Here is a 144,179-nt window from a genome sequence, read left to right as displayed (position 1 = left end):
ACCTTGCACTATAGCATTTGCATATTTCCCTCTACATGTACATCTATGGCTAAAAGTGCTGCATAATCAATCTATAGAAGGAACTCATCTTTGCTTCATAAAGTAGAATAAAACCTGCTGAGTAATGTTACATTAACATATTGAATTACATAATGCATTGTAGTTTTCCATGAAAAATTGAAAAATGTGACATTTTGAAATGTAACTTGTAATACTGTACTACTATTATGGCTTCCGGTAGACTTTTGCAATATCATTTTGTAATTTTTTTGATTACAGGATGTTAAATAAAATATCTAAATTATGTTCATATAGCTTTTTATTTATTTTTTTACTTGTCTGTCCTAAAAGTGTAGGTGATGCAAAACTTTTAGCCATAGCTGTATACCCTAAGACCAGTTAGCATCCTGTAATGTCAGCTTTTCACACCTCATTACAAGCTTGTGATTAATCTACAATGCATTTGAGAACAGTTGTATCTGACACCTCTTTGTTTCCCTGAAATTGACCATTATCATAGGGTTGTGGAAGAAGATTGTGCTCCAATAAATTGCTCTAAGAAGCAGAGGGGGTTAATATCGTTGATCTTGTTAATTTCAGGACCCCAGGTGCACTTGCATGGAGAATTTGTAAGCAGTTAACAACATGGAATCCGGTTATCTTGATGACTTGTATGGTGACTTTGGCCAAGGTAGTTCTGGTAAGAAATTCCACATTTACTAACTGTAAAGACAGCAACAGAGAGCGGTTAATGGAAACAAGCCTAACGTTGACAGAGGGAGTTGATGTTCAAGAGCTGCTGTGTATTCAAATATGTAACGCATGTTTATTACTGTCTCTTGCTATATAACAATTGTTCCTGCATCTGTATTCTTCCTGTCAGTCTGTTTATCGCAAGGTAAAACAGAACAGTAGCAGCACAAATTAGCCTAAGCATCGCTCCCCAGAGCTAGACTGACACACTTCACAAAAAGGTTGATTTGGTGATACAGCCACGAGTGTTTATTGAATCACTAAAATAATACTACTTTTTTTTAATTTTTTTTCTGTGTTAATCAAGGTTTTGAGGTCTAGAAATCTAGTGTTTGTCTATAACGGTTAATTTAAATGATCGCTTGAAAAAATAAATAGAAAATGAAGCAATTTTATCGATCAGAAAGATGTACTGTGCTACAAAATTAGGTAGGTTGGTACTGAGGACCCTTTTTTTGAGGTCTTTTCGATCTTAAAGTGACAAAACACACAAGCGATGCATCATCTCCCCATGTTCCTGGCAGATTCGCCTGTGGCCTGTGACGAGAGCTCCTTGGATATTTATTCTGGGCTGGACCATGAAAACAGTCCCAGATGCAGCTCGAATGCAGGTAAATTCTGAAGTATATTCTGTATATAAATTTTGTTAAACACAATGTCCTCTCATTTCAATATCAAACTGGGGGTAGTGCCAGTTCCATCTGTAGTCTGCAATCCAGCTTGATACGAGAACTGCCTGTTCGGTGTGAATTCAACACCTTATTCGGATTGGTTTGATTGTTTGCATACAAATTAGCTTTAAAAAGCCACAAAAGTCACTAGCAATAAATTATAACCGGGCATCTTGTGTGTTTTTTAAATAACTGTAGTGAGGAATATCTGGTTTTCTTGCAGAAAAATGTGCCAACCCCTTTTCACCTCTGAGGACTAAAGATTCTTTTGATTTATATGAAGAAGTCCTTGCCGAAGAAAGGAAGGAGAGGGAAACCTCACACAGTGAGGTATGTAATCAATCAATCAATTTATTTTTATATAGCGCCTTTCATGGCACGCCATCCCAAAGTGCTTTACAAAACAAGCAAAAATTAAAACATTAATTACAACAGTTTAAATACTAACAATTCAAATATAAAATGTCTATTTTCTGTAAGCTTGGAAAAAGATTACATTTTAATAGGGACTTAAATTCCTCAAGTGTTGGAGTTTCTGACAACTGATGGCAGGGAATTCCAGAGGGAGGGACCACAAGTAGGAAAACTCCGACCTCCCAGAGCGACTCACCTGAATAAGGGAATGGTCAACAACTTCAAACTTGAAGAGTGTAGCTGACGTCTAGGAATATAGGGATGCAGCAATTATTTGTTTATTTAGCAGATGCCTTTATCCAAGGTGACTTAGAGACTAGGGTGTGTGAACTATGCATCAGCTGCAGAGTCACTTATAAAAACATCTCACCTGAAAGACGGAGCACAAGGAGGTTAAATGGCTTGCTCAGGGTCACACAATGAGTCAGTGAGTGAACCGGGATTTGAACCGGGGACCTCCTGGTTACAAGCCACTGGACCACACAGCCCCCAATTCACATAAATATGTAGGCCCTATTCCCCAAACAGCCTTAAGTCAAGAGTAACATCTTAAATGTAATACCAAACTTGACGGGCAGCCAGTGCAGATTTTCCAAAACAGGTGTAATGTGCTCAGTCCTTTTTGTACAAGTCAGTATTCGTGCAGCTGCATTTTGGACCAGTTGTAACCGGTTCACCAGGTGAGAAGGCAGCCCAATCAACAATGCATTGCAGTAATCAATACGCGATGTTGCTAAAGCATCGATCAAAATCTCAGCATCCTTCTGTAAAAGGTAAGCACGAACTCTAGCAATGTTTTGTAAGTGGTAGAAAGAAGATTTAACCACCGATGAAACATGAGACTCAAAACCAAGAATCTAAGATTACTCCCAGATTCCTGGCTGAAGTGGACACAAAAATGACATGACCACATAAGGTCAGGGATAGTGATGTTTTTTTGCTAGTGCCTATCAAAATAATTTGGGTCTTATTAGAATTCAACTGTAGAAAGTTTTTAGTCATCCAAACGACAATATCATCCAAGCAAGCAGATAACCTGGAATAAGCATTTGTAGTATCAGTAGTCAATTCAATATATACCTGTGTGTCATCAGCATATGGAAATGTAATCCATGCTTTCGAATTACATTTCCTAGAGATTAAAAAGCAAAGGGCCAACAACAGATCCCTGCGGGACACCCGATGATACGTTAGACGTAGTAGTAGAATTAGCACAATCGCAGGATACAGAATAACTAACCAACCAACACATTGAACCTCATCCTAATTATTTGGGCAGTGGCTCATTTATTACATTGAAAATACTGACATACAGAAGATTTATGTTTGTTTCTTTTCTGTTTTTCATTTGCTACAGTTGGTGGCGAAGTTGGAGAAAACTCAGACCCATGTTAAAGAATTACTTTGCAAACTACAGGAAATGCAGAATCAGGTTTGTCCATTTATAACATAAATGCTATGTAAAAGTGCAGCAGCTAATGAAAGAACAATATATATAAATGGTAAATAATTTTTTAGAACATAAGAACAGCATCATTAATTTGTTTGGATGCCTGTGTGATCTGTATTGATAGATTTATTTTTCCTCTCTCTTCACAGAACATTGGTCTGAATAATGAAAATATGCTCCTAAAAAAGAACATATCTGCACTTATCAAAACAGCCCGGATGGAAATTGTACGCAAGGATGAAGAAATCAGCAGACTTCAACAGAGGTAAAAATAATACCATAATATGCAGTGGTCTTACATCAAGAGGAGCTGATTAGTATTGTTAGTGGTCCTGTGTTGCTAGCGTCATTGCTCACAGTAGCAAAAGCTGTTCAAAAAGGTTATCTGCTCGGTGCATTTTTAAGCAGAAGATAACGTATTAACCACCAAAGTCAAACTGAGGTTGGACATTTCTGTACTGATTGTACAAGTCACAAGGAGCCTCTGGGGGTCGGTGTTCCGTATGGTATATCATTAAATAGTGTTATTCTGTGGGAGCGTTCTAATTTATATATGATTTCAGACTTTAAAGTCCTTCTTCGTCATTGACCTACAAATGACCTGATTTCCTAATTACAATGTTTCACATACTGTAATCTATACCTCTTTCTCTCTTTTTTGTTACAGGAGTGGGAGGGGTGGATTTAATCAGTATTGTCCTCGGTCTTCGCCTAACTTTCAGAGGTATGTGAACACCAGGCAAGGGAACACAGATGGCCCAAGTGGAGGGGGAGGTTCCTCTACTGACGCATCACGGGGGACCAGGAATACATGTATTCAGAGTGCTGGAGCAAATAACACCAGCCAGCTGCCAGAGAAAGCAGCTACTGGAACTGTACAAGAAGACTCTTCAGCTCACGTGCCAATCCGTCAGAACAGTATATCATCAAGTCATGATGTATTGGGATCTGATAAACCAGTCCCATGTTCTAGTGACAATTATGTTAATGATTCTAGAGACATGGAACACTTGCGCAGAGAGGCAGCTGGGAAAGTCCACAAACAAGCTACCAAGTCCTGTATGGAAACTACAGCAAAGCAACTGACTGTTACAGAAAAATGGACCACGGAGGCCCAGGAGAGCAGAGAAAGAAAGCTCAGATACCAGGAGGAACGAAATCACAACGTTAGGATTGGCATCAGTGGTAAAAAAGAGGAAAGGTCAAGAGAGAGGGAGATGGCAGGAAGAGAGTTTAAAGAGTCTGAAAAAGATAGGGAAAAGCAAAGCCGACGGAGAAGTGCGCACACTGAGAGAGAGCAGCAGAGGAGATCTGGGAAGGGAAAGAGTCCTCCACGCTCAAAGAACCAAAGTCCTCGGTTGGAGAGTTCAAGACATCTATCTAGCGAATTCAACAGTTCAAAAAATCGTCAGAAAGATACTGAACTGGTAAGCAGGAGCAGTCGGCAGGATCCGAAACACCGTCAAGACCAGGAAAGGTCAGAGAAGAGAGCCCCAGAGTCCAGCATAAAAGAAGGAAAGCACAACAGCAGTTCCTTTAGAAGCCAACATGGGGACAAAGCTGTGACCTCTTCAAGTAGAAAAGAGAAGAGCCCCACCAGAGACAGACACAGAAAAGAAGAGCGGAGGAGAGAAGAGGAGAAAAGAAACAAGGGAGACAAAAGTAAGACCGAGAGAAGGAAAGACGAGGGTAAAAGGAAAGAAGAAGAAAAGAAAGGGGACAGCAAAATAGATGAAAAAAGGAGGCATGAGGAAACAAAGCTTAATTCCAGTGTCTGCAGAAAAGACTCTGAACCCAAAAAGAAGTCTGCAAATCAAGACACAAGTGCAGAGTCTGTAAATGGGGTTCAGATCCAGGGTAGCACAGTGCAAAAACTTGCAGTCAATGATGGTCAATCGGGCCAAGAAAACAGCACAGAAGAAAATGGCAGGAATAGGAAACTCTGTTTCATGGAAACGCTTAATCTCACGCTTTCACCTGTGAAAAAACCAAAGATGTCCACCGGGGAAGGGGAGCTCGAAAAGAGGCTTTCTGGAGAGGGAGAGTTGGCGGGTGATTGTGGGGAAGCACGACAGTCAGATTTTTTTGGTGATGGATACGTTGTGCTAGATGAGGCTGAAACAAGCAGTGAATCATCAGAACAGGATAGAGAGGTTTCAGAGGTTCTCAATACTCATTCTCAAAAGACACATTCAGACTGTGTTGCAGAAATTGATTTGGAGAGTCTCCCAGCCGCTAATGATGCAGATAGTGAAAAGATCCCTTTCCCTCTTAATATGATGGAGCAAGATGTTGTATCTTTAAAAGAAACTATACAAGTAGATGCTGCTGTTGTGGATGCACCTGTCCAACCTTTGGCAGCAGACTGTGATGCTATAAAAGCTGAACTCCTAACCAAAGAACCAGAAGTGTGTGCCACAACTGCCAAGACAACGACCTGTGATGATACTGTGCAAGCTCTTGATGCTGTTGTAGGTGCTGAGGCCCACAATGATACTGATGTCCACCATGTTGCCATAGTTAGTGAGGCCCAGAAATTGATTGGAAATGACAAGACCCTTGACAAGTCAAATACTCAATTTCCCATTGTGACCTTAGAGGCTGAAGCCTGTAAAATGACTACAGATAATGAAGATCACATAGTTTTAGACATTACCGTGGGCAACGTTGCTCACGACTTTACTGTAGATACACACACTGACATTACTGCTGACACTGAGGTGCATGATATTAATGTTCAGACAAAACACAAGAGCTGTACAGCAGAAGCAGAGGCCCGGGCTGTTACCATAGGTGATGTGGCCAATACTGTTATAAACACAGCATCCCAAGATGTTACCATGGACACAGAGTCAAATAATAGTTCTACAGATTTAGTATCCAGTACTGACACCATAGAAACAGAACCGCTAAGTTCTGACAAAACTGTGATGCATGAAAACAATTTAGCAATAACTCAAAATTCAGATTACGAGGAAGACTTCACAGCTGAAAATCCAGACATGGATACGAGTTCACGGTGCAATCGGACGAAAAACAGTTTGATAAAAGAAAGCAGCAAAGCTAGGAGTGGATTGCTGTTGGCACAGCAGGAAGAAAGTAGCATTTCATCAACGTTGCAGGAATCGAGTGGAGATCTAGCCTTCGCTGATACGACCAGCTGTCATTTGCAGCCGGATTCCAGTGAATGTGACACACTGGATGCTGGGCCGTCTCATTCAGAGCCTCTGCCTAAGGGCCCTGCAGAAGTGCTGCTTCATGATGAGGATTCTATGCTGGTTGCCCTGAAAACCATCCGTCGCATTCCTGAGATTATCAGTCCCCTAACAAGCCCCGCTCGACCCCTGAAGAGAAGTCCAAGGCACGAGTGCCCAGGCAAGCCACCATATGTAAGGAGCTTAGACAAGGGTATGTATGCAAACTGTTTATTTTTTTATTGTGTTTCTCTGTTATTGATTTAATAAAACAAAAGCTTCCTTTATAAGGGGGAGGGGTATAGTGGAGGCATGTTTGGGTCTGTACAGGTGTATGTCACACTTTGCATAAGTGCTGATGGAGTTGTCACAAAGGACCTTGCTAAAGACCTTCTTTACGGCAAGTTATATCAAATGTAATTACCTCTGGGTTTATGGAGTCTGTTAATTTGACTGTCTGAGAATTGCTTGTCTACTCCTGATTTATGCAAAGGGGTTATGGAGGGTAGCTGTCTGTCTGTCTGTCTGTCTGCCTGCCTGCCTTACCATCTGCAAGTCACACTGACATTTTTACTAGGGGTGCATCGATAATCGGTAGCCTATCGGCATGGCACCGATATAAGGAAAAAAAACAGTCGGCGATCAGCAGTTTTTGTTATTTTAGCCGATAATGTACACGATATTCATGCTTGAATTTCTTCCAGCAGAGAATTAAATGTTTAGTCAGGCGCGCTTGCTATACTGAGACAGTCATTTTCCCAATGCTGTGTAACGTGCGATCAACCTGCAGTAAATATGTTTCAAAATATTTTTTGTTAAATGTCTGAAGACAACAATAGGATAGCCGAGCTGTGTGCAGCAGAACAGACTTGATGTTACATTTAATCCAACGATTAACTGCGAGTAGAATATTCTGATGCTTTTTTAAAAATGCTCTCTTTTGAATATTTTCTGCATCCAAACAGCAAAAGATATCCTCTTAGTTAGCGCAGAGTGCTGGGTCGTTACATTAATAATACTATTACACAATGTACTTCAAAATGGCCTTTTGTAATTTACTTTTATAATCTGCATTGGTTGCGGGTGTATTCAGCGGCATTTTGAAGCAGACATTGATTACTGTGTCGTCTTTTGTTAAGTAACAAATTCGTTTGACTGAATTTTGTAACCGGAAATAATATTTTTGACCTCCTTTTTTTATTTTGATTAAGTGAACAATGTAAGTTGTGCTGCATTTTAAGCAGTGTGTGCTTAAAATACAAATGTAACAAAAGGTGTCGTAGTTGACGTTGCGTGGGCTACATTTCTTTTCTACTGTACAGTATAGGTAGAAATTATAATGCGCAGTGTTTGACATCAAGCAGCTGTAAAAGTTAGTCACATTATATATTTTTTTCTGCAGAAGTGTTTTTACTAGTACAAATGCAAAATGTTAATTTTGTGTGACTGTTGTAAAACAAATGTATAAATTGCTGTCAGGCACACAATATAATACTATGTTGTTCTTTGTATTCGTTTTCTGAAGTAAATGCAACAAATAAACAATACCTGTTAATTTGTCATAAATACAAGAAGTAAACGGTATTTCATTTTTTTAACATTTATAATGATAAAACAGTTTAAATATAGGCCCTGTGTCGATATGGGTAGATGGCTATCGGTATCGGCCAAGAAAATCTTTATCGGTGCACCCCTAATTTTTACAAATATCTTGAAGCACTTATTCAGTTCTGATTAAACTTGGTCTGGATATATTTTAGTAAAGCTATTGAGTGTATTAGAGGCTGAGAGTATATGAAAGCACCTCTCCATCTGTCTATGCCAAACTTACATTTCTACTGTACATGCAGTGTGTATAAGGGCATGGCGATCAACTGTTGTGTGTTCATTTTGTTTTTACAGCAATGGCAGGGGATGAATGTCACTGGATGTTAATTTATTTACAGTATTTAAAAAACAAAAAAATTGTATTAACCAGAGTCAACACGTTGATTTTAAATCTTTTTCATTTTATTATATTTTTTTTGTATACAGCACTAATTCTTTAACTTTATTTTTATTTAAGAATTATCTGGCATTCTTAAAAGCTTCACTCCAGAAACAAAAATTATGGAAGTGAACAAGGAGAATCAGGAGCCAGAATGTAGCTCTCTGGAAGAGACAAAGGAAAATGGAAGCTCCTCGTCATCATCTGTGAAGGATGAATTAGAAGAAGGAGAAATTGTGAGTGACAACGAGGAAGAAGAGAAGCAGGTGGTGATCCCCTGTACTCGCCAGATAAAAGAGAGTCCTGGGCTTGTGAAGAAGCCAAGCAGTCCTAAGGCTAGAACCCCAGCTAAGCAGGTCAAACCAGCAGCTTCGCAAGGCAACATTGCAAAGAAAAGCAAAACCAACTCAACAGCAATAAAAAACTCTCAGTCCCCCTCAAACAAATCCCCTTCAAATAAGAGACGCTTTCAAACTGTTATGACATCTTTGTCAAGCTCAGATCCTTCCTCTATACACGAGGTTATGGACATGCTAAAGTTTATACGCAAGCAAATAAGGAAAAAGTACATGAAGCTGCACAAAAGCTTTCCGGCGAAAACATTCTACAACGTCATTCAAATGTCCCTTTTGGAGTTCACAGAGTTTGTTAAGAATCTAAACTGCTCCAAACTGTCCAACTCGGAACAGAACTTGAAGTCCCAACTCTGCAAGATCATTACAGCGATGCTGAAGCAGATTTCCAACAACGGTATTGTCAATCGCATCTTTGAGCAGAAGGCTCCCAATCTCAAAAGCAAGCTCTGGATCTTTGTGGAGCAGCAATTTGACTTCTTGTTCAGAGAACTGCAGGCTGCTCTGATTAATCTGTGCGAATGTGCTGATCTGGGGCAACCTTCAGATGAGAAGGGAAAGAAGGATAAAGACCATATGAAGAAAGAAACTAAGGAGGACAAGAAGACGCCGATCAAATCGCCAAAGACCCCGGTCAACAAAGCGAAGAGGAAGGCCTTAGAGACTGAACCAAAGTCTGATTCGAAAAAGCAGAAAAAGTTATTTAAGTCCCCAAACTTTAAATCCTCAAGTACTGGCTTAGGAAGTAGGGGCAAAAACCTAAATAACTACAAGGAGGATAAAGCAAAACATGATATAGAGTCATCGAATAAGGTTTTCAAACAAAACCCTGGCTTGTGTACTGTTAATACACGAAACACAGTGGAATTGCCTAAAAAAGATGTTGCTCCCACAATAAACCCAGCCACTTTTACCCCAAGGAAACCTTTAAATGTCCCTGACAAATCAGATTTCAGTTTTGAAATCTTAACAGAGCAGCAGGCATCCAGCCTGACTTTCAACCTGGTCACAGACTCTCAGATGGGGGAGATCTTTAAGTGTTTGCTGCAGGGGTCTGACCTGCTGGAGCAGAGTACTTCTGGGGTGGAGAGCCACAGCTGGCTGGTTGGGACTCCTCGGAAGGCAGCTCCTGGTGAAGAGAAGTTGTTCATGTTGCCCACCCCGAGCAAAGCTTTAACACCGATGAAAGTCTCAGCCGCTACCCCTTGGTCTGTTATCAGTCCTGAGAAATTCCCTGCTTTTGGTGGAAGAATTGGGCTACCACTGAACCCAGCTGTGTTAGATGAGAGCTGTATGTTGGAAGTCCCTTGTGCTAATTCGGTGGATACAGAAGCCACATGTTCCTCCCTTCCACAGTGGTCAATCTCTCATTCTATGTTGACAGAAGACCTGGCGGTTTCCCTCACCATCCCTTCCCCACTAAAATCAGACAGTCACCTGAGCTTTTTGCAGCCACAACACGAGGAGGTCACGGCTGTTCCGGATAGCGTCCTCAGTGCCCATTATAGTGAAGATGCCTTTTGTGATGGGGAGGATGCCACTGAGCAGGACATCCACTTGGTGTTGGATTCAGACAACTCCAGCAGCAGCTCCGATAGCAGCACCACCTGGCCCAGCCAGGCCATTCCACCTGGCTTCCAGTTCAAACCCCATCTGCCAATGCAGGCCGTGGTTATGGAACGATCCAACGACCACTTTATTGTTAAAATCAGACACACGTCTACCAGTGTCCCCTCAGAAACTGAGCAGAAGTCTCTGAGCAGTGAGAGTAAGTTACTTGAACCCTTGGAAGATAAGGAAATGCAACCGTGCACAACAAATGCAAATGCAGCTGTGGCAATTTGCAATGGGACTCCTGGCAAAACGGTCATAAACGCTTTATGTGACAACACAGATTTGCATTTAGGTAAGGAGAGTTCTTCAAAGGTATTAAATTCAATGAATAGTCCTGCTTCTAATCAGTATACCAGAACATTATCAGGAACTGAGGAGGACGATTCTTCTGATCAGGGGGCTTCTCAGAACTGCTCGCTGCCGATTGGGCGATCCCAAGACCACAGTGAGTCTGAGCAGTGCGGTGCGGAGTGCTCTGGCAGCAACAAGCGGAAGAGGTGCCATTCTGAGCCCGCTGCAAAGAAACCAAAAAGAGACCCGACCCCCGTCTGCAAAGGCAAGAGGAAAAAGACAAAGAAGTCTGAAGAAAGAAGCAGTCATTCTAAAAAAGGAGGAAAAACCCCCAGCATAAAGAAGTGTAGAAGATCCTTTCCTGCACAGTCACCCAACAGCCTGTCAGCCAAGAATGTCGTCAAAAAGAAAGGAGCGGTTTTGGTAGCATGGACAAGGTAAATACATTTATAAAGCTGTTTTCTCTCATCACCCTAACAACATCAGTCTTTTCATTTTCATTTAATGTGGCTAGAAATCCCAAGTAGAAGGCAGGGGGTATGGGGGTCCTCCCCCAGTGTGGCTGCAGGGCAATGCCCCCCACTGAAAATGAATTGCAGGGATCTAAAACTGCCTATCCTGGGCCTAAATATGTGCAGTAATAGGGACCCAAAATTCAAAAGAAGTGTAACTTTGTTTATTTTTTTATGATTTTAGCAATCAAGATTTAAAGAGCAAGCAAAAGTTACTTATGTGTCTATGAAAAGTAATTACAAAATAATGTTATATTAGAATTTTAAAACCACAAACTTGTCTTAGCAGTACATTTTAAAATAAGTGAAGTCCACATATTTTTAAGCAAACTCAGTTTGGTTTTGCAATAATTTATTACACCCAGAAGGACCAAACCAGACACCAATGAAATAAAGAAATTGTATTTCGGGCACAAAAACAAACAGTCACATAATATAGATACCATAATACCAAGTGAGACAGAAGAGAAAAATGTGAAGCAATTTCTAAATTAAAGACACAAGATATGAAGCAGTATTAATTGGTAGTACATTTGAACACAGAAAAGGTAAGCCATAAGCTGTATTTTGTGTTCTATTTTTTCATGTATTCCATTTTTTTATTTCATACAAAAAAAACAAAAACAAGACCCATTTTAAGTTTCTAAAAATATTAATGGAACCAACCAGTCCTTACAATTATTTTTAGTCTCCCGTGTCGCTGTTTCCGAGTGTGAGAACTACTGAGTGTGAGAATGCGCAAGTGCATTAATAAATAATATATTTAAAAAATGTATTATACAGTTTCATAACTCTGCTGTACAGTTACTGACTCGGGTACAGTATATGATTGTACAGTGCGGCCTTCATCATCAACATCACTTGTCAGCTCGAAACCGATTGGTCCATCGAGATTCACGGTCTCCATGGAAACATAAGCCCGGAAACTAAATGCCCTCGGAGAAGGAATGTTTTACTTGACTTGCATACGTAATGAATTGTGGAAATTACCGCTATTTCATTGGAAGAAAATAAAGATTTTGAATACTATTCAGTGAACATTTCCAGCCGGCGGCCAGCTAAATTGCCAAAGAAGATGGCAATTTAGCTGGCCGCCGGCTGGAAATGAGAAGGCTGTAACATTATTTAGTGTCTCTTTTGGGGGAGCTGATGTCTGTGTACAATGATTCTTGGCTTGGTGTTTCACACCTCCAAAGAGAAAAGTCTGTTTCGCAAGTTCAGTAATAGCACTTCGTGGTTTTTTCGGAAAGCTAACAGTGTGATAAAGCCACACATTATTGCACAGATTCACTAACCGTGTGCGACGTTTGCTCTACTTGTTTAAGTGGTATTTATCATTAGTCTTTTGCATGTTGGGTCTCCTTGTTTTTTACTGACCCTTCTACCGGTTTGTTTTATTTACAGTTCCACATTGACGTTTTATATTTCAGTTCAGTCAGCATGCTCATGTGATGGTGTCACTTTCTGTCGGGCTCATTGATTTCTTTGCTCCTGCTATCACACAGGGATGATGACCGGGCTATTCTGGTTGACATCAAGAAGCAAGGGGCTTCGGAAAAAACCTTTTGCTCACTGGCCTCCAGGTTAAACAAGTCTCCATCTCAGGTAAGAATCAGCCTGGGTTTGCTTTAATTTACTTGATGAGCTGGAATAATTTCAGAATTTATTTAAGATCTTTTTGGACTGTGCTTGAAATCTTTCCATTCTTTTCCTGCACTGTGCTTTGAGGAGGAGGAGGAGGAGGAGGAGGGTCTATTTTTGTGTGTGGTTTTTTTTTTGTCCTGGATTTTTTTGTTGTGATTTTTATTTATTTTTATTGCAGGTTTATGAGAGGTTTGGCCAGCTGATGAAACTGTTCAAGAAGACTGAAAAAATGAACAGCTGAAAATCTTCATTGGACAGTGCTTTTAGTTGTTGAACTGTGTGAAATGCACAGAGTTTGAAGGTACTGGCTCATACGTGCAGGTAAAGAACTGGGCAGTGTGCCTCTGTGCTTGTACCCTCTGCATTCCAGTGGTGTGTGTAGAGAAGAACATAAACACCTGGTGAGTATGCAGCCGAGATCCAGATGGGCACTGGATCCAGGTGTTAATCACACTGCCCGGGGGCCTGTCTGCATTAGTGATGAGGATAGGCTACAGACCCAGAGCTGCTTAGGGACACACAAGAGGTGATAGCCAATGGGAGCTCAAGCAGTCCCATTTTATTTTCTCCTGCTTGTGGTTGGTGTTTGAAGCCTAATTATGACAGTTTTCAGTTTAAGGGTTACTTAATACCCTGTAGTATTTACTGAAAATGATAACCTAACATTTTCTCTCTCCTATGATTTATTTTACATAATCACTTTTTTTTTAATAATAATGAGACTTGAAATTCAAAAATGAATGGTTGCATTGGATGAGACATTATTGGGTACTGTACTCTGTGGGTTAGAAGATTCCTTGCAGACCTCAGTTGTATCCTCTTCCAGTATTGACACCATGCACAGCGGAGCGATGCACCAGTAACTGGAAGTGAAGGAACTAAAATGTAATACAATTATCTGTCCAGAAGCAAGCTCTACCTCAGCAATCACTGCGATCCCAACAGTAAGACGGTGTATAGCGTTGGGAGAAGTTATGCTAATGAAATGTAACAGGGCGCTTGGTAAATGTATGCAATAACTGATTATAGGAGATTCATCGGTGAGCCCATTTTCAGTTAAACATTTGTCTTTTTTAAAACACTGTACAGTTTTAGAAAATGGCTGTGAAGCCTAGATAAATGAACCCATCCACCAATATTAGGACAATGCACCAGAATTAAACTGTGGATTTTATTTATTTATATTTTTGTTACACGACCACCCCTCCCTCTCTTGTACAGTGTTTTCTAGACATATTCATTGATGTACTGGGGTCAGTATAAAGTGAAGATTTCATTCAAGGTATCACGATTTTCTGATCCATACTGCTAATGTAAAACATTGTAAATGTAGGGTTTTTTTTATTTATTTTATTACTTTTCTTTTATTTTTATGATGACTTTGTTTCTACTAAATCTGGCTACAAGTAAAACATGTACAGTTTAAGTTGTAAATAATGTTCTTAATTTATTTTTCCTTCCATTGTGCAGAGTATTCTATGTATTAACATGTCCCATTTTAATGTTGATGTAATCTTCTTAAAGGCACAGAAGTCCTCATTGTCCAACTTTCATATAAAGTTTATAGCTGACATGTTCCCGTCTTGTGTTGTCTTTACGTGAACATACCCGTCTCCTTTAAAAAGTGCTGTCCCTCCTATCTTCCTGCTGGTGCTTGCACTGACTAAAGCCAGTTCTCCAGCTGGCCCATAGCATTGTGTGGGCCTTTGAAAGGCCTTATTGACACCAGTATCTTCTCATCTGACATACATTAAGGCCCAAATGAATGCAATTTGTCTGTCCATATTGTATTTTAATAATTGCTTTTATTTGCCTCTGGGTAACGTGATTATGTGACTAGCTCCATGGCTTTCAGCAGTAGGTGTGTTTAGCCTATCGGAAGAGTGCAGAGCTTGAAATTGTCCCCACCACATCCACACTAACAGTTGACAGGGAGTGCCAGTAAGAGTCATTTTAATACACGATTTGAGACTCTGTTTTTGCAGTAGTGGCGTATCAATACAAGTCTGGATCTAAAATATTTTGAGAAATTAAATTGCCCCAAAACAATACATGGTGTACTCAGCATACATATTTTCAATAAAACGCATCACCTTATTATTGTCATGCTTACAATCTATATATTACATTAAGTGGTGTTAAAACAATCATGCAACGATTTCCAAAGATGCTGTCGTATAGCAGTGTGTCGGTCCATTCCTTAATGGAGAACCAATGTGATAGTATGTCAGATCTACCGTGTCTACAGAGACACTTAATGCACAATAGATTCAAGAAGTCTACCATTCATTTGAACGAAAGGTGAATGAAGCCAATGGCTCTTAAAATAGAACACCAGGCAGTTGGCTATGAAATAGGACATGACTCCTTGATCATTTTGCCTGGCTGTACAAAACCGTATAAATTGGGAACTAGATTAGCCATATATTATTATTTATTTATTTATTTATTAGCTGATGCCCTTATCCAGGGCGACATCCAGTTGTTACAAAGTATTGCAATACAAAACATCACATTACAGATAATACCAGTTATACAATACAATAAAATAAGTAGTAAGTAAGCAAATTCAAGTGGGAGAAAATAAAAAATATATTTTTAAGTTTAACTGCTCTTATGACTGAGAGCAGTTAAACTTAAAAATATTTGGTTATAAGAGTAAATTCCATTAACAGCAAGTAGTCAGTACAAGAAATGGATAACATAATTTTGGTTTAAATTTTTCAAACCATAAACTTTAAACTGGATTTAAAAATGCTTTATATACATTTGAGACTGTTACCATATTAATTTATGTAAAATGTGTAAATAATACCATTGCTAATAAAAAATATATATATCTGTAATGGAGGCATATTGATGGCACCAGTAAGTGCGTGTTAGGCCCTGGGGTGCAGGGCAGTGTTTGTAAAGCACTTGCACTATGTTGATGCACTGTTTTCAATGTCTGATTGGCAATTCTTTCTCCAGGGCTCAATCCAGTCATCTGATGATCAATCTCTATATATTCTGAATGCTGCATTACCAAAGTTTGGGGAAACATTTGGCAAAGCTATGTTGAGAGTAAAGGTGATCTGTCCAAGCTGAGTTGGATGGAAAAATTATTTAGATCTGGAAGAGATCAAACTACAGAACATGTACTGTCCAGTGGAAATTTATAATTTCTAGAAATTTCTCAAAAACAAATAATTACAGGAAAAGTCTTTTGTAGCAAAAGTTTTGCTTTTGTGGATGAGGGAAAAGTTAAAAGAAATTATTTATTTCAGCATTTGTTTCAAAAGTATTCATGTCCTGATAAGGAAAATGCAACTCATAGCTAATTGAGGCAACTTTAGCAACAATAACCTCTTTTAACATTAGGATATTTGTCAATGAGCTTTTGCATGATTGTTTAATGATTTTTTGACCATTCTTCAAAGCAAAATTCAAATTCAAATTTCGAGGACTTCTCTTGTGCACACAGCCTCCTTCAACTCGTACCAAAAATTCTCATTTGGGTTTAGATCGGGACTTTGACCAGGCCATTCCAGAACCTTGATTTTATTCTTCTTTAACCATTCTGAAGTAGATTTTGATGTGTGCTTTGATCGTTGTTGTGTTGGAACGTCCAGTTGCGCTTTAAACCAAGTTTTGTAGCGCTTTAAACCAAGTTTCCTCTTTTCCCTCTGGACACTTATCACTCTTCCTTAAATGCACTTTACTTGCTGTTATCTGCTCCCTATTTTACTGCATTTAATCACGTTCTTTAGAGTACTGTAATCTGACAAGTGCCATTTAATCTGTAGTATTTTGTATTTAATTATCCTGATGTAACTATCACATCCGTTATTGAATCGTATTTTGTCATAGACTTGTACTTGCTAGAACCGAAGTCATTGTATTTTATCTTGCTCTTAATTGTATTAATACTTGTACTGTGATTCTTGAAATGTATTTTTGTTTACAACTGTTAGTCGCCCTGGATAAGGGTGTCTGCTAAGAAATAAATAATAACAAAAATAGTGGAGGGTTTCAGGTGATTGGTCAATATCTTTTGGTATGCTATGGAATCCATTTTACCATGTATTGGAACTAAATTTCCTGTGCCATTAGAGGAAAAACAGCCCCATAGAAGGATATTACCACCTCCATGCTTGACAGTAGGTGTGGTGTTCTTTTCTTTGTGCGCCTCACCAGACTTTCTTCAAACGTAACGACTATCGGCGTGACCAAATAGCTTGACTTTTGTTTCATCACTCCACAAAACCTTTGACCAGAACTCATATCCATCATTCAAATGCCATTTTGCAAACTAAGCAAATGTCCTTATGATGTTTTCCTAAGAGTGGCTTTTTCCTTGGCCTGCGACCATTGAGACCGTTATGACAGTACAGTACTTGTACTTCTTGATAATAGAAACAATAGTTGAAATTGGGATACTCAAATGCTTGGAGATCTTCTTGTATCCTTCTCCAGCTTTATGACAATAAATAATGTTCTGCCTAAGGTCTTCTGATAGCTGTTTACTTTTTTCCCATATTGACTTGGTAATGACAGCAATCATCCTATGCCTAACCCTTTTATACTCTCTAAGGATGTTCACCTACAATCCAGCATTCTAGACCTTTCTAGAATTAGGTTCTGCATTACCATATTGAAATTTCTAGCACATTGTAGACAATACTATCATAGCATCAAAGGGTATGAATACTTTTGAATGATCATTTTTTGGCATTTTGGGGAAAAAAAGACTGAAAGAAATAAATTATAGACATCTTTTTTTCCTCATCCACAAAAGCAAAACTTTTGCTACAATTCTTTGTTTTCGAGAAAAAAGAAAGTCTGCAGGTGGCTGTTAAAGATTATCTCAATTGCAATGAACACAATGTAACAGCAGTCTGCACCATTGAAGTGTGTAAAATTGGTACAAAGTCCAACAGTTCTTCAAACTAAGTTCACAACTTGTCTATAAAAAGTAAATGAGTGAAATGTTAATTGTATCTTAAAATTAATACATTTGTAAATGTATCACTAAAACCATTCTTGATGTATATGAAGAATTCCATTCCACATTCTGATACTAAACTGTGACTGGTCCTGCTGAGTCAAGGCAGGATGCAGAAGGGCAGAACCAGCTGACGATGAGCAGCCGCCAAAGGCACTGCTGAGGGAGCAGCTGGAGGCGTGGGCGAGGCGTATAGAGAGACAGGAGCTGCCGTCCTCGGCCAGGGGAGTAGTGTCCATCCCGAGAGCCAGAGGAGGTCCCAGATTAGGAGGAGTTGCCTGCCCGAGGGCTAAAGGAGGAGCACCTTACTTGTACTGTGATACTTGAAATGTATTTGCTTACGATTGTAAGTCGCCCTGGATAAGGGCGTCTGCTAAGAAATAAATAATAATAATAATATAACATGAATATGAAGATCTTAACTTTTTACTTACAGTATGAAAACAATGAAAAAAACTAGTACTAACTTATATATGACAGCATAGAGATAAAACTCTAAGATTGTGGCCTTCCGTACAACTAAACACACATCTCAGTGTTAGGATCATAAGCGAGCACAATCTAGTGTGAAAGCTATAGGCACTGTGACAACCAACTGAATAAATTGCCACCAGTTTCATCCAAGCATTACACGCAAAAGAGAATATTCCTCCATCTAGGAGAGCAACCACCAAGAAAAGGTGTTAAAACCAAGCCTCGCCCAGGACAACTGGAAGCTGCTAGAGACTGGAAAATGCTGACAGATGTTGGTCAACGGCTTATTTTTCCACCAGAGATTGCCACCACTAACCTTTGACCAGACATTGTCTTGTGGTCTGGATCAGCACGCCTTGTTCATCTGGTAGAGTTAACAGTGCCATGGGAGGATGCTGAGGCATATGAGAGGAAGAAACTTTGGTATGCTCAACTAGCTGCTGAAGAAGAACAGCGAGGATGGAGAGTCCGGGTTTACCCAGTGGAGGTGGGTTGTCGAGGATTTGTGGCAGAATCTACAACCCGGTTTCTCAGAGACGTCGGATTCAGTGGTCAAGAGTTGCATCGCACAGTGAATAACTTATCTGTAGCAGCAGAAAGGAGCAGCAACTGGGTGTGGTTGAGACAGAAAGATTCTGGCTGGGGATCTCAAGTGTTGATGTGCCAGGGAGGCTAAATAAGCCGATCCCTGGAGCCAGCATTACGCTTCAGCCATCAACACCAGGCAGAAAGATATCTACATCATCAGATGGAAAGAAACGCAAATGGATGGAGATGCAGATGGAGCACATTAGTTTACTGTAAAGCTACATCTTAGTTGGTGCTTATCTTGGCGAGAGCCGAGTTCAAATCAGCATGAAGTGTTAAGTGTTTTTAAATGACCCTGCCCCAGTAGGCCTATTGAAAAATACTGTAATGCTCGACAATAAGTTGTTCTGAAAGGGCGGTGATGAGAATAACCAGGCAGAAATAAACACATACATACATAAATAAATAAATAAATAAATAATAACAAAAAAATTCAATTTTTTGCAAAACATTGTCAACAAATTAACCCCTGAGCATTAGCAAATCCTGTTTTTTTCATTTTACATTCTAAATTACGTAAGAACATAAATTACAAAGATATTTTCCTAGCTTCAGCGTCAGGAAAGTCCTTTATCAAATCTGAGTATTCTAAATTCTTGGCAACTTCACTCCAATTTGACAGTTTTGAGTCATCGTTGAGCGCAAATATGTCTTGATTAATTTCAGCCTGGAAAAGCTGCACTCACCAGAAGCAACAGTCACTGGAATGATCTGTCGGCTCATCTGTTTCCATGTATGTCCTGCAGCATTTTCATAGGACTCATAATTGCGAGGTGCTGACATGATGAGCTGCAGCGTCAGAGGTGCAAATCATTTAGAAAATTGGTGCTAAACAGTAAACTGCTTTGAAAGTTTAGCACCAGAGAGCCTACTGGTGCTAAATTATCAACCCCATATCTAATCACACCCCTGCTTCTGATGCAGAAGCCATGCGTTAACGACTGCCATGGTAATGCTGTGCCACCAAATGTACAAATACCACCTGCGGGACTTGAGGGAGAATGTAAACAGAAAGCAGAGCATGTCTAGCAGGTCAATACCTCCCATGAATTTGTTGTATTCACTCACTATTGCTGGCCTAACAACATCAACATAGGTCGTCTTCTTTCTGCCCCAGTTTCGAAGTTTGCTATGTGGCTCAACACCAACAAATGAGGATACAAGATTAACAGGCTTGCTGTCATACCAGCTAACATCAATTCTGTTGTGCTTTGTTTCAACCTTGTAGTCACACGAACCTCTTCCCTGTCGTTGTAGCTCCTTTTCAAGTCACAGTTCTTCATCCTATTTGTGTGCACAATACTAACATAGTAAATGCCCCTTTCCTTCAATTTTTGAATCAAAGGCATTGATGTGAAGTGGTTATCCGCATATACCTTGTGGTTCTTTCCTGATGGTAGAGTAGATGTGAGCTGCAACACAACATCTTCAGATGAACCAGCCTCAGATGTGCCTTCTTTTCCTGCAGAACCTTGGTATACATCAAAATCATAGAGGACTCCTGAAACTCCTGCTTGCCCCAGGCATATAAACCCTGGGGCCACTTTTGCCTTTGAAGGACACCATGATTTCATCCACTGAGTTACATTCTTCAGGTGTAACCTGCAGAAAACTGTGTCTTAGTTACAACCATGGCCTTAGTTTCCACATTGTATGTTTTTGTTTTTCTTCAGATACCTCATTGTTGTCAGTGAAGTGTAACATGGTCACCAGTTTCTCAAAGCGATTCCTGGACAGCACATCTGCTACAGGATTGTAGCTGGTTTCATTCTCCCAGTAGGACCTCACACTTGGCATTTGCACAATCCCTATGTACTGGTAATAGACAGACATGTGGTCTGAACACTGTAATGATTCGTTTTTTTTCATCATCGCAGAAAGCATGTCATCATTGACAAATTGCTTGAAGCAGTGATATGGAGTGAAAGTATCAGCATCTTCTGGTGGTGCGTTAACAGACTGGAAAATAGTGTTTCTGGAGGATCAAATTTACTCCTCCTCCAGCGATACTCAGTTCTCTGGGGTGCAAGACCTGGCTGGACATCAGCATCTTCACTAGGGTCTTTAGCAGTTTCAGAGGGTAGATCATTAGCATCTTCTTTGGTCTTTAGCAGTTTCAGAGGGTAGATCATCAGCATCTTCACTAGGGCCTTTAGCAGTTTCAGAGGGTAGATCATCATCATCTTCACTAGGGTCTTTAGCAGTTTCAGAGGGTAGATCATCAGCATCTTCACTAGGGTCTTTAGTAGCTTCAGAGGGTAGATCATCAGCATCTTCACTAGGGTCTTTAGCAGCTTCAGAGGGTAGATCATCATCTTCACTAGGGTCTTTAGCAGCTTCAGAGGGTAGCTCATCAGCATCATTATCATTATCAATATCATATGTCTTGATCTCGAAGTAGAGTAGTAACTTCATCAACATCATCATCTGAAGTGTTTTCAAAGACGCTTGTGTTACCGTCAGACTATTTGGTTCAAGACATCTTCAACTGAGAATTTTTTTTATTAGTGACATCTGAAACAAATATACACCACAAGCAGTGACTACCTAGACCAAACCACTGAATTTTCTAAATGTAAAAAGTAAATTACCTAATTACATAAACACATGTATAATAACTATACTTACTTCCCACTGTATCATATTTGATACGCGTATATACAAGTAACTATATATATATAAAAAAAAAATTTTTTAGTTGGTTTATTGATGTTAAATACATTCTTTAACTATTCAATTAAATAATTTAATTCACAACATGCATTTGTACGCACCACAGTTTTGTATAGAGATGATTTTAATCAAGTGATTTTTCTCTTCCTGCGCAAGCCATGAGAAACTGATTCCCATAGCAACATTATGAAAACTCAGTGTCATTTCCGCCATGGGGTGGCAGCAGAGCTGTTGCTAGGAGTCTGTGAAATTGATATGATATGCTAAGCAGGGCATTATGGTAAACATAACAGCATCACGCTTTCAGACAGAGAACAATGATCAAATATGCAATAAGTTACCTACACAGCAGACACAATAATATAGTGCAATGTGTTTGTTTTACTTGTAATACATAAGATTCACATTATTACATTTCTCTCTTTTACAGAAAGCTTTCAAGAAATGTTAAACTTTTTATTTCAAAATCTGTGTCAGTGTCTGTCTTAGCAGTAAAATGCTCAGCATAATGTTTATTATTATTATTATTATTATTATTATTATTATTATTATTATTATTATTATAACAGAACTCTACTGTGTTAGCATTAAAATGTTTTTACCCAAACCATAATCATAATGGCCATTAGCACATGTGATTTATACTTCTTAAATGTACTTTTGCTCTATTGCCACAAGGGGCAGCATTCGCTCGCCACTGTGACTGACCTGATGAAAAATCAACCTAAAAACATCAGCCTGAAGAAAATGCAACTTGTTTTGTTAGAAATCATGAACTTAAGCATAAACATTACCTGTTACCACTGAGTGAAACACCCTGACAAATAAAAACACAAACGCTTATGATACATAATGATATGTTCTTTATTTCATTAACAGAAATGGTGTCTAGACAAAAAAAAAAAAAAAAAGAAAAAAGAAAACACTAGCAATTCAAATGAATGAAAACAGGATTTTTTTTTTGTTTTGCACAATACTGTATTTACATCAGGTTTAAGAAGTCTTTAAATCCATTAGGGTCATAGCATTCTGAAAACAAAACAAAAAAAGAAGTACAAATTCTTAGTAACAGAATAAGCATTAACAGCTATCTACTGACCATATATAAACACAAAAACACAGTCTTCTAGAAAGAAAGAAAGAAAAACGACCTTGGAGACTACAAGCCTAGAACTAATACATTAAAAAATGATGCACCAAATTTTACTAATACATTAATCCCATAGAATCTGTGTAAAAAGCATGTAGAAAAAACACCTGATGCAATTTATTGATACAGTCATTGACCGGTTATGAGAGGTATGAAGGATTTTACAGGTAGATAAGTGTGAAAAAGTCCATACTGCTGAGCTGGGGCAGGGCTTTGGAGCCCCTGCACACTGATTTCACCCTGTTGTGAATATGGCCGTGAAAACTGTAAGGCAAAATTTGGAGGTGCATTCTAAAACAAACCCATGTCAAGTCAGGCTGTGGCACACATGGAAATGACTACTAAGTGGCCTCTTACAGTCGATACAGAACATTACTTGCACAGAGAATACCGAATTCCCACAGAAATGACACAAGTTAGACACAGGGCACACATTTCCCTTTCAAATCATCTCTGGTGTTTTGTCTTCCAAGAGAGGACACTGGTATAACGTTTAGCAACCAGATTCCAACAATCAGAATGCTCCTAATAAAGCCAGTGGAAATGCAAACTTGATAAGCAGGTTTATAAACATGCGAGCTAGCAAATGTGACTCCATTTCTACTCACCCTGCATTTGCAATTTACAACCTTGCTTCTCATTTCTGTCTTTTGCAGCATATATATATATATAAAACAAAATCTCTTAATATCAGCCCACTTCATAAGCAGCGTTGAGTTTAGTGAATTACATCAAGGTTGCAGTTCATTTAATTCTCACATAACAGGATATATATATATATATATATATATATATATATATATATATATATATATATATATATATATATATATATACAGATAGAAATGTGGCAAATAGGCTTAACAAAATGAAACTCAATTCATTTTTTCACACTAGTTATCCACAGAATGCATCACATAGCCCTTTGTGTGGGTTTTGCCTGTGTGCTAACCTCCGTACTTGGACTTTAATAATACTGCTTAACTGAGAAAGGGTCAAATTAAGGGAGCAACATGAAATATAAAAGCATCAAACACTGACAAGTCTTACAGTAAAAATAGCAACAGCAAAAAAAACAACAACATCAAAACAATGTCTGTTCCAGAATCATGCTGGATTTAAACCTTATAGTCATGGCACCATGAGACAACATACAGGCTCATCGATACCATACAGATTACTACTTGAAAAAAAGAAACAGCTTTATATGAGACAAGGATAAAAGCAGGGGCAAAGCACAAACCTGTCATGAAGGGCAATACATAGATCCCAGGCAGGGTTTAAATTCACTGGATAAACCCCTTTCCTGTTTCAGCAACCAGAGACTCCCTTTGAAAGTAACATCACTTCGCACTGTGGACTTCACCCTGCTTTTGGGTTGCTCTATACAGTACAGATTTGTCAGGAGTCTACCTGGTGGCATGAAAGCCTGGTTCAAAAGCATTCAGATTATTAAAGCCTGCTAACACTGGGTTTATGCAGCCACTCTTGTTTCTCTGGGTGCTGTTTTATACAAATAAAGCAGAGGAAAGCAATTTAGGGGATCAAATACAAGCAAGACCCATTCTATACACTTGTTGCTATGCAAATAATACATCTATAGCTTATGGTTTTGCAATGCAGGTTCAATGCAGGCTCCTTGTGTTGTAAAAATGAATCCCAATCTGGAGCAAAATAAGGGAGTTCTTGACTTGAATGTGCTTTTATAATATTATCATACTGATGATCAACAAAGGATCAATAATGACCCACGTTCAGATTTGTAGCTGATCCACCACCTCGCTCTAGTCTCCCTTTTTATTACCTGATAACAATTTGTTTTGTTGGTTAGCAATACAGTTCAGTAAAGCACTAACATATGCATTTACGTCAATAAAAAACAAAGAATAAAACAATTCTACAAACTCGTCACTGATAACTACAGTTAGCTAGAAATCCTGAAGCTTAACAAAAGTAGAGCTGTGTGAGCAGTGGTTCACAGTCCTTGAAAAGTGTTTCCTGTTGTACATGAATGTCAGGTTCACATGTGTTATAGCTGCTGTAAAAAAGATGAGTAGCTGTGGTTGAATAGCCGTTGGAATCAAAATGAGCAATCGCACATAGGCATGCCAAGACACAAGCCAGTCTTTCAGTTAGGTCTTTACAAGCATCAGGGGTTCACTGAATGAAAACATATATGTTAATACTACATTCCCCTTTGTGACACGCTATCTAACGTACAAAGCTTTGTATTTCCAGTTTAATGATTATTAAGTCATGACATGCTGGATTTTATGGTTCTTAATTCTACAACTGTGTCAGGTTTAACTTGTGGGAATCCTTTTATATTGTATGTAATACTGAAGACAATAAAAAATACCAAATGTGCTTAGTTTGTATTTTTGTTTTGTGTTGTTTCCTGAACAAAACCAGCTGGAGAACTCTTGTTGTGGACTCGAATGAAAGTGTGCTAACATGTGTAAATGAGTATCAGAAATTCCTGTAACTACACAGAACTACATTATTCAACATTATAACCAGAAGCTTCCATTTTAGATGAAAGTTAAACAATCACTATATGATATTGCATGCATTTAAAGAATCAGATGCAATAGATCAGATGCAATAAATATGTTTTTTTTGTTCTTTATAATAGTTCCCAATTAGATTGGTCATTCGAAATACTGACTGTCTGATTTTTAACCAGATCATCTCAGGCATCACTACAAGTATGATAATTTCTTTGTTAACCCCAAATGCTTTCCAAATTAGCACAAGATTATAAGTTTACAAGGAAAACTAAAATATTTTGTTACCACCGGGGGGTGGGGGGTGGGATTTTTAAAAGTGCCAAATGAAGTGCTTCAAAACTCCAGATTAGAAAATACCCCGTTCTGGAGTGCTGAATTTGCATGTTGAGTGCTCAGAGCATTTTATAAAAAAGTGCTAAGATTTCTAAAGGAGCTGATAAGACTTACCAAAGTCTAATAGTACAGAAAAAAAAGACAAAGTAAGAAGAGAAGTATACTTTTGATAATACTACAGCATAGCTTATAATACGTTTATACCAAAGCGCCAACTGTTTGCAATAACTGAAATAAAATGAACACCGAATAATGTTACACCGATGAGAAACATGGCCAAAAACTCACCCTCTCGTTTGTTTTTTAAATAGCGTGTTATTTCTCCTTTCAAATCTTTTACATGACCCACCCTGTTCTCCATCAGGACAGCAACCCTATAGACCAGCCCGCTATGAATTCAAACAGAGATAACAGGCCTCATTAATGTGTCACTCAGTGTTAGGTAATCAGTTCATATTCACCTCACATGATCTGTTTCCTGGTATGGATTTCTCATTCCAACACTCGACTCATGTGTAGGCCATTACAGTCCAGCTCGTTTTTTAACAAGGCTGGTATCCTGAGTGTAAGAATACTAGACAGGAAAGCAGAACTAAGAATTGACAGCATCTGTGTGCCCCTGTAAGGATGCTTAACTCAAGCCTAGTGTGAATGAAACGTTAACCTTTTTCTGTAGTCTTTACATGACCGAAGTCACCATGCTCAAATGGCACCCTATGACAGTGCCACACATATATACATTAAACCTTCTGCCAAACAAGCGTTCTAATATTTTATAAATAAGTACAAAAAAATGATATTGCTGATGCATGGAAACCTAACTACGTAACTGCTTTTTTTCATTTTAGCATTGTAAAAGGCAAAAGAGGAATGTTTGAATTCAAAGTTCTGTAGCAAGACACGTGAAGGGTTCCAGTTGCAGAAATGCTACAAACGAGGGATGCAGAAGAGATTCTTGCATATGAACACGTGCAGTCTAGCTGCTGTATGAAACTCTTGATCTGCCTCCAGAAACTGTCATTTATCTTATGAACAATATTGAACATTCAGAACAATTTCCTGAGTTTGCATCGGCGTGACATGGGCCACGGAGAGAGAGAGAGACGGAAGAGAGAGAGAGAGAGAGAGAGAGAGAGAGAACACAAATAGAACTGCTGCTAGGTCCTTAGAGGTTTTTAAATCTGAGATGTTATCTGCCCATCCCTGTTGTGAATGAATTTCTAATATGTAAAAACAGTGTTGCCACTGCTGAGTTCCTTGCAAGAGCAAGGTGTAGCACCATAATGAGGATTAAAGTCTCATCTTTATATGAAGGAGAGAATACCCGGAGAACAGTATTGCTGCTGTCAAGACAACTGTAGTGTCAACCTTTTCTCTTACAGAAAGTCCCAATGAACACTGGCAGAAGCTGACTGACCCAACTGGACTGACCTACCAGGCATAGGGGAGAACAAAAAGCCCACGGTTATTCGGTACAGTCTTTCCGAGGCTGTTCATCAGTTGTACATTTGTCAGTCATTTCCTGGCAGAAGTCCACAGTGACTGTCTGATTGCACTGTTCAAGAGAAGGTCCCGGGTCGTGTTCACCAAGTGGGACTCCTCCTATGCAGCTTTCTGATCCGTTGCCAGGCAACCACTGGGCCCCAAGCTGGGTGGGGCTTGGTTCTGTGCAGCACTGCATGCTTTCCCCCACGCACTGAGAATTCATGAAGCTTTGTTCTGAGCCCGGTGAGGGGGACTTGGAAGAAGATGGGTTGATGCTGGCACTGGCGATGGCGCCTGTTTGATCCGCTGGCCTGAGGACTGGGCAGTACCTCTGTAGGGACTGGATCTGCTCTGGGCTGAGCTGCACGTCCCGGCACACCTCCTGGGAAAGACATGAAAAGTTCTCCCACAGCTCTCCCATGCAGATTTTCAGCTGGTTCCTCTCTGTCAGCAGCTTGTCCTTCTCACAGACCTGACAACACACAATAGGATTCTTTAGTTTAATGCAGTTCTCTCAAAACAGTAATTGATTTGTGGTGCCTGTTTATACAGGTTTATAACACTGATGAAGGCATGAGGCATAACCTTTTGTCTACTTGACTTACTGTAGTTTCCTAGAGTTTTAGACTGTGTATGGACACAGGGATTTGTTAGGCTGAGCAGCTTACAGAACCAGTGTGATTACCTTTATAAAGACACTGATACAACTCATTGTAATCACAGTGAGCTTCTATACTTATACTGTGTTCCTGTACACGTTACAAAATGTCTAGGATCATTTAAATGCTGTGATTGGCTAAACAAAATCACAGGACCGTGCAGTAAGAATTGTCTTACTGCTCGGCAAGGGGCTCATCACCTGGGAAGATCAAAACGTGACTGGATCATCAGCTATAGAAAAACAATACATTCAAACTGCAGTATAAAAATATAACCTTGAGTATCTCAATGCAAAAACCTGCTCCCAAGGTGAGTGGTAAGACTTATCTTTCCGCACATTTGGGTTCTTACCACACCCCCAGTCCTGCGTTATTGCTTACTTAAACACAGGCACTGGTAAATGGAATCTGTCAAATCATGGAAACAATATGCACCCACGTAGCACAGCAGCAGCAGCAACTAGAATTCAAAGAGGACCGTGGGTGGGTGGGTGAGTGGGGGAGGAGTGGGGTGGATTTGCATTATATTTTGGTGTTCAATATAACATATGACATGAACTGAGGATCTGCAGACCTAGATAAGGTACTCACCACTGGCTTTGGTACAAATATCAACACAATTCACCGAAATCTAAGTATCCCTTTAGAGCAGTCAATCAGCTTTTGTTTTAAATGTTTATGCAATACATTAGCTTGGAATATAATATGTTAATGTGTAATAGTATTCTTAACCTAGCACTTATATTGTGTTATTAACATTTCAAGATAATTCCCTTGAAGAGAAAGGCAAAAGGTTTTTTTTTTTCTTTTTTCTGCGTGCCACTGGACCTAATTCATGACGTATGAATATTTATTGTGCGTGATTAAGGCTATCCTCAGGAGACTGTGAGTGTGCTAACAGGGGACACGCATTTGTTTTTAACATTACTTGTTAATGCAACTGCTGTTGCCAATCACATATGGTTATTATTTAACATCTATAGCTGGGAATAGGTCATAATTGCAGTTGATCTGATTTCCTCTCCTTATAACTTCACCCTATTTACTGCAGATTCTGTATTGGCTCAATAGCACCCCGCCTCTTTCCGATTCCCATGACATGACCTGTTTGGCGTGGACATACCAATTTGTGGATCTCACATTCGAGATTCTGAATGCAGTCCAGTTTCCTTTTCCGACAGCGCTGAGCTGCGATGCGGTTCTTACTCCTCCGTCGGATATCGTGAATGAACTCCAGCTGCTCCGAGGTTAGTTTGTGCATTTTTATCATCATTTGGAAGTCATTCCTTGGAAGTTCTGTGATTTGATCCACTGGGAAAGGAAGCTTGACCTGTAAGATATAATATACCTTTGTTTGCATTGTATTTAAAGTATGGCGTACAAATATAAGAATGAACAAATTGACTGAAAACTTTGACACAATAAACATTGTACTAAACAGGGATGTCTGTGGCCTACTGGTGTTTAGGGTGAAAAACGAAAGGTCACCACAGGTATCCAGAACTAATTGGAAGCTACTAGTTACAAGGTGCTTTAATAGTTCAGGAGAGAACTATTCTCACTGAGCGAACATTTCTCAATGATTACCGTTTCTAATTCCTTTAGCAGTTTGTGCAGACTTGGATACAAAAGTACTGAACCTGCTAATCAAACGCCTCCTATCAACAATGTATCAGAAACTGTCAGATGCTGTCTTTCCTGTTGTGACTGAAACAAAGGCAGCTTACTGTATGTAATATGGAAGACATACCTGGGATCTATTTTTATAACTAATTCACATGCAAGAATGTGAGTACAGAATAATGAATGAGTCTCTGTGTAATACTGCCTGCTGCCAGAAGATGGCACCATCACTGCATTACCAATATGACAAGAAGAGACTCGAAATGAAAATAGTGTACCTGAGAATAACCATAGTACTGTATATTAAGCACTCACGCCCTGGGCAAATTACCTATCCATCAGCAAAATACAAGTCATCTTTTAACCATCTGCATTATTGCAGTACAGGGAGGAGCAGCAACACCAGCAGATAGCATGCCTGGTTAAATTAAATCAGGAGAGTGTTATTTACCGCCTTCTCAATAAAACGTGTCACAGGATTACTAGAAGGCATGACTATACAAGTGATTTAGTATCAGCTGGCTCCCACATTTAGAAGACCTGAAGAAGCATTCTGCTGTCACTCGATGAAGCACAGCCACTGACACTGCAGTCTACAGTGACGCTGAGGCTAATTGCCTTAGTAAAATAGTGGATTGCAGAGGATTGGTAAGATAAGTAACTGTCTTGATGCAGTGAAGGGTAGTTATTGAAGTAGTAGGGTAATATCAATTTGATCACTATAATAGCATGTTCACATGTTTATTATTATTATTATTATTATTATTATTATTATTATTATTATTATTATTATTATTATTATTATTATTATTATTATTATTAATAATAATAATAATAATAATAATAATAGCATTATGCAGAAGTGGATATCTGACTTTTGTTTTAGTTTTTTATTCTTGTAAATGACATCCCTGTAATATTGTAGTCTGCAACATCAGTGATGTACAGTAGTGAGACACTGAAACTATACAAAAACTAGTTCAGCAATAAAGTTATGATGAAAAATTGTGCCTGAAGTACCAATCATTCATTCTGAAACTGGGGTCATTACGGCTGCACTGCCCTGTTATTAAATAATGGGATCAGGTTACTGGACTGCACTGCCCCCATTGTACACCTCCTGTCATTCACCTGTGAAACTGTGGCTCTGAGCAGCTTTGTAACGAAACACTATACGTCCCCCCCCCCCCCCCGCCCCCCCTCGCCACCCCCGCCCCCCCGCCCCCCCCCGGGCACTAGAGAAAACAATCCACTGCCGGGATACATTCGCACACAGCGCCTCACTGAAGGAACCTGGTGATGTGGACTCCTTTCAGCATTGCTGATTAATGGTACAAAGCATTTAGTTCTCATACCCCTTGGATAGTAAAAACAAGCCCAACACCAGCTAACACATTTTCAATAGATTAGACCTCAAGCACTGGATAAGACAGTGTCGCATCCAACTGTCAGTTAGAAAAGCACTGGAGCCAAACAATAACCTCTGGAGCTCACAGAGAGCTTCTCAAACATGCTTTGCCTCTTATTTGTTTTGACAAGTGGTAATTGTAATGCAAAGCTTGGTCATATTTGTTGTTCTGAACATAGTGAACGTGACAGATATACTAGGACCATTTAGGAACAGGGATATTTTTTTCGGAATTAAACAAATGAAAGGAACTGCAGGATACTGCTGCATGTTTATAAATAAAGTTGGCAATTATACAGTATTTGTAACTAAAATACATACACCTACATTTTATTATTTGTTTTGTAGATGCACAGCTGCCAAGAGAGACTATGAACCCACACCTCCAATGAAAATAAACCTGCATGTAAATGCCCATGGTCAATGGGTTATTGAGATGGTATATATTCTCTCTGCTGTATTGTGTTACCACACTACAGTAAATCTGTAAATGAAGGTTTTTAAATGTATGGGGTGTGAAACATAGTTACTGAACCACAACCACTAAAACAAACTAAACAAAAATAATTAATTCAAAGAGGGAATCGTGCTATAAAATATTACATTTTAAAATACAGACTACTGCACTGAAATAGTACTTCTGGTTTTTTTTTTGTTTTTTTTTATTACAAAAACAGAAGGTAAAATCAGGTAACAGTGAAAGCATCATGATCAATTTTAAATTGTAACCACAGTTAACAATTATACAGATGACCCCAGGATTAGTGTATTTAAACTCCTCTCTGGCACAAAGAGGGACTCCGCTTATACTGTCAGAGAATACACTGGGCTCAGACAAATTAAATACATTCAGTGCATTCCAGCAGCATCACAGAAACACAGATCCTAAAGGGCTTCCAGAAACAAAGATCTGAAACTCGATTTCATGTGGTTTTCAGCTCTACCATACGTGTTCTGCTTATTAATACTGAGACCGCAATGTATCATACCGAGAGTAGAAAATACTAGTTCAGCTTGCGATGGAGCTGACGTTCTGGACATCTCACTTCCTGTGCAAGTAACAGATTCACATGTTTGTTAATATTCGCCGTATTACTAAATATTACCTTCTAGCTGCCTGACAAGCATGCTGTTGTTTCATTGAGAATTATTGAAAGGAAATATGCTATCAGCACTATACTGTACTTAATTTAGAAACAAAATAATTTCTTTTCATAATTCAGCCACTGGATTCAATGCTCTTCACACTGGAGTACTCAATGTAGAGGTGACTAGACGTTGTTACTAGGCATGATATTGAGCTTTTTATTTTCATTTCATCCCTCTAGAAATGATACCTTTCCAAGATTAGAGTTCCAGAACTGTGAAATGATGTGTGCACCTGGGCAGCTAACACACAAACATCACTGTTAACTGAATCTGCTTGAAGATCAAAACTGAAAGTATACAACAGTGTCGTAGTATTGTGGTTTTCACATACTCAACCAATTGTTTAGATGTATGCATGTACTGTTATTAGTAAATTAAAGCCTTAATTAACTTTAAAATACATAAACTTTTAATGACAATACATTTTATTACTATTAGTCAAAATAAAAAACAGTAGTGTAGTGCCGGGGGGTTTGAAAGGTAATATTCTGTATTTAATTATAAATAAGCTGGCTCACAAACTGGCACTGTAACCCGTGACCTTGTTACAATACAGCCGAGCAGCCATTGGTACTGCCTTGAATGACTGTTGCCTTCTGATATCAGTCTGCAGTTGAACAGCTTCCTTCCTCCCATGGATTCATTGTTTCCAGCTATTTTTAAACCAGCACTGTGAGGCAAGCTTGGCGCTCGCTCTGTTTGGGAGAGAGTGTCAACACTTGCACTGTTCTCAACAATGTTTATTTTTACAGTCTGCTCTTGAAGCTGTTCAGAAAGGATGAAGTAGCAGGTTATTGATTGGGATTTAATCAAAGCCCTTTACTATTAAAGCACAGTCATTATGTAAACGTTCTCTTTTCACAGAGGGTGGAATAATTTGTACCAGCACAAATGGTACAGTTAACAGAAAGGGTGGATGGTCTCAATTACTGTATGACATGTCCTTCCATTATGCAATCATGCCTGATGTTGGGAACCTCTTAAATTGTTAATAGACTGGACGTATTCAATAAACAATACAGTTTATGCAGTTCTGCAATTAAGATGGTTAAAACAACAATTCTCCCATATACCTCTACATGCTAGTCCTTCATACTGTGCTTGAAACTGTTTCATTGTATGTTGTTCTAAATTTGGAAATGAGAAAACTTTAGAAGATGGCGTCTATTGATTCAAAGAATGGCTGGTTTTTTTTTAATAAAGTAAAAGACAAAGGTATGCCAGTCTGTCTCACTGCAATAAACACACATTCTCCACTTACCTCTTGCCCTTGTTCTTGAGCAGGGCACGACTCGCTGTCACCTTCTGAGAACGAGCCAGACTCGTCACTGGAATTGGTGCCGTATGACTGCTCACATTTAATCTTGGGCCTGACCTGGTTATACATGGCCTCGCCCACCATACCTTGCTCTTGTTGATCGGTAGCGAGACACCGGGGAGAGGTGGAAAATTCAAACTGTGGTAAACTACAAGGGGACCCTCCACTTCCGTCTTCTGCGTAGGAGTAGGAAGAGCAGGAACTAGAAGTCCTGGTCCTCGTTTCTGAGGGAGGGGAACGGGGACACACCTTAATTGGCACTGGACAGCTGGTGTTGGGCCGAGGCCTGCATGGCACCATGGGCTCGGAGGGCAGTCTGCTGGGGGAGTAGGTCTGTGAGCACGGAAGGGACTGGCTAGCACCGGCCCACAGACACTTTGGCATGTGTTCTGACAGTTCTGTATCTAAGGAGTTCCCTCCAGGGTACGAATGCGCCGGAGTTCCCCGTAGGTCGTCTGTAACTGAGGAAAAAATTACGCTCCTGCGGTCCAGCTCCGATTCCTGCTTGCATACTCCGTCACACGAGAGAGTCCTTAACTGTAGTCCCACTTGGAAACCCGCAAACTCTTTCTGAGACGCCACGGACAGCCCCATATCCCCAGAGTATGTCTCATAGTCAGTTTTGTGGTCACCCTGAGTTTCTACTTTTTCCTGGGGACAGGCTGGTCTGTTGGTAAAAAGCTGCTGTGGTGTGCTGGGCAAACCCAACAGATCGGTCCCTTTTTTTAAAAAAGACCTCAAACATGTTGGCGACTTGCTTTTAGGCCTGTCCACGTACAGGGGGCTGCGCTGCTTTCCATCCAGTTCCATATCTGCCACGCCGTCTTTCTCTTTCTCCTGCTCGTCCCCCGACAGACACAGCGAGATGCTCTCCTCCTCTGCGCGAGGTTCGTTTTTGATCTGTCCCAAAGACAGATTGCTGCTGCTGCTGCCGGAGCTCATTTCCTTGAATGTGCTTGGAAAACCTGAGGTACTGGTGTGTGATACATCATTATTGTGCTTGGTGCAAGCCAGCTGATACTTCCTGTACTTGGGGCAGCGCGGGAGGTCCGATGTCCCGTGTTTCTCAAAGTCTGCCCTGCCGTCCTGGAACACGTCGGGAATCGGCACAGCAGTGGCTTCCTCTTCCAGCAGTCTGCTGGTCTCGGACTGCATGCTCTCATCCTCCTCCTCCGAGTTTTCATCTTCCTGGGATTGGGGGTAAGATGCTACCTTGCGGCAAAGGAGCAGGCCATCTTCCTCGCTCAGGAGCTGGGCTTCCAGGAAGCGAAAGCAGGAGTCTTCCAGGTTGTGCATGCGCAGGAATTCTGCACAGTGGATGACCTCTTGGATGTTTTCTCTGCTGAGTAACAGCTTAGCAGTGTAGGCAAACTGCAACAATGGGCCGAATCCCCTGGCAGTGACCTGCAAAAAAGAAAAGAGGGAAATTGCCAGCATTACCATCAGCAGTGCTATTGTTTGGAATTTTTCGAGTGTAGTGAGATAAACTGACAGTTCTAATGTCCAAAAACAAACACTGTAAAGTACCAGTTAATCTTTTATCCGGTCAGCACAGAACATTACACCGTGTAACAAATTTATTTATTTTTGGTTCCTGGGTAGTAAGTGTTATTTCCTAATTGCTTATGCCTCAAAAGTATAGAAAATGGCTATTATTCCCCACAAACTCTGCTTTTGTGACCAGGACAGTGATATTTTGAAATGTACCTATTTTCCAGAACATTCCAGATAGATTCAGTGCTGAGTAAACTTGGAGTAACTTCTAGGACTTTCTAGAACTTTCCAGTAATATAAATATTAGTATAAATACAGGGGCCTTAAGCCCACCAGTTCAGTTTAGTTCCAGCTGCCTAAGTAGATATATATCTGCATTTTTCTGAGATGGCATCAAGAGGCTGCAAGCATCCTGCAGACGCATTTTGCTATGTCTGCGGCCAATTTATCAAGACAAGAGAGAAAAAGTACTCCGTGGAAGCATCTGCTAAGATGTGTGAGGCCTACAAGGCATATTTCGGCATGCCTGTCGGGGATCAAGACAAACCCTGGGCACCTCATTTCACCTGCAAGCACTGCAAAAAAACTCTGGAAGGTAAGATGGACAATTGTTGCTCGGAATTTGATGTTATAAAATTTGTTAAAATTTTTAAAATTGTAAAAGTTTTTAATTTTAAAATGTTTTACAATTTTCAATGTTATTGAAAAAATATATCATATATGAAAAATGTTGCGAGAATCTCTTACACATTAGTCATGGGTGAAATAAATGTATTTTTGTAGGATGGTACAGAGGGGAAAAGAGAGCCATGAAGTTCGCTATCGCAAGAATTTGGCGGGAACCCACTGACCACTCAAGCAACTGCTACTTCTGCATGGTGGACCCTTCCAAACGACGGACTGGCAAGAATGCACCTGCTATCACGTATCCGGACCTTCCTTCATCCATCGCCCCGGTGCCACACTGCCATGAGCTCCCTGTACCCACTCCTCCTGAGAGAGAGCAGCCGTCTTTAGAAGAGAGCAACAAGTCAGAGAGCGAGGAAGATGTTGTAGATCCAGATGACAATTTCAGAGGTGGAGCTGAGGAGAGAAACCCATACTACCCCAACCAAAAAGACCTCAACGACTTGATTAGAGATCTTGGTCTCACCAAGTCCAATGCCGAGCTTTTGACGTCTAGGCTCAAGCAGTGGAACTTGTTGGATGAAAGTGTGCAAGTCGCAGATCAGAGGAAGCATCACCAACCTTTTTCCAGCTTCTTCACCCGTCAAGATGGGCTCTGCTTCTGCCACAATGTGACCAGTCTGTTCGAGGCAATCGGAATCGCCTGTAACCAGAATGAGTGGCACCTCTTCACTAACAGCTCATCCAGGAGCCTCAAAGCCGTGCTGCTCCATAATGGTAACAAGTACCCGTCTCTTCCCCTGGCTCACTCGGTGCACCTCAAAGAGGATTACAACAGCATCAAGACCTTGCTGGACGCCTTGAAGTATGATGAGTACGGCTGGGAGGTCATAGGAGACTTCAAAATGGTGGCATTCCTGATGGGTCTCCAAGGCGGTTTTACCAAGTTTCCCTGCTATCTTTGCCTTTGGGACAGCAGGGACACCAAGGCGCACTACCACAGGCGGGACTGGCCACAGCGGACCGAGTTCTCTGTGGGGAGGAACAACGTCAAGTGGGAGCCACTGGTGGACCCCCGGAAGGTGCTGATGCCACCACTGCACATCAAATTGGGCCTTATGAAACAATTTGTCAGAGCTCTAGATAAGGAGTCAGCAGCCTTCAAGTACCTTCAAGACTTCTTCCCTAAGCTGTCTGAGGCAAAGGTCAAAGCCGGTGTCTTCGTCGGACCACAGATAAAGAGGATCCTGGAGTGCAATGAATTCCCAAAGAAGCTCACTAGTAAGGAGAAAGCGGCTTGGAACAGCTTTGTCGCAGTGGTTCGGGGCTTCCTGGGCAATCACAAGGCCGAAAACTATGTGGAGCTGGCTGAGACTCTGGTGAAGAACTACGGCACAATGGGCTGTAGGATGTCCCTCAAAGTCCATATCCTTGATGCTCATCTTGATAAATTCAAGGGGAACATGGGAGCGTACTCGGAGGAGCAAGGCGAGCGCTTCCACCAGGATATACTGGACTTTGAACGCCGCTACCAAGGACAGTATAACGAAAACATGATGGGAGACTACATTTGGGGGCTGATTCGTGAAAGTGATTTACAGTATAATCGTAAATCTCGAAAAACTACTCACTTCTAAATCTTTTGTAGTCATTTTTGTATTACTTTAGTATAAATACATGTTAATTTGGATTCATATGTTGTTTTTTGCTGACTTTATGTGAACGAAAATTCGCCCATTTTCTCATTGGAAATAGGTCAATTTCAAAATATCACTGTCCTGGTCACAAAAGCAAAGTTTGTGGGGAATAATAGCCATTTTCTATACTTTTGAGGCATAAGCAATTAGGAAATAACACTTACTACCCAGGAACAAAAATTGTGTTACATAGTGTTATATACACATAAATAAAACCTAGCACAGCACCGTGCTGCCAAGGTGGGTGCAATCTATTCACATTGTAAGCTCTGTGTTTTGTATTTTATTTGAAATTATTAACAGTTTATCACATTCATTTAGAAAATGTGGCATTACCTTCTGCACTGAGCAATATTGAACCCCATGCAATTTGAATTTGTGTGAGGTAGGAGCATGTTGCAAAGTGCTATATACCATAAAAGCACATTTCACGTCAAATGAACAAAGCTTCCAAGTGTTTAATATCTAGTTTAATATCATCGTCATCTTCAAACACTGTGATGCACTAACATATGAATAGTCTATTTGTGGAGAAGAGAAGGGAAAAACATGCAGCAGTTCATGTTTAATCATAAAACATGATCTATTTAATTGATTGGTCCAGAAATACTATTTTCCATTAAGTGCGTGTAAAGAATGGAATGTTAGTATTTAATGCACAGAGACTGCTGGATGTATTGTGCTGGATGTTCTTCAGTTCCAGTGACACAATGCAATGGCTTTTCAAACCACATAGTGGCACTAGCTGGTGGAGTCACGGGTAGGGGCTTACTATTCAAACCAAGAAGACAATACAATGTGTCTCCTTAAAACCACTGATCACCCAATCATATAATCAACTGGAGTTCTTTAACAGCAGAGCTCCAGTAGCTACTGTATGTACTACTCCTTTCCTTTTAAACGGTGCTTGTTATATATGTGACATGTATGTACAGGGGGCCATCCCCAGCGAGTGATTATAAAAAAAGATATTGAATACATAAAAAAATAGGCTATGGTATCCCTGCCATTCTCTCATTAGCAATGCACGAGCCCCTACAGTAGACACTCTCCAACAGTGCAGGAGAGTGTCTTTTGTGAATTGTTGCCAGTGAAAGTATGTCTAGCAGCGATGGTATTTAGATCCACTATCATTATGTATATACTGTAATGCTCAGGTTGTTTTATTTTATCCTAAAAAAAAGTCAATTAGGAGGGGGAAATATATAATTAAATAAATAAATCACCAGTCACTTTACCCAAGGGCCTACATTCAAAACCAGCAGATAAAGAGAAAAAGTGTGGGTTGCCAATATACTAAAAACAACTAGCTTCTGATGAGGAATGCTATACTATACAACAGCAGTGACAGACTGGATAAACAGTGAGTGCTACTGTACAGGAATGTAATCAGGGGAACCTGGCCAAGTCTGCTGTATCTGTTTAACAAATCTGTGTCTGAGCAAAAGAGGGCAGAAAAAAACAGATCAGTTCATCTTACAAGCTGCATTCATAAAACCCCTCTTATACGCAACGTGGCTTGAAAATACATTGTTTGGATTGCAACAGTGCCACAGTATATACTGCAGATGTATTGAATAGCTGTTTACTTTTATTTCTATGAGAGGAACCCCTGGTGCTAAGTGTTACACAGAACACTGCTATCCTTACTAGCCCTCTAAACAATAGTATCAGGTGTCCAGTGTTCAGTTTCATTGCGGGTGCCAAGAATGGATTTATTATATCCAGCAACTGGAAGAGGCAATTACTCCCTTTACTGGGAAAAAAAAAGGAAAAGGAAAAAAAAATCTGAACATAAAACAATAACATACTTCTTTCTAATGCAATACAAAAACACACACACACACACACACACACACACACACACACACACACACACACACACACACACACACACACACAGCTACTGATCAGCAACCAATTGCAACATCACAAAAAACAGTCCACTGTCTGAAGGTGAAAGTCATCTTGTTTAAAAAAGGAACTGAGTCCATCTCTGCCGAGAACGCTTCTAATAAATAGAAGAGTGCTGGGAAAAGTGCTGAGCGTACGCTGGATCTATTTTCAGCTTGCATCAGCAGCTGCTGCCCTCGGATCACATCTTCATGTGCACCAGGCACCGTATGTGATCACTCTGGTGTTACAACCAGCAAACTAATGAAGGAGCGAAGCGGGGAGAGAGGAAAAGAAATCCATACTGGAGAGGAATGCTAAACGAGAGAAATAATACTGAAAAGGAGAGAATAAAGCCCAATTCCAAGTCATTAGAGGACCGACATTGACACATGAAGTGTTTTAGCCGTTAATAGCACTTATTGTATAGAGTACAGACAAAGAGACAAATTAATCAAACTGACAGATCTGGGACATTTTATGCTAATGTAAGCTCCTGGGCTTTTAGATTGCACTGCTCTGCGTCTGGCAAACTGATACCGTACCATTACAGGGCAGGAAACTGTATGAATAACACATCACAGATCATAAAAATTCACACATTGTGTTTAGGAGCGCAGCCAAATGCGCAATCAATAGGCATAGAACCTTCTCCCAAGACCTTACATCAGCCTCAGCGACTGCTAGTCTATGTAAATGGGATCAAGCATATTCCTCCATGTCATGCATACTAATAAGGAGGGAGGCAGTGACTGTCGGCCAACTTCCTGTAATACAACAAACCCCACATGAGGTGAAACAGACGCAGCAAGCTTCATTTTGCTGACTAACAATGGGCTCTGAATTGTTTGTACAGTGTGAAGACACATCCAGCTTTAAAGGAACGCACAGAGTGCTCTGCAACAGAGATCTTTGCCTGTTTTAATGGATGTGAATGGTTCAGATCTGTGGATAGAGTTACTTCATAGGAAATTAGAAAAGGAGCTGAAATGAAAGATAAATGAAAATAAAGCATATTTTGAGAGCTGACTGAAGCTTGACGGGGAGAAGTGAACCTGTGAACCTCTAATATGTTATTGAGTAGGGGTCTAAATTGCTAAGCAATTGTGAAAAAAAAATGTTACAAGAAAAAAATACGAAGAACTAATTGTAGCCATGGTAACCGATATCAATACAACTCAATAATTTCATGAAAGCACAGGTGTATCAGTATAAAATAGTATTGCTGCCACAGAAAATACAGACAGGATTAAAAATGTCCTATTTAGTTTCAAAGTGTAACATCAGTGCTAGTACCTCAGGTTTTAAACTTTTATAATTAAGTGTCTTAAATGGTTGACACAGAACGGAAGTCTCGCGTGTCAAGGTATCAGAACCCTCCAGACAGTATTGTTAAGTCTATTACAATCACAATATTTAATGATTTTAACTGATGTTGCTTTATTCTAGTCTTCCCCTTTCAGATGAAACCGTGCTGTGCTGTGCTGTGCTTAGTAAATGATCCGTGTTCTTCCTAGCACTGTTTTGAAGCATGGTCTTCAACTACAGAATCCAATGTACTGTCCAGTTGGTTCCTGTTACAACCACTAGTGCAGTCATACTTCTGAACCAGGAATAGTGTTTATCTGCACTACATGGTATTCAGACTGAGGAAGAAGGTTAATTAAGAATTGTATAATTGCTAGAGATTCGGCATAGCTAAAACTTGCGTCAGTTACCCTAGGCACAGACATAACGAGACAAAAACAATACAGTATGTGGCTTTTCTTTGAAAGCAAACTTTTGTATATATTTTCACAATGAAAAGCATCCCTCTCTCTAGTTAATGTGGAAGAATACAATTTACCTTTTTATTTTCCCCAAACATGACTTGCTTTTAACAGCAAAGCATACAAAGACACTTTTACTTCTGTGTAAATAGCAATTTTGTAACAGATAGAATTTTTACAGATGCGATTGATTTTCACTATTTGCTAGAAACATGGGACAAGAAAATCGTACAATGCATGCACTGCAATGAGATCCTACAGTTACTGTATAGGAACTCAAAGCTTGCCGGATAGCACTAAGACTTTGAATTACAGCTACGAAAGCACCACTGTAAAACCCTAACCTACACCTGTCCCAATTCAAAGCAAATATTGTTATTATAATTGCTAAAAGGGCAGAACTACATATTCACCTGATAGCAGGTCACAATAGTAACATGTTAAGTAAGGGGTTTTCTTTGAGATAGTATTTCTGCTCTTAACAGCAGTTCCAGAGTGTTATTTGGTCTAAGAACACATTTACAAAGTGTAACTGGTAGCTTGGCGGGCAACCAGGACATGCATGTTTATGTTAGGAGGCTGTGCGACCGGGAGATACCATCTTCCACTTACAGCTTGTTCAGCATCATTTAAAACAAGAGGTGCACAAAACTTTGGTTCAGTTCATTTAAACTTGCTAACAATAGGAGGGGCTTGAGAAGTAGCCTTCCTGTAAAAATGAAAAAGCCACATCATCTACATATAGGATATCGTATAGATGAAATCCACTCAACAAGCAGTCAGAGTGGCGACCCATGAAGAGTGAAATCAGATGGTATCTAACACAGCATCCCCGTTATAGCGGAGAAAAGTGTAATAAAGCACAGATTATGTATTCAACCAGATATATAGCAAGCTAACACCTTGATCACTATATTTAAAAAAAATGAGAGACAAGGTCAGTCATTAAACCAAGAACTATTTAACTGAAATGCACCAGAGGCAATAATCGCTGCATGGAACACTGCCAGCTGCAAACTTAATGGTGAGTTGCACCTATCACAGGTTCCTCTGTGCTATTACCCTCTTATTATAAATGAACCGCTTAATTAAATCCCGCTTTTTGAGATACCATCTAATGATAAATCACTGGCTCATTGTAAATGGGGAACAGCTATGGTTCTTTTAAGTACAGGATAGGAAAATAAAAACAACACATTTCCTGTCTTTGTGAACAAAATGCGGCACCCCCAGGGGTAAAGGGGAGGGGGCACCTCGGATAGTACTGTGTGTAAACGTGAAGTAAATCATATGTCATTAATTGAGTATCTGGTGTGTGCATGTACAGGATAAATACTGCCATAAAACAGGCTATTTCTAATGCCGATACTCACAGTCGAAGTATTGCTGATACCAAACTTTGAGGTCGGCTATAAAGCATCATCTGTGTTAAGAAGCACATTTTGTTTTGATTTGAATATGCTTTTACTGTATTATTCTTTTCAGGACGCATATAATGGTTCATTTAAAAAGCATGCTTGAGTACTAAAATACATAATAGATATATTTTGAATCAAGGCTTTCGTATATACATCCCAGTTATAGCAGAGCAAAGTGTAATAAAGCACAGATTATGTATTCAGGGTTAACCAGATATATAGCAAGCAAACACCTTGATCACTATATTTTAGATTTAAAAAATGAGAGACAAGGTCAGTCATTAAACCAAGAACTATTCAACTGAAATGCACCAGAGGCGATAATCGCAGCTGGCTCTTTGAGCTAAAATATATATATATATACACACACACACACACACACACACACACACACACACTGAGAAACACTATATGATTTGTGCCTTAGGCAAATCAAGGGCCCTGTTCAATTAAATTTAAAGCATTTTGGGAAGACATTAATTCATGCAATACACAGAGCGAATATGAAGCAATGTTTATACTGTATGTGAGTAATACATAAATAATCAATGATATGTTAATTCAGTCCAAATAAATTATGCTGCACATTACTTTATTTCACGAAAAAATTGCCTCTCTCAGCTGAAAATATATATATATATATATTTCAATTGGGACACATGTTCCTTTTGAAGTACAAATGTATTCGCAGATTTGAGACTTTCCTCTGGTCTTACACATGTTTTTATAGGAATATCACCCTGAACGGAAAAGTCTTGTATGAGATGAAGTGGTCTGATGAATTTAGGTTGCAAATCAAATGGACATAGATACAGATTGTAATGGAGCCTTCTAATATTAACATCTGAGATCTCCAGTAACCAGACCCAGCTTGATCCACCACAACCCAAACAAACATGTTGAAATCACATGGCTCTGTCTCAGAACCCCGACAGCACAGGAAGCAGCATCAGCCAGGGGACGCTGTTGTCAGAAGAGGCTGTGACATAGCCAAAAGGTGACAACCTCCAGTATCTGTGCAGTACAGTTTAATATGACTTGACATACCTCCTCTGGCAAGCTGATGGATTCATACTTGGCCTGTCCTGCCAGAACCTGTAAGAAGTACTCGCTGCAGGCAGCCAGGACGGCTCGGTGGGCTCGGAACTCCTTCCCCTCCACTGTCACCGTGACATCACAGAGGATATCCTGCTTCCGCTGGTCATTGAGACTCAGGAGGATGTTGGTACAGTGCACTGTTGACTCATACACATACATGGGGGCTTCAGTCTGCTCATCCATGGACATTCCGCTCACACCCTGGAACAGAAACAAGACAGCAGGGATCGGGTTACAAGGACCGCATTCCGCAGGGCTGACATCACCAGAACAGAAACAAGACAGCAGAGATCGGGTTACAGGGACCGCATTCCGCAGGGAGGACATCACCGGGACAGAAACAAGACAGCAGGGAATCGGGTTACGGGGACCGCATTCCGCAGGGAGGACATCACCGGGACAGAAACAAGACAGCAGGGATCGGGTTACAGGGACCGCATTCTGCAGGGATGACATCACCGGGACAGAAACAAGACAGCAGGGATCGGGTTACAGGGACCGCATTCCGCAGGGATGACATCACCGGGACAGAAACAAGACAGCAGGGATCGGGTTACAGGGACCGCATTCCGCAGGGCTGACATCACCACCGTGTCTCACTCTCACAACTGCTGCACTTCCAGCAAGCAGGAACATTTAACAGCTGAACCATGATTCCCTACGCCCTCAGGGGATTTCATGCAAAAATACTGGAGTTGTATAAGGGGCGTCCCTTTACAGGGACGCCCCTTATACATAAATACACTAAATCATAAGAACATAATACATTTTACAAATGAGAGGAGGCCATTTGGCAAGAAAGAAAGGGATCAGGGGCTACCAGTTTAAAACAAGCATGTGCACTGAAAGGGTCTGGGCAACCCACACACATGAAATAAGATTGCTCGAAAAAGAACATTCTGTCCTCTGTTTCTTATTTTATTTATATATTTCATTTTTAGAAGACTCTCTTTGTTTGCTGTGTATAATTACATTCCTGTTCAGAAATGTGGTTTGTATTTAAATTACCGGTATGCAGATGTCTACTGGTTCGCAACCAAGCTGACTTTAACAGGCTTTTACATCTTGTCACATCAATCCTTTAACAGAGTTTTCTCTTTCACAGCAGGAGGTAACATCTTGTAATCCCAGTTTATTTCAGTATTAAAAACAGCCATAATTCGTTATGACCCAAGTGTCAAAATGAAAAGATTCTGAAGTGTAATTAGAAAAAAGATCCACTTTATTGTACTCAGCTTGCTAAACCAATCCCACATTGCCAACCTGCCTGCCTGTCTGCCTGTTTGCCAGCCTGCCTGCCTGTCTGCCTGCCTGTCTGCCTAACTGCATGACTGCCTGTCACACACAGGATTGCTGGTCCCAGACATTCACTTACAGCATCCCACTGGTAAAGTAAGATTTGTAGCTGTCATCAAAAAAGCAAAAGCACTGTAATTGCATCAACAAAAGAGGCGGCTGCTCACTGCTTGTCAAAATGATCAGAGCTGTGACTTGCGCAGAATGTAATTATGTGCATGCCTTTTAGCTGAATAATGAAGTTCTACTGGGGGAACCATTACCATGTCAAAGCTTTCTTTTAATGAGAAAGTGTGTCACAGAAAAAAATAAAAATAAAAACTACGATATTATATTCATTCTTCTCCTGTCCCTGGTCTCTATGATAACCCAACATAAACAGGAATTTAAAAACTATACATTAAAAAACACCCATTATCTGAAATGTGTTACTGCAGATCCCCTGCATGATTTTGCAGTATATAATTCAAAGGGTCCTCTGTTTTCTAAGTGGCTGTCTAGAATACAATTCCATTACAATTCCTTTTTTCTGTTTAATAACCTAGTGCTCAGCTCCACCAAATTATATATTCCCTTTCTGCGCAGAAGGTAATTAGGACTCCACAGATTGAGCTCAGGTGGGCTACTAATACCTATAGCACAGGAAGTGAGTTTATAGTACGGTGGCCGGATATATTGTAAACCGGCTTCACAAGCCAACTGAATTAAAGTCCAAAACATATTTTAAACACATGCCTAATAATTACTTTTCCATACTGCCACTCTTGTACATCCCAACTGTTCTTAAGCAATCAAACAGTAAATGTACTGCTTTTAACACAGCATCTTCAGTAAGACCTGGGATTTATTTCTGAGAGGGAGACCTAACATTCTGACTGAATCTTGAACCTTTATTTTCTGATTGTGTCTGGATCTAGTTCAATGTAATTTAATCTATTCATCTAACTGTGTGTATAAACTAAACCACCTCAAAGACCTACTGTGAAATCTCAAAAGATAAACATACAAGACAAAGCAACTGGAAACTTGACCTGAAGCATTTCATACAGTTAATAAGACATCAAAGATACACATACTGTATAAAGTCGAGTGCAGACTGTTATTATAAAGTCTGTCAATAAAAAAAAAAAACTGTCCTACTAGATCAGCTGGGATGTGTTACTGTTCTGACTGCATTCTTCTGTTAATATTACTGTACTTAAACCACCAATTCAACTCATACAAGAAACATACGATTCCAGTGTACCAGTGGTCAGTCTTTATGGGCAGAGTGGTATAAAGTATTATACTGTAAAAAAGTATCATCACCACCATCATCATCATCATCATCACCACCACCATCATCATCATCATCATCATCATCATCATCACCATCATCATCATCATCATCATCACCATCATCATCATCATCATCATCATCATCATCATCATCATCATCACCATCATCATCATCATCATCATCATCATCACCATCATCATCATCATCATCATCATCATCATCATCACCATCATCATCATCACCACCATCATCATCATCATCATCACCATCATCATCATCACCATCATCATCATCATCATCATGTTCAGGATTTGCCATGTAATACATACAATTTAATTGCCACTCAATGTTAGAATATGGGCATATACCAGTAAGATCCTAAGGTTTGGTTCTTTATGTTTATATGTGTTGTATGATGATTGAAATTAAAAGAAACAAACAAACAAAAAAACTGTCATGAGTCTGAGCCAATGCAAGCTGTGAAAGCATCTTTAATAAGCAGCCTTTTATGTGTCCTTATTAAATGTATATTTTTAGAAATGTGTACATGAATGCATGTTGAGATGCGGATAAGAGGCCTGCACTGTATAACAGACCGTACTGTTAAATTCTAGCACTCTTACACATGCGGTAGTACTAATAAGCAGGCCTGGGATCAATTACAATGGTCCAATTACAATTACAGCAGAATGGTTTTCTGAAATTGCAATTGCAATTCTAATTGTGTTCCATTACAGTTAAAATGATGCTGCCATGATTACAATTCCATTAAAAAGTAACATAAACAACTACTCACATTAACATGTTTACTCTACTTACTCTAAATAACCATCAATAATCACAGATTACACAAACATACTATTGAACTTTTATATTTTTTAAACAAATCAGGTCACCAAAAGTGGTTGAAAATACAAGAATAATGATCGAATGACAAATAAATGCACAATTGAACTGTAATCGATCAGTGATATGGTGTAAATTACAGTTACAACAATGCAGGTGTGCCTATGTTTAATAATTACAGGTCTGCTGGCAAGGGGACATTACAACATTATCGGATGCAATAAAAAACAATCCTTTAAACTGACAACATCTACTGTACCCAGTTGAAATGGCACAAAAAGACAAAGTACAATTATCCATCACAGTCGTTATTACAAAAGCAGCAGGATAATAATATTTCAAACGTTTTCCGCAAGAGCACCACACTCTGCTCTAACCTTGACATGAAAACCAGCTCAGCGGCTCATTAGAAACGGCACACAAGCGCCGCAGGGAATTAATAATAGATCCTGCGACTAATCCTCTTGTCCCACAAACCCACTAATAAAATGTACTTCAGACTGTAAAGAAAGTTAATTACAATGCTTGACACACAAGGCAATCAGAATTGTTCAATGTATTACAATTGAATAATCAAACCCTACTGTTTACAAATACACAAAATAAAATGACGCAAAACAATTTACAGTCCAATAAAAGTTATTTACCGTGAAGCTAAGCCGGTAACAGGGACTGTTATTCAGTTGTGTGGTTCGTGGCTGGGAAGAGCATGCCACCACTGTCTAGTCTTTAAAAGGTTTTACTGTATCTTCCTTCTGTAGAAAGAGCTGCATGGCATGAAAACGCATTTCTTGATTAAGAATTATTAAATAATGTATTGATAATTTCAACTAGAACAGTATTTATTTTAGGTCTACATGAAATAATAAAATACTTCAATATCGATGGACCTCAAAGGGATTTTTTTTTTTTATGTAACTGGCAGAAGGCACATGTGTCATTGTCCATCCATCAACAGTCCAAAGCACATTTGACCATTGTTCCATAGTCCAATTTCTGTGTTCTTGTGCATATTTTAGCCTTTTAGTCTTTTTCCCCTTTCTTAACAGAGGGATTCTTACTGCAACACATCCTTTAAGTCCTGATTTCAAGAGTGACCTTCGTACTGTTGATGGATGGACAACAACATCTGTGCCTTCTGCCAGTTCTGTTGTCAATTCAGCATTTAATAATAATAATAATAATAATAATAATAATAATAATACATTTATTTAGCAGAGACCATGTATTCATGTTTTGTTCTATATACAGACATGATTAGAGATAGATTTCTGGTTTTATTTCTAATGATTTTTTCCCCGTCTTTCGCTTTATGTAAAAAAATCTCCTTAGTTATTTTATACATTGACCGCTGAGCTGGTAAATTTACACATTTACTGGTTAATCTATAGATTTGCAGATTTTACACATGAACCGCAACATATACACAGACAGTAGTGTTCAAAAGTTCAGAAACAACAGATGATTTGCAGCAAGACTAGGGCTGAGGATTGTATTGTATCTTTGAATAGATAATCGTCTCCTCTTTAAAAATATGCAAGACATTTCAATGAACAGACTCTCCCACAAGTGCTGTGGTCCCCAAATATGATCCACTTTCTACCAATACGGAATGACTGGCTGTGACATTTTCTCTTCATTGTACTCTCAAAAATACATTTCTGGCTCAGGGCTGCCAAGGACAAAACTACATTGAATATTGTACCGGTCCTGGCACTCACCACTGCATTGAATACTGTACCAGTCCTGGCACTCACCACTCAGGCCAATAATTGTTTGGGTAAAATAGAGAACAAATGCTGATTTCAACTATTTAAAAACAGTAGCCAAAATGGTACAGCGCTTTGCCTTTATTTTTACAATCCTAAAGATAAAGAACTTGGAAAAACTGGGTACATTTCTTCAGGGCGCCAAGATGATAATATTTAGAACCATCACCCGTTCAACAGGGCTGTGAAGAAGGAAGTGAGATCAACACATATCATATACAGGTTAATGTGGCTGCTGGAAACACCAGGATCAGCAGGCAGAAACACCAGGATCAGCACCAGAATCAGCAGGCAGAAAGGAACAGTGTAGCTCGCCTTTGTGTGTGTGTGCGATCAGGACATTATGTTAGTGTGCCGACCATCTAAATTAGAGGCAGGTGCTAGAATTTCTGTTCAAGCTAGACAGAACCCTAATAATGTGGCCAGCATCCCATGGCTTGGACGTACACAGCACAAAATCTGTTTCGCCTGGGAATGGGAAGAAGGGGAAGGGTTGTCCCTTGCTGACTTTGAATTGAGCACCATTCCACGGGTTAGAAGAGGGACAGGGGGAGCCTTGTCCGAGTGGGAGCAATCTCTAACTCAAAGTGTAGTGATGTTCAGAGGAGCTTCAATAGAGGAGCTGACAGCCACACCCAGTTCATAGTGTATCACACAAAAACTGCACTGCAATAGGGCTGATGTGAATTCTTTATGCAACCATCACTCCATTGGACTCAGTGTATTTGGCACGGAAGTCTCAAGGAAAGAAATAACAATTAAACATTCTACTCAAACTGACAGCTGTTCTTTTTGTTACAAATAATTGCCTTACAGATTATAAAGGTTTAAATGACGTACAGTAATAGATTACCCTGCCATCCTGTGCATTACCTAAAGCATCCTATAGCTATTAGAGCTGGCCATGACTTAAGTATATAATTGTAAGAAATGATGAAGTGTCATTTTATTCTAATAGCTTTAGCCACTGTATGTAAATTCACTTCAATTAACTCATGAAAAGCCAGTACTGGAAGTCATTAGCAGAGCATTAAACTAACTGAATGCTACATGTCTAATGTACAAAGGACACCAGCAATTTTTTATAACACTGTATAGTACAGCACAAAGGAATGAAATACATGGTTGTGTTCAACATTGAAATGCTCAGTAACATACTGTATACAATAGTATAAATCACCTTGAGCTTTACAAAACTGCGAGAACAATGTCTAGATAGTAAGTATTCATTCGATCATTACACAATTATTAATTGTCTACACATGTCTTTCATCATCTGAATAAACAAATGTTACTAAAACCCATGGGCACTGTAGACATTGGAGAAAAAGATTTGTAACAGATGTCTTAAATTACTGTGAGGATGAACACAGCATTTGTTATTAAGGGATTAAGCAAAACACATAAATGTGCTTCAAGGAAAAGTAATATGGTAATGATATGTGAAGCTTTTTGCTGTGGAGGAAGTATGATCATGGGGCAGCTTGTATTCCATTTGTTAACAGATAAACTTACACGTTGCATTAAACCACAGAAAAGCTGAATACACTGATAACACTTAGAATTTTTCAAATAAATTGAACAATGAACCGTCTTCCTTGAGGAACTGGTGAAATGAAACGTCAAACTAGTAAGTGAAAAATGTAAGTTTGACATGCAGACACCTCCAGATGATGGTACACTTACTGTAATAACTGAACCCTAAAATGCCATAAAGAGAGGCACTCTGATAGACTATTTACTCCCATATTCTGATACCATCAGTAACCTGTGCTTGAAGAGTAAGTAGCAGGGTAAAATATAGCGTTCCACGTCCCCCCGTGCTGCTACAACTGTTTAAATAACGTACCTGTAATGTTTCTTTTCGTTGCTAACATCCTGATAACTTTTTACACTTTAAAGTCTGTTTCAAAGCGCTTTTCAAAATGGCCTCTCTAATGCATTGCGGTTTGAGATCTGTCCTCTATATCACTGCAGGAAGAGTGATAAAAAAAAAAAAAAAAATAACAAGTGCTCTGGCTTTTCTGTTCCGTACCACATCATGGATTGTTAAATATTTAAAAATAATCCTTACACTATCAGTGCAATAGAGCAGACATTTTGAAAAAAGCCTTGAAACAGAGTTTAAAGTTGTAAGTGTAAAAAGTTGTCAGGATGTTAACAATGAAAAGAAAAATTACAGGTAAGTTAATTAAACAGTTGAAGCAACACTTGGGGACGTGGAACACTAGATTTTACGGAACACCGCTACTTACTCTTTAAGAAGGTCCTTAACAAGATTTGTCACAACTGGACAAATGGATCTCTGGATATATGTATATGAAAAACTCCAAAGTGTGACGCACGTCTCCTCTATATCCCTCCGTGAGGATATGCATCCCCAGAATGTAAACTAGTCCCTCCGACTAGTAACCAAACCTGACTGTAAGCTCTATCCATTCCCTGACTGTAAACTCTATCCATTCCCTGACTGTAAGCTCTATCCATTCCCTGACTGTAAACTCTATTATTCCCTGACTGTAAACTCTATCCATTCCCTGACTGTAAACTCTATCCATTCCCTGACTGTAAACTCTATCCATTCCCTGACTGTAAACTCTATCCATTCCCTGACTGTAAGCTCTATCCATTCCCTGACTGTTAACTCTATCCATTCCCTGACTGTTAACTCTATCCATTCCCTGACTGTAAACTCTATCCATTCCCTGACTGTAAGCTCTATCCATTCCCTGACTGTAAACTCTATTATTCCCTGACTGTAAACTCTATCCATTCCCTGACTGTAAACTCTATCCATTCCCTGACTGTAAACTCTATCCATTCCCTGACTGTAAACTCTATCCATTCCCTGACTGTAAGCTCTATCCATTCCCTGACTGTTAACTCTATCCATTCCCTGACTGTTAACTCTATCCATTCCCTGACTGTAAACTCTATCCATTCCCTGACTGTAAGCTCTATCCATTCCCTGACTGTAAACTCTATCCATTCCCTGACTGTAAACTCTATCCATTCCCTGACTGTAAACTCTATCCATTCCCTGACTGTTAACTCTATCCATTCCCTGACTGTTAACTCTATCCATTCCCTGACTGTTAACTCTATCCATTCCCTGACTGTAAACTCTATTCATTCCCTGACTGTAAACTCTATCCATTCCCTGACTGTAAACTCTATCCATTCCCTGACTGTAAACTCTATTCATTCCCTGACTGTAAGCTCTATCCATTCCCTGACTGTAAACTCTATCCATTCCCTGACTGTAAACTCTATTCATTCCCTGACTGTAAGCTCTATCCATTCCCTGACTGTAAACTCTATCCATTCCCTGACTGTAAGCTCTATCCATTCCCTGACTGTAAACTCTATCCATTCCCTGACTGTAAACTCTATTCATTCCCTGACTGTAAGCTCTATCCATTCCCTGACTGTAAACTCTATCCATTCCCTGACTGTAAACTCTATCCATTCCCTGACTGTAAACTCTATTCATTCCCTGACTGTAAGCTCTATCCATTCCCTGACTGTAAACTCTATCCATTCCCTGACTGTAAACTCTATTCATTCCCTGACTGTAAGCTCTATCCATTCCCTGACTGTAAACTCTATCCATTCCCTGACTGTAAGCTCTATCCATTCCCTGACTGTAAACTCTATCCATTCCCTGACTGTAAACTCTATCCATTCCCTCTGTGTAGGGTAGTAATTGCTTCATAACACTCCACTTATTCTTTTGCCATATGTTATACTTTTTGGGTGTTTATTATTGAGGACATTTTTGAGTGACATACTTCTTGAAATATTCTTCATTGAAGCTTGAAAACCTATTAATTGTAAAGGCTGTAAAGGCTGTAAAGGCACTGATGGCTTTGTAGCTTTGTGTGGTAACATTCCATTTACTTATTGGTTCTGGCCAGCTGAAATAAGGCCTCACTTGAGTGTAAAGGGGACGAGACTGTGTGGATAATGTCTAACACCCGCCTTGTCAGACTTGCAGCAAATCACAAAGAGACACAAAGCCTCCAAGCTCCTTATTGAAAAACTGTGCCAATAAGGAGGGACATGACTGAAAAATAAAGCAGTACTGTATTTGTAATACAGTGCTGAAGTTTAGGCTTGTCATGAAAGTTAAAGATACAACTGAAAAATGATATTAAAAGAATAGGCAAGGGTAAACCTGGAAAGTTGATAGATATGTTTTCCATCCAACTCATTCGCGTATACCACCAAATTACCATCGCAAACAAAAACAACAGATCCAATGTGGAGTTAAAATATTACAGTAATTATATCACGGTTATACAGTACTTACTAGCTATCATCAGTCTACAATAATAGACGCATTAATGTTACAAAAATGCTTTCAATTAACTGGAAGATGAATCACATTATTATACTGTACACCACTTCAGCTTCCCTTTATATAAACTAGGCCTAATTCAAATGAGTAGCAGTGTTTGTTGTGTGAAAGAAGTACTTTAACTGCTGATTTATGAGTGGAAAATAAACCTGCAGATATAAAACAATGTCAAGACCATTACCAAACACGCTAAGACTGTAAAAAAAAAACGGAAATCTGTGTTGTTTTTATTCCAATATTTCAATTCATTTCCAACCTTGGCATTAATTTAACGGTGAATACTTTTGAATTGAAGTGGACTGAATGGTACGGCAGCCCAATGTTTTATTCTGATTAGATTGATTTGATCCCTGTCGTTAGAATTAATACATCATTTGTATTGCGAGAACAACAAAGTCTTCCCTGCAGTATTTAAAAGGTCTGTTATGTTTGAATTATTTTATAACCAACAAACAAAAAAAATCTTATCATATTTACAGCACCTGCTACAAACTGATGAAATTATCGGCACCATAAATTTACATGGTGGAATAATCCACATATGACTTTCTCAATGTGAATGAATACAGCCTAGAAAATAACATTTTTCTAGGGTTTTCAAGGAAGCACAGAACACCAGGAAGGTGCACACAAAGATGTCTGACACAAGGGTTCATGAAGGCAACTTCATAGGGACCAGAAAACTGTCTTCTTCAGTAATCTCTGATTGTCAGAAACCGACAAAATTGTCTGCGTAGAATTCAACTAGTTCATTACCCATTCCTCACGTTTTCTGCGCAAGATTTAAATATTCATGCTGTGGTTTCTTTCACGCTGCACATGTGACACATTCATAATTGAAAATGCGTGGATGAAACATGGCTTTGCAAGACATGTGCATGAAAGCGTAGATTTCAAAGCCTGCAGCCACATGTAATATCTCTGGCTTGGCACTGCTTTACTCTCATTCAAGCATCATTCCTTCAGGTCTAGCAGAGTAATGTAATGTACCAGAAAGATGAATCCCCATGGTACCTGCTGCAGCACTCAACGGCAGTATCATTTATACACTACACTTTCATGCCATGACACTGATACATGGACATTCTCCCTTCATTCGCACTGGAATGGGATTTCACCTTCCAATCTGCCCTTCTGTTTTACGCTCGTTCAGATCTATCCCTCACCTCAATTAATAACCTTGACTGCAGACCAACAGGATTACTCTTCTGCGATTCCCATTACTGCTTGCAACACTATGCAAATCGTCTGTGCTGGTAAACAGTGTGATTTCGTGACCTTGGAAACTGCTTTGTAAAAGCATAGTGATGTATAAAAGGACAGCAACCAAAATAAGGAGGACCAGTGTCTAAAATATTTTGTACAGTGCACAATAAAATTGATTGTTGTAATGGTACAGAATATAAAAAACCAATGGAGCCTCAATCTAATCCAGGATGTGTAATCTATAGCGATTTCAGTATTATTATTATTTTTTTTTTTAACAAGGCAGTTGGATGACACAGGCTAAAGGAATGAAGGACCTCTTTTTGTCTGGCTGTGTAATCATTACTGTTATAGGAACTGCCAAATCCTCCTGCAGCCGCCAAGAAATAAAGGGATAAACAAGAATGTGCTTCAACAAACTCTTGAGGGGTTATAGGAAAATATGGGTTCACTAATATGATTTAATTGTACCGGTACCTAAAATAATGAAAAAGACAAGATTACAGTAGCACCTGCTATATCCAATTGAATTTGTTCCAGGGGTCCATCGGATATGTAAAAATATTTCTCAGAGGCATAGGCACCAGAGACGGGTCGGCCAACGGGCCATTGTCCTACCATGTTTTAGACTCGGGGGCGCTGCCCACCAACTTTTAACAGCCTGATGTAGAACAAAATATGTGCTTTACAATCAATATACACGAAGGGTGAGAAAAAATGAAATAAAATAATAAAAAAAAAGCTTTGGACAGTCTTTTCTGACAAAGTTGACAAACGCTATGCAGAAGTTCAAATTTGAATAAAAGGGCACCCATACTACGACTGGCTGCAAGTTACAGCGAGAGGTCTGGTTTTTAATCAGTTCTAACTTCCGCATAGCGTTTGTTGCCGTGTTCATGATTACGCTATTGGAAAGGCGATAGCACAAAACGGATTCGGCAGCAACCATGACGCATTGGCGATAGAAGTTCACCGTATGCATTTACAACTCCTGAAGGATACTTTCGCCAACATTTTTATCAACTGCTTGACATTCTTACCTGTGAACTGGATCAGAGGTTTAATCAGGAAACTGAAATTACTTAAACAAATCGAGAATCTTTTGATTTCAGCAGCCAATGGAGATACTGTTGAAATTCTGAATAAAATCTGCAGTTATATGCTGATGACTTTGATTTTGATCATCTTCACATTCACCTCAGCATGCTTAAAGATCTGCTGAAAACATTCAATCAATGTCAGAAGACGACACCCAGCATAAACAAAGTGATGAAGCTGTCTACTGTCATGGAAATACTTATAGCTGATGAGGGGGCACGCCAACTCCTTGCAGAAGTTGATGAACGTATTCGCCTCTATTTGACAATCCCTATGTCCAATGCAAATGACATAAAGACATTACGGATGCCTTGAACCTTGCAGAGGTTGCCAAGTCATTTTGTGGATTTAATGATGCCATGAAGAGCTTTTTGGGAAAATGGGACTGATTGAATTGGACTGTTACTTCATCAGGAAGACAACATTTGAAACATTTGTTGCCCACTAGTTCTACAACTTCACTGTTCTGTTATTGAAGATTAACCCACACGTCATATTTTTGTGACTTATACCTTGTGTTTTACATGACTTGTTTTTTAAATTGTAATTCAGTCCCACAGTAGTAAGCCACCTAATGAGAATTCATTAAACAATCATCCCATTATGTTACTTTAACCATTTGAATTGGTCATCCCATTCCTACAAAGTACGTATTAGCAGATTCATTCTTGTGCATTAAAACTGTATTGTTGTTTTGCATATAGTTGATATTGCTGAAAACATTAATTTCTGATTTACAGTAAACATCAAACCCTACAATACAATCTAATGGCAGGGTTTCTTTATCCAAACTACAGACCTGTTGTGGGTCGAAAATCCTTACTGCCTTCAGAAACTTGTGAGCTGGTTGAATACAATGTATTTTTATTCTGCATTTATCAGGGTTGTAGTAACTTGTCAATTTTTCAAAAACTTAATGGAAAGTTTTAACACGCTGTTTGTTTATTTTGGCATCTGTGCTGTTCAACTCCTGTGACAGACAGTGCTCTGTATTTATTAATTTATTATACGTTTGATGAGCTCTAGCGTTACGGCTTTCAAAATAAACTATACCCATCAGGTGAATATTGCATGTATTTTACAGGGCCATACGGTATGCAATGTTCATATGTGAATTAGTTCAAATGTTTACGATGCTAATAGTTAACCTATTATTCTCGCTTAGAAAATGTCCTAATTTTTGGTTTGGCTGGCCTCTCCACTTTTGCAGTCCTTCCGGTGCCCCTGCTCGGAGTGACTTGTTATACTACCTTGTAGTTGCTTTATTAACGTCAGGGCTTTAACGATGTGTGACAGATCGAATGATTCTTGGTGTTAGATCTCTCTCCCGACCTGCGAGGCAGCTTACATAAAGGGAACAGAATACCCTGCACTAAATGGCATGACAGTTTATTCCCAGGGTTAGGTGGAAGTCGGCCATCTAGAAAGGGGGCAAAGTGGCGTGGCATCCGCGGATTGGAGGAGCGGATGCGCTCGTTGACCAAGGGGTCATGGGTGACGTTATAAAAAGGCGACGTAGTGAAGTGATCTGTTCCTTTGTGAATGGTTATATTAAAAGGACCAGAAGGAGAACCTGTATTGTTAAACGTGAGTGTTTTGTTTGTTTTTGTTTGTTGTTAATAATACTGCACTAAACCCGGATCAACAACACTGCACTTTTGTTTAACACTGAAGAACAGTATTCACCATGAGCACTAGAGCACACACTGTGAACTGGTGTTTGTGTTTGTGTTAAGTGTGGGTGAACTGAAACTGGACTGTTATTTCGGGGCCAACCCGCGGACTACAAATAAGCAATACACGCTGCTGTATTGGCTCAATACCATTGCTATTATTTACTGTTGTTTTGCCATCAGGCCGTTGGATTTAAAAAACCATTAAACAACATTGTACCTGGATTATAATTGTCTGTCTGTTTATTGATCACCTGCACCTGCTAACCACTTTGCCACACAATGTCACGTACATCAGTGTGTCTAAACACCCAAGTACGGTATATACAAAGAAAATCAGTGAAAAGAATTTCAAAACAAGGCACTCAATACAGTATTTGGCAATTTACAAAATGTCATTCCAAAAACAGTTCTTACTGTGCTTTCTTAGTCTGTGCCAAAGTAATCGGACAGCTTTTTTTGCACCGTGCTTGTTAACACGAGACAGAAACAACAGCAAGAAAGCACGCTCATAAACCCAGACTGGCTTTGGAGGTCAGTGAATAAATCCTGCTTCAGCTGTTTAATGGTACAGGAATTACATGAATCCCCTGCTTCTTGGTTTATTTTATTGAACATAGCTGAACGGGGAAGTTACATGAAGTGACAGCAGGAAAAAAGTGAAACAGAATTCCCAAACACACCATCTTCTCTTTTTATCTGCAACTGAATCCATTCTGTCCTGCTAAGAGCTGAATTGACTGTTTTAGACCCATAAAATATGCATTGATCAGTTTCCACCAGTTGGCAGCAGCGTGTGTAAATGCTGGAGGTCCATCGGTTAATAGAGGGGATCACATCTTGCAAGATCAGATATGACAGGTTCTACAGAATTCTTCATTTTGAGTACCCTATTTTTTAAAAACAAGAACCAAGAACATTTATTGCTGATAGTTTTTTTTTTCCATCCTCAATCTAAACCCTGTTCACTTTGCCATCTTAATTGCTAGCTATCATTGTTTTCTACAATATGTGATGGCACATGCTGGAAATACCATGCATCAGACATGCTGTAATCCACGCACGCTAGCAACTAGAATCCTTGCTTTGTGAATTCCTAATAGCTACAAGATCATATATCCCTTTTACATGTACAGATCATCCCTGCTTCCATCCCATTGGATCAATCAATATTAGTATATTAGTATTAGATACGCAACGGGTTACTCTACTATCTTTGTATTAAATGTGCACAGTAGAGCTTAAACTTGCAGCTTCTGTCCCTGGGTCTCCTTTCTGACATTCACCAGCCTGGGCTGTGATGCTATCCTTACCACAGGCACTACAGCCTTTTATGAGTTTAGAAGACTACACAGTATGTACAGTACAGTATTCAGACAGCCAAGAGCTCTGTGGATATAACACCCTTAGGAAATCTGTGAATGAACCTGTTTTCCAAACATGCATTGTCACAAGAGAAGCTGAATAAATACAGGGTTACTAAATCAGAAGCACACTCCTTAAATTTTCCCACAGCCAAAAAACAAGTGCTGTAGAATGAATGACGCAGAAAAACCTGCAAAAGTAAAACAGCACGTGACGGAGGCTGGTTTATCCAAAGAGATCATATTTCTATAGGAAAGGGTGTGAACACAAAGTGGAGCAAGCCTGTTAAACCCCACTGCACTGATCCCATTGGGAAGAAGGGAGCTTCACAGCTGGAATAACTATTTAACAATACTATGCAAGAGAACGTCACATGCTGATTCAAACACCTGTGTTAAAATTAAAAACGAACAGAGCAATAACAGTACTTCTACAACCACTTCCTTTCCACTAGCACACACTTTATTGTGTTAATAAAACAAAAGATTACCTGAGCAGTATGGGAACGACTTAAGGTTTACCACCCTGCGACGTTTCTTCCACTTAAGAATTAAAATCCACACAGTACCATGTTTCTGTTAAAACGGTGAATTCAGAAAAAAAATAACTTGAAACTTAAAGATTTCTTGTCTCTCATAAAGAAAGACAACCGGCTGGCATTTACAGCCTCGGATTAATACATGCACCTTGGATGAATAGTTACTGCCCACAATTACTGTGCTTTACAAACCGGTATGACTCATAAGGGGTTTTTAATTTGGCAATAAATAAACAAGCAATGCAGATTATTGTTAATAAAAAAAAAAACAAAAAAACTGTTTCTCATAAAGCATACAGCGGTGCCCTTATAATGCATTAATTTGTTCCACCAGGCATGGCTTCTAAATGATTATCAACGACCAGTCATCAAAGATCCTCTTTCAGTCCATAGTTAAATTAAGGGTTTAGTTGAGTAACTGAGATCTCAGTTGGGATGAAAACCAGAAGACACAGAGGGTCTCCAGGACCAGGCTTGGGAAGCCCTGCTCTACACTGCATGGACTGAACCTCAGAGACACATGTTTTTGTTATTCAATGAAATTTGTACTTTATGGCTCGAATACCAAACATGTTTAAACAATTTTGCAAAAAATCTATGGATTGTAAATCTAAAATGTTCAGTACAAAACAGGAAACCGCTAATTTACAATTTTAGTAATGCACAGTACAAAATGAATTGTGAGTCTGATCCAACATGTAGGCAGAAAGAGAACACCAGCTCTCTGGAGATCTAAAACAGAAACCCAAGGCACCACAGGCAATATACAGCATTAATAAACCTGGCAGAAAAGGGTTTGCTTTTTAGCTACTATTGTCACAGTAATATTGTACCTACATGAACAGATAATACAATCATGCTATACATTTTAGCACACCATGACATACAAGACACAATCAGGTCCTCATCTGAACTTACAGTTAGAAGCTGTTAACACCAGCCTTCTCCCCCAGCCGGTTTTGAACTGTGTCGGGTACAGATTACTCTGCATGTTAAATCAGCTAGATAACCATGCATGCTATGGTATGTTGTCAAGCTACATTCAAGACATGTTCAATTCAAATCCAATCTATGTTCAAGACTGGGCTGGTTATTATAAGCTCAAGTCCAAACCCCAAAGTACTGCAAAAAGACAAGCAGGAACCTAGACTTGAACCATCTCAACTTGAGAGACTAATATTTATTTATTGCATTTATATAGCACTTTTTATACAAAAGTATCGCAAAGCACTGTACAGTACATAGCAGAAAAAAATAACAAACCACAATACATTTGTATAGCATGTCACACATACCACTGCCACAATCAGACCATTTAAATAACAGATTTAAATAACAGTCTACACATAATACAAAAGCAGCAATTTTAAAGTTACATTAAAACCCACTAAGATAAGAAAGCCATTTTATAAAAGAACGTTTTTAATCTTGACTTGAAAACTGTAACAGTCCCAGTTTCCCTGATAAACGAAGGCAGAGCATTCCATAATTTAGGAGCTCTACAAGAAAAAGCCCTTCCTCCTGTATTGCTTTTGTTGACCCTAGGAATAACCAGCAGCCCCACATCCTGTGATCTAAGAGTGCGAGAGGGTCAGTAACTCCTGAAAATAACGAGGTGCTAATCCATTCAGGGCCTTGTAAGTTAACAGCAAAATCTTAAAATCAATATACGGCACAGGGAGCCACTGTAAAGAGGCCAAAACAGGGTTAATATGTTCACTTTTCCTGGTTTTAGTCAGAATTCTAGCAGCGGAATTCTGAACAAGCTGCAAGCGGGATACCACACGTTTTGGGACACCAGAGAAAAAGTGCATTACAATAATCAATTCTAGATGAAACAAAGGCATGCACTAGTCTCTCAGCATCAATTGCGGAAATAATTGGTCTAAGTTTGGTTATACTTCTCAAATGGTAAAAAGATACTTAGTAACTTCCCAAATATGAGTCTCAAATGATAGATCAGGATCAAAGATGACCCCCAAACTCTTAATTTCTAGTTTAAGTTTTGGTGAGAGACTGCAAGGGTCGAGCGCATGTAATCCCACATTTCCTGTTAGTTGGTTCTGTGAGCCCACTAGCATAGTCTCTGTTTTATCTGAATTCAACATTAGAACATTCTGTGACATCCAATGCTTGATGTCTGTAAGGTAAGTAGCTAATAACACCCAGGCAGAAGAAATTCCTGGCTTTAGGGACAAATACAGCTGGGTATCATCAGCATAGCAATGGAAGTTCACTCCGTGTCTGAGGATAATGTCACCTAACGGTAGCATATACAATGAAAACTCTCTAAATAACATTGTGTGCATTATTAACCTTCTGTACTATCTTTGCTCTTTTCAAAGCAATTGCTGATAACGTCTTAAGCTATAACAACACAGTCTAATGTAAGTCTAAGCAAATCTGAGGCAAGTCTGTGAGCCTCCAGCAAGTCACTGCATATTTATAGATAAGCCTCTAAGCTATTGCATGTCCTGTTGACAGGACTCCCCGGTATTAGTAGCAAACTTATTTCAATAACAAAGAACGGAGAATATAAAAGACTGCTTGACAATGATGTTAAACTTGCCCTTTCCAATGGCCCTTCTCTTGCAGAGGATATAGGCTGGAATGCAGCTCAGTCACATAACTGAATACCGTACTTAAAATGTATTGCTTAACAAATACGTGCACAATCCTGCCTTTTAAAATCATCAAAAGGGCAAGAAATGGAAAAGATTATTGAATAAAATTGGTATCTTTAAACCACCTACACAAACACTCCTACTAACACACAACGGCAAACCTTATGCTGCTAAATATAGAACACAGCACTGTAAGATGGAGTGCAGCAGCAACACAAAAGCAAACCCTTGTGAATATGACCGAAGAGTCTGTAAATATAGAATATTTCAGCTGTCACTTAACCTTGGGTCCCAACTCAACTAACATAAACATAATTTTGTCACTACAGTATAAAGTGTTATTGTACGTTAATTATTAGCGGATTACTGCAATTAGGAGGTGGTGTGGTCCAGTGGTTAAAGAAAAGGGCTTGTAACCCTGGTTCAAATCCCGGCTCACTCACTGACTCACTGTGTGACCCTGAGCAAGTCACTTAACCTCCTCGTGCTCCGTCTTTCGGGTGAGACGTTGTTGTAAGCAGCTGATGCATAGTTCACACACCCTAGTCTCTGTAAGTCGCCTTGGATAAAGGCATCTGCTAAATAAACAAATAATGATAATGCTGCTCTAGCATGTAATGGTTTCAAATTATGTACACCGGTATAATACCACAGTAGTGACGTCAAAAAGTGATAATTCCTCTAGAAGAAAATACTTGACCCATTCGACTCCTCGAGACCATCACTTTTAATTGAATTTATGATGTAAAGCTGGTACATTCATATCTCAGAGAAACTGGAGAGGAACGGGAAATTAAAACCAGGTAAAGGCAATCATTCAAATAAAGCACTAATGGATAATGACATAGAACGTCTGTACAGCACTGAAATACTACGTTTAAAAAAAACAAAACAACCGAGGCTCCTGAGTGGCGCATCCAGTAAAAGCACTCGCGTAGAGTGCAGGATGCGTCCTATAGTCTGGATGTCGTCAGTTCGAGTCCAGGCTATTCCTTTGCCGACCAAGGACGGGAGCACCCAGGGAGCGGCGCACAATTGGCCGAGCGCCACCTGGGGGGAGGGAGGGTTAGGTCGGCCAGGGTGTCCTCGGCTCACCGCGTACCAGCGACCCCTGTGGTATGGCCGGGTGCCTGCGGGCTAGCCTGTAAGCTGCCCAGGGATGCGTTGTCCTCTGGGGGTCGCAGGGGTGGTATTGGTGAGCTCAGCTAAACAAAAATAATTGGATACTACTAAATTGGGGAGAAAATAAGAAGAAACTAATTGGTGACTACTAAATTTTAAAAAAGAAACAATAAAATAATGCTGCTCTAGCATGTAGTGGTTTCAAATTATATATACCGGTATAATACCACAGTAGTGACGTCAAAAAGTGATAATTCCTTTGGTCTTGTAATTTATGGACGTCACAGAAATCCTAGATGGAATTATTTTCCTGTAACTCACTGAAGCCCATCTCTCATTCTCTCTCTGCCTCTCTGAACTGCTTACTTTTTTTGAAGACACAATAATTGTGGTGGTTTAACAAGACAGGAATTAGCAGACCCACCTGTGTGTTTCTTCAAAAAAACAACACCAACATCATTCCTAGCATACTTGTGCCAGGTTATAAAATGTCAGTAAGATGGTTAAAATACATTTCTCTTCGTGAGGACAGCAGTATTATTAAAACTTGGCAATACAAGCAAATAAGGTGTCAAAAAAATATCATCATATAAAACAATAAGTAATCTTGTACACAACAATCCCACACACATGATGACACTTTAAGCTTGAAGCAAATGAGAAATGTAGGGTTATAGATACTGAGGAGATATTGCAAGCAGTAATAAGAATGTGTTCTTACGCTCTTTTTCAGTCTGATCCCTCCGCGATCGAAGCATGTGCCCACTGTAAAAGCCACTCACACTTTCTACCGAGACAATGACACATTTTAAATTGGTCTGTGACTCTTCAGTTTAACTCTCAACGGAAACCCTGTGTGGGAGGTAACTGCCATTAAAATGTTATCTCTTATAGTAAATATCACAGCTGATACATTATATTAACTTAAAAAGTATAAATAAATACATGATATGATAAAAGAAAAACTATATGAATGCGTGCCACATAGCTTTTTCATTTTTGAGTACGTCATTAAAAATGGCTCAGTTGGCAGAATTAAGACCAAATGAAAAAAAAAAGGACTTTTAATGGGATAGTTTTACTCATAATATTTACTTTCTTATTGAAGAATAAATAAGGATAAAAAGAAAAGAAAACAAAGCAAAACAAAACATGATACTTAACAAAATGCAAACTGATTTTGAAAAGACTGCTGTGTGCTATGGAGTCCATACCACTGAACAGAACTGCAGGGTAGGGCAAATGTTATCTTAAAAGAGGCTGACTCCAGCTGACTGTTCCATCGTGTGCATCACATTTGATGTAAATATCAATGTTTTGTTTTGTGTGGTTCTGTGTCTATTTAAAGCTACTGTGTTCATGTGCCCACTAAAAAAAACAATTCATACCTCCCATTCACACCTCTGCAGGGAACAGGGACTCCATTGCTAACCTCAATGGAAATATTTTGTGGGAGTCCTCACCATTTTTAGCTTTCAGTTATATGTAAACAAGAAAACATGAGAGAGGGGTGTAACAAAAACTGTTGTCTGCATCTGCAAGTGACAGCTTCTCTCTTTTGAAGTATTCACAAGCTGGTTTAAAGCCCAGCACAAAGCTCACTGGATCCACATTTTGTTCACATTTCACTTTAGCGGAATATCTAAATGAAACAGTAAAACAAAGAAAGAAAGGCATTTAAATTGCGTGTCATGCAGTAATAAAATAAAAAAACCGCAAACGCCCCCAAATGGAGGCAAGATGAGTCTGAGCCCTGTGTTGGAGACAGGAATGAGAGCACAGTGAAAGTAAAACTTTTTCTTATGTGGTGAAGTCACATCGGGGTTCACTCGGATTAAATGAGAGAAGGTTAGAACTTAGTTTCTCATTTGAAAACTGAAAACTTCAGACCAATACTTAAGCCTGTTGCATGAATGTACACATCTATATTTATACACCTGCCTAGTCTGTGGATTATTTTCCAAAAAGAAAAAAAATATTTTGATTAAGCAGGTATCTGAACTTCATCATTGAATGAAATGGTTGTTTTTTGTACAGTATGGAAATAGCCTTTTTGTCACACTGCTGTATCATCATCAGTTTGCATATGACTAAGAGATTTAACAAAAAAGAAAAAAAACAAAGCTGTTTCTTATGGCACTGAGATTCATTCTAATAGATTGTATCTTGCATTAACAAAAAAAAACAGCTTAACATAGAATGGTGCTGTGACATTTCCGTATCATCCATGACTACTAATAACACCCTGAACACGGACGTACGGTTTGACCTTTCATCTGCCTACAGTCTTCAGTCAGGTTTGTTTTTATCTCCCCTTCAAATTTACATGCCCTATTTCTATGATATCTAGAGTACTGCTGGTCACTTAATTCTCAACACCGACGGACAGTTTCGGAGTGTGTTAAAGGGTGACTCACTAACTTAGTGCTGATGCTAAAAACCCAACTGTAAAAATGGGTAATTGTATGTAAAATAATGTGATATCTGTATAATGTGAAATAATGTACAATGTGATATCTTGTAACAATTGTAAGTCGCCCTGGATAAGGGCGTCTGCTAAGAAATAAATAATAATAATAATAATAATAATGCTGCTGCTGAAATCCATAAATCTGTCACACAGGATTCCTCAGGGGATTAGATGAGACGTGATGCCAGCATGTCATTGTTCTCTACTGGGTGTTGGGGGGACCCTGGGAAAAGAACCCAGTGATCTAGGCCTGTTCTTATTGGGTAGCACTCACATTGTAAATCTTCCCCTATACTTGGCTCTAATAAGCACTTTTGTTGAGAACTAGGAGTAGAAGAGTATGGAGACCAAACTACCTTCTCCTCTCCTCCAGAGAGGTCTCTTCAGCATAGGGTTGAGGCACGTGGAGAGGGGAACGCTTGCAGTATAGGGTTGATGCATGCGGAGAGGGGAACGCTTGCAGTATAGGGTTGAGGCATGTGGAGAGGGGAACGCTTGCAGTATAGGGTTGAGGCACGTGGAGAGGGGAACGCTTGCAGTATAGGGTTGAGGCACGTGGAGAGGGGAACGCTTGCAGTATAGGGTTGAGGCACGTGGAGAGGGGAACGCTTGCAGTATGGGGTTGAGGCACGTGGAGAGGGGAACGCTTGCAGTATAGGGTTGAGGCACGTGGAGAGGGGAACGCTTGCAGTATAGGGTTGAGGCATGCGGAGAGGGGAACGCTTGCAGTATAGGGTTGAGGCACGTGGAGAGGGGAACGCTTGCAGTATAGGGTTGAGGCACGTGGAGAGGGGAACGCTTGCAGTATAGGGTTGAGGCACGTGGAGAGGGGAACGCTTGCAGTATAGGGTTGAGGCACGTGGAGAGGGGAACGCTTGCAGTATAGGGTTGAGGCACGTGGAGAGGGGAACGCTTGCAGTATGGGGTTGAGGCACGTGGAGAGGGGAACGCTTGCAGTATAGGGTTGAGACACGTGGAGAGGGGAACGCTTGCAGTATAGGGTTGAGGCATGTGGAGATGGGAACGCTTGCAGTATAGGGTTGAGACACGTGGAGAGGGGAACGCTTGCAATATAGGGTTGAGGAACGTGGAGAGGGGAACGCGAGAGGGGAACGCTTGCAGTATAGGGTTGAGGCACGTGGAGAGGGGAACGCTTGCAGTATAGGGTTGAGGCATGTGGAGAGGGGAACGCTTGCAGTATAGGGTTGAGGCATGTGGAGAGGGGAACGCTTGCAGTATGGGGTTGAGGCACGTGAAGAGGGGAACGCTTGCAGTATAGGGTTGAGGCATGTGGAGAGGGGAACGCTTGCACCTATTTCGAAAAGCACAACATTCATCAAAAAGTGTAGTAAACATTAAATAGAAAAAATAAATGAGTTTATGAATGAAACAAAAGAAAAACTCAGAAAAAGGACTGTAATAATTGACTTCTGTCACAAAATTGGGGGAAAAAACAATAATGATATTTAACCAAATGCAATATTTTCAATATCTGTTTCCTTAAGAGTCTATTTGATCACCAAAAAGACCCTTAAATATATGTTTGCCAGGAATTTCTTGAATGTTTTCATACTTTTAATGAAGTATAAATGGAATGGAATGGAAAAAATGTACGATCCGCAAGTCTATGGTTTGGAGAGTTGGAATGCTGAGCACCTATATATATATATATATATATATATATATATATATATATATATATATATATATATATATATATATATATATGATACTAATTAGTAATTCATTCTAGAACTAAAAACCAAGCCTACAAAGTGTGAATAATAGACACATTACAGTCTGGAATTTTTAGTGACTCAGTAACAAACTACACACTGAAAGAGTGTTAGCCTCCCATTCATTACTATAATTATACTTCATGAAACTGCTTTCATTTCTGCTTTAAATATTGCATTGCACTTTGTGGTTCAATATCCAGGTGCTAAAATGATTTCTGTTTATCATATTTCAACAAAGGAACATGTATTTGCATTATCCATCTGCCTGATATTGTAGTGTCATAAACCAGCAGATTAAAATGTTTCACCACCATACCTGTATAAAATTTATTGTATGTATCATAAACTTCTTCTGCTCCACTGACTTATCTAGAGTACAGGATGTATCAATAAGCTCGGTGATATTCCATTCCGATTAATCTCAAACCATTTAAACCAACAAGCTCGGGGATGTTCCATTCCAATTAATCTCAAACCATTTAAACCAATAAACTCGGGGATGTTCCATTCCGATTAATCTCAAACCATTTAAACCAATAAACTCGGGGATGTTCCATTCCGATTAATCTCAAACCATTTAAACCAATAAACTCGGGGATGTTCCATTCCGATTAATCTCAAACCATTTAAACCAATAAACTCGGGGATGTTCCATTCCGATTAATCTCAAACCATTTAAACCAACAAGCTCGGGGATGTTCCATTCCAATTAATCTCAAACCATTTAAACCAATAAACTCGGGGATGTTCCATTCCGATTAATCTCAAACCATTTAAACCAATAAACTCGGGGATGTTCCATTCCGATTAATCTCAAACCATTTAAACCTCTGAATTTGTACCATACTTCTTACTCGATATCGATATTGTGGATGTCACCCGCTTCATTATCCATGGACACCTCAAAACAAAGGTTTTTTGTTATCGTTAGAAACACTTCTAGTATGATTTATAACTCAGGCCTATATATATTCTATGTATGGTAGCTCATGAAGGACATGGGGGGGGGCTGTTTACAACCTGTAACAATCCATCAACATAAAGAGGTTATGCCAAATGAAAACGTGGACCATCTATATTTGCTATATAGCTAAATGTGTGTATAGCTAAATGTGTGTGAGGGGTTGAGTGTGCTGTGCTGATGGATATGCAGTTCATTGAAACACAGGTCCTGTCTACTAAGCACTTGTTAAATGTTCCATGGCAGTTGTGATAAAAATAACAGAGATAATGATTCTAGATCACTGGCCATTTTCATTTCCATATGATCCTTTTCTAGGGAGGAAAAATAAACTCTTTGTTCAGGAGCTTGGAAGCTAAAAAGGTCTTTCTGACAATGTCTCAGGGGAGTTTAACACAGTCTACAGTCAGATGAACTGATCAGAGCATCATCACAGCTACTAGTTCATCACAGCGTGTGCACGGCTTGTATCTTGTAATAAAACACGTCACATGCTGCAAATGAACAGGCTCCTAAGCATGCCTATGCTGATGCTCCCAAGCATGCCTATGCTGATGCTCCCAAGCATGCCTATGCTGGCAGCAATGAATCAATAGAGACTACTTTAAATGACAAGTAATACTTTCTCATATAAAGAAAACATTAATTTATTGTAAAACATGTTTTTCTTTCATTGTAGCAGAAAAAAAATCAAACCAAACAGATGAATGCAGCTCGTTTTATTTATAATCTAAAAAGATTTTCACAGCTTCTGCCAAGACCACAACAGTAATGCCCAACCAAAGAAAACATGTGCAATATAGATTTTTTTACTTTCACTTAGATACTCCTACAAAAATTAAACAGTTGCAGCAGTTTTATACTGTCAACTTATTTTATTCCTCTCTGAAAAGAAATGAAGAAGGAAAGAAAGGAAGGGGAGGGCAGGCTGTGCTATTTGCAGCACAAAGCTGGCTGCAGTTCCATGTAGGATGTCTGCACACAAGCCAGTTCCTTTTACAGCACAGCTCGGTTCTTGGAAGGCATGATTGACGCTCACTGCTGGCGATGTATGGTCCTGCATCCAAAAGCATTTTATTCCCCTCTGCAGGTTACATCTCTCTATCCCCCTGATACAACTACTGGAAACTGGATGAGCCTCACAGCAGTTTCTGAATGATAGTGCTTTTATTCTCAGACCAGGGCTATTAGAGAATGCATTCCCCTAGTTAAGAGAAGTGCAAAGACTGAAAGAATTCAAATCAGAGACGGTTTATTGGCTCTCAATAACATGATGCCCTCCACCCAAAACGTCTTCTTTTCCGCCACCCTCCTAGACTTCTTTGGAGACCACACTTTCAAAGTTTTCTACTGCTGTTCACTAGTGACGCAAGATGTACTGAAGGTCTACCTTATACTGGACTCTCACTCAATGGGCTGTATGCTGTGTTATTGGATTGATTTTCCCAAGCCTGGCTGCTTCATGTGTATTTGCTCCCTGTCACCAACACCATAAGGAAGGTACTAGTGTACGAAAAAATTGGTGATATAAAATAGAACTATGTAAAAAAAAAAAAAAAGATAAATGTTCATGTTTTTCCTGCTTCTTGTCAATTATGTCTGCAGGCAGTTTCCTTGCCTATAGGTGTTGCATCATGTCACAATGCTATTAGACTGTACCATATCCATACACCCCAATTTAAAACACGGCGTACAGTATGTGGGATGCACACTGGTGTATAATTATGTTACTGGGAGGTCTATGGGAGTGGAAAAGGAGATTATTTTTATGTTGTCCACTTGGGAAAGCATCTTCGCTGACAGTAAAGGTTATTTGAATGGCACCAGCTGTGGTATGCTATGAGCAAAATGGAAGATCGTGTTTCTGAGCTGAGACAGGACACCCCTTGAATATTAGATGATGCATCCTACCGAATAGCTGTGTTTCATCCTGAAGGGGGATTTTTAAATGACCTAATCCACTCCAGTTTGCCTACAGCCCAAACTCCTCAGCCAGTACCCTTTAAAAGTGTTCTGTCGTGCAAATGTATTAAAGGTTACTGCAACAACCCCTGCATGACGCACCATGGTAGCTGCTGTATTTTCTGTTTTTATTCCAGTAAGGAGTTTCTCACAGTTTTCTTCACTTCAGAGTACGTAACTCTTCAGTCAAATCTGATCATGTTTGCTCTTTAGATGCAATTTCTTACCCTCACCTTATAAAACGTACAGTAGTTCTAGCATGTCCAATATTTTGAATAAACCACATTTTTAAAACTGGATCACATAGATAACTAGAGACCCGGGCTATGTGGACATTGTCCAAATGAACACTCCCTGTAAAAGTTTAATGTATTCCCATAATAAAAACTAGTAAAAGGAGCTAACAAGTTATTCCATTAAGTAGCTAGATATCAAATAAGTGTTCCTAAAAGACATGACTATGAAAAGAATGAAACACAGTTATCTGATAGCTGGGCAGTTTCCATGACTGAGCAATTACAGAGTCTACACAGTCTACACAACAGCAATGTCGTGGATAATGAATGGCTTACCACAAAAACCTATGTTTACGCCACAAGTGAGAACAAGAAAATGACTTGAAACATTTTTGTTAACAAAATACACAAAACAAAGTGGTCTGGGGTCACACGCTAAGCTGCTGATACTTTTCAATTCCTGAGCAGCAGAGTCACAATGATAGTCATGCAGGGACAGAAGCATTGGATCACAAAACCTTCGTTTGCATTTACATTGGCATTGTTCTACAGAGTTCATTAGCACACGTGAATTTGTGTGTTAATGAATGCATTTTTATACAGCCATGTGAAGTGAATTACTTGACTAATGTGCAGTACCTGTGAAAGAATTCACAACCTAGAATCAATTACACCGTGTAACAATTATTTTTTTTTTGGTTCCTGGGTAGTAAGTGTTATTTCCTAATTGCTTATGCCTCAAAAGTATAGAAAGTGGCTATTATTCCCCACAAACTTTGCTTTTGTGACCAGGACAGTGATATTTTAAAAGGAGTAAGGAGAAAGCAGCTTGGAACAGCTTTGTCGCAGTGGTTCGGGGCTTCTTGGGCAATCACAAGGCCGAAAATTATGTGGAGCTGGTTGAGACTCAGAAGAACTACAGCACAATGGGCTGTGTTACATAGTGTTATTTGACAATTTTAGTCTGCTAAGAAATAAGCCACGTTAAAGCGTCATTTATATAACCTACATTTCCATATTATTAATTTTTTTACCTGTTATCCTATGATGTGAGTTCTCTGTCATTTCTCGGCTGTAGTTTCTGCTTACATCATTATTTTTATTAACTATTCCGGTCAAAATGTCCCTTTTCCACAACTGTGTCTGCTCGTAAAAATTAATTGCTGGTGTACCATGGTTTGAAAAATAACCACTAGGTTATGTGCAGTAGTAATTTCTGTCCTCGCCCACTGAAACTGATGAAGAATATCTACCAAAGTGATTTGTCAACTTTAATTCATTCATTTGTACCAATATTGCGCAACTATGGGGCCAGTCATTACGCAAGTAACAAAGACACCAGCTACAGGCATTTCCAGTACTGAATTCTTATGTTATTTTCTTTATTGCTGTGCTCAACAGTCAACACCCTGTCTGACTGAATGACTGTAAAACAAGTCAGGTCAAATATTATTACAACAGCAGACATCACCGGAGGTGTTACAATCACAGCCATAGAATTCCCTTTTGATTCCAAAAATGAGAGGCTGGGGACTACGCTGACACAATGCGAGGACCACAGCCTGCGTTCAAAGGGGAGCTTACATTTGAATGCAGAAGAGAGCGATGGTATACACACTGATTGCATTGTGGCTTTTCTTTCTGAAACATGTCATTTCCTGCCTGGCCGCGGTACCTGTAGTTAACAGGTCTCCTTCTGAGTCACCATTTCACAGACGCAGTACTAAAGATGACTCAGAAAAAACATTCCGCAATACCAATATTAGCGTCCCCGTAAAGATGTACGACATACACGAATCAAGACTGATTTCATCCTTTTGAATGTATTTCAAAGTAACTTCTATCATCTGCTTACAGTTTAAACTTTGCACAAAACATCGTCAAAGGACAATCAGAGCAAATGGTATTGAATAAAGTTTGTTTTACCAGCCTTACATGCAGGGATGGAAATAAGACTCCCATTGCATAGCAGTCACAGAGAACCGGTCATAGAGTTTTCTAGAAATCCCCACAGGCTGATGTTCTGTTACTACATTGTTTACATAGAAATTAGACAGATGCCTCCATATACCTCCAGTTTCAGATACTCTAAATACCTTGTAAAAGTTGGTCCTAACTACGTTTCTTTACATGTCCTTCTCTAGATGTAATAATGACACACATTTCTCTACATACTGTAGGTTTGATATATACACCCTTATTCTGACACACTCAATAATGTCCTATGCAAGTTTAATCACAATTGGATAAGCACTTCTCTAGATACAGCAGAGAATTTCATATAACATGGAAGTTTTTCCAGGTGTAGCCTTAATTAGGGCTTCTGTTTTTCAGTTTTTATTAATTACATTTTTCGGTTGGTATTTTGAGGTATTTTTGAGTTTTATGTCAATCGTTTTTTTTCGGGGCTTTCGAAATTATTGTTTTTGGTTATTTTCCAAAGTGCTTGGGAGGTTCCCTTTGAAGTATGAAATGTGACCATTACCGTTTGGGTATTTACCTCCTAAAGACCTGAAACCTGAATATTGTACACATGAGCTGCTCCGCGAGCCAGTGACACAGTCGTGGCCCGCCCCCGAGAGCACAAAGGCACTGTGCTCACAGATCTCGGCGCCATTTTTCCAGTGAAGACTGACCTGATAAGTACATTGTTGCTTCTATCTGTATATATACTATATATATTATTTCGCATGTATTGTGTTTTTACACAAAATATATGTGATATTTAACTAATTGCTGTATTAGTATTTACTAATTACGTGTATTGTGTGCTCTGCAGCCTGTTGCTTGCTACGTCGCGCTGTGGCCTTGTGCCCTGTGTGAAGCCTGCTGCACCTGCTGCCAGAGGTGATGTTCAGAACCATCCCACGACTGCTGGCCACGGAGGCTTTAATAGGTTCCGCTGTCCTGCGCAGAGACAGAAGCCACAGGCCAAGCCACAGGCCGAGCAGCAGCCCTAGGAGTTTGCTGCCCCAGGCCCAGGGCCCCTTTTCAGGGAGCCATCTGGAGTATTGGCGTCAATGCAGACGGACATCTGGGTGCTTACTACCGTTTAGATTGGTTACTCTCTGCAATTCTCCAGGGCAGCAGTGTGGACTAGTGGTTAGGGCTCTGGGCTCTGGACTCTTGACCGGAGGGTCGTGGGTTCAATCCCAGGTGGGGGACACTGCTGCTGTACCCTTGAGCAATGTACTTTACCTAGATTGCTCCAGTAAAAACCCAACTGTATAAATGGGTAATTGTATGTAAAAATAATGTGATATCTTGTAACAATTGTAAGTCGCCCTGGATAAGGGTGTCTGCTAAGAAATAAATAAATAAATAAATAAATAAATAAATAAATAAATAAATAAATAATAATAATAATAATAATAATAATTCAAGCACAGTCCCCCTCCCTTTCGGGGAATGACTACAACATCAGTCACAGACCCACAAGACCTTGCTGTGGTGCCTCAGGAGGTAGAAACTCTGCGACAAAAATGGGCTATTCGCATGATAGAACCCCTCCAGTGACCTACTCCAGGTACATCCTAGTGCCAAAGTGGGATGGTGGCCTTAGACCGATCCTCGACCTCAGACAGGTCAATCTGTATGTGAGCCGAAGGAGGTTCAAAATGTTGACGATGCAACAGCTGCTGCAGTCAATCAGGCCAGGCGACTGGTTTACCATGGTGGACCTCAAAGACGCCTATTTCCACATCCTCATAAAACCAGCACACAGGAGGTTCCCTGAAAGCCGAACAGCGTACAAGTTACGCATCTTGCCATTTGGCCTCTCCCTAGCTGGAAACTATCCTGGCCCCATTGTGACTCAAAGGCATCAATGTGCTCAATTATCTGGACAACTAGCTCATTTGTGCCTAGTCTCCAGCACAGGCAGAGGCCCACACGGAACTTGTCACAGACCACCTTCAACGGTTGGGCCTTAAATTGAATCATGCGAAGAGACAGCTCACGCCTTCTTTAGGAGTGCGCTTGGACTCCAAGGCCATGCTGTCCACTCTGTCACATGGCAGCATGCAAAGAATAGCCACCTGTTTGGAGCTCTTTCAGCTCAACAGAGCGCTCACAATAGGGTTCAACAGCAGGGTTTTCAGCCCGTGTTGAACCACGACCGCCTATTGACAGTGTCTCATCACTGTCTAAAGTCACTCTCTTGGTGGAAACAGTCAGCCCATCTACGCCTCTGCATAGCTCTGGGCAATGTCACCAGAAGAGAGGTAGTCACCACAGACGCGTCCAGCCTGGAATGGCTGGGGTGTGCAAGGTGTGTGGAACCCCCCTTGGCAGGGTCTCCACATCAACGTTTTAGAACTGCAGGCAGTTTATCTGGCCTTGCAGAATTTTTTGCAGGAGGTTCGAGGGAGACATGTGCTTGTCTGTACAGACAATACATCAGTGGTAGCTTACATCAACCACCAGGGTGGCCTCAGGTCAAGCTTTTGCTCTGGGCACATGAGAACTGCCTCTCACTGCGGGCGGTACATCTGCCCGGGGTGACCAACTGGGCGGTGGACCTCCTCTGGAGGAGAGTCTCCAGCAGCTCAGAGTGGAGGCTTCACCCCAAGGTGGTAAGCATCATTTGAGAGAGGTTTGGGAGAGCAGAGATAGATCTCTTTGCATCCCAGGAATCAACCCACTGTCCCCTCTGGTTCTCCATAATAGGAGGTGGGGACCCGCTGGCAATAGATGCCTTGACACAACTGTTATATGCCTTCCCACAGCTCGCCCACCCTGCTTCCACTGTGTCTGGAGAAAAACTGCTCCTTTTTTACAGTTACGAACGAACCGCTAAAGGACTGTGAAAATATCAGGAGTGTTTAATGTTTGTTTGTTCTGTTTGTAAACGTTTGTCTTTTTTTAGACAGCTAACACGTGCCAGGAGCTGTCGCTAAAGGCCAGCATCAACCTGGACAACACTGCACTACTGTTCACAAGTAAATGTATTTCACCACTCGCACTTAAAAAGCACTCACTTTGAAATTGTGACCGTGTCTGTGTTCTGTGTGTGTATTTACAAACATTATTTTGGGACTGAACCCTAGGGGGTTTTCTGAGCATTACACATCGTTGTGTATTGCCAGTTATTATTGTTTACAGTTGTCAAGTGACTTTGGATTATAAATAAAACACCATTGCACTGTCAACGTTGTTGTTTGTCATTACTTGAGCATCGCATCACCTCTACACCTGCGCGCTGCAAACCACTTGGCCACAGTGATACACTGATGACTCATTCTTGCACAAACTGGGGGTTTATCTGTTGTGAATCAGGCTACTGGAAATGTATAGACCAATGACAAAAACTTGCTTAATTTTATACCATGGGAACAAATAACATGCATGAATAGCTGTAGTAGGTGAAATACCTGGTTCTCGTGACATAACAGAACTAAAGTAATACAAAAGACAACGAGAGCTCTTGACAAGACAGCTTTCAATGGAGAAACCTTGTTCTAAAGGTTAGGTTTTAGCACATTGTTGTTTTTTCTATCGATGTGACCAGGATGATTAATAAAAAGTAGATTTTTTCAAGTGTGAATTGTGAGACTGGCAAAGTAATGAAGGCTACTCAGTTTAAAAAAAAAAAAAAAAAATCACCTTGCAATTGTATTTGCTTCTTTCTTCACAATCTATATATTTTTTTTTTATAAGATTCGAGCTCTGAATTACCTCTTAGTGCTTTCATCTACATTTTTCTCATAGAAGATTTATGAGAATACTCTCAGAATACTATAATAGAACCACAAATTGATTCTATAGCATTATAGAGTACAGAATTAGCAACAGTATATTGTAGAGACGTACTGTATATTATCTATGGGTCGCTTTACTGAATAGATTTCAAGCCATAGAGCAACAGTTACACTTGCAAGTTCACGTTTTCCAATCCATGCTTACCCCTCTGATAACGATTAAGACATCATGAGAAGCTGAATTAGGATTCCAGGCTGGTAATCACTCCTGTAAAATGAGATTATTCATGTTGAAGGGATTTGCAGTTTCCTAAACATAACAGGGATCCTCACGTCACTTTATTTTGGACCCTTGTTTTTCCACTGGAATCTCTGGTTTCTCCGGCAAGCCTGTTATTCCCTTCCCAAGAGTAGAAAGGGTTTAGGTAAGTAAGGTTTTATAATTCAGATATAAATACATTTTAGAGTTGTTTGAGAGGCATGCTTGATCATTTACTATATATGAATCGATATCAGAACTTCAGCTGCTCTCATCCACTTAAATGAAAGTTTCCTGTGCCTAGAATTCTATCAAAATCACTATACAATTAATTCTACATGTCATAAGAACAACTATGCTATTTCTTGGTAGTTTTATTCAGTTTCACTATTTTAATCTCCTAAAATCTGACTTTGCTTTTCTCCAGTATCACTATCTTTTTATATAATGGAATACATGTTAATTGGAAACTTTTCTGAAAAGATTTCACCAGATCTTTTTGTACTGCATAAGCTGGCACTAATTTGCAAATCCACATTTAGATGCATAGATTTAAATTGTTTTTGCGTATAAAAATATGTTCTTTGTCATGTTAAAGTATTTATTATTACCATGTACATTAACCAGTACAGCCTTTCTTTTCCAGCATGTGCCAGTATTAACTCAGAGACAATGAAATGTTTGGCACTCTGCGCCAGGTATTGATGTCATACACTCCTGCTAGACATGATCTATCCTATTGATTGAAATGATCTCACTCTGCAGTGCAATTACTCTAGATCACATCGCTCAACAGTCTCCAACTCATTTTTGCAAATGCAGAATATAATTTGACAACTATTAGCGCTGTGAAACAAATGCTGCCTTTGAATACAGTCTACAAAAAATTATCACTGTGTTTACAATCTGAAAAAAACAAAATCATATTATTTTTACTTCTGAGGGTACTACAATTTCTTAACACATTCCTTCTAATAATGGTTATATTTATTTTTCAAATACAATTTTAGTTTGGTTGATTAGATATGGCCAGTATTACAGTAGGTATACAAAATGACCTTGAAATAAAGCTTAAAACAGAACATTGAATAGAAAGGTAAAAAAACAATGCTTTTTTTGGTACGGCCAACAGCCTCCGCCTCAAGGCCGGTACACTATACAGTTACTTCAGCCTCTTTCTTGTTCTGTCCTTGGTAGCTACACATTTTGCATTTTCTAATGAAAAGGATAAAACAGTAAGCAGCTGAGATCCAGCACCTTGGAGACTACAGAACTACCATAATGATGGTGAAGTGCATTTTCAGAAACCATTTTCAATGCAAAATTCATTTGTAGCTCTTGTTTGAAAGGCCGACCACGGTGTGGGGAAAAAAATAATTCAATAACCCTACTGCCTCACAAGTCATTCATAATCTCTTCGCTACTTTTAAATATGTAGTTTGTTTGTTTTTAATTTACTTCTGTATCTCATGAGGTTTATTAAAGCTTTTGAAAAGTGCAGTGCTGGTATATCCAATAAGCCCCTGGGGTGTGTGTGCAACAAGTCCCTGGTTTAAAGCACTGGGGTGTATTGCATTAGGTCACTTGTTTATGCCACAGCTCAGACACTCAAGAGAAGCTGGTTTACACAGCCACCTGGCATAGAATTAACAGTTCTAAAGGTGGTGGGACTTGGCACTGGCTACGCTATCCCTTTGCAACCACAGTAGGGATGTACAGTAAGTACCTGTCCCACTGTATGTACGTGCATGCTCTGTTTAAATAATCGCCTGGTTCAGCTCAGCATGGAATAATAAACCAATCCCCAGATTGCACACATTGTCTCCCGCAGTAACATGGTTTCCCATTGCAATCAGCAGAATATGAAAATCACTTAGAAAAGGATGGCGTCATCATACTTTTTTTTTTTTTAACAAATTAGTCACAGACAATATGCACAGCGTCATTTGCCAAATCCATTTATTATGTGGGACATTAGTACCAGTTATTCATCTTTTCCATTGGGAATTGTTTGCATGCATTTAGATTGTAATAAGGACCAGAAGGCTACTCTGTTTAACCTACCATCCTACTCATTCTAGAGTACAAACACTGCACTGTATGCTATAAACTCCAGCAACATCTTACTAGTAGGGTCATGATTGTCAAGCAACTGAAGCAGGAATCATGAATATCCTTCAATGACAAATTATTATTGCAAATGTTGCACTAACTCAGCCACTGTGGTGAAACCTAAAGAGATCTGAGTTAGATCAATTTGTGTTGCCAGCTGGTTGAGGGAGACTGATAATTAAGATGTTTTAAAGCACAATACATTCAATCCCTGAAGAAAATGAAAAACACAGATATCAGGAAGTACAGTCCAGGTCTTTAAAAGGCAGAGCTGGTGTTTTTCTGTTGTTCTGGCACAGGGCACTGCAGCTTACTTTCTTAGGCAATACCTTATTTCTCCTTCTGCTTAAGAGCTTATTTTGCTCTTATCAGTCGACTCAAAATGCCTCCCAACTGCAGAGAACTGCATGTGGTACAATTAGGCCATTTCCAGTACCGGTAAGCTACAGTATGCTGCAATGCCAGATCTGTGGATAATAGCAGAGCAACACTAGCCCTGAGACTGCATTAGCCAAATGATACCCGAGAGTTCCGACACAAGCAGGGGGATCCATAGGTCATTTTCCACTGCATAAAGCTCAGCCTGACGAGTACTTCAGTTCACACTTGTCTGGTTCTCTGGACCACAATAATTGAGTCCTTCAATATGTTCCTACTCTAATTAAACATTTAAATAGCAGTCGTCATATAGCACATAGAGACAAACCAGCCGTCCTTTTCAAGAAAGTACAAGTGACCTACCTCTTCTCAGCGGGTCCAGGATATGCTATCCAATCAGTTCTGTAGCACTTGAGGTCCTTCAGACATGTTGTAACACAATGTAAAGTAAACTACCCTTGGTCTCCCCCAGTCTTAATCCTGCACCACCTACTCCTTTTGTTTCTGGCCAGGAGCCCAAATTGTGTCATCTAATGTAGACTCTGTAGAATGCTTTCTCTGCTGCCGCTGACATCAATCTGGAGGCTTTTGACCTTTTCATTCTTAGCAAGCCCATCATTCTTGTTACTCTACCATGTGCTGTAGTAACCTGCATTGCAACTTTGAGACTCCATGAAGCAGGGAACGGTGCAATGCATATTTATATCTATTTCTGGTCTGTTAGAATCAACAACTGACAGGTATCTGCTGCCTAACATCCTTATCGGGCACCTAGTAAGATGTGCATTGCTTAAGGGCTGGTTTTAGCAGGCTAAAACGTCTAAAGGAGCCTGTTATCCCAGATTTACATTGGTTCACTTATTCTGTGCAGTGAGATTAAATGTTGCTTTTTTGTAGCAAATGTAAAGGATGACCTACAGTATAAGTGAAGAATCTGAGCAAATCCTGTTCAGTGTAGACAATGCTAGATCTTTCTTGCAGAATATGGTGCTCACCCTTCCTTTCAGTAAAACCCGGCTGGTTTTGTTTTGCAGAAACAGAAGTAAAACAGGAACTCTGTTTTTACACTGTTTGTGCGACAGGTTTCCTGGAGTCAGTTAGTCTTTGCTGCCGAGTTGTTGGTTATGCTGTAAACTGCTGCCTCATACTACACTGAGGTCAGCAGATGACCTACTTTCCAAACAAACAGAGAAAATAATGTGAACGTACAGCACCAGCTCTCCTTACAGACACAGCGCTCTTCAGAATCACAATGTCATTGTGCTGTGCAAATCTCAACCTCCCAGAAGTGAATTGCAGTACAAATCAAAAAGAACATGTGCTGTTCCGCTTTTCTGAACATCTTTTCACCATTCTGCCTTTCAGAATTTTTTTTCTATGGCATGCTGAATTTTAAAAAGCTGTTGTCTGCAAAATACATATATCAAATGTACTTTCTTTGACAACACCTTTTTTCATGGCAGGCTTATTCTTGTCACCTATACAATTATATTTTCAAGGAGTCACTCTGAATGCTGTTTGAAAGTGCTGAAAAGCATTTTACAGAGAGTACATATTTTAAAAAAAAGAAAAAGTACTGACACAAGTAGGTCATACAAGGAATGCCAGGAAGACAGCAACATCATTTCCAGAATCTGAAGATTATTTTCCACACTGCAAGTTTCAAATCAGTTTGTCCAGAGTTCTGCAGGGTTTTTATTTTGTATCTTTTAGCTGCTGGCAAACTGAAAATGGGGTATGTACAGTAGTATCACAGAACACTGATATCTGAAGAGTTTTCTACTGAATCAGATTTACATCTGACCCTCGCCACACTGTCTCTTTTCTACTAAACTTCGTTCACCCGGATGAGAACAGGTTGCTGCCTAAGCACAGTAACACCCAATTCCCCATTAGCATGTATTCTGTATCTGCTCTACTTATATACAGTGCCTTGCATAAGTATTCACCCCACCTTGGACTTTTCCACATTTTGTAGTGTTACAACCTGGAATTAAAATGGATTTAATTGGGATTTTTACCATTTGATTTACACAACATACTTAACACTTTGAAGGTGCAAAATATTTTTTATTGCGACACAAAAGTTAATTAAACAAAAAAAAAGACATTTGTTGGTTGCATAAGTATTCACCCCCCTGAGTCAATACTTGGTAGAAGCACCTTTGGCAGCAATTACAGCTGTGAGTCTTTTTGGGTAAGTCTCTGTCAGCTTTGCACATCTGGATCCTGCAATTTTTGCCCATTCTTCTTGGCAAAATTGCTCAAGCTCTGTCAAGTTGGATGGGGACCGTTGGTGAACAGCAATTTTCAAGTCTTGCCACAGATTCTCAATCGGATTGAGGTCTGGGCTTTGACTGGGCCATTCTAAGACATTCAGGTTCTTGTTTTTAAACCACTCCAGTCCTGCTGGAAGGTGAACCTCCGCCCCAGTCCCAGGTCTCTTGCAGACTGAAACAGGTTTTCCTCTAGAATTTCCCTGTATTTGGCTCCATCCATCTTGCCCTCAATCCTGACCAGTTTCCCAGTCCCTGCCGATGAAAAGCACCCCCATAACATGATGCTGCCACCACCATGCTTCACCGTGGGGATGGTGTTCTCAGAGTGATGAGCAGTGTTGGCTTTGCGCCACATATAGCGTTTTGCGCTAAGGCCAAAAAGTTCAATTTTGGTCTCATCAGACCACAGAACCTTTTTCCAAATGTTTGCTGTGTCTCCCACATGCCTTTTGGCAAAATCCAAACGGGATTTGACATGGGTTTTTTTCAGCAATGGCTTTCTTCTCGCCACTCTTCCATAAAGCCCAGCTTTGTGGAGCGTCCGGGTTATAGTTGTCCCATGGACGGTTTCTCCCATCTCAGCTGTGGATCTCTCCAGCTCCTTCAGAGTTACCATTGGCCTCTTGGTTGCTTCTCTGACTAATGCCCTCCTTACCTGGTCACTGAGTTTTGGTGGACGGCCTTCTCTAGGCAGAGTCGCGGTTGTGCCATATTCTTTCCATTTTTTAATAATGGATTTAACGGTGCTCTGGGGGATGTTCAAAAGTTTGGGATATTTTTTTATAACCCAACCCTGATTGGTGCTTCTCCAAAACCTTATCCTGGACTTGTTTTGATAGCTTCTTGGTCTTCGTGATGCTGTTTGTTTAGATATGATCTCTAACAAACTCTGGGGCCTTCCAGAAACAGGTGTATTTAATCTGAGATCATGTGACACTTTAATTGCACACAGGTGGACTCCATTCAACTAATTATGTGACTTCTGAAGGCAATTGGTTGCACCGGAGCTTATTTAGGGGTGTCACAGCAAAGGGGGTGAATACTTATGCAATCAAGACTTTTCAGTTTTTTATTTGTAAATAATTTTGAAAAATATGTAGATTTTTTCCCCACTTTGACATAATGGACTATTTTGTGTAGATCAGTGACAAAAAATCCTAATTAAATCCATTTTAATTCCAGGTTGTAACACTACAAAATGTGGAAAAGTCCAAGGGGGGTGAATACTTATGCAAGGCAATGTACCACTGGTGATGTACACAATATCACAATGACACTTTGACCAACATATAAATTTGCTGCAATTATTTTAAAGTGTTAGACAGTTTTAACACAAACTCAATTTTGGTCTACATTATATTGAACAAGTCTAGAATTAAGTAGTTTACTTTGGCAGCCAAACAAATGTAAAATGTTACTGTATACAGCATACTGCATTATATATAACACAATTACAAACAGTAAATAATCTAGCTGTGCAAACAATGCCACTTTCTGTTCAACTGAAGAATGCAGTGCGCAGCTTTCTATAATGCAATCCAATATCACTATCTCGATAATAAATAATAAATGCTTTAGGTTATGTCCTTTCTAGAGGTCTTTCAGTGTCTTTTATTGATTAAAGATCAGACTAGCACCCCCTCAGCCATCGCTCATCATTAAACCAAACACCTTGACACTGAAACTTAAAAATAAATCAACCAGGTTTAACAAGGAAACCCCGTGTTCTGAACTACAAGCCCTCTGTTCCTGCCAAAGCTACAGAAATGTAGCCAAACATAAGAAATACTACTGCCAACAATGGATAGAGAATACAAGCTTAATCTGCTGTAAACAATGCAACTGTAGTCAAGAAATAATTTTCCATGTAATAAAAATACATTCCATACTGCTGCGTCAGACTTACATACAGCACTGGGAGAAAAAAAAATCTATTTTTCAATAGTCGTCTGCCTTTTTTATTTATTTTTTTTATCAAAATTAATGCAGGCACAATGCAGCACCATATTCTGTATTCACTCAGTGAGACCATATTTTCATGCTGCACTACCTGTAATTTATTATTTATTTATTCCAATGGGATAAAGCTCTTGTGTTGTCTGCAGATTGCTGTAAATCTGATTGTCATTGAAACTGCATTACTGTAGCTGTAGGTGCACTGTACTCTACCGACTGTTTAAATTAGGAGTGTCCATTTTACAAGACAAGCAGAAAACAAACTGAGATGGGACACTTCAGTACAGCATTAGTATCGACAGATTGTGTTTATTTTTTTTTTGGAGATCAATTTCCACACTCACATGGAGTATTCACTTGGTATTTATAGGTACTGGTGTATTCTGGATATTAGCTATAAAACAAAATGTAGCTTGTAGATGGTATTTTTAATTAGATAACGAACAGAGAAACATTTGAATGCTCAAACATATCACAGCTGTTTAAAGAGCCAGGTATTTGTATGGAAAACATTTACAAACAAAATAAACCTGCTCTAGTTGTGGACATCACTTACTATTAGTACTGATACTATTTAAAAAGGCCATACAAGGTCATTTTCTGATGCTTGCTCTATTAACATACAAATTAATTTAACAGATAAATATAAACTATAGGCCTACACAACATATGTTGCTGTCTTTTTGAGCTAAAGAAAATGTTAGGTTATTATTATAATCCAGGTTCCCTGAAATAGAAATGTAACCATTACCGTATGGATTTATGGTTACATTTCTATTTCAGGCAACCAGGGTTATGATAATAACCTAACGTTCCCTTTCAATTACGGAATGTACATAGAGAGAGGAAAGGGTGGCTGGAGAGGTAGATCAGGGGAGATTCAAGTTTCAGTGAGGGCTAGGAAGTCAAGATAAAGGTGAAAGGCACAGGCAGAGACAAAGTCAGCTTTATTGGAAGCCGAGCGACAATTCCAGAGGGCACCAGAGAGAGCGTGGGGGGGGGGAGGGGAGGGGTGAGTAGAGGAAAGGGGGAGAGGCAGGGAGATCAGGTTAGGGGAGTTTGATTTGTAGCGGCAGGAAGAAGCCAGAGGACAGGAACGAGAGGAGAGGATTACAGAGATTAAAGTTAGTCATGCTAGGGAGGAGTAGAGGAGAGCAAGTAGAAATGGCTATGGGAGAGGGTGGTTCCGAGAGGGAGGTGAAAACAGACAGGTACAGGAGGAGTGAGAGCATTAAGTAATAAAAAGAAAAGAAAGAAATGTATGCAAACCTGGTCTGGAGTTGGAGGCTTCCCGTTTGATGCTTGGAAAGGTATAGGGAGTAGCCCACAACGCTGCATTGCAAATGTCTATGACAGATGCACCGTGGAATAAAGCCCACAAAGTTGCCATGCCCATGGTAGAATGGGCAGTGAGCTTTTCTGGAGGGGGCAAGCTGGCCAGCGCATAGCCAGTCCTGACCGTGCCTGCTATCCGTTTGGACAGCCGCTGCTTAGACCGGGCTTGACCATGGTACAGCCCTATAGCAGACAAAAAATAGTTCAGACTACCTCTAACTTTTCCTGTTGTCAATGTAGTACGCCAGGGCCCAAACTAGGCAGAGCATATTGAGCTGTCGTTCTCTGTCAGACTGGAAACGAGGTGGTTGACATGAAATGCCGAGATAGTCTCACTATCGAGAATTCTTGCATCTCACTCACCTGCTTTGCGGAGGTGATAGCGAGCAAGAAAGCCGCTTTAAATGATAAAAATGTCTGCTCAGGGGCTCAAATGGCAAGCTGAAATAGCTGTGTGACAGGATGGCGCAAGGGATGAGGCCCAGAGACAGACTGCAGTTCAAACTAAATACTTTTATTAAATAGAAAACACAAAATAAACAGGCATGAGGGCCAAACAAAAGGTTTTTAAAACACAAACAATAAACATAAAGCAAAACTTACAGAAATAAATCTTCCAGGCTGAGCTTTGCCTTCACTGTCAGGTGACTGGGTGTTAATTGATTGTTAATTATTCCCACCTGACACAATAAACCTGGGCAGGGAGGAGAATTTAACCCCATCGCTGCCAATATTTACAAGGGCAGAGCCCTGCTCTACCACAAGCTCCCAGATAGACCTGGAGGGGGATTTCACCTCGTCAAATAGATCCTGCAAAAATTGCAGTATTACTGCCATGGAACAGGTTGTGGGGTCAAACCCACAAGGCAGACACCACGTCTGGAAAACACGTGTGGACGGTGCTCTGGCATTCTGCAGGGTGTCAATAACCCTGTTGGAAAGTCCCAGGTGGCTCAAATGTAGACGTTCAGGGGCCAGACCCAGAGCTGCAGTCTGGATGGGTCGGGATGTCATAAGGGCCCCTGTGCCTGACTGAGAAGGTCGTGGTGGTTGGGCAGTCTCCACGGCGCAGCCGGCTATGGCGGTCTTTGAAGCTGCTGGGGCCTAGTATGGCGGTTTGCTGCTGGTTTACGCACTGGAGGTGGTCGCTTGGGAAGCAGGCAAACCAGCTCCTTCATGGATTCCCACGCGCAGTGGGAGCACTGCACCGTGTGACCAAACATATGTCCTGACAACGGTGCTTTGTCCCTGTCAGGCAAGGGTGCCTGGGAAAGCCAAAGCTCCCTACGTGCAGCTACCAGCATAGCCAGGTTTCTACCTGCAGCCTGTCCATTGAGCTTGGACACACGAAGCAGGTTCTTGCTAACCAGGCGCAGCTCATCCAGCTGTTGTAGTGAGGGCCTGTGGCAGGCCCTCACCACAACAGCGACTGGCAGGCTAAAAAGAATCTGGGTGAACTGGGGTGATACGGGAGAGGCGGTAGGCTCGTCGTCGAAAATCGACTGCCTTGTTTCCCCTCCTGTAGGCCAGGGCACTTGCAATATTGCAGTGACCCTCTCCATTAACGGTAGAAGCTCTGCCGACAGGGAAAGCTGAACCGCAGGGGACATGCTGTCGGACTCCACGTCCTCAACCGGGAACGTCAGCTCCTGTTCGCCCACCTCGTCAGAGGCGCCGATGGACAGTATGTCCTACTGTGGCCAAACTGTGCTTGCAGCCCCCTGGGCAGGGCAGGGGGCACCGAATGTTTACGCAGAAATTCAGCGAGAAAGGTTCCTCGGTGGTAAACAACTGCCCAGAGCTCTGCTCCGCATCTGCCGATCACCTGGAACAGCGACTTTTCTTCGAGGAGGATGAGGAAGACCGCGAGGACAGTCTCCTGAGTGGGCTACTTTCCCGTGTACACCGTCCAGTCTCCCTTGGCACAGAGCCATGGGGTGAGGACGCAGCCATCTCTCTGTGAGAGGGTGATGAAGAAGAGCTCTGAGCAGGAGTAAGGGACGCAGGGTGCTCCTTAAAGCTGCGGGATAGCTGTTTCTCTAGCATGCACTTGGAAAAAGGGGCACAAAACCCGCAGACGCTGCGATAAGCCTGTGCCTCCTTGGCATGCTCTGGCCCTAGGCAGGAAGAGCACCTGTCGTGCTTGTCCTCAATAGGCAGATTAGCCCTGCATGTCTCGCAGGGATAGAATCCAGGCATGATGCAAGGAGCAAGCAATGCAGTGTACAGGTGCTGCCTCAATCTGCTTATAGATATCAATCAGTCGGGTCAAAACCCGAGCGGGACACGTTTGGTACCAGACAGGTGACTTGAGTCCTGGTCGGTAGCGGGCTGGAACCGGATCGGTAACTGGAAGGTGCCGGGTTGGTTAGGTACCAGTTTGGTGTAATTAACACTGGGTCGGTAATGGTTCAGGACGGGTGCGGTACTGGTTTGGAACCTGGTTGGCACCAGGCCGGTTTGGTACCGGGTCGGTGACTTCAGCACCTGGTCGGTACAGGTATGGTCTGGGACTGCGCCGGGACCGGTGCGGTTACCTCGGTGCTGGTTCAGTCCCAGGTTGGGTCAGTGACCTCGGTACTGGTTCTAACCACTGGCAAAACCACTCAGTCAGTACCACACATGAGACTGAGGGAAGTCTGCTTGTTAGAATGGACTAACAGCCTTCGCAATGGTGATGCTAAAAAGCTGTCACCAAAACGGCATCAAGATACTGTGGTTGAAACTGCTTAAAGCAACAACAACTATTTGAACAAGGCTCTCCTATCAGGTCAGTCTTGAAAGGAAAAATGGCGATGAGATCTGTGAGCGCAGTCCTTTTGTGCCCTCGGAGGCGGGCCATGACTGCGTCACTGGCTCAGAAAGCAGCTTTGGCATATCATATTTAGGATACCCGTCTTAAGGAGCTAAATACCCATACGGTAATGGTTACATTTCGTATTTGAAAGGGAATGTTAGATTATTATCATAACCCTGGTTCCCTGAAATAGAAATGTAACCATTAACCCACACGGTAATGGTTACATTTCATACTTCAAAGGGAACCATCAGATAAATGGAAAATAGAGTATTTTCCCTTATTACACATTTATGGAAATGCATTGTTAGTTTGCTATGATGGAAAATGCTGCATATCTTTGTAAGCTGTATGGTTCTAGCATCTGCAGTGGTCAGGTAGAGCAGCATTTATGAATACAGTAAAATGAGCAGTTTTCAGCCACGTACACCAAATGTAACAGCACATCTAAAAAGCATATTGGTCCTTGCTATTATATGCCACTTGGGTTGAGGTTCTATTCTAGTTCAGATCTGTCATTACTTGCAGTGTGTTTGAATTGACTACACTCACAGTATGAGGGGGAGAATAGAAACAGGGAAACAGCTCAACAAAGGGGAGGTGTGAGCTGCGCGCACTCAAGCATGGTTAACCATGTGTTGTCAATGTTTAACAATGTGGAGAGCATGACAAGGAACGAGCCTGGCTGCTAAATGAGAAGGTCAGGTCCACTCAAATATATAACTTTAGATTACGTGCTCAGTTATGTGTGTTTAAATACACACGCTTTAGACTTAAAATAAGGTCAAAGTAACTGAAACATTTTACATTATTCATCTTTGAGTGTTTTGAAGTTATCGATGCACTTTTAATAAATATGAAAAGGATTTTGAAAGAACAATACCTAAATATCCCTCTCCCTCCTTTCCAAATGATGATGGCACAATAGGCTAAATGCTCTTAGTTTTCCAGCACTCTCCCCTCCATTGCACTGAAAAATAAAATCAAGAAATGATGCCTTTCCCATTGTGTTACACTGACCTTGAGGAAACACTCACATACATGTTCACTTGGCTGCTATAAATGTCATTGACCTATTTTATATTTCAGTTGCTCCCAGAGAAAAAAAAAAAAAAGATTCTTTACATCACCTGGGTGAATTTTTGCTGGATTTAGACAATACATTTAGATGTTTAAATTCAGTTTTTTGTAGTAATACAATTGTTTTGCTATTCATGGAACTACTGCATATACAGTAGACTTGTTTTAATGCACAAACCTATTACTAAAATAAGTTTTACACTCGTTTTAATTTAACCCCCTCTTTGTAAATCTACATTATAAAAAAGTGAAATCTTTGTCTGATCTATACACTTGCAATCTTATGATGGAGCATTGCCAGCACATATGCATGGTTTTAAGAACGATGTGTTTAAATGTAAAAACCACCAGCAACAAAAGTGCAGCAAAATCTCCAGAATAACCTTGTAATCTTGCACTGATAGTGTGCTGAAATATGAGCACAGATCAGACGGACTGCACAATCCAACAGTATCCCTGGCAATCTTACATCAGTTCTTTCAAGTTGCTTGCGTTACAGTTAAAAGGAAGGAACTTTGCTGCAGGTGTACTGCGTACTTAAAGAAAACCTGTTAGTTTGTTTTTATCAGTTCATTTTCTGACCATTTTCAGGCATACAGTATCAGATTATCACTGCAGCTGCAAATCCATCTCTTCCTTTCATTTAAAGCTGCAAACTCAAGACATTTTAAAGAATATGCTCAATTTTATAAAAACTCAAATGCTGTAATCGTATTTCTACGTGGTGCTTGGCAATGAAACAGGTGCTTGAATACTGTGTTGATGGGAAGCAAAATTAGTCTTCTTAAAGGAAAGGGTTTGAAACTGCTGGACACCTACCAAGCCACATAAAGTACATTACAGATAATCTCCACAACTGCATAAGCCAAAGTAAGATCTTGAAGCTGGCTCTCACTGTACAACTATGGCCAAAAGTTTTCCACCACCTAGAATTTTAGGATTGAGACAAAATAAAAATAAAAAAACGATATGAACATAATTTAGATCTTTTATTTAACATCATATAATCAAAGAAACTAAAAAATGAAATCGCAAAAATCTAACGGAAGCCATAATAGTTGTACAGTATTTCATGTTAGATTTCGAAATGTCAAAGTTTTCCATTTTTGTCAGTTTTTCATTAAGTATATGGAAAGCTACAAAGCAGTAATTCAACATGTTAACATAACATTATTCAGCAGGTTTCATTCAATTTTAGCAAAATGTGTTAATTCTACAGGGTGATGCAAAACTTTTGGCCATAGCTGTAGGTGTTCCAATGGCTAAATATCAAAGCAAAATCTTCCAGCATCTCAGTAAGTTGCAAGAAATCCCAAATATAGCTGCCCGTACACTGAAGACACACACAAACTGAAATAACATTGTAAAAAGATAATGGGATTCATGAAATGCACTCTGAAGTAATTATGTGTGTGTGTGTGTCTATATATATATATATATATATATATATATATATATATATATATATATATATATATATATGATATGGACCGTTGCCGAAATCGGGCAGTTGCCGTAATGCCCGGGCAGTTGGCGAAGTGCCCAGCTGCAGCGGGCAGATGCCAAATTAGAATACAAATAGAGAGTGAATTACCTTTGTTGCCTTTAAGCACAAAAGCGCAACGCCACCAAGCCGCCCGCAATGTTTATTTAAATAACGTAAATACTTTCTGACAATGCTATAGCTAAGGAACTAAACAAACTATCAATGCACAGTTTATTTTCATCATGGGTTAGATATAGAGGTTAGAGTAAGTGGGGGGGGGACGGGGGGGGACGAGTCCAGAATAAAATGCAACAATGTTTTATTTGATTCTTATTGCAGTAATACAATACACATTTCTGAGCAGAGTCTCGTTGTTTGAATGAGAGATCATTCAACATCAGCAAGAGACTAATAATCACAGTTAAGTTGAAACGGGTAAGACACCCAGTTAAATAGTTACCTGAAACTCAGGAAGAACGTAGTGCCAAAACTAATTTATCATAGCAATATTAATTAATCATTAATCAACAGCATAAAGTTTGTATTTTTCTTATTTAGAAATATGAACGACAATTTGACTCAGAAAAAAAACATTTTCTTATAAAAAGTTTAGTTTTCGTTCTGTAGAAAATATTTTTTACACATTCAAACAATATTATTTCATGTCTAACATTAGTTGACATCAGATCTCAGACAATTCGACATTTGCCTCAGCATTTCATTAAAATAAATAAATACAAATAAATATAAACGATTCAGTTGGTCTAATGATTAAATAAAGTTATTCGACTGACAAACTATTATTGAGAACTGCAGTAGATGCCCAGTGGATGAACACTGCTGTGTTACTTTCCATTAGCCTTTGATTTGTTAAAACAGGACGCACTAAAGTCTTTCTTTGCCATCAGCCCGGGCAGATGCCGAAATGACATAAAATTCAAAGCTAATTCAGCATCTGCCTGCTGCAGCTGGGCACTTTGCCAACTGCCCGGGCATTACAGCAACTGCCCGATTTCGGCAACGGTCCATAATATCCATCCATCCATCCATCCATCCATCCATCCATCTATATATTCACAGGGCAATGCACTGTACTTGAATGAAGAAAACACAATCTGTCTCTTTACTGTAATATCTTTCAAGCCACTTGAGATTCAGTATCAATATTTTATCATCCATCTCTAACACATATTCATCTTGACCCCAGAAGCACTGCTAGAGGGTAAGTGCACTGGGGATTGAGTGCTATTGATGAGCATGGCCTGTGGAACAGGCAGCGTCACTGAGCTGGCTGAGAGCTCCATCACCTCCCCAGGATCTAGAGTCGCTGACTCAGAACTGTTTGGAGAGCAGGTTCAATGGGTTCAGCCTGTTAATAACTGATTGCTAGACTCAATTCATTCCAAGACTCGCCATCCACACAGCAATTAAGCAGCCTCCAGGCTCCACTGGGGATTCCTGGGTTTCTCTGCAGCTCCAAACTGCAATATGCTTTTAAACCCTGAGGTATTGCAAATGATTACTCCTTTACTAATTTATACTACCATTTTGAAGAGGGGGAAAACATAAGCTGCTTTTCCATGTTATACAGATGTCTGAATATCCTCTTTGGAGTCACATAAGAGTATTTTTGTCTTGATATAAATATATAAATCAAATTAGTTTTTTTTAATGTAGTACAAATCAGATTTAAATGTACAGAACACAAAAATACAGATGCCTTAAACTCAACTGGCTTTTCCGTAAGCAAATAACTATGATCCCCACCCTAAAAAAGACTACCATTACAGTATGGGGCACCACCTGAAGTCACTCCTGCTTATCACCTCTACCAGATGGGTATCCAGTCCAGCAGATCTCTAAAAAGACTACCATTACAGTATGGGGCACCACCTGAAGTCACTCCTCCTTATCACCTCTACCAGATGGGTATCCAGTCCAGCAGATCTCTAAAAAGGTTGGCTTTTTAAGACTACCTGTAAATATAGTATGATTCAAATATGACATTATTAGACACATGTTTTTATACAAAGGTTTATGTTCATTCAAGTGCGTTGGATTTCTAAATTTAATATCATGAATAATTTCTAACCTTTCATATTGTAGTGTTAGGAGACAGTTTAGTTATAGTGGCTACATCGAAAAAACTTTAAAGAGGTTGGGTCGGAAACTCATCTTAGTCATGGTCGCATAGTGTGAACCTGTGACTCACTGGACCTGTCTGCTCATTTCCTCTCAACTTTAGAAATGGGTAGCCCTGCCCACCTGGAACAATAATGCTGTATTTCAGTTGGGTTATCCTGAGAAAGCAATGCCTCAGTATCCATCATGAATATTTATACACTGGACAAACCTAATACCGTAAGCCTTCTTAATGAATCCACATGAATATCTTATGAATATGATATGAGTTCTGAAATAAATCATTTTGAATGCAGCCCTGTTCATTTCATTACCCGTATTTATTCCATGTTCCGTTTTAACAAATGATGTTGATCACATGTATAAGGCATGCATTCATACCCTCTTACTCGCCCACCTGGGGATTGTGAGAAGTGTTAATTCATGCATGAAGGAATGCTTTATATATGCGATTAACATCATGAAGAAAATAACACTATCAAACACATTTCTTCCCATTAAAGTACAAATGCAGCTCCATGCTGACCTTTATAACTACAGTAATTTAAGGTACTGTTACAGTAGCTATAGTAACCCTGTAAATGTAAACATTCTTTCAACTTTTATATTCTGTGAAATATAAATGGTTCACATTTTAACCAAAACAGTGATGCTTCTGTTTCAATTCATATGATTTTGGTCATTGCACCTGAAGTTGTATCAGCATCCTATCATCGTGCACTTGATTCTGTCAATAACAGATGATTACGTTGGGCTCTTAGCCGGGAGTTCATTTGGCTTGCAGTACTGATCCTGGTCTGGTTCTGGTGTAAGCAAATTACCCCGTCCTGGAAAAGCAATTGCAGATGCTCTTACTCACTTACTAATGTTTTGAGTTACAGTGTGGTACCAGTCAGGCTGACATTTCAATGCAACTTTTAAGAACTGCATATGTAAAAGAAAGTGACAGATTTTTCAAGCACTCAGTGGAAAACTGATGTCAGACCCTGAACATGATTTTCCAGTGGTTGGTTTAACTAGAGCATGCATACATGGACAAGTGCAGCCAACTGCTACACATTACAGAGACACGTGCGGTACATGTGAAGAACAGGCTGCTGCTACACATTACAGAGACACGCAAAGTACATGTGAAGAACAGGCTGCTGCAGTGCATGTGACAATTATACAGTATATAGAGATACAGTAACTTGTGTGAACATGGCAGAAATTAACCTGACAATAAATGTTGTATACATTAATCTGCTTTGGACTGATATTGTTTTTCACAGTGGTGACATGGGATTTGCATTAACATTAAAACATGTAAAAAATATTATAATCTCCCTCTGAATGCAATCTTGGCTTAACTACAATAACAAGCACAAACTCACATAATAAATAATCAGTTATCCTTTTGAAAAACCTAAATTGTTACAGATCTGTGTAAGCACACCACCGATACAAAATACATTTTAAAAAAACCATAAGAGGCACTGCCAATTGCATGTGGTTTCTGAGACAATTGAAATGATACCAGAAATTCATTGAGAAGGCTAAATATTTGGCATAAACACCACCCTTATCAAATATCTCATTCAATGACATAACATGGCTGCTTCCCCTACAACTATGGCCAAAAGTTTAGCATCACCTAGAATTTTAGGATTGTGACATTATAAAAAACTAATAAACTATATAAACATCATTTAGAATGCGATGGATGGGCCTGTTTCTGTGAGCAAGTTATTTTTAAAGAACAGTTCTAGTTTACTTTTCACTAACACAAATTTACAGAGAGGGACAAAAACGTTTTAAAACGTATTTTTAAATTGATAATTACAGCAGAAATGTATTTATGTGAATTAATAATCTGTGAAGTTACACCCATGAGGTACCAGCGCAGTCGGAGCTACGAATCTCCAGCTATAAATCTTTATTTATAAAACGGAATGTTTGGATGCTGCACGCTGATTGGCTGCTGAGGATTTTTTTACCATGCAGTTAGTACAATGCACGGCGCAACTTATTTTTTGCCGAAGCACCGTTCGATTAATAAATGATCAATACACAACGTATTAAACTCGCAATAGATATACACATTGTTGTGAGAGGTCTTTTAAAGTTTTTAAAAATGAGTGATATTCCTTTCGTCACATTTGATCTTTTCAGAGGCATGACAGTAGAATGGCTAGAGTTACAAGAAGCAAAACCAAGAGACAAAGATTTAACAAGTCAACAACTTAATGAAATCGAGGAAAACAAAAATTCTTGGGCAGCTTGATTTGATGAAACAAAGAAATGATAATCGACTTTTTGTCTTGAAAATGTAAAGGGTCTATTATGATAATTCTATGCTTCAGTGCGTAATTCAGCTGGTTAAGAACTCCATTTTGTTATGTTGGCCTCCGTGCTGGTCTTAATCGCTGTGTAAACAGAGCTGACATAAACCGCAATCACAGCCTGTTAGTGACCAAGCATTTGAAAATGCCAATCATGAATTTTTGTATTGGCTTCTCCAGGTCAGCGATAGTAATGTGTGGATATTGGACTTTGTCTTTGCCTCCTTTTCTGTATCTTTTCATTATCAACAAAAATACATGATTGGCATTTTTAAACGCTTGATCACTAACAAGGCTAACATTGCGGGTTATGTCAGCTCTGTTTACGGAGCAATTGAGACCGGCATGGAGGGTTCATTCATTTTAATTAATTACAATAAATGGAAATGATAAAAACCTTCAGTTTAATGTTTACAACAAACAGAACCTTGTTTGAGGGACTATTTTTCTCTAAAGCGGAAGGATATATAATAACATTTTTGGTTGTTTGAAAAATAAAAATACTTTTTTTGTTGTATCCGTTTTATAAGTGGGATAACACTCCAGGGCTTCTGTGTTGTGTTGCATTAACATAAAGCTTTGCTGTGCTTCGGGCCTCCAACCCAAGTACAGCTGTATGTTAATGAAACACAACGCACGCCCTGTCGTGTATTATCCCTTACTTTACACGCTGCTGTGTTGAGTGCACGTGAGCGCAGTACATGAAAACCCCCTAGTAAAGAATACATTTTAGACACTCCAAAACTATATATGGCAGATAGTTTAGACATTTCTTTTTTTTAACTTGGAGATATTCTCCATGTATATATTTTCTTCTGTAGCTTAGTTTTTAAGCTCTCAAATTTTGGGTTTGCAATGGGATCAATAAACTATGCTGCCGCTTTCAGTAATTATGTAACCTTTCCACGGACCACCTGAAGGGAGCCAGCGGACCACAGATTGAGAACCACTGATGTAATTAAAGAAACTACAAAATGATAATTGCAAAAGTATACTGAAAGCCATGATACAGTAGTGTCCGCATATAGGAACACCTAAAGGAACACTTCACCTAAGGGAACACCCTTGTGGTGAAACAGATTTTTCCATTGTAAATGCTCTGGCTAAAGGAACAGGAACTTTACTTAAAAGAACACCTTCTTGGTACCGATAGAGTTTGTTCACAGCAGATACAATACTGTTTGGTAACCTGATAACTCATCATCATCGAACTTAAATTTAAATGGTTTATTCAGTCTTTTCAAATGTGACTTGTCATCGCGAGAGTGTCTTGAGCCACACTGATTGGTTTATTCAATCTTTCCAGAACCACCATCATATCATTGCCTCGTTTTGTATTCTGATTTCCACGAGTGCGCCTCATCGCTACAAAATGGCATGTAAACAAACGGCAAAATGCTTCACCACTCTGTTAAATAATGTGCATGTCTTGTATATTGCTGCTGCATTTTTTAACGTGTGTAGGGGTGCTGTGTTAGTTCAGGTTGACAGTTATTTTATTAACGTTAGTTTGTCTGTTACTTTATTATTATAGTTTATAAACATACACTTGCCTACTGTTTTGCTTTTACTTGTTCAGTTCATTTCATATGTTGATGCACGTGCGTCATGATAAGTAATACATATGTATTTATTTATTTATTGATTCATATTGTGTCTGGTGGCTAACTCCATGTTTGAGAACACTGCTTGCTTCCCAAGGGGTGTTCTCTTAGCCGCAGACTACTGTAGTAGTACAGTATTTTGAAATGTGTCCGTTTTTCGTTTAGTATATGAAAAACTACAAAGCTGTGTGCAATTCAATGTTAACATAACATTATTCAGCAGATTTCATTAAAATGAGTTAATTCTATAGGGTAACAGTGTGCCCAGGGGTCTTACTGTATCTGTGGAAATGCTCAGCTAATATCAAATCAGTCCCCCCAACTTAACGGAGTAGCAAAGCAACGAGCAAGCAACTCAAACACATTCTCTGATGCAACTGCAGAGCCTGGAAGAGTTCGGAGGCTTGGAAAACTGTAGAGGTAGGTGTGTGTGTGTGTGTGTGGGGGGGGGGTGTCTGTGTGTGGGGGTGTGTGTGTGTGAGTGTGAGTGTGAGTGTGAGAGTGGGAGTGGGAGTGGGAGTGGAAGTGGGAGTGGGAGTGGGAGTGTGTCTATGTCTGTAGACCATGGCTGTAAATCGTTAGCAATTTAAAACTGTTAAACTAACCCTGAATACTGCTATCTTCTGTGGGAGCACTTGTCAGGACCACCTCAGTTCATGCTCTAAACGCTCTGCACTGAGAATGTGTTTTCTCTGTTTATTTTGCTTTGTCGTGTGCTGATTATTCACAGACATCAGTAATTAACAGGCAGAATTTATTATCAAGCCTTCCACTTGTTTTTTTTTTTTTAATGAAATCAAAAGTCAGGTGTTGGCAGGTCTATCTGTACAGTCCAATCTATTTTAGCTACTGTGGGACTGCCTATTGAGTTAAGCTTGGCGTTCCTAAGCCGACTAGGAAATGACTTAACAGCAATGCAATTGATGCTGCTCTCTTTTACTAATTCTGTCACTAAGCAACGATAACTATAAATTACCTTACACTTGATGTTGACACTGCTAAGGCTTCTGTTTTGTTCACTACACAAAATCAAATTTAGTGCAGATACATTATAATTCAAAAGACCTATTTATAACCTTCCAGCCACACAGTAAGACTTCAAACTACAAAAGTATTCAATGGAACACTGATCTTTTGTAAACACAACCCCCTCCTCCAATTCCCTTTGCTGCCTGCTAGCAAAGTAAGCGGCAATGCTATTTCATACTACACAGAATAAATCTGGTCCCTGTTCCCAGTCTAAGGAACTGAACCCCAAACCCAGCCAAACTAGGCTTCTTAACTTTGCTTTCAACTGTAGCATCTATCAGTACCTAGTCAGGTCCTAGTGGTTATCTTAATTAAAGCTTACAAATAACCTTAGAACTTAATACTGTATGTAGTCAGCTAGGCACTACAACAGGATGAAAAACAGGAACTTGCCATTTTTACCAAAAAAAATATTCAAAAGTTGTTGTTTTCTTTGTTAACGTACTGTATTGTCATTACATCACCATCAATAATAATGGTTTGTTTGTGCCAGTTGTCTCACTGTTTAAATTAGTACATAAGGACCTAAAACATGTTAAAGGGTATTACTCAAGCATCCGCACTGGGAGGGCCAAGTAACGAATACTAACGTTTATCCGTCATTAACATTTCTTAAGTTTGTACTTGTTCTAGTTTTTAAAAACACTGACAGATTTACCACCGCAAACTTCCAAATAATCCAGAAATTACATTTTATACTCAAGTAGTGACGAACCTACTGAGCAACAATAAGACTGTTAAACTCTTCAGAAAAATCACCACCAATAATAATAATAATAATAATAATAATGTAAGTGAAGTTATTGTTTCTGTAATAAATCATGAAGTAATACATCATATACAGTATTCTTTCTCTATGGAAACTGAAGCTGTAACATAGGCATAGTAATGCTATGTGAATCAAAGAAAACCAGAATGCTCCTGCTGCAATTCTCCTGCAACACATTGAACTGCTTATGTAGTTACCGAGCCCATAATGCTGAGTTGATTTATTACGCAGCTACACAATGGTCCAGACATTACTGGAGACACAAACCCTTTCAACAGATCATCAACAATACACTCAAAGCATTCTGCCATAACTCTCGCTTCATTTTTAACCCGAGCACTGACAGAAACTGCATGTCATGGCTCACTGTAAAAAAAGAAAAACTGGCCCCTGAAACAATATCCTCCAGTTTATCCATAATAGCTCACTGCTAAAGAAGCCAAAAAGAACAGCTGGTCTCTGCTGAACCATACACAGAGTGGTATCACCTCATGCAAAGCTGTGTGCATAGATTAGCAGTGTCACAAACAAGGCCTGATAGTTTAATCAGGCTTGCGAGGCTGTGTACTGTAATGCGGATCTTTGTACGTGGCTGTGTACTGTAATGCGGATCTTTGTACATGACTGTGTACTGTAATGCAGATCTTTGTACGTCGCTGTGTACTGTAATGCGGATCTTTGTATGTGGCTGTGTACTGTAATGCTGATCTTTGTACATGACTGTGTACTGTAATGCAGATCTTTGTACGTGGCTGTGTACTGTAATGTGGATCTTTGTATGTGGCTGTGTACTGTAATGCTGATCTTTGTACATGACTGTGTACTGTAATGCGGATCTTTGTATGTCGCTGTGTACTGTAATGCGGATCTTTGTATGTGGCTGTGTACTGTAATGCTGATCTTTGTACATGACTGTGTACTGTAATGTGGATCTTTGTATGTGGCTGTGTACTGTAATGCGGATCTTTGTACGTCGCTGTGTACTGTAATGCGGATCTTTGTATGTGGCTGTGTACTGTAATGCTGATCTTTGTACATGACTGTGTACTATAATGCAGATCTTTGTACATGACTGTGTACTGTAATGCAGATCTTTGTATGTGGCTATGTACTGTAATGCAGATCTTTGTACGTGGCTGTGTACTGTAATGTGGATCTTTGTACGTCGCTGTGTGCTGTAATGCAGATCTTTGTACGTGGCTGTGTGCTGTAATGCAGATCTTTGTACATGACTGTGTACTGTAATGCTGATCTTTGTACGTCGCTGTGTACTGTAATGCTGATCTTTGTACATGACTGTGTGCTGTAATGCTGATCTTTGTACATGACTGTGTACTGTAATGCAGATCTTTGTACGTGGCTGTGTACTGTAATGCTGATCTTTGTACATGACTGTGTACTGTAATGTGGATCTTTGTACGTCGCTGTGTACTGTAATGCAGATCTTTGTACGTGGCTGTGTACTGTAATGCGGATCTTTGTACGTGGCTGTGTGCTGTAATGCGGATCTTTGTACGTGGCTGTGTACTGTAATGCGGATCTTTGTACGTGGCTGTGTGCTGTAATGCGGATCTTTGTACGTGGCTGTGTACTGTAATGCGGATCTTTGTACGTTGCTGTGTGCTGTAATGCGGATCTTTGTACATGACTGTGTACTGTAATGTGGATCTTTGTACATGACTGTGTACTGTAATGTGGATCTTTGTACGTCGCTGTGTACTGTAATGCAGATCTTTGTACGTGGCTGTGTACTGTAATGCGGATCTTTGTACGTGGCTGTGTGCTGTAATGCGGATCTTTGTACGTGGCTGTGTACTGTAATGCGGACCTTTGTACGTGGCTGTGTGCTGTAATGCGGATCTTTGTACATGACTGTGTGCTGTAATGCTGATCTTTGTACATGACTGTGTACTGTAATGCAGATCTTTGTACGTGGCTGTGTACTGTAATGCTGATCTTTGTACATGACTGTGTGCTGTAATGTGGATCTTTGTACGTCGCTGTGTACTGTAATGCAGATCTTTGTACGTCGCTGTGTACTGTAATGCGGATCTTTGTACGTGGCTGTGTGCTGTAATGCGGATCTTTGTACGTGGCTGTGTACTGTAATGCGGATCTTTGTACGTGGCTGTGTGCTGTAATGCGGATCTTTGTACGTGGCTGTGTGCTGTAATGCGGATCTTTGTACGTGGCTGTGTACTGTAATGCGGATCTTTGCACGTTGCTGTGTACTGTAATGCGGATCTTTGTACGTGGCTGTGTACTGTAATGTGGATCTTTGTACGTGGCTGTGTGCTGTAATGCGGATCTTTGTACATGACTGTGTACTGTAATGTGGATCTTTGTACGTGGCTGTGTGCTGTAATGCAGATCTTTGTACGTGGCTGTGTACTGTAATGTGGATCTTTGTACGTGGCTGTGTGCTGTAATGTGGATCTTTGTACATGACTGTGTACTGTAATGCTGATCTTTGTACGTGACTGTGTGCTGTAATGCTGATCTTTGTACATGACTGTGTACTGTAATGCAGATCTTTGTACGTGGCTGTGTACTGTAATGCTGATCTTTGTACATGACTGTGTACTGTAATGCAGATCTTTGTACGTGGCTGTGTACTGTAATGCGGATCTTTGTACGTGGCTGTGTGCTGTAATGCGGATCTTTGTACATGACTGTGTACTGTAATGTGGATCTTTGTACGTGGCTGTGTGCTGTAATGCAGATCTTTGTACGTGGCTGTGTACTGTAATGTGGATCTTTGTACGTGGCTGTGTACTGTAATGCAGATCTTTGTACATGACTGTGTACTGTAATGCGGATCTTTGTACATGACTGTGTACTGTAATGCGGATCTTTGTACATGACTGTGTACTGTAATGTGGATCTTTGTACATGACTGTGTACTGTAATGTGGATCTTTGTACGTGGCTGTGTACTGTAATGCAGCTCTTTGTACATGACTGTGTACTGTAATGCGGATCTTTGTACGTGGCTGTGTACTGTAATGTGGATCTTTGTACATGACTGTGTACTGTAATGTGGATCTTTGTACATGACTGTGTACTGTAATGTGGATCTTTGTACGTGGCTGTGTACTGTAATGCAGCTCTTTGTACATGACTGTGTACTGTAATGTGGATCTTTGTACGTCGCTGTGTACTGTAATGCAGATCTTTGTACGTGGCTGTGTACTGTAATGTGGATCTTTGTACGTCGCTGTCTACTGTAATGCAGATCTTTGTACGTGGCTGTGTACTGTAATGCGGATCTTTGTATGTGGCACTAAAATAGAGAAATGAATAAAGACTGGCTCAATGGATATGCAAAGACGCCATGTGTCCATATCTGTCCAACATGGAGGCTTGCTTTCCACTTTGCCAGCAATGTGTTAAAATAAATCTGTGCACATGACCCACCCTCCAGTGTTCGCTAGACATTACCTTATACAAGAATGAGTCTAGTGCATTCCTATGTCTAGTTGCTTGTGACCAGATTTCCTACACACAGTCCCTCCCCCCTCCCCTTCGCAGCCCCCTTTTCAGTCTCGCTGTGTTTTTGTGTACATGATCTCACATGACTCAACAAATCCATCTGCCTGGAGTAGACTAAGTTCGGAGCCTTCCCAGGAGGGAGTAGAAGAATTACTTTGTGGAAGGGACCTGGAGCGCTGCCCTTTCGCTGGCTCAAATTACCCGCTTGTCAGGCCTGACGGATTTGGCTAAAAATAAAAGAAAGCGGTCCATGAAAAGCAGATGAATGAGCTCAGCAGTTCCATCAATAACAAAAGCTAGTATTGCTTCGAGATCCTGAACAAAGTGGTTTTAATGCTGGGCACGGTTTGAGCATTCTGTCACAAACAAGCCTCCCTCCCCAACTTTCCCAACTGCAGAACAAACAAAAAAAGCAAGAAGGAATGCATAACGAAAGAGAGAAAATCTAGCCGAGATCGTGGGACCTCCTTTCTCCAACACAACTTCCACAAACATAAAAACAAACAGCAAAAATCCACCAGCTTCCTGTTGTTTGCCAAGTTAGTGGTAAAGTCATTCCTATCAGTGACAGCTCAGCTCTCTGTTTGGTGTGTAGTAAACATTAATCTTGGCACAGATTTTTGTAAAGTACTGTAAATGCAATAAGCAATGCCCTGGCAGGCTCGGAGGGTTATTTTTCTTTATTTCTGAGCAGTTTACCATGTGTTTCTCTCCTCAGAGGTCTGTGCGGGTGTTCCAGTCTGCCATCTGGTTCCTATCTGTGCAGTAGTTGTAGCAATAGTGACAGAGCTTGCCACCGCTGCAACGTGCCACTCTTTAAGCTACCGGCAGTGGGTTCCCACTTTCATTCACCACTTCCAAACCAAACCTTACTTCACGTGTCTCTCTAGGCATTTACTATAATTATTCAGGAATGCTGTTGTGAATAGGACAAAGTGTAGGCTGATAACTGCCGCACCGCAACAAGCTGCATTTCCAGACATATCCAAACACAGCAACCTCTACACTCAACGACGAATAAATGAGACAAATGCTGTTACATGATATTGCATGTTAAAAATAACCAGCCTCCTGCCAGATACAGCAGATTTATTACGGCCTTCCCTCGACTCAATTTACACTACAGTGAAGTTAGCCTGAAATAGCTGAATACTGTTCTACTAACTTTTCATTATTTCGTTTACTGAAACAACGTACCAGAGTATGTGTGATCACATACACACTTAGCGCCATGTGCATTCCATAGACACCAATTAAAATACTGGCATGCAAAAGTCTCACTGGAACTTGCACTTTTGGAAATCATGTTTTATTCATTTGCAGTTAATTCAAAAATTGCACTTTAGCTATTTATCATATGTAATTACACATTTTTAATTTACGAGTAAGAAAACATGGCTTAGTGAGATGCCCATCCTAGCACTGGAGTAGAGCCTAAAAATCAGCAAATAAAAAGCGTACTATTAAGCCAGCTGGCAGCTTGTTAAATGTTAGAGCAGCGATGGATGACCTTGCATATTGACAGGCAGCACTACTGTGGCTACAAGTCTGGTGTGTTTTGCATTAAGGATTTCAGATTAAAAAAAACTGGACAGTGTGGCTTTGTTGTGAGACCTGTGTGCTCCAGGCTAAATTATAATGTGTCTCCCAATTCCCAATTCATTTGAACTGACTTACTGTGCAAAATGTGGGAACTCCCACCGTCTTTTAAAAATAGCTACTGCACTTTTATCTCGGCTGCAGTTGGCTTTTTGTTCTCACAGTTGGTGTTGCAGTAAAGGCAGATGTGGAACACTTATTTAAAAAAGTCCCATGGGATCATCAAAAACATTATGTAGTTAACTGACATTTCTTTCCAAAAGCATCTATACTGGCGGTCAAAACAACCATGGTGGCTCATGCAAAAACACTATCTTCCACAGCAAAATGTTATGTATTTGCAACCACAGAGCATACTTCTCACCTCCAGTCACAGGAATGAGAAAGCTATAATGGTAAGTGCCAGATACTTGGAATTTGTGACCCCTACTGTGCACCCCCGGTGAGCGAGCCCACGTTGAAGTGATTTGACCAGATTAATTGTTTCTTTTTAAGAAAACTTATGTTACCAAGTAAGAAAATATAAATTTTCAATAGTTTGTTTCAAAATACAGTACTAATATGTATTTTATACGACATTTGTATGTTGTAGCCTATATAAACAACATTTACCATCTTTTGTTACATAGAAGCGCAATTAAAACAATATATATATGACATATTTGGTATAGAAGAGTATCATAACTTTGTATCTTTGTTCTACGAAGCATCAGTAACTGGAATCTGTAGATTTTTTGTTCCTGTAAAATCAGCTTCAGCAAGTGCCAGCTAAACAGTTAAGCTAAGAGACTACTAAAAGGACTATGCTGTGCCAAGATGAGCACATCATTAACAATATGTAAGGTATGTGCATAACGATTTCTATTCAGTTTTCAAGTAGCCAAAAATTACAGGTAGATTAATCCAGTTTTCATTATTGTGCATTTCAATATGTTAAAAATGATGATGGTTCTGTGATTTCATATTGCAGTTCAGTAAAATAATTAACGTAGCAGAATGCATTCTGTTAGCGTGCAGTAATATTGTATGTAAGGACGGGGAATCACCAACCCGCTTAAGTGGAATCTCCATTTAAGTGTACAAATATTTCTGAAAAATTGGTTATCATTATTATTATTGTGGTTGTTGTTGTTATTAACACGCTTAACTGTATAACAAATGTTTCAGAAATATTTATATGAAATCACAGAGGCATCAGTTTATAACATATTTAAATAATGAAACTGCATTCACCTACATGTAATTTTAGGCTACTTGAAAAATGAACAGAAATCGTTATCAAGTTTGATTGCAAGTTTGATTGTTAGAAATATCAAGAGCACAATTCTGTGTATACTGCGTGCTTATTGCTTTGTACCGAGATCTGATGGTATTGTGTTAAACTGTATTACAGTATACTGCAGTTTTGATAGACTAAGGCTGACTGAGAAATATGTCCGGGTTTGGTCTGTGGAAAAGGTGGCAACCCTATTGTGTACCCTTGGAAAGGAGACATACAGTAAATCTCAATAAGCTCTCATCAAGGTTAAAAATGTAATAATACAAAAATAATAATGAAATTGACTGAATAATAATAATAAAAAAAGATTTTAATTTTGCAATTTACCACGGTGAACCATGCTCATATGATTAGCACACATATACTGTAGGTGATTTACTAGCCTGTGCTGCACCATTATTTCACCATGCCAGTATTTCCCTTTACTGCACTTCGATATGCCTTCTTACAGTTCAACTTTCGTATATGGGAAACAAGAATAAAATAGTAACAATTAAAAACAAAACAGCACTGCTCCTTGCTGGCTCAGTGCTCCACAGGGGATTTTACAAAGAGATTGTCTGCAGACACCGTAACCCATTTACAACCACTGCTCAGGTAACGGCATGACTTTCAGGATTATCTGAGGCAACACAGACCAAAACTGCCTGTCCTGTGAATTTAAGAGGCATTTATCGTAAACCTGACATATTTAACCATGCTCATACAGGTATGAGTACCACATCCTGTAGCTGCCTGTTTAGTATACTGTACTGCCAAGTATATAAGAATCCATTAGTATCCACAGCCATTGTTTAGAGATACTACTGTACTAAGGGGCATCTTGGTATAGAATCTTGCTCACCCCAACCCCCAACAACCCAAACCCCAAGAGTGTTGCACTGTTGTTTGCTTCCTGTACTATACTTAACATTTTACAAGTACAGGAGCACCAGTACTTTCTGGATTTATCTATATGAACTGTATCATTGCGATTAATATCGCAATGATACAGTTCATATAGATAAATCCAGGAGGCTGGGTGGTCCAGTGGTTAAAGAAAAGGGCTTGTAACCAGGAGGTCCCCAGTTCAAATCCCACCTCAGCCACTGACTCACTGTGTGATCCTGAGCACGTCACTTAACCTCCTTGTGCTCCGTCTTTCGGGTGAGACGTAATTGTAAGTGACTCTGCAGCTGATGCATAGTTCACACACCCTAGTCTCTGTAAGTCGCCTTGGATAAAGGTGTATGCTAAATAAACAAATAATAATAATATTTATATCATTACAATGTACAGTAACAGACATTATTAGAAGCTCAGGAAGCAAGACAGAAATTAAAAAAGGGGATTGGGCCTTTTTTTTTTTTTCTTTCCCCCAAACAGTATTTTGGTCTCTTTGTTGAAATTTTACAGAGAACTTACATACATATAGTAACCGATATTTTCATGTAAGGTAACACCAGCCTTAATTATTTAAATGTGATTTTTACAGAGATGGTACTGTAGTTTAATAATAGTTTAATAACATAGTTTGCACAAAGACAGCATGCCTTTGTTTATTTGAAGAAAAAAACAAAACACAAAAAACATTAGAGTCCGGATAAGCCTGCACATTGGAAATAGAAGGTTTATCATAAAAAACACTCTCTCTTGTCATGTTACTCAATAACCTGCATAAAGCAATCTGTGTTTATATGGCACACACTTAGTTCAAGGGATGCCACTTTGAAAGTCACGCATGCACCAATATCTCAGTGACCCAATCACACAGAAGCTGTATTTAAGGGATGTGAGCTAATGATACAGAAGAGTGCAGTTGGTTGTGTTCACAGTACTGCATAGCTCAACACCAGGATACTGTCCAGCAGAGGAAGACAATGCAAAGCTTGTTCTTTCTGAATTACACATTAACAGAAACAACAGGCTGCTAAAGCTTGGCCTTCGATAATAAACCCCATAATTACAGTATAAAAAAATAAACATAGAAATGGGTGTTATGTTGGTGTTACTGTATGTCACACAAAAAACGAAATCAGCACACTTATTCATCTCATATTTAGACTGGTAAGTCTAATTAACTGAAATAAAAGTCTTCAATATGGCATTTTTGCTGCAGTTGAACTGGCTGTTATCAGTCCGTCTATACAAATAATATTAACTATAAGAAAATCTACCAGAAGACAGAGTTACTAGATTATTAGTAGTAGTAGTAGTAGTAGTAGTAGTAGTAGTAGCATTTGTTTAATTGTACGAACTGTAGATTGTATATGCTTTAACTTTACATGAAATATCAGGATACATCAAATGATAAAAAAATAAAAAAATACAATATAGTTATTTATTCTGACACCTGCACAGGAAGTAGCTAGGGAAGCATTATTTCTTTCAGCAATTCAAAGACCTTATAATTGAAGACACTGTACCCATTTAAGAAAATGAAATCAAACCATTTGGAGAAGAAAGAAATAATAATGAACATCCATCAAACAAAAACAGTGATCTTTTATGAAACAAAAAAGAGCCACCTTGATTATTATTATTATTATTATTATTATTATTATTATTATTATTATTATTATTAATACCCTTAAGATCCACTGTATTTTGTACAGTCATTTTGTAGCATGCCTCTATGAGCTTTACAATGCTTACAATACCTATCCTTTCATTAAGCTTTATTACACTTTGCTAATCTTTTACCATAGTACATTTTTATGATAATAATAATAATAATAATAATAATAATAATAATAATAATAATAATAATAATAATAATAATAATAATCCCCAACTTCTTACTACATATTTTCACAAATGGTCAATTATTAGCAATCCAATTGGACTCCTGATGCATTAGAGACTAGAAAGATTCAGAGGAACAGAGACACACTTCTTTAACTGCTTTAACCAGAGCTGCTTTTTCTGTTCTATTATTCAGCCAGGCATTTTATGCATCCTTATGTATTTTTTTGTGTTTTGTTTGCAGAATCTGATCTTACACAAAACTGCACTGCGCAGACTAGAACAAGAAATAAATACATACATACATTAATAAATAAATAAAAACAAACAAATAAACAAATAACCAGTTTCACAATTGGAAAGGTAACAAGAACAATAATCAATCAATCTGTCATTAAATAAGTGGATAAACATTGTACTTACAGTATAGAACCGCTGCAGTAATAAAAACAAGCTCTTCTTTTTTCATGCAAGAAGGCTATTAAAAAAAAACAAACCCTAAACACAGCCACTGTAAATGTTAAATGTAAATGCCCATGTAAATACGTACGTTATAATACTCCTTTTTCGTGTGATCTGGAAGTAGTGACACAAGATAACAGCTTGCCCACCAACACGTGCAATAGAGCAGTGTGGGCCCCTTGCTTACAGTACAAGAGAACAAGCAACTTCCCCCCACTGCCCACTTACACCCATCACTTTGCTAATTAGCATTGATTGCAGACAAGTTTAGGGGAAACCCTGTTTTAGCCAGCCCTGTATCACCACTCTTTGTTTTAATACTTTCTGTGGTTTCCACTTTGTACTGCACATTATTGTATTCAGTACTGTATACAGGAGCCTGCATCTCTTTTCCCAGTTCTAGCTCAACTGAAACAGTTTCAATTGAATCCTCTATTAAGTACAGCAGTTTGAGACACACTTTAAGGCTTACGCCAATGTTACAAAACGTTTGTCTACTTTACTTCTATACCAGTAGTTTTCAATCACAAATCTCAAGGAACACATCGACACCCTATTGACAATTAGACCATTTTTCAATGTTTCCTCCCTGTAAATTTAAGCTATCTAGTAATACCTTTTTTTTTTTTGTCTAATTAGGAGGTGTCCAACATTAATTTGTTCCCACAAAAAGACATTTTGTGTTTATATATTTTTTACATCTGAATTACTGACAAAGTGCTGTCAGATATCTACAGATCTTGCAAACAAACCTAAAACAATTCAATAAACTAATTTACAAAATTTACCGTAATTCAATGGAGGGCATTTGTGAAATCATTTGAAATGCAAAAAATATTGGCAACAGCTGCAAATCACATTATCAGTAAGTATCTTGTGTGCTTAAGAACCTTTCTGTTACCAGTTGTAAACTCAATGTGTTAATATTTAACTCATAAAACAAGTCTTGCATCTAATATCAAGTACAGGACGTTTTTATATGCAGTACTGTTATGGTTTGATGTTTCGTATCATGCTTTGTATCTAATGGGAAACACAAAGAACTCCAGCTAAATTAGTGCATCTACATGCTTCCATTATTTTTGCAATGTTAAATGTGTTTGCACTAAAACCGAGAGCTACACTTACCATGTACTGTTTTAAAACAGCACCATAGAGTACACCACTAAATGTGAAATATAAGCAAGCTATAAAAATGAACAGTGTCAGATTCACCTCCAGCCACTATTCTTTTCATACTCTGTTTACGAATACACTACAGTGTTGTGTGTGTGTGTGTTTTGGCTCGATGTTCTGTAAGAAGAGCAAGATTAAATGAACAAAAAAAAAGGGGGGTTACAGAGTGCAATGGAACCCATTTTTTTGTTAAGGCATGTAGTTCATACAGTACATTCCCAGCAATGGTACTTTTGTAATTCTTGTTAAACAGTGTTAAGGTATTTTGTATTATGCAATAAACACTTTATAACACTTTACTGGTAATGTTTTAATTTGACCCTGGTGAAAGAAAGTTCATATTTTAGAAAGATTCAGCAAAGACTTCACCAAATCTAAAGAGATGGAGTGAGGTTAACTTTTTAAGGCAATGTTTAAATACTGAGATAACCCCGAAATAAAAAATCTGTAAAAAATACTTCTAATTAAATACAGTAAATTCCCATAAATGCAATGAAAGCAGTATTCATGTGTGTAGCATTCATTTGATAAAATGTGAAGTGTAATCAGTTAGGTCTGCATTAGTTGATTTTGTGTGCTATATTAAATTATAAATCACATACAGGTTGAGAAATCAACCAATCACTGTTAAGGATTTGTAAAAAATTGCAATACAGCTGAACTTGTGTATAAATGTAATCTTATGCTTTGAACAAAGTAAATCACTCTTTGTTTTTTAGATGAATGCACATTGTGTGCATGCTGTCTTTTATTAGAACAGAAATCATTCAGCACAATAAAAAGACTACACACAACCTATTCACTTACTGTGCTGTTTTACAGCAGCTCTGGAATTCATACACTTAAAAAAAGAAAGAAAAACACATTCAATCAGGAAAAGCAGTACTTTAAACATATATTAACATATAAAAATGAACAGTGTCTTTAGCAAAGGAATGTTGATCAGCTATGGTACAATATATTACGTAACTGTAGGCGACTGTTTCCTTTTGCACCACAACCCCCTCCCCACCCCCTACTTTCCTCATGGAAAATCTGCTTTGCACATAATGCGACATAAAACCTGTTAAAGTTTCCTCTTTACTCTGCAATTATGGTGGCTGACACAAGAATGACAATGTAAATGCTATCCTAATGTTAATGCAAATACAATACAATTCTCTACTTGAAAATATTAAGTAGATTTTTTTCTTATTGTTTTATGCTCTACTAAGGTTTAACAATAACCAACCACTATTATTTAAAACTCTTTCTTTCCCTACATTAAAAAAAAAAAAAAACCACATAGTTGGTATTTTAAAACATTATAAAAATAAACACTGACTTTAGACTTATTTCGAAATGTTATGTCATTTCTTATTTTAGTATTGGCCCATGAAACTAATAAGCAACAATCCAAGCTAAGCCAGGCACTTCCTTCCATATGGCTACACCTTTTACTGACTTGCTCACTATAATTATAACAGATATGTTTGTTAATCGCCTTTCCTTAAAAAAATTGAGCTTGATTTTTTAATTTTCAGTGTTTTTTCTGCCCGTCCCTGTCAGTAGTCAAATGTATTATTTATTCAATAAAGTACTTTTTTTTGTCAAGTAAACAACTTAAAATATAATATATATATATATATATATATATATATATATATATATATATATATATATATATAGTTGTAAATTATGTAAATTATAGTTTCATAGTTGTAAATTATTTAATCAATTGGGTGTAATAAAGAACAGTTAAATCATAATTAATTAATGAAATAATAATAATAATAAAAAAAATGGTAGCATTTACCGTAAATTATTTTTAGCTGAGGAAGAACACAAGACTAAAGAGCACAGCCAAGACCTTGGAGTCATTAGTTTGGTAGGTTTTTAAACCTACACAAGTCAGACTTCTATTCAGAGGCATAAAGACAGAGGAAAGGTACAGAAAGAAACAAGTCAAGGTAAGGTCTAGGAATACCAGACAGAAAGGCAGGTGAGAAACAAGGCTGACATAGATTGGTCAGAGAGTCGTCCATCCCCAAACAATCAGAAACAGGCTGCCTCAGTCTGGACTGAATGGTATGGTTGCAAGAAAAAAACAACATTTATTAGTATGTACACCTGGAGGAAGAAGATTCACTTTGCTAAAGGGAACAGAGACAAGCCAGAGCCTTTCTGGGATAGATAAAAATGAAAGGGGGTGGGGGAGGGGGGGGTGCATATATATGTGTAGCCTAAAATGCATTGGATTCTGTAGAGATGTTTACAAAGACATACTGATTCCGCCAAACACTGATATAAAAACACTGCATATAAAAAAATCTCTGTATGTGAAGGGCTTTAAAAAAAAAAAAGTTATTGAATGACTGAACCTCAAGCCTGTTGAGTTTCTTTGGAATTACCTTAAAGATAAAGTTAAGTCCCAATATCAGCGATTGTATATCAGTTAGGTAACAGGCAAGGTGAAGCAAGGTAAAGAATGGAAGAATCTTAACTGTTGGAGTTGTGCTGAGCTTGGCTACTCCTTGCTAAAGAATCTAGGGGCTGTTTAAGATGCCAGAGAAGTTCATACTAAATACAAATATATTAAACAAGGGCTTCAGTACTGATTTAACATCTTAAATGGCTCAATACATTTTGGTACACTATTTATAAACTGTTATAGACTTCAATTAGACTAAACTTTGTTCATTCAAACACATAACCGATGTTCTATGCAGGGGTGACACCTGTACTGACATTTTGACAAATCAGTAACTGCAATTGGTTAATTTTTTATAAGTGATTTTTTAAAATAAAAAAGTGGTGCAAATTTTGCACCAAATTGTCAATTACTGCTTCTACACCTAAAAGCAGAGGATTGAATTCATGCACACATGCTAAAAGTTAATTAAATCGCTTCAATTGCCTACTATATAGTACAGAGATTATATAGTACCTGAAACCTGTCTTACATATAGCCTGTTGTCTATTATAATCTTACATTATCAATGCAAGCATAAAAACTTTCACAATGAAAATGATATCTTAACAATGGAAATATTGCATGTAAGCCTTCTGCCTTGCAAGGCAGAATTCCTAACAATGTCACCCTATAAAACAAAATAAAATCTAATCAGAACATATTTAGCATATTTTCCATTCAACCAAGATTAGCTTTACCACCTTTTCTTTCCGTTAAAAAAGTTTGCTTTGTTGTGCCATGAGGGTTGGAGAACTGATATGTGGCAGATAGCACACAGAAATGTGGTGAGGTGACCTTAAACATAACTTTAAGAGAAATATTTCGGGGTTCTGCGGGCTAGGAAAAAAAAGGAAACTTGTGAAGGCTGTAAAACAAATATGCCACTTGAGATAACAGAGATTAAACAGAAAGAAAGGAAAGAACTCATGAAACAAGGTATCTTCAACTGCGAGTTTAGTCACTCCTATGACAGTGAAATCAGAGGCAGTGAAAAGCCACCGCAGGCTAATCCTGTTGATCTTAACGTCTGGTAACGGGGCAGCAGGTTACAGTACATCGCAATGTACGACACAGGAAGTGAGCACGACGCCCTAACACAGCCCCCCTCCTCCCAACCACCTGTACATGTCTCACAGGATGCAGACACCCCCCCCCCCACTCCCACCCGCACACATACACATAATTTCCAGCTTCGTCGCTAAAACCACAGAGATGCACGTACTGAAAAAAGACAAGAACTTTCACGCTTCGTTTGTTTGTGATGACTAACCTACCCTTTAAAAAAAGTGTTGTTTTTAAAATTTTATTTAAAAGGAAAGGTGTCAGCTAGAAATAAATGCACTGGTGTCAGGGGGGGGGGGCTCTGCACTCGTGCAGCACCTCACCTCTGACTCACAGTTGTTTGTTTGTGGGATACCGTGAAACCGATCAGTCATCTGTGACCTTGTGACAAACACGTTTTCTTTAAGTCCACAATCAAAACCCTTGCTGCTTTAATTACTTAATCATGTACAGTAACATTACCCAGACAACTAAAGAATCTCACTTCCACATTACAATCATCGCAGCACAATCAGCTCCAGTATACGACTTGCTATTTTACTGTTGGTGGAACTCAGAAGCCAGGTGTAATGATAGAAGGGTAAGCACTGTTAAAATCCATCTTCGCTAGAATAATTATACTTAAAATAAATTGGGGTTTTGCATTAGATCTTTAAAAAATGCCACCCTCAGCATATACAGATATAAACAGTGGAGAACACGGGTAAAAAAAAAAAATGGTTTGTACAATATTCACGGATCAGTGACAGAATGTATGAAATTGAGTCAGAAGCAGATTAATAAGCACAGCTGCTTTTTAACTCAGCAAACGGAGTGTACAGTATTTTGTAGATGAGCTGCTGTAGTACACTTGTAAAAAAAAAAAAAAGTTATAAGGTATTTTGACTTTGCCAAAACCCATGCTACCTCAGGAATTCCATCTAAGTCAGTGAGTTCACAGTGTTCAACTGACTACCCTGGCAGACCGACAACAGCTCAACTTCAGGGTCCTCCCATTTTTTCCCCTTGCATTTCACAACAATGATCTCACTCTCCTTCCCAGGAATGTGCTGATTGTTTTATATATCCTGTATACTTTCATGTGCTTGAGTGACCGGTGTGTCTTAAAAGAAAATCAAGACCATGGCAGGAAATGACATGCCTGAAACCAGCAAGGAATTCAACAGGGCTTTTAAACGATGGTGTTTACAGTGGATACCCAATAAAGTGATCGATAAGTCAGGACACTTGGAAAAAAACCCTAACCTTTCTTATGAACTACTGTTAGCTGGAGGGTAAGGAATCTGTTGATGGATCTGGTTGTCAAAATGTGTAGGAATACTGAGGATCTGAGCAAATCCTTTCTTCGGAGCCTTTATGTTAAAAGGTGAAAACAGATATTGGAGCAGACTATGTTGAAGGGTAGCGTTTATTACATTACCCTCCAGCTGGTATAGAGACAGTACCAGTCATGGCAAGTGACCAAGGGGTATGAATGGGATCAAATTAGCATTAAACGACCCAATGTCTTTCTGCATTACTAGAAATAACGTTTTGGGGGTATCACCCCGCATTAAAAACATTTAGCAAGTACACAAAGAAGATAAAAATATCCTTTCAAGGATTCTTAGTAAGAAAGGATTCGGGGTTGGGTAAAACACTTTTGTTCTAGTTTAAAGGATAAAGGCTGCCAAAAAAAGGGGGGGAAAGTTATTTTGTCCTTTTGGTTGTGAAATTTTGCATACACATTGCTCTGAACTTGTGAACAAACTTTTTTTGAAGCATTTACTCTTTTTCTTCAAGTTTTCTTCAAAGATGTTTAAGTTGCTACAGTCGATTGTATTAATGCTTATGTCACTGAATAACACAAACAGACAGAATACAAAGATGCCAGCGGGTGAAATGGAAGCCGCTCTGCCATAAACTTGACCTGTTTGTTTGTTTGTTTTTAAGCAGTCATTTGCTGTACAGACAGCTTGAAGAGTATTTCTTTTTTTACTTTTTTCTAACTTTTATACATTTTGTTTTTCAGATACTACAATACTGTAACAAAAATGTGTTGGATCAAAACCCACCAGCATTTCACTTTGTTTATAGAAAAGAAAGGAGCGTTTAAGAGCATGCAAATATAATAAAACATTACAACAAAAATAACAGCAACAAGAAAATAAATTAATCTAACAACCCAACACAAGAACATCTCATCTTTTCCACTGCTGGGTAGGTAAACTGCTTCTGTAACCACAAACTCTGCATGTTGTATTAATAGCATGCACAACATTAACATGTCCTCCCTCACAAGTTCTTTATTTTCAGACTGCTATGAGATATTCAAGGGTTACATTCTATATGATGACAAAAGTAGAAAGCATGCATCCAGTGCAATAACCATCCCGCTTGCTCGTTCCCAGCTGCCAGCTCTGTCTCCAGACAAAGTCAATCATGTCAGGTTGACACATCACACTGAATCCCTCAATCACAGGGATCTGTTAAGAAGACTGAGATAGGCAGGATTATCAGCTTCCTCAGTGTTTGTGGCAAACTGCAGTGAATCCCTACAGAACAGGGAGAGGTTTGCTGTGGATACGTACCGAAACACTACCAATAGCAAAATATTTCTGCAAACAAACAATACTGTTTGTGGTAAACCAGGATATAAATGCCAGGCACACGATTGTTAGCCTGTAGAATTGAGGCTTTAATAGCGTGCCTAAAGACAAAACGCAGATAGCAAACCGACAGCAGTTAAAGGGCAGTCTCTGGTTATAGTGGCTACACGCAAACCAGCAGCTCTGTAGGAAAATGATGACAGGCAGTATTGCTCTCATCTCAACAGTGGTGCACACACACCTACCTGCTAAACACAAACAGGGTATACTGTATGCAGAGCACAGCAAGAGAAACACCTCCACACATTTCCTGTTTACTGAGGCTTGCTTTCAAAACAAACAGGACGGGCTTCTTTAAATAGCCTAATAAAATAATACATTAACTTAATGTGTATTAACCTTTCAGCACCCTAGACAAACACATATTGTTTTTATTTCTTACTACATCTTTCTTATTCTCTACTGCTACCATTTTAAGAATTAAATAAATATTTTTTATATATAATGCTTTTATTACAGAGTGCTGACTCGACCTTTTTGAACACCTGTCTTTATAAAACATCATTTGCCCCAATCTTCTAGAATTGATTTTTAAGAATATAGCGTTGACTCCGATTTGACGTCTGAATGTGCTGACACATGCTGTGCTCATCTAACACATGATTTTTAACGGTTCCTTCTCTTCGTTTCAGGACTGTAGTGACTGTAGAGCACTTAGCTACCAGGTTTCTTATCTGGGGGAATCCATTAAGGACAGTCAATCATTGACAGGTTTTAAACCCAGACTTTAAAGTCTATTTGTTTGCAAATGCTTTATTGGATTGCGAAACAATTAAGGCTGATTCTCACAAAAAGCTATATAAAAATACAATTGCACTTGATTGAGATTGTTTTGAAGCATGTTTTTCTCTGATAATAACAGCCCCATGCCCTTTAATGAGACGCTTGTTCTCTGTGCAGAGGTCCTGGATTGTCTTCCTCTCGACCCTTGCTAGCAGCTGCTCGGCCTGGGAAGCAAAGGGCTATACTGTAACTAGCACCCTGCAAAGCCTGCTTTTGATATCCAGACAGCAACGTGATTCACGCTGAATGATCTTTCAGAATTAACAATTTGGATTAAATAATATGCTTATACGTACATGTTTTCAGGCTCTGAAATCTGGAAAGTCAAAGGGAATGAACAAGGGAATATTATTAATTTGGTATCAGCTCCTTTCCGTTATTCAAAATTGCAAAAAGCGGAAGCAGAAAAGAATCTGAAAACACAAAAGTGGACGTGACATACAAGAACTTGTCCTGATACCAAAAAACACCCCAGTTCCCTTGTGAAGACCAAGAACATTCTTAAACATCAGCATGAGATTACCTAACAAAGAGTAGCCTCTAATAAATCCCGCTCTGCTCCACTGCCTCTACAAGGGATGCTTTAGGTGTATTACAATTTACTCTCATTCACATTCCACAAGATAGTCTGCTGCTCTACTGCTGGAGAGCTATGGCACAGGCTATGTTCTGAAACTGGCAGTCCTTTGTGTGAAGGGGTTGCCATTCTCATTGGCAGCGGCTTTATGTTAAACACACTGGTGTGAAAACCACTTGGAAGGACATGCTGCCCTTAAACCCTTTTACACTCTTTTTAAAAACATTTAAAACTAGAATCAAGTGTATTCTGGTGTTTGCAGCCATTGCCTTACACAGAGACCACCACCCTACTGTACAGAAGTACCGTACAGAAGTGTCTTGTTGAAAATAAATAGGATTCAAATTTGTAGCAAAGTGTATCCACGTTGGATCATCATTGTTACTCTTATATTGCAAGAAGATTGGTTTAGTATTATGTAACCTTGACCTGAATATCAAAGGCTCCACACAATCCCTATATGCAATTTGACCTTTACCGGTCATGACCTACATAGTTTCTGAGTTTGTTTACTAGGTATTCGAAACATCAGTAGTTGTCTAAATCGGGATAAGAATATAGACATTGGTCACAATCATATAATAGCTAGAGCAGTATTCAAAGATTCAGGATTGCTGGATTTTCCTCAACTTATTATTTTTGGCACCAGATGGGAAAGCAGAAATTGAAAAAAAAAAGCACACTAAAAATACAGCATCTAAAGGAAAACAATTTTAATACATCCGTTAGAAGAAAATGCGTTACTGATTTGTTATTTACATTTCCGTTATGTATTTAACAGTCATAAAACTAAAACAATGGGCCCAATTCACTAAACTTGTTTAAATAAACATATATGAGTGAATAGCCCCAATGTGTGTAAAACAGAGTGATGAAACATCTTCTGAATCCCAGTTCATCATTACACCAGATATAGTACTGTATATGACAATTTAAACGCATTGGTAAAGGTCTGTAAATGTACTGAATAGCCTGCACTGTGCAATTTGAAGGTACTGGAACAAAGCAAGTGTAATCTGCATTCATGGAGTTCACGCTGCATGCTATTACCCAGCAAGTTGGTGAATGCACACATTATTCAATAAATCAGTGCCGGCGCTGTCCCTTTGGCCCATCCAAGTTCACTCTCCTTAGCGGTTTAAAAAAATAAATTGTAAACCGCTAAGGCGCGTAAACTTGGGTTGGCCAAAAATGCATATTATCCTCCCTGTTTCATTTTCTAATTTTATCCTACATTTTTCAATCTGTCACCAGTATTTACAAATAGTTCTACTGACTGACACGCCTGAACGCAGATACTTGCAAATCACGTCAAATTATTCCAAAAGTACCCATCTACTCTATTTTAATTTGACAAACTGAAAAGCTCACATCCGGTTTTGGAAGACGTCAGAGAGAACTGTATTTATTTATTTAGCAGAAGCCTTTATCCAAGGCGACTTACAGAGACTAGGATGTGTGAGCTATGCATCAGCTGCAGAGTCACTTACAATTACATCTCACCCGAAAGACGAAGCACAAGGAGGTTAAGTGACTTGCTCAGGGTCACACAATGAGTCAGTGGCTGAGGTGGGATTTGAACTGGGGACCTCCTGCTTACAAGCCCTTTTCTTTAACCACTAGACCACACAGCCTCCAGCCTCCAACTGTAGTTAAGGAAAGTTAGCGGTGAGTGAAAAGGTTAGTAAATTGAGATTAGTGCTGTTCTGTACAGGGACTGTACTTTACCAGTATGGGTACGTGGTAACTAATGGTAGGGCTGGCGTCTTCAGCCGTCTCCGCTGCCTTTTTTGGTTCTCCACTGCCGCTTGCTGCTGTATCAGGAACCGGCAGTTTCTTTCTTTTTCTCCGTCTGTATACTGTGCTCTGTGTTTATTCTAGTTCTTTGGCCAGTGCTTCTGCTGGATTGTATCCTGCAAGGGCTAACCCAAGGAATAGGAGTGTCATTCTTATAGGATCGGCCGTCCTCCCAAGACCGGCCCCCAACCAATTAAAGAGGTCAGAGCGACACACCCTCACTCAACCTCTTTGTATCAGCGTCATGATTGGCAGGCAGGTCCTGCAGGGCTTCTGATCCCCCCCCCCCCCTTGCAGGATCATGCATGTGCCCGATAGCCAGCACAGACCTCCCCTGTCACACTAACCTTTGCTGATATCGGTAACCTGGACCAGACTATCTGGCACCTTGGACAAATTCGTCACAAAATGTGGCACCTCAGATGTTAAAGATACTGATAGGTGTTTTGTTATTTGTTTTACAATGGCTGAAGGGCATTATGGAAAGGTTAATTTGGTTGAGTTTGTTTTGATAGGCAAAGAAAAATTATTAGACGCTGTACCTGTTTCTTAGTTCTCCAGTGGTCTCACATGTTTAGATGTTAAATTCAGATGATGATAATACCATGGCTGACCCACCTTTATTACCTTTACCTACACCTAGACCTAGGGGAAGTATTCACAGATCTGAATTCAGTGTGTTGCTTCAGAATATAGAATCAGTAAAATAATCTTTAAGAGACACTCAGTTGTTCCAGGCACAATGGATGTCATGGCAGGAAGAGTTGTATAAATGTCAGGGCAAAATTTCAAGTGAAGTGTTGTGATAAGTATATGGAGAAGCATTTGAGATACTATTATTGCTCTTCCTTCCACTATAGATAAAAAAAACTAGATTTAGTTGTAGAAAAAATTGTGGGAGAATCTTTTAAGATTAAAGAAGAAGTCAAATGGAATATAAAACAGTTAGCAGTAGAATTGCATTCTGGATCTCAAACTGTGCAGAGCTTAGTACAGCAGATACTTAATGATGTTAAACAGTTTCAATCTCAAATGTGTTTAGATGTTAAAAGCTTACAGGACAGCATGTGTAAGGAAATGGAGATATTGTCTAACCAGGTTATGCAATTGAAATACAAAGCGGTTACTTTGGAACCTATGTAAATGAATCAATTCAACAAAACTTGTACAACCAGAAAACGGTGCAGGTTAAAGATGTTGGGATGTAAAGCTACCCATTAAATTGATGTTTCCAACATTTGGCAGGACTGAAGATGATGCAGATCCTATTCTGTATTTAGAAAAATGTCAAGACTTTCTTGCTCTTCAACCTACGTGTAATAAGGAAATCCTGGCAACATTAAGAGCGTGCTGTACGGTACTGCAAGAGATTGGTGGGAGACTGCATGGAATTATGTGAAAACCTGGTCAGTTTAAGGAATGTTTGATGGCTGCTTTCTTGTGAGAAGACAAGCTGGTAGAGCGAATAAGAAAAGGAATTCAGAAAGAAGGAGAGAGCATTCTTTAGGCTTTATGTAAGAGATGGAAATCTGACATTGCAGAGTCTGAAGTTGTTAAACTTATTCTCAGAAATATGAATCCTTATGAGATCCAGAGTTCATACTGTGGAAGAATTGATACGACTGTGAGGTCAGTGGGAGAGAGATTATCAACATCAGCAAGAATATGAACAGCATAAAGCTTTAGTCAACAAAGGGAAAGCTGCTGGGAGATCTATAGAACTTGCAAAAGGAGGTACCAGCAAATATGAGAAAGTCTTCTTTTATCTCTAAGCCACATATTGTTTTATGCTGTATAATTAGCATATGCCTTGGTTATTGGTTTGAATTTCATCACTCAAAGTGGACTGCACATTGATGTCCGGAATCAAGAATACAGTTTTCCAAGGGACAAAAGACACGGAAAATGTCTATTTCAACCAGGAAATGTGCAAGTGATGTCTTGGACTTCTTCTACCGAAGGTAATGATTCGCCCTATACCTTACATTTTACTGTTGCTAACCACTTCAGCTCCAGGACGTTTGCATGTATATCAAATGAAAGAGCACTTGCAGTACCATGCTGTGCCTGTGTACGTCAAGGTTTGCCATCTTTTCAATCTGATCTCCTTTGTATAAAGGAGATGAGTGGTGTAGGTGACAAAGTGAATGTGACTGTCCAAACCGTTTTGTTTGGGACTGAAAACCTGCCGTTTTACCCCTATACCAGTAAACAGTGGGTTTTCAGTCCCCCCCAAAAAAGGTTTCACAAAATAATAACACAGTACAGTAATCCACAAGTGCACGGGAAAGTGCTCCGGTTGTAGCACAGTGGTGCTCTGTTTTGCTCAGTTGTGCTGTGCTGTGATCTGTAGTGTTATTCGTGCTGGTTCCGTGGCTGCAGCTTCCGACTCGCTAGTCCTCTGCTACACAAATAAACAAACAAAAACACAGCGCTCATAGTATTTAATTTTATTTGACCAAAAAAAGCTTTTTGTATTAATTTTATATATTGTGTACGTTATTTTTTACATACATTAAAAAACGTGAATATTTCTGTTATGTATATTTTACTGTGTATACATTTTGCTGACTATACAAAAAACAAAAAAATAATTGGCAACGACTAAATTTATAAAAAAGAAAAAAAAAATATATAAAAAAATATATATATCTCCCAATTTAGAATGGCCAATTATTTTTTAAGCTCAGCTCACCGCTACCACCCCTGCGCTGACTCGGGAGGGCGAAGACGAACACACGCTGTCCTCAATTGAGCCCGCCCCCTGGGGGCTCCCGTCCATGGTCGGCTGTGGAATAGCCTGAACTCGAACTTGCGACGTTCAGGCTATAGGGCGCATCCTGCACTCCACGCGGAGCGCCTTTACTGGATGCGCCACTTGGGAACTCCTTTTTTTTTTTGTTCATATAAAAATAAAATGTAAAAAAAGATACAACTTTTGTGTTTGCTTTGCTTTATTGAATATGACTATTTAGTACAGACCGTTGTCTCTTCAGAACAACAAAAGACACATTCTGCTAAGAAATAAATAATAATAACGTTTACAAACGAGGAGGCCATTCAGCCCATCTTGCTCGTTTGGTTGTTAGTAGTTTACTGATCCCAGAATCTCATCAAGCAGCTTCTTGAAGGATCCCAGGGTGTCAGCTTCAACAACATTACTGGGGAGATGGTTCCAGACCCTCACAATTCTCTGTGTAAAAAAGTGCCTCCTATTTTCTGTTCTGAATGCCCCTTTATCTAATCTCCATTTGTGACCCCCGGTCCTTGTTTCTTTTTTCAGGTCAAAAAAAGTCCCCTGGGGGGACACTGTCAATACCTTTTAGAATTTTGAATGCTTGAATCAGATCACTGCGTAGTCTTCTTTGTTCAAGACTGAACACATTCAATTATTTTAGCCTGTCTGCATACGACATGCCTTTTAAACCCTGGATAATTCTGGTTGCTCTTCTTTGCACTCTTTCTAGAGCAGCAATATCCTTTTTTGTAATGAGGTGACCAGAACTGAACACAATATTCTAGATAAGGTTTTACTAATGCTGCTTGTATGTCAGCATACAAGCAGCAAATTGTTAAAGAACAGATGGAGAGTATGCTTGAAAAGGTGTAATTGAACCCTCATTTTCTTCCTGGGCTTCTCCTGTTGTTCTTGCACCAAAGAAAGATGTCTCGCAGCTATTCTGGTGTAGACTATAGAAAGCTAAAAGTTTTATGCTAAAACTGAAGATGATACCCTCTTCTTACTGTTAATTAAATCTAGAATCTTTGTCAAGAGTTCCTATTTTTGCCACCTTGGATTTAAATAGCGGATACTGGTAAGTTAAAATGGCCAGTGATAGTAAAGCCAAAACTGCCTTTGGTTCACCTTTTGGCTTATATGAATTTTGTGTGATGCCATTTGGATTAAAAAATGCTCCTGCAACCAACCAGAGAGTTATGAAAAGAGTTTTGGGAGAACTGCGACGGAACATCTGTTTTGCATATCTGAAATGATATCATAATTTATTCTTCTAGGATAAATTTTGGGATATTCAAGCAGTTTTAAGCAAACTTGAAAGGGCTGGATTCACTTTTAATTTAAAGAAGTGTCAATTTTGCAGACAGCAAATTAAGTTTCTGGGACATGTGGTAACCAACCAATGGATTCAAGCTGATCCTGAGAAAACTGAAGCCATCAACTGTTTTCCTGAGCCAAAAACCATGAAGGAAGTTCAAAGATTTTTGGGCACTGCAGGATGGTATCACAGGTTTTGTTTCCAACCTTTCACAAATTGCTGAACCATTGAATGCACTGAAGAAGAAAGGTGCCAAGTTCAAATGGACTACTGAGTGCCAAACTGCTTTCCAGTCTTTAAAAAATAATCTGATTTCACCTCCAATTTTGGGACACCCAAATTTGCAGCTGCCACTCATTGTGTATATTGACGCAAGTGCCTATGGACTCTGAGCCATTTTGCTACAACACACTTCTCCGTCTTCAGAAGAAGTTTTGGCTTATGCCAGTAGATCTTTAACATCACCAGAAAGAAATTACTCAACCACCAAACGCGAGTGCTTGGCAGTAATTTGAGCTCTAGAAAAGTGACAACACTATTTAGAAGGGAAACATTTTACAGTAGTGGCTGATCATTCTTCACTGTTATGGGTTTTCAACACTAGTAAACCCAACTCTCCTCTAAAACGGTGGGTGTTGCGCCTGCAAGAATTTAATTTCTTCATTGAAAATAGAAAGGGAAAACTGAATTGTGCTGCAGATGCTCTTTCAAGAATTTCTTCTTCCATTCTTGAAAACACTCTTCTGGGTGTGCAGACTCGCTGCATACAGAAAGAGAAGTTTGAACCTTTTCTTCTCAGTGATGAGGATATCTGGAATGCACAAAGAAATGACGAAGAAGTGCAAGAACTGTATCAAACACTTCTGCTTGCTGAGGAAGAACCTTCCACAAAATCAGAAAGCAATAACTACTATGAGATAGTGGAAGATAAAGTCTATAGAAAAGTGAAACAGCCAAATCAGGGATATCTCTATCAAGTATATATCCCACAAGCATTGCACACTCAAGTTATGTCTGCTTATCACAACAATCCTTTCAGTGGATACTTTGGCAGATACAAAACCTTAAAATAAAAAATTGCAGGTGGCTGTGGAGATTCTCAAGTCTGTCAGGCTTATGAACCGGAAAACCGACTACTAGCTGGGAAAATCCAACAAACAGAAGTTCATTACCCTTGGGAAATGCTTGGACTAGACTTGATGGATCATTTGCCATGCAGTACTAAAGAAAATACTCAGTTACTTGTTGTGGTAGACTACTATTCAAAGTGGGTTGAATTATTTCCCTTACGGAATGCCACAGCTAAAGTTATAGGCAGGAAACTTCAAGGAACTATTTCCCAGGTGAGGAACCCCTAACTTTATCTGATCCTGGATCACAGTTTGTGTCTCAAGTTTTAAAGGATGTCTGTGATCAATGGCTGGGTGTGAAAAAATTGACAACTTCATATCACCCACAAACAAACGTAACAGAAAGAGTCAACAAAACCCTGAATCCAATGCTTGCTTCTTATGTAGTAGATCAATATCTGTCAGAGTTGCGTTTTGCTATGAATTCTGCCATTCACAAATCAACTGGATATTCTCCTGCGGAAATTAATTTAGGAAGAACTCCTAAAGGACCGTTGGAGAACATCTTTCAGTGTGATGTTTGGCCTGATGAATTTCCTTATGATGTTGTTTCTCAATTAGCAGAGATGCACAAAAGAGTTCAAGAAAATCTTCTAAAACCATTTTATCCCTCATTTTAGATGTAAGGTGAGCATTTTTAATGAAGTAGACAGCACTGATGAATTTCAAGGGTGTATACAGGATAAGCTAGATCAAGATCAAGCTATCCCGGGGCTCCCGAGTGGCGCATCCAGTAAAGGCGCTCCTCGCAGGATGTGCCCTATAGCCTGGAGATCGCTGGTTCGAATCCAGGCTATGTCACAGCTGACCGTGACCGAGAGTTCCTAGGGGGCGGCGCACAATTGGCTGAGCGCTGCCCGGGTAGGGAGGGCTTAGGTCGGCAGGGGAATCCACGGCTCACCGCGCATCAGCGACCCCTGTGGCCGATAGGGCGCCTGTGGCTCTGCAGCGGAGCCGCCAGATCTGTGTTGTCCTCCGGCACTATAGGTCTGGTAGCATTGCTGTGGATCTGCAGTGCGAAAAATGACGGCTTGGAAGGAGCACGTTTCGGAGGACGCGTGTTTCAGCCTCCGTTTCCTGAGTCGGAGGGGGGGGGTTGCGAGCGGTGAGCCGGGGATACAGATAATAATTGGGCATGCTAAATTGGGGTGAAAACCGGGGTAAAAATAATTGGCGACGACTAAATTTAAAAAAAAATAAATAAATAAAAAAAAAAATAATAAAATAAAATAAAATAAAGATCAAGCTATCCCTGGAAGTGTTAGCTTTTAAGTGGTGTCACTCTACCTGCCATGCTATAAATCACCTGACTTGTGGGGCAAAGAAAACACAAACTGTATGGCGGCAAGAGTAGAGTGCACAGCGAGTTTTGCTTGGGATGAAACATAAAAAGACCTAATTAGTATAGCTTAATCTACAGTTTTCAGTGCTGGATACTGCGGGACTTTTTGAGTCAATCTATGTTTGCATCTTATTTATTTAACCTGATTGTAATATATATATATATATATATATATATATATATATATATATATATATATATATATATATATATATTCATTGCTGTGTGATTTTTTTGTAATTTACTCTGCTATTTATCTTGCTGCCTGTAGGAGGTTGAAATGGGCGTTTATTGGTGCATGTTGTGCCAATGGTAAATAAATGAACTGCATTTTATCCTCTGTAACAAAGCTAATCAGTTGTTTACTAAATCAGATGCTTGTTTGTGCTTGGAAAAGGATATGCAATGCATTGTATGCGGCAGCTTTAAACACTATATCATTTATATACACTTTAGTGATAAACGTTGAGGGAAAAAGAAGCTTTTAAAAATAGGATTTGCCAAAGATATCTTGTTTTAAGGGCAGTTGCTTCAAAAAATAAGCTGGACGAGTGCAACGAGAGCCGTAGTCTTATAATGGTCCAGCTCTATTTTTTTATACTATATTTTTGTAAATAAGTTTAGACTTTGTTCCCTTTATATTAATATAATAAAGGTCAAGGATGAGACATTTGGTAGAATTGTGTGTTTTTGAGTGTGTGAGTTAAGTATACCATACCCAGAGTGAGTTTAAACAGAAACAAGCAAGGGGAGAAACCATTGGTTCTCTGTTAGGCCCCAAACAAGTGGAGAAAAACAGGTACTATGTTAAAAGCTTTGGAGAGATAGCGCGTTTTCTTGTTGTCAATAAATTCCCCCTTCAAGGTGATAGAGACATTAAGTAAAATGGTACTTGATTAAATTAAAAGACAAATATATGCATTCTGCATCTAGTGGGCTCTGTATCAAAAGTGATGGGACACAAAGTAAGTGCAATGTAGAAAATCTGCCCATCATGGTAAGCTTTGTTAGTGATTCTATACCTGAGGAACATCTGATTGGGTTGCTTGAATTACATCAGTTGGATGCAGAATACATTACAGCTCAGATACTAAAACACCTCTCTGAATAGGCTTTAATGCGGACAACATCATCAGCCAGTGCTATGATGGTGCATGAGTGATGAGTGGGGTCAATGGAGGTGTGCAGGCGTAGCTGCAAAGAAGACTAGGGAGGCACATACCAGACATACATTAATACAACCATCAGCTGCACTTAGTATTAGTGCATGCAATTCAAAGTGAAACACATGAAAGAGATTTTTTTATCTTTGTAATTCTCTGTATGCATTCTTTCATCGGCACTACATTACTCAAATGTACAAGGACCCTTCACTAAAGAGATTGCTGGAAATTTGCTGGACAAGCCATTTTGAAGTGACCAAATGTGTTGCTGATAACCAGGATCTTATTCTTGATATACTGTCAGAAGTATGTGGACTTATGTACAGACACATGTGGACACTTTTCTCAGCTTAAGAGACAGAACTTCTTTGTTCTTGGAAAGTTCCTAGTTCATATATTTGGTATTTTAAAGCCAGCAAATGGTGTTCTTCAATCACAATCTGCTGATCTGTGCTCTGCTAGTGAGGTGATAAATGCATCAGTAGACACATTAAAAAAAAATAGTTGTAAAGAGAATTCTGGACTGAGCACTGTAGTGTAACTGTAGCTGTGCATCATACAACGAGACAAAGAACCATGAGCTAGCTGATTCTGTAGTGCTTTCAATACTAGGACATTCAGACTCTGGAAGTACTGGTAAATCTGACTATAGTCTGACATTAAAGAGACCTGTTAAACATTCTAGACAGAGCAGTACCCCCTACTCCGATCCAGTACATTTCTACCATGATAGAGCCTCTTCAGGTGACAAAAATGACATGGTCAGTGAAATTGTCATAGCTAAACTTATGCTGCTTAAAAAACTCACCAAAGATGCAGACTGTGCCACTGTTTTTAAACTTCTGCATGGATTTAAATACAATTAATGGCAAGTAAGTGTTTTAAGTTATAAACACTAGCAAAAATAGGTAGAGAAATACATCACCTCAAGTGATGTACATGTGGATGGCAGAGAGGCACTGAACACATTTAAAAGAATACTTAGTATTTGGTGAGTCACTATTTACTTTTGTTTATTGTGGAATTACCTAGAAGCCTATATTATTACTGCAATCAACTAACAAAACTAATGTATGTTTAAAAGTGTATGTCTAAACTGGATTGCCAAATTTTTTATTATTTTGTATTTTTTTTCTAATTTTACAATACAAATATGTAAACATTGGACTGCACTATGCATCAATAGTATGTAGCTATAAATACTCAAGTATTGTTCCAGTTCAAAATGCACATTTCTTATTTCATAACACTAATAAGAAACAAGGTGTGTATGTTAATTCTTAAATTAGGGAAAGCATTTTTGCATGGTTTAATACCCCCCTACCCGTGCAATTAACAATTAATAAGGATTCATCATTATAGTATATTAAATACTTAAATGGTGAATTAAAACACTACACGTCGCTGTATAGCATACAAAGAACAGACACAAAAGGATGCGCTGCAAAATAAATATCTGTTTAAGAAGCCTGACAAAGCTAATGCATTCACCCTAAATACGCGCTGCGTGTCATTAGATCCGACTCGTTATGTTATTGCAATCACGCAAGAGCTTTCAATGACTATTATTTTTAGAAGCATGTCACTATAATTTAAAAATAGCCGGGTGTGCAAAAAGGGAGGGCACGATTTCACACTCAGCTTCGTTCATGACAGCCAGATCTTTATCTAAATAACATTTAATTTCCTTACAATGCACTGTAATGTCAGTGAAAAAAAAAAAAAAAAAAACTCTTGGGTTTCACTTTTCTGCTTTACTCAAAGACATATGGGATGCTCTGAATATAAATATTTGATATCCCAGCAAATTCAACACTTTTACTTTGACCTCTTTAACATTACTAATAGACAAAGGAGTTGCATTATTACATTAGCGCAAACAGTTCAACACCTGAGTTAAAAATATCAGCGTTTTGTTTTTACATGTTCAACTTGCACAGTAGAAAGTGGTGTTTTTAAGCATTGCTGAAAATCGCATTTTCCCGATGCGGCGCCGCATCGTGTCAAGTTGACATGTTCAAGAATTTGGGACAAAGAAACCAATGCGATTCACAAGGGCTGCATGGTCGTTTTGTGCGCGGAAATACAGCCATTCACATCGTACAGTACTACAAGAAATGAGTTTACTTCAGTCTGCCAACAATGTTCTATAAGAGAACATGTCACACGAGCTGCTTCTATTTTAAAACAAAGGGTCATTTATACCCAAACACGAGTCTATGAATATCCGTCAGGACAATCCTATATTACACACGGGTACAGCCAGCATTTATTTGTGGTGATGTTAAAAGGGAAACACACTATAATATTTGGAACCATATTTTCAACAAATGTTACATAAATATACTCTTTGTGTAATGCTATTATAATCCGGCAAAATAATTATCCCGTAGAAAACAAAAAACAAAACAAACAAACATAATAATAATAATAAAATTGTGGGTATCTCTGCAGAGACGCCAGGGGTTCACAAGTGCAGTTTGCATTTGCTGTTGAACCAAATAAAGACAGCGGCGCCTGCCTTACACAGCAAATATTTTGCTGATTGTATGCGGATTAATGCTGTAGTGTAATTCTTGCTCGTAGCTGTTGACTTTGTTAACCGATGAATGAATACCACACGCGCTACTCACGTTTTCACACAAAACGGTTTGTTTTAAAATGCATTATTATTATTATTATTATTATTATTATTATTATTATTATTATTATTATTATTATGCAGTTTTGTTCTCCTCAGACAATACATACATTTTACATTATTAAGCTATGGGGTCAAGAACAATTTGCGATACCGGTACAGTTGATTATATTTTAATCTGGCGATATGGAGTTAAAAAAACACATTTTGTATTTATTATTATTTATTTTTTTAATGGGGGGGGGAGGCAGCCCAAGAGTCATGCAAGAGGGCGGGTAAATCGTGACATCGTGTCTGCCCCTTTGCCCTGGCCGTGTGATCGGTCAAACTGACAGTTCTGTCTCTGCAACCACGACAGAGCCCCCACCCCCCCACCCCGGGCTCCAAATGCATCCGAACCACACACAAACTAAAGGAATAATGACCAGCTAACTACAGAAAAGGATGTGCAAGACGTAAAATGAAAAAAACATTTAAAAAAATAAAAGAAATATATAGCTCTCTGGTTAATCTAACTTTAGCTGAAATGAAAAAGCAGAGGCTGACAGCAATACACGCTCCTTGACAGCATTCAGAACGCATGCATTTTTCTTTCTTCGCATTACAGCATTTGTTTTTCGATTTCAGCGCTCCTAATACACCAGCATTACCATCCAAAGTCCCCCTCCCCACACGTTCTGTAACCGTATACCCGTTGTACAATGCCAACAGCAAACAAGAAACACAACACTACATGTATAACATTCATACAGCTACTCACCTTTTAACTTTCGATTTTTATTCTTGCAAATCCAGCCTTTTTCTGTCTGTTTACCAAATAGGATTTTTTTTCACATGGTGACTTCCTTGTAGAGTTTCTCAAAGCCCCAAAGCTGTAGGTATTTCGTGGACAAGGTTTAATGTTAGGCGATTTTGTTGTGTAAAGGGACGCCTGGTTGTTATTATTGGCGTTGTTTTTTTCGGTGAATGTCAGTGTGTGTTGTTGATCCGTGCAACGTGCAGCTCCTTCTGCTCCTACTGTTTGTTACTTTCTAATGGAACGCCTACCCTCAATCGCTGCATTGTTGACATTCGAGCGTTGACGTCATCACTCCCTCATTCACAACAATAAGCGATACAGATTGCGTTAGTGCCGCAGGCAGATTGGGCGCCTACTCAAAGAATCGTCCGCAGCTCTTTTGGTGAATTGCCCTAGCTAGCACGCGCAGCGCGCAACCTGTCTGCTCACGCGGCGGGATAGTTTCTAAATCAGTGCTCGCGCCATGAATTACAAAGCTATGCAGAGCACTAAGAAATTAATTCATTCATTCATTAATTCATTAATTCATTAAGTAATAAAAAATAACAACAAACTGCAAAGGTATGTGGGACTTGTAGTCACATGAAAGTATTGTATTCATATTTTAGGCACTTCTAAAGTACTGTTAAAGGGATCTTGCAGATTACGTGTAATAATATATATAAAATCCAACATTTTCGTTTCAACGTGTTGTAGAATGCCTAATGAATACTTATTTATTTACTTACTTATTTGTTTTAAATTAATTCATACTTATGTATCGGATTAATACAGTATGAATGTACTGCATTTATGCAAAAGTACATTTTGGGCGCAAAAGCAGACCTGTTGACAGAGTATGGTACCACGTTTAGATACCAAACAAATAAAGTAATTCGCAGATATATGTGTGTGTGTGTGTCCCATAAGAGCAAAAGTACCTAGGGGAGGGACGAAGGTGTGGTTTCAACGGAGGGACTGCTGTGGTTGGCAGCAGTTTCTGACATTTTGGAATGTTTTTAAACTCCTCTGCTGTCTTAAAGCCCTTAAACTAGGTGTTCCAGAGATAGTCAATGTTGTCTCGGAGTTGGTTATATTAAGTTGGGGGGGGGGTCGGAGGGTCCTTGCAGTATTATTAATGTCAAGGCCAGATACACATGCTTATTATCTAAAATGAGCTCAAAATGACTCACGTACTGCCCTTCCAGCAACCACTGTACACATTTTAATCTGAGAGGATAATTCTTTATAAAACGTGTGAGTAATTCAGATGGACCATGTATTATTTTAGTTTTTCAATACCATATCAGACTCAAAGGACCCTTAGTTTTGCTACCATTGAGGGAAATGTTCAGCCAGGAATTAAACAATTGTAACAAAGCAAAACTAGCGAGAAACAACTTGTTACAGGAAATATTCAGTAGCTTATCCATCCACAAAGGAAACACAAAAAGGGCATCACCCAGCATACTTTTAATTTCTGCTGCAGAATTTCCACCTCAGGGAGTGTGAATTGAATTATAAATTGCCAGGCCACTACAGAGCCGTCAGGTCTCGCTCTGTGGGAGTGTCTCAGTGAGATCTGACTCTGCTCACATTTCCAATACAGTTCCATGAACCTGGAGATTAAGCCAGCAAACACATGACACTATGAAATAACCTGAAGCTTGTTTTGAGACCCTGGCAGCTCTCCCACAAGCACCACCGTTTAACAAGAGAAAGGTTTCCTTTTTTGATAAACACTGCTGTGGAATGTACATGTACATACACTCGTGGCTTTATTCTGAAGCAGCACATTAGAAAGTAACTGCTCAGAGCCACAGCTGAACTGTTTCATGCTGATTTTACAATGTTTTCTATCATTCTCAGAAAATTTGCCTTTCCACTTGCTTCAAAATAATAGAAGTGAGCAAATCAGGCAAGAAGCATTTTGAGAAAATATGCAGAGCGAATCTGTCAAATCTGCTAGTTCACTCATATTTGTCCCTGTGTAAACCTTTAGGACGTTTTAGTATTTCATTCTGATTTTGAATATATTTCAATAAAGCACTGCCTGAAGCTCAAACCTACCCTAGCATGTACTCCAGTATACCAGTGACAAAGGGAGTCATTTTTGTTGGTTTAGGTTTTGCCTCAGAATTTAATCTCAGCTTGCTTCTGGGAACTTTTACAGTATCACTATTCCCGGCAACAGGTGCTATTGTACTACGTCCTTTCCAGATGTTTCACCTTGCTAGATTATATTTAGTAGGAGAAGAGGAAAGCTTTGATATGAATTAAACTTTGAGAGGTCAGTGACAAACATGCTTTAACCGTGGTGATGCAATCTTTCATTGCTGCAGTGGTGATGCACTCTTTCATTGGTGCAGTGGTGATGCACTCTTTCATTGCTGCAGTGGTGATGCACTCTTTCATTGCTGCAGTGGTGATGCACTCTTTCATTGCTGCAGTGGTGATGCACTCTTTCATTGCTGCAGTGGTGATGCACTCTCATTGCTGCAGTGGCTTTCCACTGACACGGCTGCAACCTTTGAGCTCGTTTCAGTTTCAGATTCTTTGGAAGCTGGTTTCTCTTAGTTTGAAAATGATAATGGCTCTGGCTACAGGAAGGCACAGTGCTAACAAGAGCCAGGAAAGACTCCTCTCACACAGCTTGTGCAACCATTCAGTCCTGGGCCTCCTCACCAGAGACTGCCAGCTGTGCTGAATGTTGTGGTGGGTTTCTGACATGGACTAATATAGACTCTATTTAATCAGGGAGGACGAACTGAGAACATGTTCCTATTCACAGTGGAGACCCGGGGAATACGGTGGGGTATGGATAATTATCTAGGATAGGAAGAATTGAAGGTATAATTTTTCTTGTACAATACCTACGATCAAACTTGACCTACTGTTGAGATTCACAGAATACACGTAAACTGAATGTGAAGTCATTACCTTAAAGGGCTTGGTCATTATCTTCTGGAAACATTGTAAATATCAAGTCTGCATTCATGAGCTGTTCAATACGTGGCAGTGACAGCAGCAGTATATTTACAAAAACATTTGACCATTAAGTGGCTATGGTAGTGAGCATGACTTCTTTTTTATTGTTTATTTTGTATCATCAATGAACTGTACCATGTAACACAATTAATCCCACTAGATGTCAGCATCAAGCATGTTTTCCATAGTATTAACAAGCTACATATCTGAAATAGGGAGAGTAATTCAGATGGACCATGCCAGAGGCTGTGTGGTCCAGTGGTTAAAGAAAAGGGCTTGTAACCAGGAGGTCTCCGATTCAAATCCCACCTCAGCCACTGACTCATTGTGTGACCCTGAGCAAGTCACTTAACCTCCTTGTGCTCCGTCTTTCAAGTGAGATGTAGTTGTAAGTAACTCTGCAGCTGATGCATAGTTCACACACCCTAGTCTCTGTGAGTCGCCTTGGATAAAGGCGTCTGCTAAATAAACAAATAATAATAATAATAATAATAATAGATGAACTCACATGTACTCAGATGAATCACACACTGGGAAGACTTGTACTGAGATAGATAGATACACAACTAAACTGGTTGCTATGAGTTTAAAGAGGAAATGATCTATCCAGTCTTAAATGAGCTCCTAAATTTATAGTGACAGGATTTTTGTCTAGTGACTCAAAGTATAACTGGCGGTTTGAAAATGTGCCATTCTCAATGTACCCAAGATACGAAATCTGATAATTCAAATAAAGAAGTGTTTTTCTTACATGTCAAGGCATAGGAACAGTTATAAAATGGGTCTCAAACTTCAATTATCTGGACTGTTTAAAATGTCTTGCATGTATTCTAACTAACATTCCGGGGTTCTGTTTTGTATGGGGAAACAACTTATTTTCTGTATATTGTTTTGTAACTTACAAAAATGCATGGATTGGTATATCTGTATCAGCAACCTGCCAAAGGACCTCCCTGTAAAAGAGATGTGACTGTACAAACATATTGAAAAAACAATAACAGTGGATCACAAGAGGATCTGAATGCTGCACAGTCAGAAGTCGAGGCATTTCTTTATTTTTAAAATGCTAACAAAAAATAATAATACTTTTCTCAATTGTATTGTCAGAATTGCACAACTGACAAATCAAGTCTTCAGATTATTTGGTGAACTTTAGTTGAGCACAGCAACTTCGCCCTGACACAATATTAAACTCTTTTTGACCTCAATGATATTGACACTTAATAGCCTTTATGAATTTCACATTTGTAATACAGTTAAAACAGTTTTAGCCAGTTCATAAAGAATGAATAAGGCTGTTTATTGAAGGTGTCACTGTCATTCACTTGTACCGAACAGAAATACGAATGACTGCTAAGTACAGGTGAACATAAACACTGGTTATACTGTGCAATATTACAAAAGAGATTTAATGGACGACTTGAAATAAACATTTACCAAAACAGCTTCTGTAAAAAAATCAATACTATAATATACTTGATACACTTATCCTTTATGAAAAGTTTTTGTTGCCATGTGGAGTGCAGATTCTATTTACGTATTAGAGGGCTGTGTTCATAAAACTGTAATGCTGAAATTGACAGTCTACAACAGTTTAGATCCGTTTAATTTATATCCAGCTTTAGATAATTCATTTAAACAAACAGGAATAAACTTGAAATGAGTTCCAGCTTTGTGAATAAGGCTTAAAAGTCTTAAAAAACAAAAACATTAAACCTCCCTGTGAATCCCTAGACTGACTGATTTGCAAATGAGTCATAACCAGAATACTATGGTGTAAAACCAAAATAAGCAGTGCTTCTGCACTGAGCTGCACACTGGCGAATGCTGGTCAAGGAATTTCACTTGAAAGGAGAGATGACTCATCTCTGAGTGATTCAGTGTTTGCGGTCAATAGCAAACCTGTGCCAGAACACATCCTAGAATATGCTGGCTAAGTAAGGCTGTAGGGAGGCAAGCCTGGGCCCAGCCAGCAAGACGTACATGAGCTGGTTTTAATAGACAGCAGTTAGTGTGAAAGAAGAAAGGAAGCAACTTTTATTACGTAAATGATTAACAATGCCCGAGGGATTATTCCAACCGCCATTCACACGGGCTTCCCTGTGTCATGTTTCCTCCGAGGCTCAGGTAGACTTTTTGGCAGCAAAAGAGGAATAGACAGGGAGCTACATTGAGGGCTGCTAGCACATGTCCAAAGGCCTGGAAGTTTGCCCCTTGTCGAAATAGGGCTTCATGTTTATATTTCTGTTCCGTGTGTAAGCCAATAAGCACTTTCCACCATTTGAAGTTAGCACTTCATTTTGCATACAGCTGTAGTCAAAAGTTTTGCATCACCTAGAATTTTAAGATTTAGACATAATAAAAACAAATTAGCTCAGAGCATATTATATATATACTGTATATATATATATATATATATATATATATATATATATATATACATACATACAGTATATATATATATATATATACACACATACAGTATATATATATATATATATATATATATATATGCACATATATATACACATATATACAGACGTGCTCAAATTTGTTGGTACCCCTCCACAAAAAACGAAGAATGCACAATTTTCTCTGAAATAACTTGAAACTGACAAAAGTAATTGGCATCCACCATTGTTTATTCCATATTTAATAGAAATCAGACTTTGCTTTTGATTTTTTATTCAACATAATATTGTAAATAATAAAACAAATGAAAATGGCATGGACAAAAATGATGGGACTGCTAACCTAATATTTTGTTGCACAACCTTTAGAGGCAATCACTGCAATCAAACGTTTTCTGTAGCTCTCAATGAGACTTCTGCACCTGTTAACAGGTAGTTTTGGGTCATTATCCTGTTGGGAGGACCCATGACCTGCGACTGAGACAGAGCTTTCTGACACTGGGCAGTACGTTTCGCTCCAGAATGCCTTGATAGTCTTGAGATTTCATTGTGCCCTGCACAGATTCAAGGCACCCTGTGCCAGGCGCAGCAAAGCAGCCCCAAAACATAACCGAGCCTCCTCCATGTTTCACTGTAGGTATGGTGTTCTTTTCTTTGAAAGCTTCATTTTTTTGTCTGTGAACATAGAGCTGATGTGATTTGCCAAAAAGCTCCAGTTTTGACTCATCTGTCCAAAGGACATTCTCCCAGAAGGATTGTGGCTTGTCAGTATGCATTTTAGCAAATTCCAGTCTGGCTTTTTTATGTTTTTCTTTCAAAAGTGGAGTCCTCCTGGGTCTTCTTCCATGGAGCCCACTTTTGCTCAAAAAGCGACGGATGGTGCGATCAGAAACTGACGTACCTTCACCTTGGAGTTCAGCTTGTATCTCTTTGGCAGTTATCCTTAGTTCTTTTTCTACCATTCGCACTATCCTTCTGTTCACTCTGGGGTTGATTTTCCTCTTGCGGCCGCGCCCAGGGAGGTTGGCTACAATTCCATGGACCTTAAACTTCTTAATAATATTTGCAACTCTTGTCACAGGAACATCAAGCTGCTTGGAGATGGTCTTGTAGCCTTTACCTTTACCATGCTTGTCTATTATTTTCTTTCTGATCTCCTCAGACAACTCTCTCCTTTGCTTTCTCTGGTCCATGTTCAGTGTGGTGCACACAATGATACCAAACAGCACAGTGTCTACTTTTCTCCATTTAAATAGGCTGAATGACTGATTACAAGATTGGAGACATGTGTGATACTAATTAAAGAAACTAATTAGTTTGAAATATCACTATAATCCAATTATTTATGATCTTTTCTAAGGAGTACCAACAAATGTGTCCAGGCCATTTTAGAATATCTTTGTAGAATAAGCAATAATTCATCTCTTTTCACAGCTTCTTTGCTTTATTCTATGACATACCAAAGGCATGCAAGTATACATGATAAAATAGCTTTTAATTTCATCACTTTTCAGGAGGAATGAAGCATTATTTCAATGAGCTGTAAGGGTACCAACAAATTTGAGCACGTCTGTATATATACACATATATATACACATAATTTAGGTCTTTTATTTAACATTTATGTAATCAAATAAACAACAAAATGATATCACAAAAGTCAACCGGAAGCCATAACAGTATTTCATGTTCGATTTCAAAATGTCAAAAAAAAATAAAAATAAATTGTTAAGTATATGGAAAACTACAAAGCGGTATGGAATTCAATGTTAAAGTAACACTATTCAGCAGGTTTCATTTGACTTTATGAAGCACAATTTGTTAATTTTAGGAGGCTGTGTGGTCCAGTGGTTAAAGAAATGGGCTTGTAACCAGGAGGTCCCCGGTTCAAATCCCACCTCAGCCACTGACTCATTGTGTGATCCTGAGCAAGTCACTTAACTTCCTTGTGCTCTGTCTTTTGGGTGAGACATAGTTGTAAATGACTCTGCAGCTGCTGCATAGTTCACACACCCTAGTCTCTGTAAGTCGCCTTGGATAAAGGCGTCTGCTAAATAAACAAATAATAATAATAATAATAATAATAATAATTTTATAGGGCGATGCAAAACCTTTGGCTATAGCTGTACAGTTTCATAATTTTAATAATTTGGTAATCCTTTACAGTAACATAACTGATATCCTTTGTACAACGAGGTGTCAAGTGCACTCTCTGCGGGCACCACAATGAGGTTTTGTTTTAGTGTGAACACGTTCAGGCCCTCATTAATTGTCAGAATAGCAAACTGCTTTTCACAGTTTCAAACAGTTTTGAAAATCCCAGATTAAAAAAAAAAAAAAAGAATAGCCAGCAATTCAAATTATGATAATACATTTTTTTATTTCATAAAGGGTTAAAGTGATGAATGAAACTAGTTAAATAATGCAGAATTCTCTGGAGAGTTTTCTAACCAGCTTATGTACGGTGGCCAAGATGTGCAAAACAAATTTAATAAGTTAGCACAAAACAGAAACAAAAACAATTTTTAACAGTGGGAATGGTTGATGCAACAAAACTAAAGGTAAACTTTAAAGAAAAGTGATCTGCATAAAAGTAAACTCATTAGCTTTTCTTGATTAAAATCAACATAACTGTTTCAAACACAATAATACTGTACATAAAAAGGTTAACATGAACTGTACACCGAGTATAGTTTAATTGCCAATTGCCTCAAGAGTAAAAGCAGAAATTGGCTTTTTTGTGTTTTAGGTGATGCAAAACATTCGGCTGTAGCGGTAGAAGTTGAGCTGGAGTGGTAGAAAGAGCAGGACAGAGAAAGGGAGGAATGGGGCTGAGATGGGGGAGGCACGGAGCCAAAAAAAGGTTTACAGGTATGGGTACTGTGAATGGTATATGTGTGCATGAAGTAAGTGTGTGCATTGAGTAGGCTAATGTGTGACCCATGGATCCTGGAGAGACAATATTTGCTGCAACATATGTCTGCTGTACTCTTGATGGTCCGGTAAGAAGCTTCCCTCATAAAGACAGCCCCAAGTCAGTCTTCTTCACTAATCTAACAGACCTATACATAAACATGATAGAAACAGAAACTCAGTGGGGGGTTCATGCCATCACACCTGTTCTATTTGTCATACACATGCTTTGACTTTTGACTATCAGAAATACTAGTTTTTAAGATGACCGATGGAAAGAGGGAGTAACATTTTCTGGGTGACTTTAAAAAATATATATATATATAAAAGGAATCATTATTTAAGTCAATAAATTAATTAAGGTCAAGACAGCAGTATTCACAGAAAACGACTCTACATTTTTGCCATTATGTTTCTTATTAGTGTTTTTCCTTAGCCTTAGAGCCTTAGCCAGTTTTTGGCTGGTTTCACATTCCCACATTAGCATTAATACTTGCAGTATCTAAGGTTATATTAGGTACAGTGCTCCAAGAACAGTGCAGGTACAAGGAAAGCTATTTGCTGAGGTTCAGATATTGGAAATATAAAGTTTTAGTTAAGTTTATTAATAACAATGTAATTTTATATGAACTACCACATGCTTTTCTAATGAATTAAAAACAAGAATACATAACGTTGTGTAAAGTAATGTCCCTGTTCATGGTCACTTAGTTTGGGGTTATAAAATATATTTTATTTCAATAATTGTATTTATTAACTAGTTAATATGTAATTATATTACATTTTAAGAGTGAAGTGCAAATACATGTATTGTAAATATTTGTTTTATAAAGGAAGAGTATAATAATTCAGTCGGGAACATATACAGTACAATAAACTTGAAAATAACTGCAGGTTAGCCCTAGGGAATAAATAAAGTACAACACAAATGACCAAATATATTACCAAGTCTCTATGAACTGTTAAATGAGCTCACATCTACCTTTTCTGTTTTCTTTTGTTTAAAGCTCCAGTATCATAGTTTAACCTTCAGAGGGCCTCATTTACTAAAGGGCAATAAACTTTATAGTGCGAGATAATTGAAATTAGTGTGCACGTTCATGATTGTCTATTTACTATTACAATTTTATTAATTTGGCATATTATGCAATTTAGTGCTTCACACTATGGTAATCAGAATGAATATGTGATTTTTATGGAAATGCATCCTGATTTATTTAAATGAGCACTCAGCTCAATAATGAGATTAGCTTTATGCACATGGTATTTACTAAATGGCGTTCATTTTAGTACATATATTAAAGTGATCATTAATTAGGCGTATGGAAACCAGGCTTTAAACCTGTTTTTCTGACCTGAAAACTAGTGATTCTAGTTTGATTATTTTTACTGACTCGATTTGTTTGATTTATTCAGTTTAGTGAATCAATTCAATAGATTTGTCCGTTTGATTCACTGATTAAATAACACAAAATAAATACATCTTGCTGAATTACTTGGTTATGAAAATTTGTTCAAACGGAAAAAGTTCAGAAAAGATAATTGATTGTCTAGGTAGTTGTGCTTACACATGAAATGGTATACAGTTAAAAAAAAATACTACATTTTAGTAAATATCCTTAAGGAGAAAACTTTATTTATTTTAATCTATGTCATTCAGCTTTAACTGCACCCTATTTAATAACCTGCAATTTACAAAAAAAAGTAACAGCTATAGTGAATGAAATGAAGTAATAGTCTATTTCTTATATTCCTTTTTATACAGGATTATACGAGAGAATCGCATATATAGCAATAATATGTATAATATTATATTTTTGTATGTGTCTGTCGCGGGAGCGAACGAGACTTCCAGGTTTCCGATACATTTCAAACTACCTTGTTTCAGATCTTCTGTGTGTGTTTGCATATCATAATGTTTTTTTAGGTTTGTGTACCTTCAGTCTTTTTACCAAGTAAAATCAGAACAGTGTCACATTTGTCCAGTGCACTAGGATTTCTCCCAGCCTGTGTTTAGTTGGATTCACAGGCTCTCCATTAAAAACATACCTACTCATGTGTAAAATACAACTGCATGCCCTGCTGAAGCTCACAGAGAATTACATTACGTTTCCCACACAGAGGATAGGTTTACAGGACGTGAAAGTGGGCTTCTACCAGGTTGCTGGCTTCCCCAATGTAATGGGTGCTATTGACTGTACTCACATAGCACTGTCACCTTGATCCATGGAGCCTGCAGGGTGACATTGCCGACAGCTAAGAGAATTGAGACTATGTCTCATCAATCAATATTTCTCGAGTAAGCAGAACAAAAGAAATACGCCATTGCACAACATGACTTCTTGTATTTGCATTAAAGGAGAAAGGAAAAAGGCACTTTTTAATTTATTTATTTTTACATCAGAAAAGGAATACATGTTAAAATTAAAGCAGTGCAGTTTCACTTTACATTGCCTCTGCCTGTCCCCTGCTGAATGCTGTGTCTGTTGATCGCTCATTTTCGGTCACTGTAAGACACCTTCACCTTTCACAATAAGCTATTGACCAAAAGATATGCCTGGACTGCTGGGGCTTTTTATATAAAAGGTGGTCACAAGTAGTCTTGGACATTATCGTGTGGATTAAATTATCACTCACACTAAATTTAGTGTGTGCGCTGTGGCATGTAAATTAGCCAAATAGTGTGCACGTAAATTATTACGTTCTCTATTAGTAAATGGCGTACATTAGACTGACTACTTTATGTGTGCGCTAACTCTAAATTTAGTGCCTTTTAGTAAATGAGGCCCTGTGGGTTACCAGAGCGAATCCTTTGTGTATTTTCACTTTAGGCCACAGAAATAACAGGAATCAAGATGTACTTACTTACAGCAAACGAAGCACTGCTACCTGTCATTCAAATACTGCCACCTTGTCAGTGGAGGGGAATGATAGCCAGATTAGCTTTCTTTCTGAAATGACTAGTAACAATGTGAGTTCAAACAGCTGAAAATGATTTATTAAGAGGTCTATTTCTAAGACTTGTGGTCCTGACTACAATAAACTATAAAAGAAAAAGACGCTAATTCCAAAAACGAAAACAAGCTTTGGCGAAGACCAGAGTTGCCCGAAGCAATTCATAATGCCAAAAAAGTACTGAGAGTTATTTCAAGTGATCCAGGAAGAGAGGAAACCGCACAGCAAAGCCTAATACATCTTCCAGGTATTGTTATAATGTATATGGGCACGATACTGGCTCATTAATGTTACTTTTTTTGCCTGTTACACATCCAGTCCACTGTAGATAAGTTCCAAAAACACACCTCGGAAGTTCATTTACTCCCACATATTACAAATGAGTATTATAAACTTGTCAGGACATTCATAATAAACCTGTTATTTAATGTACCCGTAGCTGACAGGAACTCATTGTTTTGAAGAAAACTGTGTCTGCTTTCCTTTTTTCTTTTTTGTGAAATGTTCCCGCTTTGAACCTGGGAACACAAAGCCCTTGGCTAAAGAAATGGAAGTGAATACGTATGCAGTAATTACATGTTACCAGCATTACTGACTTCATAGATGACAGCCTGTGGTCGGCATACCCGCCCAGGCTGTGTGGGAGTATAAACTCTAGTTTCAGAATTAGAGCTCCTCAACCTCCCTTCACTTTTTTTTTTTTACTGACATTTTAGTGACATCTGGAGAAAAGATGTTGCAAGCTACTTATTATGTATTTTATACATGGAAGATATTTTTTTAATTCCATAGGCTATTATATGTATTGTTTTTGTATGAATAAATTAACAGGGATTGGATGAGACATGAACAGAAACACCTGCCTTACCTATGTCAATGAGGTGCAGGCCAGCCAAGAGGCCATTTGAGTCTACAGTGTTTAAATAGTTGGTATGCTGGAGGTATGTGTGACCATTGCTCGATGATTGGTACCTCTTGTTCCTTCAAGCAAATGGGTAGAAATGTGCATAGAAGACTGTTGTCTATCACTGAAGGTATTGCCTTTGAGATGTCTACACAATCCCTCTCTCAGGGCCGCGGTCTTGCCCATTGTGGCTGCTGCACTGCATACTGTATTTGCTGGGTTTCTATGCAATAGACAGAAAAAGAGTTTCACAAATACAACTGCAAGGCATTGCTTTCTGTTTTAGTTTATTTTTTCAATAAGGAAAGCTGATGTATGCCATTAATTGAAGAAGACAGACATGTGGTTCTCTTTGCATAGTGGTCCTCAAAGCTGTGCTTGTGGCAAAATTGTGCTCACAAGACCGGAGTGTTGTTCCCACGATTCCAACCTGACATCATCCAGCTGAGGAAGTCATCGGAATCAGTTACTTATGTACATTATTTCATTTTATATTGCATTTTCTGAAGTAATCATGCCCTCAACCTTGTGAGAAATACACACACTGTATGTGCCTGTGGTTATAAAACTTTGAGGCTTACCAGGTTTCCAGTTAGTTTTAAGGTATGTGGCACTTACAAGGTAGTAAGGGGCTCCGATCTCATTGTGGCAGAGGAGAGCGTGTGGGTGTTGTAGACTTGTCGTCTCCTGTTTTTGAAAAAAGGGATTAAAATGGCGCATTCTGGTGCAATTTTGGATGGTGTAAGCATGTGCTAAATCAGTAGTGGTCTGCTTGTAGCATCAAGGCCCCTGCAATACAAGGCTGGCTGAAAATGTGTGGAATTGGTGACTGCACCTTTAATTGTGTACAGTTGTAATATGGGAAACAGCATGCTGCAGCTCCCATGCTCAGCATTAGTCAAGTCCTGATCTGACAACATGTACTGTGACACAGACAGCTCTTATGATTATATGTTACCGTTTATTTTTAAGTAAAAACAAGTTTAAATTGCAGTGTGGTCGTTCTGCTATTTTCAATATCAAATACACCACAGCAAGCACATTGTCATATTAGATATGTTCATCATTAGCACAACCTGAGTGAGAGCTAAATTTAGTGAATGGAAGTGGTCTTGATTTAAACGTAAAATACTTTAAAAGATCGCTATCCATTGCAACAATCCCTTTAACTGACAGCTTCACTTGCTTGTCACTGCCTTAAAGGTTTCTCAAATTAGGCCTTTTAGGTGGTTCAAAACTATTGTATTAATACTCCTATGTATTATTCAACACACGGGACTGAATTAAACTTACCACATTTGTCATACTCTCCTGTTGTCAAGTTGGTCTGAAATAAAACGGTGCTGTTTGTGTTTGTTTATTTTATTTCCTTCTCTCAATGTCACGCCGAGAGATTCACCATAAACCTACCTTTATGAAGCTACGTTAGTTTTATACCCTACCTAAATTAGCTACTTTGATTTAGTCTTAACTATCAAAACGCTTCAAAATCTGCTGTTTTCATTTCAAAACATAATCTGACAAACTAAACAGGCTTCAAACTGCTAGTTAGCACTGCATAATATAAATTGAGGGCTTCTGGTTTTGTTTTCGTCGTTAACTACTTTCCTTTTAAAATGACTGTGCACTGTTTAATGTGTTTTGGTTTCTGAATTAAAACTGAGAAATGTGTTAATTGTGAAAGTAATTCGTAAAGGAATAGCGCAAAATCGGACGGAAACACCGAAAACCAAGTACATATGTAATGTGTGTGTATTCGACACGGAGGAGGGGGAGAAGGTCTCTCGGAGAAAACTAGTTAGTCCGTTTTTATTTATTTTTTAAAGAAAAAAAACTTTACAAATGAATTTACAGATCTAAAGATCAGTCCATTCATTTTCCCCTAAACACTACAATACTGCCTCCCCTCTTCCGTTCTGCGCATGTGCAGAGTTAGCAAAAATACACTACGGGGAGTCACTATTGGTACTGGTGAACGCGATTCCCCTGCCATCTAAATCCTATAAATTACATATGTAGCAACTACAATTTCCTTATCACAGTGATTGACACCACCGAGGCGGGCCACATCATGTGTTTCCAGGGTTTCTCAGTGTCCGGAAACTAGATGAGTCCTGTGCGTGAGATTTTATGAAGTGAGCGTGTGAGAGTGAGACAAATGCTCACTTCATAAAATCTAATGCGTGTTTTCACGAGTCAAGCGTGAGACTTTATATATATATATATATATATATATATATATATATATATATATATATATATATATATATATATATATATATATATATTGCAGTTGTTTCATGGCCCTACCAATAAGGTATTATTGAATTGAGAGAGAGAGAGAATACATTAAAGGGTATGCTTCTCCTTCATACTGTTACTGAGGTGAAAAAGTGTTGCATTACATTTGAAGTTACTTGCCCTTTAAGTCAAAGGATGCAATATTAAAACTCTTTGTGAAAGTGAAAGTGAAAGTCCTCAGTTTCAGAGCTCCCCTTGTTTAGCTCTAATTTTGAAGTCCTGTATTCAAGTCTACTCCGAAGTGATCACAGTAAAAAAATGAGAACTATCAGTATATACATAATAGTGAAGAATAAGAATTAACAATGTAATGTAGAATCCCAATCTGACAAGCAATTATCTAGATACATGCGTATGCAACAATGTGAGAGTGACAGACATACGTACAAACTCCTGCACTATAATATGTCTCATCTGAGTCTGTAGGGTTATTATCAGGGTAGGGCCGTTTATTTTACTGGGACCTGATTGTTCAAATCTTTGCAATGTGTTGCAGGTATGGGTTTGCACAGTTTGGATTCAGCATGCAAAGTCACCACTTTGAACATCTAAACATGTATTTAAAAAGCGATCTTTGAATCTGTCACAAGATTGCCTATGTGATCTCATTAACACCTTGTCTGCAAGCGAATGTCTTTGTGGTTCATTCACCAATGCTCTTTAATTGTGTCTTCAGAGCTGATATGAAATCTCTTCCAGCTCATTTGGGGTTGTTTACTGGTCTGTTACTTCCAGGTTGATCAGTATTTGCAAGAACATACCCTGTCCTGACCATCTGTGCTATTCTCACTTGCTAGTATCTGATTCTAACACTTGTTTTACCAGTGAGTGCTTGTACTCAGGATTTTAACACGGGGTAACTCAAGAGTAATCTTGTATTATTATTCTTGTTCCTTTTTGGTTGAGTTTTGACCGTCTTCTTGCTGTATTTTCTCTGTTTGTATCTTTGTGGGCATTAACTGTATTTAAGGCACTTCTGAATAAACATGGGGTGTTGATCCTATGTGTAGGCACAGGGCAGCTTGAAATTGACATTGCTTCTCAATGGATCTGCCTTGTTCCAGTTATTAGAGAATTAAAAAAAAAATGCAAAATTTCCATCAAAGTAAAGTATTCTAAGCAGAAAGAATATTCAGTTGATTGTCAATGCCTGCAGACCTTCCTTCCACATCAAACCAACTGCAAAGGAGACTAGAATCCATTCTGATCATTCACATTTTCCACTTTGTGTCAAAGGTGTGAAAATTAAATGTGACTCTTAAGTGACGCATTTCTTTTTTTTGTATGACACAGGATTGTTGTAGCCTTATGTATCAAAAATAGCATGCAGAGTGAATCACAAACTTGACTGTAAAAGCTGTAAAACTTCACCTAAAACTATTTGCAGAACTGTCTGAGTCACAGACGCAGAGGGGAAAGGAATGGAGTTACAAGATTTCAACCTGAGTCCATGCTAAAATACCCCAAGACAAATGTTTCCATCAGCTACTACTGTATATGCATTTCTGAATCATTGATATAACTC

The 144,179-nt window shown here is 39.1% G+C and overlaps 2 protein-coding genes across 2 annotated transcripts in view; one reads left to right on the top strand and one right to left on the bottom strand.

The window, feature by feature from the left end:
- The window catches only part of LOC117411405 (CASP8-associated protein 2-like), a 15,846-nt gene extending 1,390 nt beyond the window's left edge, over positions 1-14,456 (top strand). The window contains exons 2-10 of the mRNA XM_034018880.3: positions 601-700; positions 1,278-1,364; positions 1,648-1,754; positions 3,196-3,270; positions 3,438-3,553; positions 3,956-6,696; positions 8,548-11,164; positions 12,745-12,844; positions 13,062-14,456. Of these exons, the coding sequence (XP_033874771.3) occupies positions 646-700; positions 1,278-1,364; positions 1,648-1,754; positions 3,196-3,270; positions 3,438-3,553; positions 3,956-6,696; positions 8,548-11,164; positions 12,745-12,844; positions 13,062-13,124 (5,961 nt within the window). The 5' untranslated portion in view covers positions 601-645 and the 3' untranslated portion in view covers positions 13,125-14,456. The remainder of the gene's footprint in view (positions 1-600; positions 701-1,277; positions 1,365-1,647; positions 1,755-3,195; positions 3,271-3,437; positions 3,554-3,955; positions 6,697-8,547; positions 11,165-12,744; positions 12,845-13,061) is intronic.
- Positions 14,457-23,578: 9,122 nt separating this feature from the next.
- Positions 23,579-128,604, bottom strand: LOC117411375 (transcription regulator protein BACH2). Its single transcript, XM_034018776.3, has 5 exons — positions 128,165-128,604; positions 43,183-43,434; positions 33,181-34,641; positions 28,863-29,069; positions 23,579-27,552 (listed from the first exon to the last, which is right to left on the bottom strand). Exons 2-5 carry the CDS (start codon positions 43,420-43,422, stop codon positions 27,061-27,063), a joined length of 2,400 nt encoding a protein of 799 aa, XP_033874667.1. The 5' UTR covers positions 43,423-43,434; positions 128,165-128,604; the 3' UTR covers positions 23,579-27,060.
- Between the last annotated feature and the right edge of the window lie 15,575 nt (positions 128,605-144,179).

Source organism: Acipenser ruthenus, chromosome 6, assembly GCF_902713425.1.
Source record: "Acipenser ruthenus chromosome 6, fAciRut3.2 maternal haplotype, whole genome shotgun sequence".
NCBI lineage: Eukaryota > Metazoa > Chordata > Actinopteri > Acipenseriformes > Acipenseridae > Acipenser > Acipenser ruthenus.
The sequence above is the reverse complement of the archived record's forward strand: the minus strand, read 5'-3'. Positions and strand labels throughout refer to the sequence as shown.

Bases quoted from the DNA above. Each gene is read 5' to 3' on its own strand.
- LOC117411375 (XM_034018776.3), bottom strand. From the start codon at position 43,422: ATGTCCATGGATGAGCAGACTGAAGCCCCCATGTATGTGTATGAGTCA. The intron at 34,642-43,182 runs GTATGTCAAGTC...TCTTTTTTGCAG, and splicing joins CCATCAGCTTGCCAGAGGAG to GTCACTGCCAGGGGATTCGG. The intron at 29,070-33,180 runs GTAAGTGGAGAA...TATATCTTACAG, and splicing joins CTCAAGAACAAGGGCAAGAG to GTCAAGCTTCCTTTCCCAGT.